The sequence below is a fragment of the Castor canadensis genome, chromosome 5, assembly GCF_047511655.1.
Source record: "Castor canadensis chromosome 5, mCasCan1.hap1v2, whole genome shotgun sequence".
NCBI lineage: Eukaryota > Metazoa > Chordata > Mammalia > Rodentia > Castoridae > Castor > Castor canadensis.
Genome location: NC_133390.1, coordinates 88,371,990 through 88,516,168, shown reverse-complemented (window position 1 = coordinate 88,516,168; position 144,179 = coordinate 88,371,990).

Here is a 144,179-nt window from a genome sequence, read left to right as displayed (position 1 = left end):
CTTTTGTTTTATTTATTTCATAGTCTGTTTTCCTACTAGATATTTAGGGGTTTATTTTTTTTCTTCTTCCCCACTCCTCCATTATAGTTATATTTTTGGCTTAACTCAGCAATCAGATTTACAATACTACATGTATTTAAATATCAGGTCTGAGTTGAGCTAATCTGCAAATGGAAATGTCATGCCAGAGGGCCATAAGGCCTCCAGGGGTCAGAAGTTCAAGACCATGTAACAAGTTGGTAGCTAATTTTACACACACACACATGCACACACACACACACACACACACACACACACACACACACACATCCCTGAGATGTGTGTCAAGGAGGTAAAGAATCCAAAACCTTATGGAAACCTATGGATGCAGATTACCTCCAATTGGCTGAGGCTCCAAAACTCATCCATTGCAAGGACTCGTAGCTCAATGGATTCATCAGAGTGGTGGATTCCCAAAGGCAGAGAGTGTGCTGCAGCTTTTTAGTTCAGTCTCTGGGTTTGATTATAATGAGTGAGGAAGTAAAGAGAGGATATTTTTATTCTTTTAGAAGTCTCAGACCAGTTGATAAGATACTGAAAGGCCAAGAACAAACAAAACTCTGAAAAAGGCAAGGTGCTGGCAGCTTAGGCCACTTTTGGTTGAAGTCATGAGCTTATTTCAAGTCCAGGCCTTCAGGGTAGAAGAAAAGATGTGCATTGTGGCTCAAAGCCACATCCAGGAAGAATTATGATGGTGTTATTTTCTTGGAGGTTCTGCTGTATCTCTCTTTCCTAGAGACAACAAAAAAAGAATCATTTTAGTAAAACACCTTCTTCGGAGTATGAATTTATTTATACAGTGATTTTTTTAGTTGTAAAAATATCTTATGCACACATATATTTTACCAGCAGAGAGAGAAAATTCTTCAGATTGCATTAGTGAGTTTCTTGCTCATGGTATACCTTTTAATTTGTATGACATGGTATTTCAGTTATAAAAGATGCTTTCATCCTTCTTCCTTTCAATTGTTCAGAAGTTTACAGGTACATGTGAGGCAGTTTCACTGTGTACTGGTATCAATCGCAGGCGATGCCTCTGAACACCTTGCCCACAGTACCTTGGGCTGTGCCAATTTCTGTCAATTGCATAATTCTGGTAACACAACACTTGCACACAAGTTACATGAAGTAGGCAGCAAGGGACAACAAAAGCCTAGGATTGGGGATAAGCATATCCTTCCCAAACTCAGGAAATTTGCCTTTGGTTGATGGACTCTTGTCTGTTCTTGTCCAATTGTACTGTAGCTAAGGAACCCCAGAAAGCAGTCTGCTATGAGTTTTATATCCTGGGGAAATATGACTGGTAGGTTCACAGACATCCTGTTCTAGAAGGGACAGACTATGGGTCTGTCCCTGGACTGTCTGGACAGTGCCTTCTTGTCTCAGAATGTTCTTGAGAACTACAAGTGAGAAAAAGAGGAAAGCTGGGTCAGTCCAAGGCTACTAGGCGATCTGTCTGCATCGTATTATTTAAATAGTTTTGGGAAATTTTTTTTGAGATTATTATTTTCACCAGTGAGAAAAGTATAGATGGTCAGTCTCTGGATAAACACTGTGATTGTCATCTTATTTCCCTTGTTACTTATATGAGAATGGATCCAATTTCATCACCAGAATCCCTGCCCCAACTTCACCTATTTCCTTTTTGTGATATCTGACTCTGTTTTTCTTTTGTAATCTAGACCAGTTCATATATCCAATTAATTATCAGACAGCTACATCAGGACAAGTATTTCGAAGCAGCATTAATGGAATAAAATTACATTTTTCTTCTCCTCCATTCCCATATCTGCTCTTCTTTTTTCCTTCTCATCATCCCTTCCATTACCCATTATCCCTTCCATCACAAATTGGCTGGTCAAAGTACTTCCCATGTCCAAATTAGTCACTGATTGTTTTATTTATTTATTTATTTATTTATTTATTTATATTGTTGTGCTGGGGGGGGTACATTGTGACAATTACAAAAGTTCTTACAATGTATCAAATATGTCATACTTGAATTTACCCCCTCCACTGCTCTCCTTTATCCCCCTTTCCCCGATTCTTGGAAAAGTTTCAACAGGTATCATTTTTGCATTTACATACATGTGTATACATTTTTTGCACCTTATTCACTTTCTTATCCCCTTTCCTCCCCACCACTCCCCTCTCATTGGGGTCAACATTCCTCTGGGCAGGACCTGTTCTTCCTTCCTGTTCTCTAATTTTGTAGAAGAAAAAAGATAAAAGATAAGAAAAGCATGACATTTTGCTTGTTTGAGATAAAGGTACCTATACAGGGAGTTTCCTTGTGATATTTCCATGTGTATATATATTATAACCCCAACTGGTTATCTCCTCTAATTTTCTTCATTCTACTTTAGTTCCTTTCTTATGGTGGTTTCAGCTGGTATAAGATTTCTATGTTCATTCTTGAATAGAGAGTATCAACGATATTCACGTTCTTAGCTTCCTTCTTTTATCCTTCCCCTCCCAGGTGTGATCTCCCCTTAGTGTATTGCTGCATTTGTATTAGGTCTATATTCCACATATGGGAGAAAATATTCAGCTTTTGGCCTTCTGTGCCTGGCTAACTTTGCTTAAGATGAGGTTCTCCAGTTCCATCCACGTACCTGTGAATGACAAAATTTCATTCTTGTTTGTGGCTGAGTAAAATCCCATTGTGTATAAATACCACATTTTCTTAATCCATTTGAAAGTAGTGGGCATCTTGGATGTTTCTATAGCCTAATTGTTGTGAATAGTGTTGAAATAAACATGGGTGGGCAGGTGCCTTTGTTGTAAGCTGACTCACATTGTGTTTATCCCTATGAGTGGTGTTGCTGGATTGTATAGCAGATCTATTTTTATTAACTTCCTTTTTTTTAACCCTCCCCTTCTCAGATGTGACCTCCCTTTAGCATGACCTGTTTTTCATAATACTGCTGTATTTGTATTAGGTCTACGCCCCACATATGAGAGAAAGCATGAAGTTTTGGGTCTTCTGAACCTGGCTAAATTCATTTAAGATGATGTTCTCCAGTTCCATGAATTTACATGCAAATGACAAAATTTCATTCTTCTTTGTGGCTGAATAACATTCTACTGTGTATAAATACCACATTTTCTTAATCCATTTGTCAGTAGTGGGGCATCTTGATTGTTTCCATAGCTTAGCTATTGTGTGGTCACTGATTTTGCTGGTCCTACCTTCTCACTTCTGTCCCCTCCTTGTCATTTGGATGGCCCTTTCTTAATTACTTTCTCAATTGAGCTATCTAATAATTGCCAAGATTGCCTTCCCCATTCCCTTTCTACTCTGAAACTTGAGTCATCTTTTAAGACATATATTTGATCATTTTACTTGCCTGCATAAAATTCTTCAGTGGCTTCACGTCAATGGAAGGACTGGACTTTAACTCCTGATGTGAGGAACCTGGCCCTTGATCACCTTATTTGTTTACTACTGTGGTACCTCAGGTCAAACTTTCTCCTGTTAACCCAGAAGCAGCCATGTGTTTGAACTGCAGCTTGACTTGTGAAAAAAATTTATGCTTCTGCGTTTTAAATGGAGAAAATAGATGTATTTCAGAGATTATCTGAAATGAGTCAAAAATTTGGTAAAGGGAACCTATGATAAAATGACTATTTTTAGAACTGTGTAAAGAACATATAGCTTGACAAAGTTTTTCTCCTTTTTTTGTTATGCATGTTGTGAAAATTATTACTAAAGCACAACATTATTTGTTAAAATGACAAAAATCAAGATTGCCCTTCCTGAGAAATTCAGGATTTATGATTGTCAAACCTGAGGCAAGTCTTGCTGGAAGTCTAAAACATAATTTGAAAATTATTTTTAAAAAAGATTTATTAAAATAAATTTATAGAATTCATGTGTTCTAGAATTTCTTAACTAGAACTTACATAATTTAGATGTTCCTTACAGTTAAGATTAATAAAATGTACAATATATAACTTTATGGTAAAAAATTGATGCAGTTTAAAATTTCAAGATAAGATACAACTTTTAATTATTATTAATTAATTTATTTATTATTTATTGTTGTGCTGGGTGGGAGTAGATTGTGGCATTTACAAAAGTTCTTATAATGTATCAAATATATCATACTTGAATTCACTCCCTCCACTGTTCTCCTTTACTCCCTCTCCCTCCAGGTTTCAAGTTTTAAAATAACCTAGCTAATTCTTTTAAATATATATATATATATATATATATATATATATATATATATATAATTTTTGGCAGGACTGGGGTTTGAACTCAGCGCTTCACACTTGCAAGGCAAGTGCTCTACCACTTGAGCCACACCTCTAATTCATTTTGCTCTGGCTGTTCTGGAGATGGGGGTCTCACAAACTATTTGCCCAGGATGGCATCTAACTGTGATCCTCTTGCTTTCAGCCCCTCAAGTAGCTAGTATTATAGACATGAGCCATCAGTGCCCAACTTTTAAAATTCACTTAAATAAAAATAAATGAACATTTATACAATGAAGTCTCCATCTATCATGTATCACATGTGCTCAGTCCCTTCCCAATCCTGCTGTCAGGAAATCAAGAATATTAGTCTCTTGTGCATCTTTCCAGGTAAACACAACAACAGGTAAATACAAATGCCTATTTTATTTTTATCCATTTCTAATACAAATGGAAGTGTAATGTAGATGGTGTCCTAGACTGTATGTTGACATATTTTCTCAGGAAACAGTAATTTACAGAGATGTTTAGAGGAGGGAAAAGCAAACACTGGAAGTGATTCTGTTTAATTCGTTAGAAATGGAGTTCTGAATCCACAAGATTGGGACAGCTCCAACTGCATTTTTCTACATTTCCTAGGACATTTGGAACGTGCTCTTAAAAACATTTTGAGCCTTGTTAGCCTAGGAGACCCTGAGCTTTGTTTAGAAACTGTCCTGGGACATGAAATGAACAGTCCCCAAGTGAGTGTGAGTTGTCCCACCAGACAGTATTTTTTTTGGTGGTACTGGGGTTTGAACTCAGGGCCTACACCTTGAGCCACTCCACCAGCCCTTTTTTGTGATGGTTTTTTTCGAGATAGTGTCTAATGAACTATTTCCCCGGGCTGGCTTTGAACTGCAATCCTCCTGATCTCTGCCTCCTGAGTGGCTAGGACTCTACCAGACTTTATGAGGAGCAAACGTGCAATCCTGTCTGCTCAGATTCCAGGAGGGCTCTAAGTCTGAAGCTAGAAGCAGAAATTTTAGACATATGACACCAATAAGTTCTCTGACTTATTTTTGAGTTGCATGAAAACCTCAAAAACAAGGCTTTCGTGTTTTGAACATGAAAAGCCCACGTATTCCTGGGTGTCCTTGTTCCTAACAAATGTTTGGGACAGCATTACAGGGAAAGCAGAATTCAGGGCCATTCACAGGGGATGGTCAGTCACTTCCTTACAGAAGCAGCACAACAATATGCACTATGTCTCTTCACACTCTTGCCATTTACCCAGCAGCCCTGATGGCAAGAGCTGCAATAGTTTTCAAATTCTAAAAAATGGAACCAACTGCTTTTTAGATCACAGAATTTTCAACACATGTTTCTCTAACTCCTCATGCTTGCTCTTGTTGTACCCCCATTTGACAGGCTTTCCTGAGCCCCCACCAGCAGACTGCTCCAGCCCTCTTTTCTTCACATTGGCCATTTATTCAGACATTTAAAGCGATTATTCTGTTCAACTTCATTATTCCACTTTTAGAGCTATGGCAATCACTCATTGGAAAGAGAGCCTGCTTGCACGGCATTTTGTGTTTGCTTCTTCCTTCCTGGTAGGATGTCTTTACTGTCTCTCATACCTGAATCTTGTATTATTTATTTGAGCTCTCTTTTTGTTGTACAAAAGCAAATAGAACAGGAAAAGCCAAATATTTCAAGTTGAATTAGCCTGTTCAGCACAATGATTTTTCAATTAGAGTTCTACTCTTTTAAAATATTACTGCAAAGAAATTGAGACCAATCATTTTCCCTAAAGCATCTTTTGTGTTTTAGCAAATATATTTTCGATTTCTTAGTATTTTATAATTCTGATTGAGTTTGATTATTTATTTGTAAAGGTGTTTTTTTCCCTCTAAAGAGAAACAGAAAAACCTTAAACATTTCCTTTTCCTCTTTTTTAGTAAGTCTTTGAAGTAGTCACACACACACACACACACACACACACACACACACACACACCCCCAAAAGAATGAACAACTGGGAATGACTGTCTCAGCTGGGAGGCCACTGGAATTTCCTTATATTCCCAATTTCCTCTTTCTGGAAGTGTTCTTTTTACTCACCATTGTAGACCCCCAAAATATTTATGGACCCTCCCTGACCTGCGGGGGAAGCCACTGCCTCCTGACCTAACATTAATGCAATTCATGGCAGAGTTGGGAGAGGATAGAGGTGCAATCAGGGGGATCATAGCAAGGAAGAAGGGACGAGAAAGCCCCTGATGTGATCTGCCACTTTCCTGTTGCTGTGGTCTTAGCACGGTTGTATTCTGAGCCTTGCCTGAGTCCACAAACACCTGGTTGAAGAAGCCCCTACTCCAGTGTTTGCTGTAACATGGGTCACCTAGTGCTTTGTGGCCTTACTTTGCAATACAGAAACTGCTACTCCATTTATGGTGCCCACATGGCTTATCAAAGACACTTAAGTACACTACATATTCTTATAGGTTTAGGTATCCATGCATGATCTTCAGGTTGTTTGCAGACCTACTGAGACAAATTAGGATTTGTTTGGATGTGCATTTGTATGTTTTTCTGGAAAAGAGTCCATAGTTTTTATTAACTTCTCAAAGAGCTATGTGACCCACAGATATCTTAAAGGTTTAAAAACACCAATATAGTAGTGGAAGGCCTTGGGGCAGTGTGTAGTTTGACAAAAAATATTCGTTAGGCACCTACAATGTGTCAAGCACTTGTTTAAACTTTTGATACGCCAATGAACAGCAACAACAACAACATTAGAAAATCCCCTAAATCCTTACTTCATGAAGTTTACATTTCAATAGGAGGAGACAGAGCACAAAAGTACCCATCATATTTTATCATATATTAGGGGATAAGTGCCCAGGGAAAATAAAACAGGATAAGGGAGATTTTGGCTGTGGTTGTGAGAAGTGTTGCTATGATCTCAGAGTAGACCTCATTGAGAAAGTGACACTAATGAAATCTTGAAGAATGAGCAAATCATGCTATATGAGGGAAGAATGTTCCAGGCAGAGGGAACAGCTCATACAATAACTTTAAGATTTGAATGAGCCTGGCATTTCAGAGTAAGGGAGTGGAATGAATGAGGGACAGTAGCAGGCAACAAACAGGGTTGTGTGTGTGTGTGTGTGTGTGGAGAGAGAGAGAGAGAGAGAGAGAGAGAGAGAGAGAGAGAGAGAGAGAGCCTGTCAGAATCTGTGCATGACTTTAGAAAGCTCTCAGACTGTTTTGAGCAGAGGAGACATATGACCAGATTTAGATTAAATGAGGATCAGACCATGCTGGCTTGATAAGAATAGACTTGGTTTGGATGTCCTGGTTCACACCTGTAATCTTAGCTACTTGGGAGGCTAAGATCAGGAGGAACACAGCTCAAGGCCAGCCTGGACAAATAATAAGACCCCATCTCCAAAACAACCAGAGCAAAGTGGACTGGAGGTATGGCTCAAGTGGTAGAGTGCCTGCTTTGCAACACAAAGTTCTGAGTTCAAACCTCAGTCTCACCAAAAATGAGACAAGTGAACAAACAGAAAGACAGGCTGGGGTGGGGAGGTAGGTCAAGAGAAGGAACAGAGTGGTAAGGCTGCCGTGCGGTTATACAGGAGAGAAAGGATAATGGCATGTACCAGAGTGGTTGCAGCAAAGTGCTGGGAGCTGATTGGATTTTGAATATATCTGGAGGTAGAGGCAAAATGTTTGCTGACAGATCAAATGTAAATTGTCTTCATGTGCTTTTTTTGGCCATTAGAATTTCTTCTTTTGAAAAAGTTGTGTTCAGTTCTTTTTCCCATTTCTTCATTGGGTTACTGATTTTTTGGGAGTTTAGTTTTTTGAGCTCCCTGTATATTATGGTTTTTAGTCCCTTGTTTGATATATAACTGGCAAAGATTCTCTTCCTTTCTATAGGTGGCCTCTTCAGTTTGGAGACTATTTCTTTTCTTGTGCAGAAACTTTTTAACTTTGAGTGGTCTCATTTGTCAATCCTTTCTCTAAGTTGCTGAGCTGTTTGAGTTCTATAGAGGAAGTCATTGTCTATGTCTATAAGTTCTAGTGTATTCCCTACTCTTTCTTCCTCTAGTTTCAAAGTTTCAGGTTACATATTTAGGTCCTTAATTCACTTTGAGTTGAAACTTGTACATGGTGACAGACATGGATATAGTTTCAGTTTTCTGCATGCAGATACCCAGTTTTCCCAGCAACACTTATTTAAGAGGCTGTCTTTTCTTCATTGTATGTTTTTGGCAACTTTGTCAAAAATTAGGTGGCCGTATCTGTGTGGATTCATATCTGGGTCCTCTGTTCTGTTCCACTGATCTTTATATTATCTTTTTGTGTGTGTTCCAGCACCATGCTATTTTTGCTATGGCTCTGTAGTATCATTTGAAGTACGGTATAGTGAGACCTCTTTTTGCTAAGTATTGCCTTGGCTATTCGTGCTCTTTTGTGCTTCCAAATGAACTTTAGGGTAGATTTTTCAATCTCTGTGATGCATGTCATTGGGATTTTGATGGCAATTGTGTTGAAAATGTTGATTGCTTTTGGTAGTATAGTCATTTTTACTATGTTGATTCTGCCAGTCCATGAGCATGGGAGATCTTCCATCTTCTGTAGAAGATTTCTTTATTCAATGGTTTGTAGTTCTCCTTGTAGAGGTCATTCACATCCTATGTTAAGTTTATTCCCAGGTATCTGATTTTTTTAGGCTACTGTAAATGGAATTGTTTTCCTATATTCTTTTTTAATCTATTCATTGTTGGTATATAGAAAAGCTACTGATTTTTGTAAATTGATTTTGTATCCTGCCACATTGCTGAAGCTGTTTATTGTGTTTAGGAGTTTTTTTAGTGTAGTTTTTTTTGGGTCTTTTAATTATAAAATCATGTCATTTGTGAATAGGGATAGTTTGATGTTTTCTTTATCTAAGTGTATTCTTTCTATCTTTTCTTCCTGTCTCATTGCTCTGGCTAGGAATTGCAATGCTGTGTTAGATAGGAGTGGGGAGAGTAGGCACCCTTGTCTTGTTCCTGCTCTTACTGGAAATAGTTAAGTATGTTGTTAGCTATGGTTTTGTTGTGTATAGTCTTTATTTTGTTGAGGTACATTCCTTCTATTCCTAGTTTCAGAGAGCTTTTTAAAAATGTTTTTTTCATTTATTCACATGTGCATACACTGTTTGGGTCATTTCTCCAACCTGCCCCACTCCCCCACTCTTCCCCCCTACCCCCTCAGTTCCAGGCAGGTCCTGTTCTGCCCTTATCACTGATTTTGTTGAAGAAATGACATAAGCATAATAAGGAAGATAAAGCATTTTTGTTAGTTGAGTTAAGGATAGCTATACAGAGAGATTCTTACTATTGCTTTCATGTACCCATGTGTTATGACCCATGTTGATTCAACTCTAACTCAATGATCTTTACATTGGTTCTTGATCCCCTGCTCATGATAACCTGTCATTTTAAGGTTTCTGTATTAGTTCCTCTGGATTGGGGACATTAAATGCTTTCATGTTTTGGGTTTTCTACCTATTCCTATATCTCCCATATGTGTTCTCCCCTTGTCATGTGATCCAAGTCCAACCACATTGCTGCATTTGCCCTAGATCTATAGTCTGCCTATGAGGGAGAACATATGATTTTTGGTCTTCTGAGCCTGACTGACCTCGCTCAGAATGAAGTGGTGTTGAATCTTATCAAAGACTTTTTCTGCATCTATTGAGATGGTCAAGTGGTTTTGTCTTTTTTCTGTTAATGTGCCATATTACATTTAATGATTTTTATATGTTCAACCATCCCTGCATCCCCAAGATGAAGCTGACTTGGTTGTAGTGTGTGATCTTTCTGATACGCTGTTTAATTCAGTTTGCCACTATTTTATTGAGGATTTTTGTATCTATGTTCATTAAAGACACTGACGTGTAATTTTCTTTTTTTGTTTTGTCCTTCTTTGGTTTTGATATGAGTATAATACTGGCTTCAGAATGGATTTAGCAGTGTTCCTTCCCTTTCTATTTCATGGAAAAGTTTAAGGAGAGTTGGCATTAGTTCTTTTTTAAAGGTCTGGTAGACTTAGCAGAGAATCTGTCAGGTTGGTCCTGGACTTTTCCTTTTTGGGAGATTCTTTATTACTGCTTCAATTTCATCACATGTTACAGATCTATTTAGGTGATTAATTTCCTCTTGGTTTAATTTTGGATAGTCATATGTATTTAGTAAATTGTCCATTTCTTCTAGATTTTCCCATTTATTTCCCTGATGATTGCCTGGATTTCCTTGGTGTTTGTTGTTATTTCCCCCTTTTTGTTTCTGATTTTATTAATTTAGGTCTTTTCCCTCCTCATTTTAGTCAGATTTGCCAGGGGCTTATCAATCTTGTTTATTTTTTTCCAAGAATCAGTTTTTTGTTTCATAGATTATTTATATAATTTTTTTGGTCTCTATTTCATCCCTTATTTTTATTCTCTCTTTCTGTTTGTTTTGGGTTTAGCTTATTCTTGTTTTTCTAGGAGCTTGAGATGCAGTATCAGGTCATTTATTTGAGAACTTTATGCATTTTTGATATATACACTCATGGCTATAAACTTTCCCTTTAGGACTGCCTTTACTGTGTCCCTCAGATTCTGATAGTTTGTATTTTCATTTTCATTAAATTCTAGAAACTTTCAATTTCCTCCCTAATTTCTTCTATGACCCATTGATCATTGAGCAATGTGTTGTTCAGCCTCCAATTGTTTGTGTATTTTCTGCTGCTTCTATTGTTGAATTCTACTTTTATTGCATTGTGGTCAGACAGTATGCAGGGGACTATTTTGATTTTCTTATGAGATTTTCTTTGTGCCTAGAATGTGGTCTGATTTGGAAAAAGTTCTATGGGCTGCTGAGAAGAACGTATATTTGCCACTACAAGATGGAATACTCTGCAGACATCTATCAGGTCCATTAGATCTATGATGTTTTCCAATTCTAGAATTTCCTTGTTGATATTTTGTCTAGATGATATATCTTATTGGTGATAGAGGAGTATTAAAGTCTTCTAGCACAACTGTGTTGGGATCTATCTGTGATTTTAAGTCCATTGGAGTATGTTGAATGAAGTTGGGTGCACAAATATTGGGCATGTATAAGTTGATAATTATTATTTCCTCTTGGTGTATTACTTCTTTTATTAGTATGAGGTGTCATTCTTTGTCTCTTCTGACTAATTTAGGTTTGAAGTCCACTTTATCTAATAATTGGTACTCCTGCCTATTTTTGGGAACCATTAGCTTCATAAATCTTCTTCCACCCTTTCACCCTAAGACAGTGCTTGTTTCTGTCAATAAGGTGAGTCCCTTGTAAACAACAGATTGTTGGAGCTTCCTTTTTAATCCAGTTTGCCAAATGGGTCTTTTGATGGGGGAGTTGAGTCCATTAACATTCAGTGATAATATTGAGAGGTATGTGTGATTCCTGTCATTTAGTTGCTTTTGTTGTTTGGGAATTTGTGTGTGTGCAGCCAGTTCTATGTTATTCTCTTAGTGCTTGTCTGTTCTTCTCTTGAGGTTTAATATTTCCTGTCCTATGATGGTTATGTTTGTTTTCATCTTCTGTGTGTAGGATTCCTTTCAGAATCTTCCGTAGTGGCGATTTGGTGGTCATATATTGTTTTAGTTTCTGTTATCATGGAAGACTTTTATTCATCCATCAATTTTGAATGATAGCTTGGCTGGGTAGATTATTCTAGGACTGAAATTGTTTTCTTTCAGTGCTCAAAATACCTAACTCCATGTTCTTTTTGCTTTTAAGGTTCTGTTGAGAAATCTGTTGTTATTTTGATGGGTTTACCTTTATGTGTTTGATTTTTCTCTCTTACAGCCTTCAGTATTTTTCCTTTGTTCTGTGTGCTACTTGTCTTAATGATAATATGCTGTGAAGATGCTCTATTTTGGTCATGACTGTGGTGTCCTGGAAATTTTCCATACCTGGATGGGCATCACTTCCTCAAGATTTGGGAATTTTCTGTTATTATTTTTTTGAGTATTTTGTATATGCCTTTGGCTTGCACCTCTTCTGCTTCAATGCCCATGATTTGCAGGTTTGATTTTTTAATGAATTTCTGCATTCTTGTGTGCTCCTTTTGCAGCTCTTGAGTCTTTTGTCTAAGGACACTTCTGTTTTTTCATTAATAACTATTTTGTCTTTGAGCCCTGAAATTCTGTCTTCCACTTGTTGTAGTCTGCTGGAGTGGCTTTCAATTGCATTTTTTATTTGATGTAAGGAACTTTTTATTCCCAGGATTTCTGTTTGATTCTTTTTTCTGAAGTCTTCCACATCTTTGTTAAACTCCTCTTACATATATTGTGTTGTCTTCTTTATTTCATTTATCTTTTTTTTCATAATCTCCTTAGTTTCATTTTAGAATTTGTTGAAGTCCTCTCTGAGTTCATTTAGTTGTTCTGTGTCTTCTCAAGATTTGTATTTGTGCTGTCTTAATATTCTTTGAGTTGTTTTTGTGTGTTCTCCTTGAGTTTCTCCTCAAGCTCATTCATGATTATTTCTACTGAGTTCGTCTTTGAGCATGTCATTACATACCTCATTACATATACTTACCATTATTCTACTGGAATCGGCAAGTTGGTGTCCATTTTCCAGTGAATCTTCTATTAAAGTTTTAATTTTTTGAAGGGTTGTATTTTCTTGCCTTCTTCTTCTCCCCATGTTTCTATGATGTGCTGTGTTCCTATGTTATTGAGTGACTATTTGGAGGCATCACCTGTTCTCTTCCCTTTGACTCAATTACTGTGCTATGACTGGTTTAGTCATTAGCTAGGTTGATGTGCTATTTCTGTTCCCTGGCCTGGAGGTGTAAATTAGTGATAACAAATTCACTGATTTAATGTTGGACCAGTATTTACATAAGAGCCCCTTGGTGATATTATTCATAATAATTGGGTGGGGGGGATAATGGTTGTTTGGATAGAGTAGATACTTAGGTATTTAAAAAGCTGGTGCTAGAGGTAGGGACAGAAAGGGGAGATGGGGTGAAGGAGAAAGGGCTGTGAAACATGGGGGTTTTAGGGTACTAAGTCCCTAGTGTATGTTGATGGTAGTTCAGTAGTGGGAGAGAATGCTATTTTCAGGAATTTCCAAGGGATACGAAGGATGGGGTAGTATGTAAAGTTGGTATAATAGATTATTCAGTGGGTGGTGTTTATTGAGGAAGTTGAGGTAGTCAGGGAAGTGGGAAGAGGAAGAGAGGAAGGTAAGGAGGAGAAAGTAAGGGAGGTGGAAAGAGAAGAGAAAGAAAAAAGTTGGGGAGAGAAAGGAAAGTGGAGCAATAGAGGGCTGAGTAAATTAGTGTTTGGACAGAATGGAATAGGGAGGTAGGTAATAGGAAGAAATAATGAGAAAAAAATTAAAATTAAGTTTTATATATTATATAAAATATCAGTTCAATGAATGTTCTGGACTTTCCTCTGATTTCAGATCCAGGTGGTAATGTTTTTTTATTGGGGCTTTGACTAAGACATTGTCCCTTCTTAAGGTTGGTATGTTGGTTTTCATGGCAATGAATGTTGCCCTTCCCTATCAGACAGTTTTGGGGCTGGGCTCTGCATGTTTGAGGCTGGACTTCTTCCGTGGGGTGGGCCCTCTGGTGCAGGCAAGTTCTCAGAAGTTTAACTCAAGCCTGTGAGTTAGAAATGAGCTTTTCTCTTGGTGAGACTATCAGTTTCAGTTTGCTTCCAGTTTCTCCAAGGGTGTGCCATGCCTAGCTTTCATCACAGTGCTGCTGAGCCACACCATTCCCACACAGGCTTTTTCAGCTTTGCGTTATGCTCCTTCCCCTCCAGGCAGAGGGGAAATGTCCCTATGTGTATTTGGCTACCAGTTTTGTGCGTGGGTGGGGTGGTGCAATAAACTCCCCAGCTGTGCTAGAATATGTAGTACTCTCCAAAACATAGTATGTCATGCACACCTAGTAGGTTTGCAGATTTGCTTGGGTGAAAATGGGTCAGTGATAGGGCAGCACTGGCAGGTGGCAGACAGATGTTTTGTGTTCATGTGTGTTTGGCAGGTTCTGGTCTTCCCATATGCTTGCAGGTCTCTTTCTGAGGTTCTGTGTTGTGTTTTAGTTTACTGACCCAGGTGGGAGGGAATTAGAGAGAGAAAAGAAAAAGAGAGAGAGAGAGAGAGAAAGGAAGGAAGGAAGGAAGAAAAAGAAAGAAAGAAGGAAAGAAAGAAAGGAAGGAAGGAAGGAAAGAAGGAAGAAAGGATAAAAGTGGCAGATTGGCTGGGGCTGCCTGACACTGTGCCTGGCTCATATGCAGTAAAAAAGCTATTTTAAGGATTGACCAATAAATATTATGTGCTCCTTATGAGTTGGTAGTATCTTGGTTGGCAGAAAAAGCTGGGTTACACAATCCTTGTGCCACAAAAATCTGGGGTATTTGTTTGAAATCAAGGTTCTAGGGTCCATCAGCTATCCACCATCTTGATGTCTCTCTATAACTGATTTTTGTATATTTACTTTGTATCTGGCAAGGTTACTTACCTATTCTAATTTTAATTATTTGCCTACAGATTCTTTTATATTTTTTACCTATATAGTTATATTGTTGTGAATAAAGAATTTTTGCTTATTCCTTTTGAATACTTATCTCTCCTGTTTCTAGTTCCCTTTTTGTTCTAAATGTACTTGGAAAGAATGTGTATTCTGTTATTTTTAAATTCAGTGTTAAGAATATTAATTAGGTGTTGCTGTGCATGTCTGCAATCCCAGCACTTGGGAGGCAGAGGGAGGAAGATTGTGAGTTAAAGGCTAGCCTGGGCTATGCAGTAAGGCTCTGTCTCAACAAATAAACAAGCAGAATACTTGAGGCAGGCAAGGTGGCACATGCCTATAATCCTGGCACTCAGAAGGCTGAGTTAGGAGATGTAAACTTGAGGTAAACCTAGGCTACATAGCAAGCCCCTACTAGAATAATATTAATTAGATACAAATCTTCTATACACTTTCAAATTTAACATCTTACACTGTTGGTGGGAATGTAGACTAGTACAACCACTCTGGAAAAAAATTTGGAGGCTACTTAAAAAGCTAGACATCGATCTACCATTTGATCCAGCAATACCACTCTTGGGGATATACCCAAAAGACTGTGACACAGGTTACTCCAGAGGCACCTGCACACCCATGTTTATTGCGGCACTATTCACAATAGCCAAGTTATGGAAACAGCCAAGATGCCCCACCACTGACGAATGGATCAAGAAAATGCAGCCGTGAAGAAGAACGAAATGTTATCATTCGCTGGTAAATGGATGGAATTGGAGAACATCATTCTGAGTGAGGTTAGCCTGGCCCAAAAGACCAAAAATCGTATGTTCTCCCTCATATGTGGACATTAGATCAAGGGTAAACACAACAATGGGATTAGACTATGAGCACATGATAAAAGCAACAGCACACAAGGGAGGGGTGAGGATAGGTAAGACACCTAAAAAATTAGCTAGCATTTGTTGCCCTTAACGCAGAGAAACTAAAGCAGATACCTTAAAAGCAACTGAGGCCAATAGGAAAAGGGGAACAGGAACTAGAGAAAAGGTGAGATCAAAAAGAATTAACCTAGAAGGTAACACCCACGCACAGGAAATCAATGCGAGTCAATGTCCTGTATAGCTATCCTTATCTCAACCAGCAAAAACCCTTGTCCCTTCCTGTTATTGCTTATACTCTCTCTACAACAAAATTAGAAATAAGGGCAAAATAGTTTCTGCTGGGTATTGAGGGGGTGGGGGAGAGAGGGAAGGGGGTGGAGTGGGTGGTAAGGGAGGGGGTGGGGGCAGGGGGGAGAAATGAACCAAGCCTTGTATGCACATATGAATAATAAAAGAAAAAGGAAAAAACAAACAAACAAACAAACAAATTTAACATCTGCTTGTTCTATCAACCCCTGAGAAAGTGTGTTAAAATCACTCAATATGATGGGAGATGTGATGGTGGATTTGTCCACTTCTTTAAAAAAATTCTTTATGTATCTTTAAGCCAGGTTATTAAGTTTCTGCAAAATTTGTGTTTTTTTCTTCCTGATGAATTGAAGCTTTATAATTATGAAATACTTATCTTTATCTCTAGTAGTAAAGTTTGCATTGAAGTGCCCTTTATTTGACTGACTTTCTTTTGAAAATGTTTATATGTTTATTCATATGAGCAAACATTATTTAGGCCATCCCTCCCCTCTAACTCCCCCATTCCTGTTCCTTCCCCCCACCTCTCTTGCTTCCAGGCAGAATCTGTTCTGCCCTCTTCTCCAATTTTGTTGAAGAGAAAACATAAGAGATAATAAGAAAGATATAACATTTTTGCTAGCTTGAGATAAAGATAGCTATACAGAGAGATTCTAGCATTGATCCATGCATATGTGTATTGCAACCCGAATTAGTTCATCTCTACCAGACCTCTTTACTATTTCCCGGTCACCTTCCAGTAGTGGCTTCTGCCAATTTAAGATTGCTATGTTCACTCCTCTACAGTGAGCACATCAACCACTTTCAAGTTTAGGTTTCCTTCCATTTCCCTATTCCTCCCGTGCACATTCTCCCCTTAGTGTTTGACCCATGTCCAATAATTTTACTGCATTTTCTTTAGGCCTATAATCCACATATGAGGGAGAACATACAATTTTTGGCCTTCTGAGCCTTATAACTTCACTGAAGATGATGTTCCCCAGTTCCATCCATTTACTTGAGAATGACAAAATTTCATTGTTCTTTGTGGCTGAGTAAAATTCCATTGTGTATAAATACCACATTTTCTTAATCCATTCATCAGTAGTGGGGCATCTTGGCTGTTTCCATAACTTGGCTATTGTAAGTAGTGCTGCAATAAACATGGGTGTGCAGGTGCCTATGGAATAACCTCAGTTGCATTCCTTTGGTTATATCCCTAGGAGTGGGATTGCTGGATCATATGGCACATCTATGTTTAGTTTTTAAAGAAGCCTCCATATTGTTTTCCAAAGTGGTTGCACTAGTTTACATTCCCACCAGCAGCGTATGAGAGTTCCTTTTTCTCCACATCTTTGCCAATATTTGTTAGTGGTGGTGTTTTTGATGGTAGCTATTCTAACAGGAGTGAGGTGGAATCTTAGTGTGGTTTTGATTTGCATTTCTTTTATGGCCAGGGATAGTGAGTATTTTTTTCATGTGTTTTTGGCCATTTGGATATCTTCTTTTGATAAAGTTTTGTTTAGTTCAGTTGCCCACTTCTTTGTTGGTTCATTGATTTGGGGGGAGTTTGGTTTTTTGAGTTTCCTGTATATTCTGGTTATCCGTCCTTTGTCTGATGTATAGCCAGCAAATATTTTCTCCCATTCTTTGGGTGATCACTTCAGTTTAAAGACCATTTCTTTTGTTGTACAGAAGCTTTTTAATTTTATGAAGTCCCATTTGTCCATCCTTTCTGATAGTTGCTGAGGTGTTAGAGTTCTACTGAGGTAGTCTTTGCCTATACCTATTTCTTTCAGAGTTTTGGGTCTGATATTCAGGTCCTTAATCCATTTTGAGTTGATACTAGTACAGGGTGATAGGCATGGATCTAGTTTCAGTTTTCTGCAGGCAGATAACCACTTTTCCCTGCAACATTTGTTGAAGAGGCTGTCTTTTCTCCATTATATATTTTTGGCACCTTTGTCAAAAATAATGTGGGCACATTTGTGTGGATTCATATCTGGGTCTTCTATTCTGCTCCACTGGTCTTAATATCTATTTTTGTACCGGTAGCATGCTGTTTTTATTGCTATGGCTCTGTGGTATAGTTTGAAGTCAGGTATTGTGATACCTCCAGCATTGCTCTTTTTGCTGAGTATTGCCTTGGCTATGTGCAGTCTCTTATGTTTCCAAATGAACTTCAGGGTAGATTTTTCAATCTCTGGTGAATGTCACTGGGATTTTGATGGGAATTGTGTTGAACATGTAGCTTGCTTTTGTAGTATATCCATTTTTACTATGGTGATTCTACTAATCCATGAGCACAGGAGATCTGTAGTCTTCATCAATCTCTTTCTTCATAGGTTTGTAGTTCACTTCCTTTGTTAAGTTTACTCCTAGGTATTTGATTTTTTTTTTGAGGCTATTGTAAATGGAATTGTTTTCCTATATTCTTTCTCAATTTGTTCATTGTTGGAGAAAAGCTACTGATTTTTGTAAGTTGATTTTGTATCCTGCTATACTGCTGAAGCTATTTATGGTGTCTAGGAGTTTTTGGGTAGAGTTTTTTGGGTCTTTGAGGTATAGGATCATATTGTCTGCAAATAGGGATACTTTGACAATTTCTCTACCTATTTGTATTCCTTTTATTAATTCTTCTTGCCTTATTGCTCTGGTTAGGAATTCCAGGACTATGTTGAATAATAATGGACACCCTTGTCTCATTCCTGACATTGAGGAAATGGTTTCATTTTTTTCCCCATTAAGTATGATGTTGGCTATAGGTTTGTCATATATAGCCTTTATAATGTTGAGGTATATTCCTTCTATGCCTAGTTTTCTTAAAGCTTTTATCATGAAGTGGTATTGATTCTTATCAAAGGCTTTTTCTGCATCTATTGAGATGATGAAGTGGTTTTTGTCTTTGCTTTTATTAATGTGCTGTGTGACATTTATAGATTTGCATATGTTGAACCACCCCTGCATCTCTGGGATGAAGCCGACTTGGTCATGGTGAATGATCTTTCTGATTTGTTGTTGGATTTGTTTTTCCATTATTTTATTGAGGATTTTTGCATCAGTGTTCATTAAGGAGATTGTCCTATAGTTCTCCTTTTTAGATGTTTCTTTGTCTGGTTTGGGGATGTGTGTAATACTGGCTTCATAGAATGAGTTAGGCAGTGTTCCTTCCTTTTGTATTTCATGGAAAATTTAAGGAGGGTTGGTATTAGTTCTTCTTTAAAGATCTGATAGAATTCAGCTGAGAATCCATCAGGTCCCGGACTTTTCTTTTTTGGGAGACTCTTTATTGTTGCTTTAATTTTATTTCATGTTATAGATCTGTTTAGGTGGTTAATATCCTCTTGGTTCAATTTTAGATGGTTGTAAGTATCTAGAAATTTGTCCATTTCTTCAAGATTTTCAAATTTATTAGAATATAATTTCTCAAAGTGGTCTCTGATGATTCCCTGGATTTCCTTGGTGTTTGTTGTTATCTCCCTTTTTGCATTTCTGATTTTACAGATTTGGGCTTTTTTTCTCCTCATTTTAGTCAGATTTGCCAGGGGCTTGTCAATCTTGTTTATTTTTTCAAAGAACCAGCTTTTCGTTTCATTGATTTTTTTGTATGTTTTTTTTCTTTTTTTTAAAATTCATTTATTCATATGTGCATACATTGTTTGGGCCTTTTGCCCCTCTCCCCCATCCCTTTTTCCTTCTCCCCACCACTCTTGCTTTCAGAAAGAACCTGTTCTGCCCTTTTCTCCAATTTTGTTGAAGGACATAGCATTTTTGCTAGTTGAGATAAGGATAGCTATACAGTGAGAGTTCTAGCATTGCTTCCATGCACAAGTGTATTACAAACCGAATTGATTCATCTCTACCTGAGCTCTTCACTACTTCCCCATTACCTTCCCATATTGACCTCTGTCACTTTAAGGTTATTGTATTAGCTCCTCTGCAGTGGGGACATCAAACACTTTCAAGTTTTGGGTTTCCTACCTACCCTCATTCCTTCTGTATGTGCTCTCCCCTTAACATGTAACCCAAGTCCAAAAACATTGCTGCATTTGCCTTAGATCTAAAGTCCACATATGAGGGAGAACATACTATTTTTGTTTTTTTGGGTCTGGCCGACCTCGCTCAGGATGATGTTCTCCAGTTCCATCCATTTAGTTGCGAATGATAAGATTTCATTCTTCTTCATGGCTGAATAAAACTCCACTGTGTATAAACACCACATTTTCTTAATCCATTCATCAGTAGTGGGGCATCTTGGCTATTTCCATAACTTGGCTATTGTGACTAGTGCTGCAATAAACATGGGTGTGCAGATGCCTCTGGAGTAACTTGAGTCACATTCCTTTGGGTATACCCCTAGGAGTGGGATTTCTGGGTCATATGGCAGATCTATGTTTAGTTTTTTAAGAAGCCTCCATATTGTTTTCCAAAGTGGTTGCACTAGCTTGCATTACCACCAGCAGTATATGAGGGTTCCCTTTTCCCCACATCTTTGCCAACACCTGTTGGTGGTGGTGTTCTTGATGATAGCTATTCTAACAGGAGTGAGGTGGAATCTTAGTGTGGTTTTGATTTGCATTTCCTTTATGGCCAGAGATGGTGAGCATTTTTTCATGTGTTTTTTGGCTATTTGAGTTTCTTCTTTCAAGAAAGTTCTGTTTAGTTCAGTTGCCTATTTATTTATTGGCTTGTTGATTTTGGGAGAGTTTAGTTTTTTGAGTTCCCTGTATATTCTGGTTATCAGTCCTTTGTCTGATGTATAGCTGCCAAATATTTTCTCCCACTCTGTGGGTGGTCTCTTCAGTTTAGAGACCATTTCTTTTGTTGTGCAGAAACTTTTTAATTTTATGTAGTCCCATTTGTCCATCCTTTCTCCCAGTTGCTGAGCTGCTGGGATTCTATTGGGGAAGGTCCTTTCTTATTCCTGTTGCTTCCAGAGTATTCCTTGGTCTTTCCTGTACTAACTTCAGAGTTTCAGTTCTGATATTAAAGTCCTTGATCCATTTTGAGTTGATATTAGTACAGAGTGATAAACATGGATCTAGTTTCAGTTTTTTTGCAGACAGATAACCACTTTTCCCAGCAACATTTGTTGAAGAGGTTGTCTTTTTTCCTTTGTATATTTTCAGTGCCTTTGTCAAAAATAAGGTGGGCACAGCTGAGTGGATTCATATCCGGGTCTTTTATTCTGTTCCACTGGTCTTCATGTCTGTTTTTGTGCTAGTACCATGCTGTTTTTATTGCTTTTGCTTTGTGATGTAGTTTGAAGTCAGGTATTGTGATACTTCTAGCATTGCTCTTTTTGCTGAGTATTGCCTTGACTTAGAACTTTTATCATGAAATGGTGTTGAATCTTATCAAAGGCTTTCTCTGCATCTGTTGAGATGATCAAGTGGTTTTTGCCTTTGCTTCTATTAATGTGCTGTATTACATTTTTTGATTTGCATATGTTGAACCACTCCTACATCCCTGGGATGAAGTCGACTTAGTGTGATGAATGATCTTTCTGATATGTTGTTGGATTTGGTTTGCCATTATTTTATTGAGGATTTTTGCATTGATGTTCATTAAGGAGATTGGCCTATAGTTCTCCTTTTTGGAAGTGTCTGGTTTTGGGATGAGTATAATAGTGGCTTCATAAAATGAGTCAGGCAGTGTTTCTTCCCTTTGTATTTCGTGGAAAAGTTTAAGGAGAGTTGGTATTAGTTCTTCTTTAAAAGTCTGATAGAATTCAGCAAAGAATCCATCCAGAGGTCCTGGACTTTTCTTTTTTGGGAGAGTCTTCATTGCTGCTTCAATTTCATTTTGTGTTATAGATCTATTCATGTGATTAATATCCTCTTGGTTTAATTTTGGGTGATCATAAGTATCTAAAAATTTGTCCATTTCTTCAAGATTTTCAAATTTATTGGAATATAGGTTCCCAAAGTAGTCTCTGATGTTTCCCTGGATTTCCATGGTGTTTGTTGTTATCTCCCCTTTTGCATTTCTGATTTTACTGATTTGGGTTTTTTCTCTCCTCATTTTAGTCAGGTTTGCCAGGGGTCTGTCAATCTTGTTTATTTTTTTCAAAGAACCAGCTTTTCATTTCATTGATTCTTTGTATGGTTTTTTTTTTTGGTCTCTATTTTATTAATTTTGGCCCTTATTTTTATTATTTCTCTCCTTCTGGTTGTTTTGGGTTTTGCTTATTCTTGCTGTTCTTTGAACTTGAGATGTAGCATTAAGTTGTTTATTAGAGATCTTTCTGTCCTTTTGATATATGTGCTCATGGTTATAAACTTTCCTCTTAGGACTGCCTTTGCTGTGTTCCATAGGTTCTGGTAGGTTGTGTTTTCATTTTCATTAACTTCCAGGAACCTTTTGTTTTCTTATTTTATTTCATGTATGACCCCCTGATCATTGAGCAATGTATTATTCAGCTTCCAATTGTTTGCATATTTTCTGTTGTCGAGTTCTAGTTTTAAGGCATTGTCATCAGATAAGATGGAAGGGATTCTTTATATTTTCTTATATTTGCTGAGGCTTGCTTTGTGCTCTAAGATATGATCAATTTTGGGGAAAGTTCCATGGGCTGCTGAGAAGGATGTATATTGTGCAGATATAGTATGTGTATTGTGTGTGTTGGATGAAATATTCTGTAGACATCACTTAGGTCCATTTGATCTATGGTATGATTTGGTTCTAGAATTTCTTTATTGATTTTTTGTTTGGATGACCTATGTATTGGTGATGAGGAGTATTGAAGTCTCTCACTACCACTGTGCTGGAGTCTATATGTGCTTTTGAGTCCTTTAAAGTATGCTTACTGAAATTGGGTATATTGACATTGGGTGCATATAGGTTGATAATTGTTAATTCCTTTTGGTGTATTTCTTGACTTATTTTCTGATATACTAATATGTAAGCCATATCTATTTTCATTTACCCAATATTTATTTGGATATATTTTTCATACTTCTACTTCCATTGTTTCTATATTCTTATGTATAATGTGTCTTTGTAGGCAGCATCTGTGTTAGTTCATTCTTATTGCTGTAACAAACTACTTGAAGTTGGGTAATTTATAAAGGACAGAAATGTATTTTCTCATTGTTCTGGAGGCTAGGAAACTGAAGATCAAGGTTATGGCAGATTTGGTGTCTGGTGAGGGCTGCTCTCTGCTTCTACATTGTTGCCTCTTGCTATATCTTCACATAGTGGAAGGGGCAAATGCTGTCTTCACATGGCACAAGGTGGAAGGACTAAAGTGCCTGGCTAATTTCCTTTTATTTATTTATCTATTTATTTATTTGGTGATACTAGGGTTTAACTTCAGGGCTTCATGCTGCTAGACAGGACTCTACCACTTGAGCCACACCTCCAGCTCCCCTCAAGTCCTTTTAAAAAGATACTAATTTCATTTGTAATATCAGAGCCCTTTTGAATTAATTATTTCCCTAAGGCCCCACCTTTTAATACAATCATATGGGTCTTAGGTTCTAACATATGAATTTGGGACAGGATGTATGAATTCATACCATAGCAGAATGTTTTTGTGTTTTTGGAAAGTCTCATGTATCATTCTTTTTCTTCTGATTGAGTATTTAACCCATTTACATTTATTGTAATTACTTGTATAATTAGATTTATATGTTTTCTATTTGTACTATTTATGCTAAGTTCCTTTTAACTTCTTTTTGTATCTTCTTTTATATTTTAAAATTATTTTCCCTTTATTATCTTAACCACTGAACACTCTTTCACTCATCTTTTCCTATAAATATGGACATTATAACATGCATCTTTAATTTATTAAAGTCTAATGCAAATTTGTGTTTTGTCATTTCCTTGACAGTGCAAGTATCTTAGTGTACTTTAATTCCATCACTCCTTCTTTCAATTTGCCCATATATTTACTTTTTTCATTGAAATAATAATTCTGAATCCCTGCACTTCTGTCTGGAACTTTACCTTCCTGAAGAACACCTTGTAGTATTTCTGTTTTTAAAAGTTTGCTAGTGATAACTTATTTTTATTTGTCAAAATCCACAATTTTCTTTCACTCTTAAAGACTTTATGATTGATAGCTAATGCTCTTAATTTCCAGAAAGTGTGAACAAAATGTAATTTCATTTGTACTGGGAAGACTAAGGAAAGATGTTTGCTGAGAAAATACCAGGTTCCAGTATCTTCCTCAGATTGTTTGTTTCATTGGCTGTCCTAACAGAAAGAACGACTTCTTAACCTCATTATCTTGTGAAACCATCATGTTTTATACTTCTCGTTGGAATTCATTGTGCATTTTAGACCCTGAGAGGCTACTGTAATAAAAATCCACTTAATAATGTGAATTTACATTCAACAAAATATTTCCTCATGAAGCTATTGTTGTGGGATTCTCTGATAAACATTTTGAGTAGCTGGTGATATGAAGCATACATTCTGGGAGACTCTCTTTAAAGGTTACATAGTAATAGGATGTAAATAAATGCTTTTAGTATGTGAGATTTTTGTGGTTTATTTTTGATGTTAGGCCTATTCTTGTCATCTGAAATACTCTTCAATTTTTTTTTTTGAGGTACTGGGGCTTGAACTCAGGGTCTACACTTTGAATCACTCCACCAGCCATTTTTTGTGATGAGTTGTTTTGAGATAGGGTCTTGTGAACTATTTGCCTGGACTGGCTTCAAACCTCTGTCTTCCTGATTTCTGCCTCCTGAGTAGCTATGATTACAGGCATGAGCCACCAGTGTCCAGCTTCTTCAATTCTTCAAATATTTTATTTCAGTTTTTGCCTATGCACAAAGGTTTTCACGGAACTCAGTTTTATGCTTGCAGTCACAGCAGAGCATGACTAGTAAATGAATCAGTTCTGGCAGAGATGGGTAAAGCCCTTATAAAAAGGGATTTGTACTGGGCTAGAAACTTTGATAATCTGTTCGGAGGGGCATCCTGATAGTTCTCATGTCACATTTCTTGTAAAATATGAAACAGGGAATTATCCATTGCACTCTGAGGACTTCAGCAGTTCAGGAAGGACATGGAGGAAGTAATGTCAATCTAGCTAGTGATCTGTTGAAGTTTATTTTTAGAGCAGTGTATTGTGACCTCAAATTTTTCCAGGCAACTGTGAACCTTTTATTTAAGTCTGTGTGCAGAACTGAACATTTTTCCTATCAGCTTACTGTTTCCCTTTCCTTCTTTAAGCTCTAGAGACATTAATATATGATATTAGAGATTACCACTAAAACACCCCAAACTTCCCATAGAGGAAGCAGTGACTCAGACTGGGTGTACATGGACAATGCTGCTGGTGACCTTCAGTCACTAGAGAGCAGCAGAATGGCTTCGGACTACTCAGCCAACACAAGAGCTACCTCACATATCAAAAGTGCCAGTGTGGCAGCTATTAGCTTCCATTCTTGCCTCTTTCCTTGGGAATCTTCAAGGAACTCAGAAGCAAGCCCTTGTTGCAATCCCCTTCTTATCTTTGATGCTGCACACATGCAGCTCTGACACGCATTATATTATTAGTTCCTACTTTCTCAATTTTAATTAAAAACAGAAATGAATTATTTTAATCTACCATTTTTGAAAGTCAGCATTATTGCATGTGATTAGCTGTTGAAATGGGGTTGGCACAGAAAAATAATGATATTTAAAACATTATCTATACGATTTTAGTTTGCTCACCCAGAATACCTTAATTTAGAGCAGTAATATTCTCTTCACATGTGATCCCAAATAAAAATATGCATTTATCCAGTGGATCAAGAATCTAAATGTTAGCCTTTTGAGTGTTATTATTCAAACTATCTTCTGTCCTTAAGATCCTTAAAATCTCCTGACATTAACAACTGTACACTATGTTTTAAAATCTCACATACAAATGAAATAGTTAAGAAAATATCCAATAGATCTTCTATAAGTAGGGTGACCATATGGATTTGTATTTTGTTCTGGAAAATCCTGGTTTACGCCTATTGTCCTGGGCTATTCCTTATAGGAAGCACTTTCACTTTCAGAAATGTCTCATTTTGGAGAATAAATTATATGGTTACCCATCTGCCACTTTAAAACAGTTACAGAAATTGTTAGGAAATGAAGAGTTATTTATTTTAGCATTTAAGGAAAATAGATGTTTTTGATTGTTCAATAAATGTCCTCTGGTAATATTTCCAACTAGGTCAGTAAGTCTGGTTGGACATCAGAATCACATTTAAATCACTTATAAACCAATTAAATGCAAATCTCTGAGGGTAGGACACAGTCACAAGTATCTTTTAAATCTTCACAGATTATTCTAACATGAAGTTAAGTTTGAGAACCACTGATTATACTTTTGTACATTTAAACTGATTTCATTATCAGAATTATTCAAAGATGCTTTATTTTTTATTCATTTATTCATATGTGTATACATTGTTTGGGCCATTTCTCCCCCCTGCCTCCTATCTCCTCCCTCTTCCCCCCACCCTCCTCGCTTCCAGGCAGAACCCGTTCTGTCCTTTTCTCCAATTTTGTTGAAGAGAAGTCATAAGCAATAATAAGAAAAACATAGCATTTTTACTAGCTTGAGATAAAGATAGCTACATAGAGAGATTCCTAGCATTGCTTCCATGCATATGTGTATTACAACCCTAATTTGTTGATCTCTACCAGACCTCTTCACTACTTCCCTGTCACCTTCCCATAGTGGCCTCTGTCAGTTTAAGATTACTTTATTCACTCCTGTACAGTGGGCACATTAAAGATGCTTTAAATAAAAAATTTAGATAATGTGTCTGTCCAATGCTCAAATTGATTAAATTTGAGACTTGTTAAGTATATACAATAGACTAAGATCAATGAATGCCTTTGAAACAACCACTATAAACGATTGATCAAATATCTCACTGGCCAATTTAATCACAAAGATAGTTCAATAATTGAGCTTTTTTGTTGTTGTTGCTCTTCGTGCTAATAAACTTTTGAATGATAAATATATACCTTGGATACAGCTTGCATATTATGAAGATGAAAGACTAATAACATCAACTATTAAAGGTATAAAATATGTATTTTTTATGTAGATGAAAGATAATTTTATAAATGAATATTGTCTTTGGAATTTAAGTCTTTTATAAGAAATGCAGGTGCACCCGGTGGTTCAGTAGATTCCTTAGAGAAATATATGGTGATGTATCTTCGAAATGAACCTGAATATCTTAGGTTGTTCAGAGTTGCTATGACAAAAATCCATTAAAATAGGTAATTTATAAAGAATGGAAAGCTATTTATTTGTTTAGTTTAATATACTATTCTTTAATATATATTTTTTCTTAATTAACACAATAATTGTGCATATTTGTGGAGTGCAGTGTGTTATGTCAATAAATGTATATAATACATAATGATCAGATCAAAGTAGTTGGTATATTTATCACATCAAGTATTTATCATTTGTTTGTGCTCAGACTATTAAAAATCCTCTGTACAACCTATTTTGAAATATATAATCAGTTATATATTATAGACACCCAATTGTGCTACAAAACATTAAAAATTATTCCTTCTACCAATGTACACTTCTGTACCCATTAATCATTCTTCCTCCATATTTCCCACCTCTGCCCTTCCCAGCTCTAGTAATCACTATTCTGTTCTTTTTTTTTTTTTTGGTCCTGAGGATGGAACCCAGAGCCTTCTGAATGGTAGGCAAGTGATATACCACTGGGCCACATCCCTAGCACTGTTCCACTCTTATTTCTATGAGATTAACTTTCTTATCTCCCACACAAGTGAGAACATGTGGTATTTGTCTTTCTGTGTCTGACTTATTTCACTTAATATAATGTCCCCCAGGCTTATACATGTTGCCACATATGACAGGATTTGATTCTTTTCTTTTTCTTTCTTTTTTTTTTTTTGAGTGGTACTGAAGATTGAACTCAGGGCTTTGTGCTTGCGGCTCTACCACTTATGCTACACATGTAACCCCTGTAATTCCACTGTGTTTATATGCCACATTTTCTCTCACCAATTATCCATTGATGCACACCTAGGTTGATTCTAGGTTGGCTCTTGTGGAGAATGCTGCAACAAACACAGGAATGCAGACATCTCTTTGACAAACTGATTTTCATTCTTTTGTATATGTATACAATAGTGGAATTGCTGGATCACATGAGAACAAAATTTATTGCTTCCAGAAACTGAGAAATGTAAGATCAGAGGATCAGAACATTCAGTGTTTTGTGAAGGTTTGCTCTCTGTTTCAAAGGTGACACTTTGCTGCTGTATTCTCATGTGGTTGGAGGAGCAAGGAAGCTCCCTCAAGCCTCTTTTATATGGGCATTAATTCCATTCATGAAGGTGAGCCCTTGACCCAATAACCTCTTAATCACTCTTAATTACTGCATTGGGTGTTAGGATCCAATATATGAATTTTAGGGGCTCACCAACAGTAAGCCATAGCAATGAATATGCATTATAGTATACAAGTTACTAGCTGATGGGAATGGGCTCTGTTTGCAGAGGACAATTGCAAAGGATTTGGGGGTTTCTTACTGTGGGGAGCAAAAAATAGCATTGTGACCCTTTATTTAGGTATTTGTACAAGATACCAAGGTAAGACAGTCCCTTAGGATGGATGGGGAAATTTTACTTTTATGTTTATTCTTCATACAGACTTGTTAAATCCTTCAGAAGAAAGTGAGCACCTTCAATAGTAAGTGTTTACTGTTTAAAATAACTTCTTCCTATTTAAGTGTGCTTTTATAAAACAATGATAGCTACTTGTCCCCTATAAATTGTTACTTTTGTTCTGTATCTTTCACATATTACAGCTTCATTTTATTTAATTTAAAGATTGAAAGCTCCTTACTGTACCCAATTATTGTATTTGAAGAAACTGGCACATTATATGAAGTTTTCCATAATGAAATCAAGGTCACTTTGTTCTAAAATGTTTTAGAATAGATGATATTCTAAAATAAAGTTTTCTCTGAGACATTAAAGTGAAAGTATTTAGCCACATTTAAATTACATGACTTCAAAAAGACACAGAATAAACATTTTAAAGATCTAAAAACTCAAGATAATGTACCACATGTCAGAAGGAACTTATCTCAATTCAAATATACTTTTAAAAATGTAGAAATTAACTTCTTTGGAGAATTTATTTTTGAAAGAGATACTTTTGGAAGATCAGTTTTACCTAAAGAATATATGAGTAAGCTGATTTTAGCTTCCTTCACTTGTCACCTGCTATTTATATAATCAAATACATATATGTAAGGATGACTTATTGGGCCCTAAGGTTTTGAAAATGAATGTGTGTAAAAAATGAATATTCTAGGGTGATGGTTCTCAAAGTGCAGTTTCCTGGACCAGCAGCAGCAGGGTCACCTGGGAACTTATTACAAATTCAGACTTTTGATCCCCACACAAGACCTGCTAAATCAGATCTCTGGAATGGTGCCTATCAAATTGTGCTTTAGCACAAGAATTGCTCCCTAAGTGACTCTGACACACTCTAAACTTTAAAATTTCTAAGGATTGAAGTGTGAGGTTAGTGAGATAAGGATGAAATTAATTTGATGTTAATATTCTCTAGGTTCACTGTATCCTTTCAAGAGTTCATTTGTGGAATGCATTTTAAAGATTGTGTGTGCTCATGTGTGGTCATAATTGCTTACTGTTATAAAATAATAGGATAATTTTTGTGAGCAAATTTACATGAAACTTGTATGCATGTTTTGTTTTCCTCAGTTTCTTTTAATGAATATAGTTCACATTTTAATGATAAATATCTACCTGACCTGAAATTTGAATATCTCTTTTGTGTCTATGCCAGGTATATAGATAATTTATATTTATTTATTTATTTATTTTTCATTTTTCTTTTATTATTCATATGTGCATACAAGGATTGTTTCATTTCTCCCCACTGCCCCCACCCCCTCCCTTACCACCCACTCCGCCCCCTCCCTCTCCCCTCCCCAATACCCAGCAGGAACTATTTTGCCCTTATTTCTAATCTTGTTGTAGAGAGAGTATAAGCAATAATAGGAAGGAACAAGAGTTTTTGCTGGTTGAGATAAGGATAGCTATACAGGGCATTGACTCACATTAATTTCCTGTGCGTGGGTGTTACCTTCTAGGTTAATTCTTTTTGATCTAACCTTTTCTCTAGTACCTGTTCCCCTTTTCCTATTGGCCTCAGTTGCTTTGAGGTATCTGCTTTAGTTTCTCTGCGTTAAGGGCAACAAATGCTAGCTAGTTTTTTAGGTGTCTTACCTATCCTCATCCCTCCCTTGTGTGCTCTCGCTTTTATCATGTGCTCAAAGTCCAATCCCCTTGTTGTGTTTGCCCTTGATCTAATGTCCACATATGAGGGAGAACATACGATTTTTGGTTTTTTGAGCCAGGCTAACCTCACTCAGAATGATGTTCTCCAATTCCATCCATTTACCAGCGAATGATAACATTTCGTTCTTCTTCATGGCTGCATAAAATTCCATTGTGTGTAGATACCACATTTTCTTAATCCATTCGTCAGTGGTGGGACATCTTGGCTGTTTCCATAACTTGGCTATTGTGAATAGTGCCGCAATAAACATGGATGTGCAGGTGCCTCTGGAGTAACAGTCTTTTGGGTATATCCCCAAGAGTGGTATTGCTGGATCAAGTGGTAGATCGATGTCCAGCTTTTTAAGTAGCCTCCAAATTTTTTCCAGAGTGGTTGTACTAGTCTACATTCCCACCAACAGTGTAAGAGGGTTCCTTTTTCCCCACATCCTCGCCAACACCTGTTGTTGGTGGTGTTGCTGATGATGGCTATTCTAACAGGGGTGAGGTGGAATCTTAGCGTGGTTTTAATTAGCATTTCCTTTATTGCTAGAGATGGTGAGCATTTTTTCATGTGTTTTCTGGCCATTTGAATTTCTTCTTTTGAGAAAGTTCTGTTTAGTTCACGTGCCCATTTCTTTATTGGTTCATTAGTTTTGGGAGAATTTAGTTTTTTAAGTTCCCTGTATATTCTGGTTATCAGTCCTTTGTCTGATGTATAGTTGGCAAATATTTTCTCCCACTCTGTGGGTGTTCTCTTCAGTTTAGAGACCATTTCTTTTGATGAACAGAAGCTTTTTAGTTTTATGAGGTCCCATTTATCTATGCTATCTCTTAGTTGCTGTGCTGCTGGGGTTTCATTGAGAAAGTTCTTACCTATACCTACTAACTCCAGAGTATTTCCTACTCTTTCTTGTATCAACTTAAGAGTTTGTGGTCTGATATTAAGATCCTTGATCCATTTTGAGTTAATCTTGGTATAGGGTGATATACATGGATCTAGTTTCAGTTTTTTGCAGACTGCTAGCCAGTTTTCCCAGCAGTTTTTGTTGAAGAGGCTGCTATTTCTCCATCGTATATTTTTAGCTCCTTTGTCAAAGGTAAGTTGCTTATAGTTGTGTGGCTTCATATCTGGATCTTCTATTCTGTTACACTGGTCTTCATGTCTGTTTTTGTGCCAGTACCATGCTGTTTTTATTGTTATTGCTTTGTAATATAGTTTGAAGTCAGGTATTGTGATACCTCCTGCATTGTTCTTTTGACTGAGTATTGCCTTGGCTATTCGTGGCCTCTTGTGTTTCCATATAAATTTCACGGTAGATTTTTCAATCTCTTTAATGAATGTCATTGGAATTTTGATGGGAATTGCATTAAACATGTAGATTACTTTGAGGAGTATCGACATTTTTACTATGTTGATTCTACCAATCCATGAGCATGGGAGATCTCTCTACTTTCTATAGTCTTCCTCAATCTCTTTCTTCAGAAATGTATAGTTTTCCTTGAAGAGGTCTTTCACATCTTTTGTTAGGTTTACACCTAGGTATTTGATTTTTTTTGAGGCTATTGTAAATGGAATTGTTTTCATATATTCTTTTTCAGTTTGTTCATTATTAGTGTATAGAAATGCTAATGATTTTTCTATGTTGATTTTATATCCTGCTACCTTGCTATAGCTATTGATGATGTCTAGAAGCTTCTGAGTAGAGTTTTTTGGGTCTTTAAGGTATACGATCATGTCATCTGCAAATAGGGATGTTTTGACAGTTTCTTTACCTATTTGTATTCCTTTTATTCCTTCTTCTTGCCTAATTGCTCTGGCTAGGAATTCCAGTACTATGTTGAATAGGAGTGGAGATAGTGGGCATCCTTGTCTGGTTCGGGATTTTAGAGGGAATGGTTTTAATTTTTCTCCATTAAGTATAATGCTGGCTGTAGGTTTGTCATATATAGCTTTTATAATGTTGAGGAACTTTCCTTCTATTCCTAGTTTTCTTAGAGCTTTTATCATGAAATGATGTTGGATCTTATCAAAGGCTTTTTCTGCATCTATTGAGATGATCAAGTGGTTTTTGTCTTTGCTTCTGTTAATGTGGTTTATTACGTTTATTGATTTTCGTATGTTGAACCACCCCTGCATCCCTGGGATGAAGCCTACTTGGTCGTGGTAAATAATCTTTTTGATGTGTTGCTGAATTCGGTTTGCCATTATTTTGTTGAGGATTTTTGCATCAATGTTCATTAAGGAGATTGGCCTATAGTTCTCCTTTTTGGAGGTGTCTTTGCCTGGTTTTGGGATAAGTGTAATACTGGCTTCATAAAATGTGTTTGGCAGTTTTCCTTCCCTTTCTATTTCGTGAAACAGTTTAAGGAGGGTTGGTATCAGTCCTTCTTTAAAGGTCTGATAGAATTCAGCAGAGAATCCATCAGGTCCTGGAGTTTTCTTTTTGGGGAGACGCTTGATTGCTGCTTCAATTTCATTTTGCATTATAGGTCTATTCAGGTGATTAATTTCCTCTTGGTTCAGTTTTGGATGATCATATGTATCTAGAAATCTGTCCATTTCTTTAAGATTTTCAAATTTATTTGAATATAGGTTCTCGAAGTAGTCTCTGATGATTTCCTGGACTTCCATGGTGTTTGTTGTTATCTCCCCTTTTGCATTTCTAATTCTACTAATTTGGGTTTTTTCTCTCCTCATTTTAGTCAGGTTTGCCAGGGGTCTATCGATCTTGTTTATTTTTTCAAAGAACCAACTTTTTGTTTCATTAATACTTTGTATGGTTTCTTTTGGTTTCTATTTCATTGATTTCAGCTCTTATTTTTATTATTTCTGTCCTTCTATTTGTTTTGGGATTTGCTTGTTCTTGTTTTTCTAGGAGTTTGAGATGTATCATTAGGTCATTGATTTGGGATCTTTCAATCTTTTTAATATATGCACTCATGGCTATAAACTTTCCTCTCAAGACTGCCTTAGCTGTGTCCCATAGGTTCCGGTAGGTTGTGTTTTCATTTTCATTGACTTCCAGGAACTTTTAAATTTCCTCTTTTATTGCATCGATGATCCACTCTTCATTAAGTAATGAGGTATTCACTTTCCAGCTGTTTGCATGTTTTTTGTCTTTACTTTTGTTGTTGAGTTCTACTTTTACTGCATTGTGGTCAGATAGTATGCACGGTATTATTTCTATTTTCTTATATTTGCTGAGGCTTGCTTTGTGCCCTAGGATATGATCTATTTTGGAGAAGGTTCCATGGGCTGCTGAGAAGAATGTATATTGTGTAGAGGTTGGATGAAATGTTCTGTAGACATCTACTAGGTCCATTTGATCTATTGCATATTTTAGATCTTGGATTTCTTTATTGAGTTTTTGTTTGGATGACCTATCTATTGATGATAATGGAGTGTTAAAGTCTCCCACAACCACTGTGTTGGCGTTTATATATGCTTTTAGGTCTTTCAGGGTATGTTTGATGAAATTGGGTGCGTTGACATTGGGTGCGTACAGATTGATGATTATTATTTCCTTTTGGTCTATTTCCCCTTTTATTAGTATGGAATGTCCTTCTTTATCTCGTTTAATCAATGTAGGTTTGAAGTCTACTTTGTCAGAGATAAGTATTGCTACTCCTGCCTGTTTTCGGGGGCCATTGGCTTGGTAAATCTTCTTCCAGCCTTTCATCCTAAGCATATGCTTATTTCTGTCGGTGAGATGAGTCTCCTGTAAGCAACAAATTGTTGGATCTTCTTTTTTAATCCATTTTGTCAAACGGTGTCTTTTGATGGGTGAATTAAGTCCATTAACATTAAGTGTTAGTACTGATAGGTATGTGGTGATTCCTGCCATTTAGTTGTCTTAGTTGTTTGAAGGTTTGATTGTGTGTACCTAACTTGATGTTACTCTCTACTGTCTGGCTTTTTCTTATCCTGTGGTTTGGTGCTGCCTGCCTTTTCATGGTTAAGTTGGGTGTCACTTTCTGTGTGCAGGATCCCTTGCAGAATCTTTTGTAATGGTGGCTTTGTGGTCACATATTGTTTTAGTTTCTGCTTATCATGGAAGACTTTTATTGCTCCATCTATTTTGAATGATAGCTTTGCTGGGTAGAGTATCCTGGGGTTGAAGTTATTTTCATTCAGTGCCCGGAAGATCTCACCCCACGCTCTTCTTGCTTTTAATGTTTCTGTTGAGAAGTCTGCTGTGATTTTGATGGGTTTACCTTTGTATGTTACTTGTTTTTTCTCTCTTACAGCCTTCAATATTCTTTCCTTAGTTTCTGAACTTGTTGTTTTAATGATGATATGTCGTGGAGTAGTTGTATTTTGATCTGGTCTGTTTGGTGTCCTGGAGGCCTCTTGCATCTGTATGGGAATATCTTTCTCTAGATTTGGGAAATTTTCCGTTATTATTTTGTTGAATATATTACGCATTCCCTTCGCTTGCACCTCTTCTCCTTCTTCGATGCCCATGATTCTCAAGTTTGGTCTTTTGATGGAGTTGGTGAGTTCTTGCATTTTCTTTTCACAGTTCTTGAGTTGTTTAATTAATAGTTCTTTGGTTTTTCCTTTAATTACCATTTCATCTTCAAGTTCTGAGATTTTGTCTTCTGTTTGTTCTATTCTGCTGGATTGGCCTTCCATTTTGTTTTGCAGTTCTGTTTTGTTCTTTTTTCTGAGGATTTCCATATCCTGGCTGGTTTCTTCTTTATTGTTGTCTATTTTTGTCCTGAGTTCATTTATCCGTTTATTCATTGTGTTCTCTCTTTCACTTTGGTGTTTATACAGTGCTTCTATGGTTTCCTTTATTTCTTCTTTTGCTTTTTCAAATTCTCTATTTTTATTGTCTTGGAATTTCTTGAGTGTCTCCTGTACATTTTGGTTGACCCTATCCAGTATCATCTCTATAAAATTCTCATTGAGTACTTGTAGTATGTCTTCTTTTAAATTATTCTTGTGGGCTTCATTGGGTCCTTTGGCATAGTTTATCTTCATTTTGTTGGAGTCTGGATCTGAGTTTCTGTTCTCTTCATTCCCCTCTGGTTCCTGTACTAATTTTTTGCTGTGGGGAAAGTGGTTTCCCTGTTTTTTCTGTCTTCCCGTCATTGTCCTTGGTGTTGTTACTGTCCCTGTACTGTGTGTAATTAAGTATTTTCTAGCTTGTAGTAATAACAATGGTAATATTTAGAATGGAAGAGTGAGCTGAGATGGAAAGCAAGAAGTTAAAGAAAAGGGGAAAACAAATATACAGACAAGAGGGAGAAAGCAGAACAAGGTATCAGACAAAAGAGTTTTAAAGGTATAAACAGGGAGTGTTAGTGTACTAATCGACAGTAAGCTGAACAGACATTAGAGAGACAGAGAGAGGATTGAAGATCAAAGATAAAAAAATAAAAAATAAGTAAATGAAAGTAATATCTATATATAAAAATGAATTAAAATAAAATGGAATATGGAAAACTAAAAAAAAAAAAACCCAAAAAACTTCCAAGTTTATATGCAATGCAGTTTCAGTTTTAATAATTTGGGTGTCCGTCTCAATCTCCAGTCCTGGAGTTGGTGCCTCAGATGTTGTTCTGTAGTTGTCTCATCAAAGGGGATACATAAAGTAGAACAAAACTACACACTCACACACACACACACACACACACACACACACACACTCACAAAAAAAAAAAAAAAAAAGCCCCACCAAGTGTCCCCAGTTCAAATGCAATACAGTTTCAGTAAGTTTTTCGGGTTTTTGCAGGTGTAATTCAGTTGTTCTCTCATCAAAGGTAGGGAGAAAAAGAAAAAAAAGCATCTGGAGACAGTTCTGAGAGTGGTATCTGCAACTGTGGCTTGCTTGCCTGCTGCTCTCAGCCTGTAGCTGGCGGCGTTATTTATGCAGATCTCTGGGGTGAGCTAGCACTCACCTGGTCCCACAGGCTTTGTTTGCTCAGAGTTCTCCTGTGCGGGAGCCTCTGCTACAGGCTTTCCCCTTTCCAAGCACTGGGAAAGGTGACACTGCCCCGCGTTGTCAGGCCTGCATGTTTATTTACAGTTCATGTGGGAGCCCCTCTCCTCTGAAGTTTTCCTCCCACTGCCACTTTCAGCAGCTTTCCTGCTCCTGCTTACTGGGCGGTGCTGCTGCTCCTGCCGGCCGCCATGTTTGTTTACAGTTCACGTGGGAAGTGGGTCTTCCCTCCTCTCACAAGCTTCCCCGCTCCTGGTTGCTGGGCGCGCGCCCCGCTCCCGCCAGAGGCTCTCCGGCCTGCCCGGCTTGTTTATTTACAGTCCCGGGAAGGATTCCCTTACCCCAATCTTCAGCGCTCAGGGCGCCCCACCCTCTTTCCAGCATGTCTTAACTGTTCTTATTGCTTATTACTCAGATTCTCTTTTTTCCCGGGTGGAGGTCAGTCTGTCCAGGGGGCTATGCTGCTCTGGCCCAGGCTTGTCTGTGGGGCTACCACGGTACCGCGAAGCTCACCTGGTCCACGTCTTCCCAAGCCGTCTGGGCTCCGGCCACTGACGGCCCCGGGGGCCGTCCTCGTTTCTCCGTTTAACGTGAAGTGGAGATTCTCTGCACCGGCTGTAGATGTGGAGGGGTCAAAGTTATGCCTTTTCTCGGTGATTATGCCTGCAAAGTGTGTCTCCAGCGTCTCTCCAAGATTTCACTATATGAGGGTCGCTTTCTGCTTCCTACCTCTAGCCGCCATCTTGGAATCCCTCAATAATTTATATTTTTTTAATATAAAGATTTATTAGTTTGTTTCTTAGACTCTCACAAGACTGGGCAGTAGGTTTTCTGTGATTTTTTTGTCTCTAATAAAAATTTTTCTTAGATACATAATAAATAAAAAAATCTACTGTATGTCATACTTAAGTGTATCGATGAACAAAATACCCAAGAATTCTTGCCCTTCTGGACTTCTTTTCTAGTAAGTGTCATTTAATATAAACCCAATTTAAGGCAAAAGTCCAAAGAAATACTTGAACTGATGGACTTTATTTTATTGTGATAGGCCATTTTAATATGTTTCCATGTGTCAGCCTAAGATTATTTATAAATGTGAAAACATTGACAGTGATTGATCTTTGACTTATGAATCTTTGTGGATCTTTCTGCTCTGAGTTCCTATCTCTAGTCTTAGGGCCCATGTGTCTTGTAACCATCTTCTACTTTTTTGGGGTCAGTTCCCTTAATGATGAGTTCAGTGGTGTTAGAGCCAAAAGGATTCAAATGACTTACAATAGAAATGCCACATAAGGTCAGTCATTTTTGACCAAAGCTTCTCTAGGATTTAGATGTCAAGCTCAGGGAGAAGAAATGCTCAATACATATGTAAATGCTTGGGAGGATGAGGAGAGGATCTGTAGATCCTAGTAATTTATCATCTCAATATGGGCCCTTGTGGTTTTTGTGGCTTTTAAAATTTCTGCTTTTAGGGAACTGGCAATATAGCTCAGTGGTACAGTGCTTCCCTAACATGTGCAAGACTCTGGGTTTTATTTCCAGTACTGTAAAAAACCTGCTGTTATGTTAGGAAGGTGATAATGTGATTTTGTCTTTATAGAATACTTGCTACCCATCCTGAAGTCCGGTGTGATCATTTAGTTGCATATGGTAAGTTCAGGACTCCCCAGCCCACTTCTGTCTCTTCAGGGACTCCTTGAATGGTCTTCCAAAGCTGGTCCACCACTGATTGCAAGATATGAAGAATTCTTTCATTTTTTTTCCTGCATTTGAAATAATAGTTTCAGTCAAATTTCAGATACTTTGGTTATACTCTCTTTCCCTCATAGTTGTAGAATTATAATTTTTTGTGTATACTACTTTTGTATATACTTTTGTGTATTTTTTTGTGTATATTACTAATTATATTCATGGTAGATGATTGTCTTCAAGGAAGTTGAATAGAGACTCATGTGGGTGAGGACTGGGTAGAGAGACTGTATACCTGGGTAAAGGCCCTTCTGACAAAGTTAGTACCTGCACCAGACTGGATAGAGGATGGTGGCTAAAAAGGAGTTTTCTTAATTGAAATGTCTGAGAGTAAAGAATTGTCTTCCAGCAATACAGTCTGCAAGGAAGGGAAAAATCGAGTTAAGCTGTCTGGGGTGAGCTCCTACATAGCTTCAAGCTCCTGGGACAAGCAGGATTTTAGAATAAATGGTGCCTCAAACTGAGTGGCAGGAGTGGCTCCTCCCACAGACTTTCAGTTAGATAACCTGATATAGAAGAATACTACATAGGGGAAAGAGGCTCTCTATGACCCAATGGAAGGGGTAAGTCTGTTTTGCATGGAGTATCCTAAACTGGCTCTGGACTGTTGAATTTTTTATAAGCACCTGCTGACTAATGAGGATTTTGAGATTTCACAGATGGGACTTCCTTTCCCTAAAAGAGTTTCTAAACCACTGGCTGCTGGAATTGGCCTTTTCCCAAGGCAGCTGCATTCCAGGGTAGGGAGCCACTCCTAGACAGATTCATCTTCCACTCTGGCTCCAGGGTCACTGTGCGTCTTTGGACAAGGAGGTAGCTAAGGATGGGTGTTGAGGACACATAGAGCTAAGAGTTCAGTGATTCTTGTGCTCTGTTGTTGAGGAGGGGTGAGGAGAAGAAGTACTTACTGTAGCTGCCTTAGTTGCTTGGGATAACAGGGGTTGGCTGTCAGGCTCTTTGCTGGCAACTTCTTTCTGACCATATGTGTTTTCTACTCTATCCTTCTCCTGAGAATTTTTTACCTGCTTGCAGGAACCATAGTTAAAATTTTTCATAATATTTTTAGCTATAAGAGGATAGAAGTCTCTAAAATATGTTTGATTTTTCAGAAATTCAACCTTTAAATACTTTCCTATGTATGCATATGTAAATATGAGGCTACAGGATGGCTTATATAATGGTTAATCCACATATATTCAAACATCACACTGCCATTTTATATTAATGCAATTAGTAAGAGAACTGTTTTCTAATTACTTGCTTAGTAGAAAACTGTAAATGGGGAGAGAAATTACGGACAATTAAAATGGAAAATAAGTTTTTTGCTGTGTTAACTGTGATTTATATCTTTCTGGTAAGAAAACAACTTCAAAATAAACATAGTTCATTAGTCCAATTGTATAACTGCTCTGAAATATTCACCAGTTAGAGTGAATTAAACATGCTAGTTATCAGCTATTTATTTAGCTACCTTAAAATATTTTTTCTCATCCTTCCAGAATAAACCACGTTTTACTCTCTCCTTTGTACAGTCCAATCTCTGAGATATACTTGTTTAGATATCTTTGAAAGCAATTTGGTTTTATTTATGATGTACATAAGTGGAAATACAGGAAATCCCTACTTATTAAAGGGCCATAATTCAAATTATTTCAAATCAGAATGCAATTCCTGAAAGACACAACACTAGAAGTGGCAATTAAATTCTCAGTATAGTCAAAAAGTTTCACAATTTTGACCTATAACTCACTGCAGTCCTGTCCATTCATGACAGGAGTAGAAAGTCACCAGTTGCCTTCCAAAAACTTAGGGAGAGATTATTTATTTTATATGCTGGTGCCTGCATAAATAATTGGATTAGGGACACTGAGGCCATAGGGAAAAATGCATGGTGACACTTAGATTGTGTTTCATCACGTTCTCCATCACATGGCTTTTCTCTTTTAAGTATAAATGTGTACTTGGTATACCTTTATACTTATTTCAATGATCAGGCCAGTGTGTTATTTTCCCACAAATTGAACAGAGAAGGTAACAAGAAAAAGATAAATTTATGTGAGATTAAAGTGAAAGGATTGGAAGAGCAGGGAAGGGAAACCTTACAAGATTGCTGCTCGAGATAGATTATTTGAAGACAAGAAAAAATCTCCCCCCCCCCAAAGCATTAAGGAAGTAATGGAGGCAAGGTTCTTAACAGATTTGTAATCCAACCACCAGGTGGCGCCATCATCTAAGGACAGCTTAGTTGCTTTTCAGGATGTATTTGCTCTGGGTGCAAGAATCATACATACAAAATGCAAAGAGTAAGGTAGGTACCTATGGCTTTGTGTTCATATGTAAGTGTGGAAACTCTCTGGTGACAAGTGTAGTGAATATTTATTAAATTAACAAGTGATAGTTTATCAGCAAGTACTTGTATTTCACCAAATTCATTTAGTCCTTTAAAGGTTTTTCTTCTCTTTAGAGGGGATTTCTAAACTGTTTTAATTACCAATATAAATAGGATTAAAAATTTTAGTCTAAATCTCTGTGCTTCTTTTTCAAGGGTGTTTATTTTATGTAATTTTATTCTCCCCACCCCAGCTTCTAAAAAAGTGAGGTAGATTTATATCTAGAGAATACTGTGAAAGTCTGAAATACCATGCAAAAAGGCACAGGCAAAAAGCAAGCAGAAAAGAAAATTGGTTCAAAACTCAGTCATTTGGGAAAATGGTAGAGAGTTTTAGGGCTGAAAGAGATGTAGTTAGAAACATGATCTTTGGTGGTTCCATTTATGCTCAAAGATATGGAGACTTGGGAAAGACATGAGAAGATGTTTGCAAATGATTTAGAGGTTAAAAGTGATTTCTTTTCTGATGTGACAAAGGAGACGAGACAAATCTTGACTCTTGTTTGAATAGAAAATATATGTACTTCTTTGTTCTCTAAAAGTTTGCCAGAATATTTGAAGTATGTCTATCACTACTTTCACTGTGATTGATGTAAGACATATGAAAATAATAAAATATAGCTGTAAAATAATTTATTTTTATTTACAATTTTGTGATGTAGAGTTGAAATTTGGGGAATGTTAACTTTCTGGGTTACTCTGCCACTGAGTTCTGTTTTTTAAGTCAATGAGAAAATAGCAATTATATTTGAGAAATGATGACAAAGATCTTTCATCAAAGGAACTAAAAGGTTTTGTTAGCATAAAGAACTAAGTTTGTAGCTACTTGCCTAGACAAAAGATAAGCCCTCATTTAGGTTTCAATTGACTGTAGAGTAGACTATCAATAAAAGGCATTCATAAACAAGATGATACAACAGCTGGAAAAATATAATTTTGGGCCTCTAACCTCAAACTTTCTCTCCATTAGTGGCAATTCCTTAACAAACCACTGAGTATTCTCATTGCCTCCACACTAATGTGTTTCTTAAAAGTCTTGTGAAGAAGAATGCACTAGAGACATGAGAAGCTGTGTGGTCTCAGGCCTGACCTTTCTTCTAAGTCTCACACTCATATATGCCTATGTTTACTGGATGTCTTCACTTGGACACTGCAGAGCATCACAAAATGTACTATGTCTGAGACATTTCTTGCCACCCAGGAGTTTTCTCCCTGACTAGTCTAATGATTTCTTTCAGTTCCTTGTTTGGACTGTGCTTTCTCTCCTGTTTGTACCTTCGTACACTCCCTTGCCCCCTCCTCTGAACTATAAACCCCTCACTAGCCCAGTCCACCCTGGACTTCTGTATCTGGGTTTCCATGTTCCTGTCTATCCTGTATTTCTGCCTTTACAGCTCTCATTCCAGATTTGCTTGTCAAGATCACCTACAGAAATGCAAGCTATGTGATAGGAGGTCAAATTTACTTTATCCACTATCGGGTCATACATTCATACATTAAGTGAATAACATTTGTTGAGTGAAGGCAAACTTTAGGGCAAAGATCAGCATAACCAGTACACCAGATTTAAAAGGCAGGTTGGATTAATCTTGCTGCAGCCCCCACATTGCCAATGGCGGAGAAGGGCGCAGGGTGAAGGAGAGGGAAGTGATGGCAGTAATGGAGAAAAATAAAATAGAAAATCAGCTCCTTCCTGGCGGGTAATGGAGCTCTCCCCGACACTCCCCTCCCTCTGCTTTCTCTCCCATTCTAATTATCACCATCTGGAACCACTTAATCCTAACAGTTTACATGTTACTAAAGCATCTGTGAGAATGCAGTGCAGCCTTCAGATAGCACCAACCCAAATAATTCTTTTCTCATTTAGCTTCCTATACCTTTACCTCTTACAATTTATTATTCTGAGGGGAGGTAAGAGTGACATAGATCAGATTATTTATCGGGGATATAAAAATTTATCTCCTTTTGGCACCCCCTCTCCCAGGAGCCAGCCACATCTGGACCCATCCTAAATTGAATTTGAGACAGCATCATTATTTTATTTACGGATTTAAATTTCTAAAACTTAAGGACAAAATATATGTAATTTCGTAAAGTATGCCAATCTGTCCACCTGGCAGAAACCAAATGGGGACTTACGAGGACCATTTCATCATTTGTTTTAATGTCATGTACAACAATATCTACCCTATTGTAAGGCTACTATTGTTAAGGATTGTTGTCCTTGCCAATATTGTTCAAATTAAATTATTTGGCAGCAAGTTTTCTATTGCAAATGCATTCATGAATTTTATAGCAGGAGGAAATTTAAGTCATCCTTGCATTCAGATCTTTGGAAGATCTGGTAAGTAGGAAGGACCTGAACTGAACCATTTTGTGAGGAATTTGCCATAGATAGCAGGAAGAAGGGAAGTCATTCTGAGCTGAGTATAGGAAGGGTCATACAAGGGGTATGATGGAGAATTCATCATTCAAGCTTGTAGAGTAGTAGGTAGACAAATTTGACTGGTCTGGAGAATTTTGGACCCTGAGTATTTATCTATAAGTATGGTGAGAATGAGCCGGAGTTAGATTGTAAAGTAACCAGAATATTACCAATATACATGCTTGGACTTTACTCAGGAAAGAGAGAGGGATTGTTCTTGGAAGGAAAAGATGGTGTCTTATGACTTCTCTGTATGGGACACTGAAGGTATTTAATAGTATCTCAATTGAATGAATGAGTGATGTTATAGTTCAAATATGAAATGTCCCTCTAAAAGCTCTTGTGTTGAAGGCTTGGTCCCAAATGCAGTGTTCAAATTGGGACTTTTTAGAGGTTATTAAATCATGAGGGCTCTAATCTCATCAATGAATTAATCCTCTGATGGATTAATAGATGAATGGACTGGGGTTGATGTAAACTGTAGGAGATGGGGGCCTAGCTGGAGGAAGTAGGTCACTGCAACTGTGTCTTTGAAGGATATAGCTTGTCTCTGCCCTCCACCTATCTTTTTCTTTCTTCACTCTCGCTCTCTCTTTCTCCCTCTTTCTCCTTCCTCCCCACCCCCTTCCTGGATACCATGAGGGGAGCAGCTTTCCTCTGCCATGTCCTTCTGTCATGATGTTTCTGCCTTGCCACAGACTTAAAAGCAATGGAGCCAGACAATTGTTGACTGAAACCTCTGAAACTGTGAGCCCAAATGAGACTGTCTTCTTTTTTTTTTATTATTCATATGTGCCTACAATGCTTGGGTCATTTCTCCCTTACCACCCCTTCCCTTACCACCCCCTCTGCCCCCTCCCTCTCCCCCCCACCCCCTCAATACCCAGCAGAAACTATTTTGGCCTTATTTCTAATTTTGTTGTAGAGAGGGTATAAGCAATAACAGGAAGGGACAAGGGTTTTTGCTGGTTGAGATAAGGATAGCTATACAGGACATTGACTCACATTGATTTCCTGTGCATGGGTGTTACCTTCTAGGTTAATTCTTTTTGATCTCACCTTTTCTTTAGTTCCTGGTCCCCTTTTCCTATTGGCCTCAGTTGCTTTTAAGGTATCTGCTTTAGTTTCTCTGAGTTAAGGGCAACAAATGCTAGCTAATTTTTTAGGTGTCTTAACTATCCTCACCCCTCCCTTGTGTGCTCTCACTTTTATCATGTGCTCAAAGTCCAATCCCCTTGTTGTGTTTGCCCTTGATCTAATGTCCACATATGAGGGAGAACATACGATTTTTGGTCTTTTGGGCCAGGCTAACCTCACTCAGAATGATGTTCTCCAATTCCATCCATTTACCAGCGAATGATAACATTTTGTTCTTCTTCATGGCTGCATAAAATTCCATTGTGTGTAGATACCACATTTTCTTAATCCATTCGTCAGTGGTGGGACATCTTGGCTGTTTCCATAACTTGGCTATTGTGAATAGTGCTGCAATAAACATGGGTATGCAGGTGCCTCTGGAGTAACCTGTGTCACAGTCTTTTGGGTATATCCTCTCTGGATCAAATGGTAGATCGATGTCTAGCTTTTTAAGTAGCCTCCAAATGTTTTTCCAGAGTGGTTGTACTAGTTTACATTCCCACCATCAGTGTAAGAGGGTTCCTTTTCCCCTGCATCCTCGCCAACACCTGTTGTTGGTGGTGTTGCTAATGATGGTTATTCTAACGGGGGTGAGGTGGAATCTTAGTGTGGTTTTAATTAGCATTTCCTTTATTGCTAGAGATGGTGAGCATTTTTTCATGTGTTTTCTGGCCATTTGAATTTCTTCTTTTGAGAAAGTTCTGTTTAGTTCACTTGCCCATTTCTTTATTGGTTCATTAGTTTTGGGAGAATTTAGTTTTTTAAGTTCCCTATATATTCTGGTTATCAGTCCTTTGTGTGATGTGTAGCTGGCAAATATTTTCTCCCACTCTGTGGGTGTTCTCTTCAGTTTAGAGACCATTTCTTCTGATGAACAGAAGCTTTTTAGTTTTATGAGGTCCCATTTATCTATGCTATCTCTTAGTTGCTGTGCTGCTGGGGTTTCGTTGAGAAAGTTCTTACCTATACCTACTAACTCCAGAGTATTTCCTACTCTTTCTTGTATCAACTTTAGAGTTTGTGGTCTGATATTAAGATCCTTGATCCATTTTGAGTTAATATTGGTATAGGGTGATATACAGAAGAGGCTGCTATTTCTCCATCGTATATTTTTAGCTCTTTTGTCAAAGGCAAGTTGGTTATAGTTGTGTGGCTTCATATCTGGGTCCTCTATTCTGTTCCACTGGTCTTCATGTCTGTTTTTATGACAGTGCCATGCTGTTTTTATTGTTATTGCTTTGTAATATAGTTTGAAGTCAGGTATCGTGATACCTCCAGCATTGTTCTTTTGACTGAGTATTGCCTTGGCTATTCGTGGCCTCTTGTGTTTCCATATAAATTTAACAGTAGATTTTTCAATCTCTTTAATGAATGTCATTGGAATTTTGATGGGAATTGCATTAAACATGTAGATTACTTTTGGGAGTATAGACATTTTTACTATGTTGATTCTACCAATCCATGAGCATGGGAGATCTCTCCACTTTCTATAGTCTTCCTCAATCTCTTTCTTCAGAAGTGTATAGTTTTCCTTGTAGAGGTCTTTCACATCTTTTGTTAGGTTTACACCTAGGTATTTGATTTTTTTGGAGGCTATTGTAAATAGAATTGTTTTCATACATTCTTTTTCAGTTTGCTCATTGTTAGTGTACAGAAATGCTAATGATTTTTCTATGTTGATTTTATGTCCTACTACCTTGCTATAGCTATTGATGATGTCTAGAAGCTTCTGAGTAGAGTTTTTTGGATCTTTAAGGTATAGGATCATGTCATCTGCAAATAGGGATATTTTGACAGTTTCTTTACCTATTTGTATTCCTTTTATTCCTTCTTCTTGCCTAATTACTCTGGCTAGGAATTCCAGTACTATGTTGAATAAGAGTGGAGATAGTGGGCATCCTTGTCTGGCTCCTGATTTTAGAGGGAATGGTTTCAGTTTTTCTCTGTTAAGTATAATGCTGGCTGTAGGTTTGTCATATATAGCTTTTATAATGTTGAGGTACTTTCCTTCTATTCCTAGTTTTCTTAGAGCTTTTATCATGAAATGATGTTGGATCTTATCAAAGGCTTTTTCTGCATCTATTGAGATGATCAAGTGGTTTTTGTCTTTGTTTCTGTTAATGTGGCTTATTACATTTATTCATTTTCATATGTTGAACCACCCCTGCATCCCTGGGATGAAGCCTACTTGGTCATGGTGAATGATCTTTTTGATGTGTTGTTGAATTCGGTTTGCCATTATTTTGTTGAGGACTTTTGCATCAATGTTCATTAAGGAGATTGGCCTATAGTTCTCCTTTTTGGAGGTGTCTTTGCCTGGTTTTGGGATAAGTGTAATACTGGCTTCATAAAATGTGTTTGGCAGTTTTCCTTCCCTTTCTATTTCGTGAAACAGTTTAAGGAGGGTTGGTATCAGTCCTTCTTTAAAGGTCTGATAGAATTCAGCAGAGAATCCATCAGGTCCTGGAGTTTTCTTTTTGGGGAGACTCTTGATTGCTGCTTCAATTTCATTTTGCGTTATAGGTCTATTCAGGTGATTAATTTCCTCTTGGTTCAGTTTTGGATGATCATATGTATCTAGAAATCTGTCCATTTCTTTAAGATTTTCAAATTTATTTGAATATAGGTTCTCAAAGTAGTCTCTGATGATTTCCTGGACTTCCATGGTGTTTGTTGTTATCTCCCCTTTTGCATTCCTAATTCTACTAATTTGGGTTTTTTCTCTCTTCATTTTAGTCAGGTTTGCCAGGGTTCTCTCAATCTTGTTTACATTTTCAAGGAATCAACTTTTTGTTTCATTAATTCTTTGTATGGTTTTTTTGGTTTCTATTTCATTGTTTTCAGCTCTATTTTTATTATTTCTGTCCTTCTATTTGTTTTGGGATTTGCTTGTTCTTGTTTTTCTAGGAGTTTGAGATGTATCATTAGGTCATTGATTTGGGATCTTTCAATCTTTTTAATATATGCACTCATGGCTATAAACTTTCCTCTCAGGACTGCCTTAGCTGTGTCCCATAGGTTCTGGTAGGTTGTGTTTCCATTTTCATTGACTTCCAGGAACTTTTTAATTTCCTCTTTTATTTCATCAATGATCCATTGTTCATTAAGTAATGAGTTATTTAGTTTCCAGCTGTTTGCATGTTTTTTGTCTTTACTTTTGTTGTTGAGTTCTACTTTTACTGCATTGTGATCAGATAGTATGTACGGTATAATTTCTATTTTCTTATATTTGCTGAGGCTTGCTTTGTGCCCTAGGATGTGTTCTATTTTGTAGAAGGTTCCATGGGCTGCTGAGAAGAATGTATATTGTGCAGAAGTTGGATGAAATGTTCTGTAGACATCAACTAGGTCCATTTGATGTATTGTATATTTTAGATCTTGGATTTCTTTATTGAGTTTTTGTTTGGATGACCTATCTATTGATGATAATGGAGAGTTAAAGTCTCCCACAACCACTGTGTTGGCATTAATATATGCTTTTAGGTCTTTCAGGGTATGTTTGATGAAATTGGGTGCGTTGACATTAGGTGCATACAGGTTGATGATTATTATTTCCTTTTGGTCTATTTCCCCTTTTATTAGTATGGAATGTCCTTCTTTATCTCGTTTAATCAATGTAGGTTTGAAGTCTACTTTGTCAGAGATAAGTATTGCTACTCCTGCCCATTTTGGGGGGCCATTGGCTTGGTAAATCTTCTTCCAGCCTTTCATCCTAAGCCTATGCTTATTTCTGTTGGTGAGATGGGTCTCCTGTAAGCAACAAATTGTTGGATCTTCCTTTTTAATCCATTTCATCAAGCGATGCCTTTTGATGGGTGAATTAAGTCCATTAACATTAAGTGTTAGTACTGATAGGTATGTGGTGATTCCTGTCATTTAGTTGTCTTAGTTGTTGAAGGTTTGGTTGTGTGTGCCTAAGTTGAGGTTACTCTCTACTTTCTTGCTTTTTCTTTTCCTGTAGTTTGTTGCTGCCTGTCTTTTCATGGTTAAGTTGGATTTCACTTTTTGTGTGCAGAATCTCTTGAAGAATCTTTTGTAGTGGTGGCTTTGTGGTCACATATTGTTTTAGTTTCTGCTTATCGTGGAAGACTTTTATTGCTCCATCTATTTTGAATGATAGTTTTTCTGGGTAGAGTATCCTGGGGTTGAAGTTATTTTCATTCAGTGCCCGGAAGATCTCTCCCCACGCTCTTCTTGCTTTTAATGTTTCTGTTGAGAAGTCTGCTGTGATTTTGATGGGTTTACCTTTGTATGTTACTTGTTTTTTCTCTCTTACAGCCTTCAATATTCTTTCCTTAGTTTCTGAACTTGTTGTTTTAATGATGATATGTGTGGGGTAGTTCTATTTTGATCTGGTCTGTTTGGTGTTCTGGGGGCCTCTTGCATCTGTATGAGAATATCTTTCTCTAGATTTGGGAAATTTTCCGTTATTATTTTGTTAAATATATTATGCATTCCCTTCATTTGCACCTCTTCTCCTTCATCGATGCCCATGATTCTCAAGTTTGGTCTTTGGATGGAGTTGGTGAGTTCTTGCATTTTCTTTTCACAGGTCTTGAGTTGTTTAATTAATAGTTCTTCAGTTTTTCTTTTAATTACCATTTCATCTTCAAGTTCTGAGATTCTGTCTTCTGTTTGTTCTATTCTGCTGGATTGGCCTTCTGTTTTGTTTTGTAGTTCTGTTTTGTTCTTTTTTCTGAGGATTTCCATATCCTGGCTGGTTTCCTCTTTAATGTTGTCTATTTTTGTGAGTTCATTTATCTGTTTATACATCGTGTTCTCTCTTTCACTTTGGTGTTTATACAGTGCTTCTATGGTTTCCTTTATTTCTTCTTTTGCTTTTTCAAATTCTCTATTTTTGTTGTCTTGGAATTTCTTGAGTGTCTCCTGTACATTTTGGTTGACCCTATCCAGTATCATCTCTATAAAATTCTCATTGAGTACCTGTAGTATGTCTTCTTTTAAATTATTCTTGTGGGCTTCATTGGGTTCTTTGGCATAGTTTATCTTCATTTTGTGAGTCTGGATCTGAGTACCTGTTTTCTTCATTCCCCTCTGGTTCCTGTACTCATTTTTGCTGTGGGGAAAGTGGTTTCCCTGTTTTTTCTGTCTTCTCGTCATTGTCTTTGGTGTTGTTACTGTCCCTGTACTGTGTGTAATTAAGTATTTTCTAGCTTGTAATAATAACAATGGTAATATTTAGAATGGAAGAGTGAGCTGAGATGGAAAGCAAGAAGTTAAAGAAAAGGGGAAAACAAATACACAGACAAGAGTGAGAAAGCAGAACAAGGTTTCAGACAAGAAAGTGTCAAAGGTATAAACAGGGAGCTTTAGTGTACTAATCGACAGTAAGCTGAACAGACATTAGAGAGACAGAGAGAGGATTGAAAATCAAAAATAGAAAAAAAGATAAGAATAAAAATAAAAAGTAAGTAAATGAAAAAAATATATAAATAAAATAAAACAAAATGAAAAATAGAAAATTAAAAAAAAAAAAAACCCCAAAAAACCTCCAAGTTCAAATGCAATGAAGTTTCAGTCTTAATAATTTGGGTGTCCACCTCAGTCTCCAATCCTGGAGATGGTTCCTCAGATGTTGTTCTGTAGTTATCTCATCAAAGGGGATGCATAATGTAGAACAAAACTACACACACACACACACACACACACACACACAAAAACCCCACCAAGTGTCCCAAGTTCAAGTGCAATACAGTTTCAGTAAGTTTTACAGCATGCAGGTGTAATTCGGTTGTTCTCTCATCAAAGGTAGGGAGAAAAAGAAAAAGAAAAAAAAAAAGTCTGGAGACAGTTCTGTGAATGGTATCTGTGGCTGTGGCTTGCCTGCCCGCTTCTGTCAGCCTGCTGTTGCTGGAGGCGTTATTATTATTTATGCAGATCTCTGGGGTGAGCTTAACACTCACCTGGCCCTGCAGGCTTTGTTTACTCAGAGTTTTCCTGTGCACCTCTGCTACAAGCTTTCCCCTTTCCAAGCACAGTGGAGAAGGTGACACTGCACCCACTTTCTCAGGCCTGCATGTTTATTTACAGTTCATGTGGGAAGAGGGTCTTCCCTCCTCTCCTGTGCAGTTTTCCTCCCACTGCTACTTTTACAAGCTTTCCTGCTCCTGATTACTGGGCGGTGCTGCTGCTCCTGCCAGCTGCCATGTTTGTTTACAGCTCACATGGAAGTGGGTCTTCCCCTCTCTCCTGTGGAGTTTTCTTCCCTCCACCAGTCTCACAAGCTTTCCCACTCCTGGTTACTGGGAGCGCGACCCCGCTCCCACCGGAGCCTCTCCAGCCGCCAGGCTAGTTTATTTACAGTTCCGGGAAGGATTCCCTTCCCCCAATATTTGGTGCTCAGTGCACTCCACCCTCTTTCCCATGTGTCTTTATTGTTCTTATTGCTTATTAGTCAGTTTCTCTTTTTTCCCCGGGTGAGGTCAGTCTGTCCAGGGGGCTATGCTGCTCTGGCCCAGGGTTGTCTGTGGGAGTACTGCAGTACCGCAAAGCTCACCTTGTCCGCATCTTCTCAAGCCATCTGGGCGCGTTTAACATGAAGTGGAGATTCTCTTCACTGGCTGGAGGTGTGGAGGGGTCAAAGTTTTGCCTGTTCTCGGTGGTTTTGCCTGCAAAGTGTATCTCCAGTGTCTTTCCAAGATTTCACTATAGGAGGCTCGCTTTCTGCTTCCTCCCTCTAGCCACCATCTTGGAATGCGGTTACTTTTGATCTAGTCTCCTCGTAAGGACTTTGATTCTCCTACAGAATAATTCCAACTCAGTAACCAAAGAAATTGTTTCTACTGGCAAATACAATCATGCTCTTTCGAGCTTAAAATGCCTAACTAAGTTCCTGTTTCTCCTAGGGTAGGACCAAATCCTTCACAGGTTAGCCCCACTATCTTCCCAGGCATGTAGAAGGTTCGTTCCTTCAACTCCCACTCTGTCTTTGGATTTCCACTTCTTTAGGCAAATCTTTCCTGCTCTACTAATCAGTTCTGCTCCTATATGTGGTACCATATAACTTGGCTTTGTAGCTCTTATCATAGTTGAAATTACTAATTTATTTGTGCTGTTTGGTTGTTTGTACTTTTTTTCCCCCACAGATTGTGAGCTTTATGAAATTTGTGGTCAGCACAACAACCAATGGACATTCAACAAATTGAATTGCTAATTATATAATCACATATGTATATAAATGTGTATATGTACATTAGTCTGCTTTCTGTCACTATGACAAAATTTCCAAGGTAAACAACTTAAGAGGAGAAAGCGATTTATTTTGGCTCATAGCTTCAGAGGCTTCAGTCTGTGGTTGTCAGGCTTCATTGCAGAACATCATGGCAAGGAGTGTATGTTAGAGCATGGTGACTGGGGAGGAGAGAGACAGGATGGGCAGTGTCCCAATGTCCTCTTTGAGGGCATGTCCTCAGTGACCTTTCACGAGGCTCCACCTCTGAAGGTTCCACTACCTTCCAACAGTGCTACAGGATGGTGACTAAACCTTTAACACAAGAGTCTTTGGGAAACATTCTAAATACAAACCATAAGAATGCACAAAATCTGTGATAGCATTGCAGCTTAACAGGTATGTGAGGAATTGGTGACTACTGAAATATTCTTATCATGAAGTGACAAGAATTTCAGCTGCCTCTGTAGAAATGGCGAGAGAAATCTTAGGCATGGAAGATGTTGGGAGGAAAGAATTGACTAGAGAGGTAAGAACAACATAGTGAGTCCCTTTCTGAAACAGTGGTGCCTTCTGGAAGTCTGTAAAAGAATTACTGAGGCATAGAAGGTGGTCACTAATCCTTTCTTGCATGCACAGACTCAAAGGAACCTTTAATTTGTGGATGTTCAGGTGACACTGAGTAGACTGATGTAGAAACAGACACCTCTATGCTGTGCTTGCATTAAGACTGCCCTTTGACTTGCAGCTGTGGCATCTATTTGCAGAATTTGACTAAGTTTTCATTTTAGACTAATTTTTTTCCTGTTGTTTTAGTTCAGAAATAAGCAGCATAATCAGGGCTATCAATGAGGAAAAGGATTGAAAAATCCCTGTTCAGTGCAGTTGAATTAATCTCTGTGATTTGTCAGACTGTAGTCAAGTTTCATCTTCCCAGATTTACTGCTGTATGATATCAATTATACAAAGGCAAAGAACCCCTGGATTGCTCTGTGTTATAGAGGTTCAATTCTTATGAATGATACAGGGATATGTTTGGAAGTTAATTAAATAGATTTTCCCCTAACTTAAAAAGTCCGTAATAAAAAGTTGTCCAAATTTTCGTGTGTGTGTGTGTGTGTGTGTGTGTGTGTTGTGTATTTTCAGATTGTATACTTTCATCTACTCTTTGAGCATTTACTTATGTTCAACAGTTGTATTAATATTTCCAACTTTATTTACTATTTTCCACCTTGCATACAAAGTATTTCTTCATATATCTTCATGTTTCCTAGATATTCTTTCTCATGAGTGAATGATATTTCAGTGGATTCAATTACCTTGGCTTACTTTGTCACTTTTCTGCATTGAATATTTTACATTTAGTTCCAAATTTTCACTTTTAGGTAATGTTGCAGTACATATGATTTTTCCTCTGTTAATTTATTTACCCAACCAATCTTTCTCAAGGTGTGAATACTTAAGTAGTACCAGCCTCTAGAACTCTTGGCATATATTGTTAAATTGCTTTCTAAAAGTTACAACAGTAGTACACTAAAAGTATACGTTTGCAAACATATTTGCATATTTCTACATACAAGTTCCTCTTTTAGAGCATGTAAAGCAAATGATACCTTTGGAGAGAAAGAAATGGCATAATAAGATTAAGATTTAAAATTGTGCCATGGCTGGAAAAATATAGAAAACACAAAAACATAGAAGGCTGGAGACTACAAAATTCTAGAATAATAAATGAAGGAGGCTTAATATGTAATGAGAGAATATCCATCAGGCATATTTAAAGTGGAAAATTAGTTATCAAACATAGAGTTGAGGTTGAGTGAGAGAGCTAAGGAGGGGTAAGTCTTTCATGATGATCTTGTAGTTCTACACACTCTTATAGTGCAGTGTATAGCCCAAGCAGCAGCTTCCATCTCTGCTCTGCCAGTTGGGTCTCAGGGGAAGATACTGTCAAAATCTTCATCCTTGTATAGGTGTATGTGGGGCACCAGAAGAGGAAAGATAGAGTTTTCCTGAACCACACAGCCCATGGAGAAAGCCTGAGAAGAAGGATTGAGTTTTAGGGTGTCACCGGACAGGATGGATGAAGAATGCTAGTTCTAGCTGTCAGGGCCTCAAGTCGGGGTTTAATTTTTTTTCATTTTCTCAGGCTGCCTCTCTTGCCCAAGTGACAAACCTGTCTCTTGCATATAGTTCTCCTAAGATAGCTCTTTAAATCGACTCAGCCATTTTGCCTTGCTTACAAATGCAAAATTTAATGGTACTGAAAACTATAATAAAATTTTCATGCTTAATATCAATTGATGAATATAAAGCCATTACTAATTTATTCATTCAAATGATATATTGCAAACTACTATATGCTTAATGTGAAAACAATTCTAATCAGTATGTCCTTTGCCTTTACTTTACACAAGTCAGAATAGTCATAACAATGCTCTTTAAATAGCTCCCTATGTGCTAATGTTATTTAGTGAGTGGTCCACATTTCCCTACATGTTGAAAAAGCACCCTCAAATTCCCACATATCCTTGGTTTTGTTTTTGGGCTCTATTTTTTTCACTGTTCTATTTTTCAATTTCTATACTAGGAACAATAGTTTTTAAAAATGTAACTTTAAGGTACACATTAAATGTGTAGGGCTAGACTCAATCATTTATTCTTTAATGAATTTCTTGGCTAGTCTGCATTTATTATTTTGGAAAGTCTGACTTAAGACCAATATGTCAATATCAATGAGATTTTGATTATACTTATGTTGAGTTTAACATCAGCACTTAAATATGTGCTGATGTTCTGTCAGTATTCACCCAGTAGCATTATATATTCTCCACTTTAGAGGTCTTTTCTCTCCTACAGTGAAATATTATTACTTTTTGCATAGAATACCTTGTAAGTATTTTTTTCTAAGTATTTCTTTACTCAAATTTTATGTTATACAAATTATAAATTTTTATTATGTTTGTTCTATAAATTATATTTTCAAAAATTATTTGATAACTTTTTTATTATTGCTGGATAAACTATTTTGGTATATTTACTTTATGTCCAAGATCCTAACAGAATTCTCTTAGTAGTTCCAATTGTCTTTGGTTGATTTTCTTGGAATTTTAGATTTTGGTTTGATGATCATGTATCTTCAAATAATTTCATCTCTGTCTGATATTTGTTCTTCTACTTCTTTTTCCTGATTTATCTTATAGGGAAGGACCACCAGAAAATAGTTGTGGACAGCAGGCATCCTTGTTTTATTTCCAGATCAAGTGAGACATATCAGCATTCTATGTTTTCTTGTCTTCCAAGAAATACTCTGTTGTGTTCAAAGGTCTTACTTATTCTTTGAAATTTTGATTGAACTTTCATCTAAAAATATCTGGGTCTAGTGACTTTATGGGAATAAAGCTTTGACTACATTTTCTATTTTTTGCAGTGGTTATTGGCCTGTATTTTCACATAGCCTGTCACTTTTTGCATGTTGGTAATTGTAATTTTCTTGTGTAATAATCCTTTCTTATCATTTCAGTTTTATTAGGTTAGGGCTCATGCATAGTATTCTCTTGTAATGAAAATCCTTTCTTATGCTTGCTTCTCTTTCCTCATCTTTTTATTATTAATGTCTTGGTTACACTGGTTAGACATAGTTCTACTTTACTTGTCTTTTCAAAGAACTACCTTTATATTTTATGTTTAGTTCTGCCACTTTTGTTTATCATTTATTCCATGAATTTTTATTAGTAAAATTTCTCTTAAAATTGCCTTTTCATTTATTTTGTTGTCCTTTTTCTGGTTCCTTAGTTGAATAGTCTGTTTGCATTTTTTCTAAGTACCATTTTGGATATACCCTATAAATTTTAATATAATTTTATTTAATATAAAAATATAACATATAAGTATAATTAATATACTAGTATATTATATTAACATGATAAATGTGTCACAGTAATATAATAATAGTACAATTATTCTCACAATTATATATGTAAGCAAACTGATTGTAGTGACTAATTTATTTTTATCTTTTTAAAATTTATAATATTATTGTAGTACTGGGATACATTGTGACATTTGCAAAAGTTCTTAAATGTATCATAGTTGAATTCACTCTCTCCATTAGTTTCCTTTATCTCCTCTCCCAATTCCTGGAATAGTTTCAACAGGTCTCATTTTTGCATTTTCATACATGAGTACATAATATTTCCATTACATTCACCCTCATGCACCCTTTCCTTATATCTTCCCCCCTCCTACTGGTACCAACCTCCAGACATGCCCTGTTTTAACTTTCTGTTTTCCATTTTTGAAAAAAGACATTTTCAAGATAGCTATATAGGGGGTTTCATTGTGACATTTCTATGTATATATGTATTATAACCCGAATTGGTTCATTCCCTCCATTTTTCTCCTTTCTACCTTAGACTCCTTCTTATGATATATTTCAACAGGTTTATTTGTATTTGTAAGCAAATTGATCATAAAACACTCTACTTTTGTTGTGAATTGGTAGTATTGCTTCATGATCATATACCATGTGGCTTTTTTGAGAGTTTGTGATTTAACACATGACCAGTTTTTTTTATTTCAGAGTTGTTTGAATCTAAGGACATTCTCAGTAAGCTTGGTATTCATTATTTGTGCATTAATAAAATACTTTTGATAGTAGTGTTACTCAAATTGTAAACTTCCTTATTTTTTTTTGTCTACTTTACCTGTTCTTTTCCAATGGATGAGCTAAGATTTCTTATTATAACTTTGACTTTGATAAATCCACATTTTTTCTAATAGCTTTTACTTTGTAGTTTGATGGTATGCTATCTATGCATGAGAATTCGTGACTATACTTATCTGCTTGGGGAAATTGCAGCTTATATCATCATAAATCCCTCCTTGTTCCATTTCATGCTTTTTGACTTGAATTCTGCTTTTTATGATAATAACACTGCCATACACACTTTCTTTTATTTTGGCTTCCCTGTGTATGTTTACCTATGCTTTATTCTTAATCTTTCTGTGTTGTTTGTTGGAAATAGCATGTTTCTAGAAATGAAACCTATAACTTTAACTTGCTTTTATTTTACAGATTTGATCTTATTCTCACTACCATGTTAGTTTATTTCATTTTATCATGCTTTAATATTTGTATGTTTTCTTATCCTGATTATTCTTAGATTAAATTATGTTCCCTGATCTCTTTTCCCTCTTAAAAGTGGCTTAATTTTTTTTCTATTTCTGTTCTTTAAGTTTTTAATGACTATATCAAAATACATTTTCCTATGTAAAACAATATTTTACTATGTACTAACTCCACACAACCCCCTTCCTTCAATCCTTATAACCAGGATTTGTTGTAATCAAAATGGCTGTTTCTAAAGTCTGTTGTTTACATTTTAAAAGACTTTACTTTTAGAACAGTTTCATATTTACAGAAAAATTAAAAGATATATATGCACATATGCATATATATATGCTTCTCATATATAACCCCACCCATTTTTCCTTATTAACACCTTTACATTAGTACTTTGTTATGCTTAATGAACCAATAATGGTACAGTATTACTAAGTCTGTATTTAGGTTTCCTTAGTTTTTGATCTTACATTCTTTTTCTGTTTCGGGATCCCATCCAGGACACCACATTACATTTTAGTGTCATGTCTCCTTAGACTTTTCTTGATTTTGACTATTTCTCAGACTCTTGTGATTTTTAATGAGTGTATTTGTTTCCTGTGGCTGCCGTGAGAAGTTAGCGTAAATTTTATAGCTCAGAGCAGTAGAAATTTATTCTCCCAGAGAAGGCTGGTAATCTGAAATCCTACAGAGTAACACTGTCAGGGAGCTCTAAGGATGAATTCTTTCTTGCCTCTTACAGCTTCTGGTGTCTGGCTGCCTTGACATTCCTATCTTTTTTGGCTACTTTACTCCAGCCTCTGCCTCCATCTTCATATTATCTTCTCCTCTGTGTTAAATCTCCCTCTGCCTCTATTACAAAGACATGTGTATTGGCATTTAAGGGCCACCTAGATAATCCAAGGTAATTTTCTTATCTCAAGATCAAAGACTTTTTCCAAATTAGATAACATTTATAAGTTCCAGGGATGAGGAGATGACAACTTCGAGGTGGTCATCATTTAGTTTATCCCAAGAACTTTGAGTTTTGAGGATCTGATCAGGTATGTTGGAGAGTACCTCTAGTAGACTTTTGCTTTTTTATGGTGGGATATGGGTCTTGGAAGGTAGACTACAGATGTAGAGTACCAATTTCATTACATCATATCAAGGGTACATGCTGTCTAGATGACTCATCACTATCGATGCTGACTTTGATCACCTGGATGAGGTGGTATTTGTTAGATTTCTTTGCTATAAAGTTACTTTTTATTTCCCACTTTCTGTACTGCACACTTTGGAAAGAGGTCACCATGTAGACATGACACTAAAGAAATAAATTTTCTCATCTTTCATGTCTATTTACTTATTCAAAAATTTATGTATATCAATATGGACTAATGGGTATTTGTTTATATTTTGGTAACAATTCAATAGTGCTTTATTTTTCAATGCTTATATAATCCTATCTTTGACCATTCAGAGCCCTTTACATTCCCTCATCAGGCTAGGTTTGTTTATTTATTTATTTGAGAACTTCATTTTTTTTTTTTTTGGCACTATAGAGACTCCAGGCTCATCTTACATGTTTTCTGCCTTTGTCCTAGAGTCAGTCATTTCTTCAAGAAGCTTTGCATCTTTTTATTTGAGAATGGTATGAAAACCAAGATCTGGATGTTAGGTGTTTTATGCTCTGGGGGGTGTCATTTTAAAGATTTTTTTTCAACTGATAGAAGTAAGGAATATATATGCACACAATAACTTAGGGCATACATATTTTATAAATATTTCTGTATGTATTTATATTAAACCAATCATGAGTTTAAACTGACAACTTCAGTTTAATTCATTACCACATAGATTGTCATTCTTCCTCTTACTTACCTTTAATTTCTTACTCCAACAGTGAGAAATCTTGGTTTTTATCCAGTTTATTCATTTACTTTTTAGAAGTATATATATCTCAGAATCAACTTATACCCCCTACCCCGAGAAATAATTTTAACCAGAGCATAGTGCTTACGTATAGTTCCTTTGTCTTTAATCTTAACAGACTCCACTCATTTCCAAAGTATTTAGGTCAGCACCTTTTCTCCTTGCTCCCTTCGTAAGGTTTTTCATAGTCAGCATTTCTTCATAGAAACCCCCAATCTCCCACAAGGCTTTTCACTCAAGTTCATTCAAGTTCACTTTTTGTTCTGTAATGTTCTATAGGCTATGACAAATGTGTAATGTCATGCATCTTCCATTACTTATACTGACCTAAAAATAATCTATTCTACCTTCTCACTCTCCCTAAACCATAGGCAACCACTTATATTTTTACTTTCTCTATAATTTTGCCTTCCCTATATTATAATGTAATTGAATTTGTACAGTATGTACCTTTTTCAGACTGGCTTCTTTTGTATAGCAATGGAGTTTTTAAAGTTTGTAAATGTCTTTTAAATTTTGTTTTCTAGCACTCTTTTTTTTTTGATGCTCTAAATTTTATTTATTTATTTATTTTATCATATTCTTTTTTTTTATTATTCATATGTGCATACAAGGCTTGGGTCATTTCTCCCCCCTGCCCCCACCCCCTCCCTTACCACCCACTCTGCCCCCTCCCTCTCCTCCCTACCCCCTCAATACCCAGCAGAAACTATTTTGCCCTTATTTCTAATTTTGTTGTAGAGAGAGTATAAGCAATAATAGGAAGGAACAAGGGTTTTTGCTGGTTGAGATAAGGATAGCTATACAGGGAGTTGACTCACATTAATTTCCTGTGCATGTGTGTTGCCTTCTAGGTTAATTCTTTTTGATCTCACCTTTTCTCTAGTTCCTGGTCCCCTTTTTCTATTGGCCTCAGTTGCTTTTAAGGTATCTGCTTTAGTTTCTCTGCGTTAAGGGCAACAAATGCTAACTAATTTTTTAGGTGTCTTACCTATCCTCACCCCTCCCTTGTGTGCTCTCGCTTTTATCATGTGCTCAAAGTCCAATCCCCTTGTTGTGTTTGCCCTTGATCTAATGTCCACATATGAGGGAGAACATACGATTTTTGGTCTTTTGGGCCAGGCTAACCTCACTCAGAATGATGTTCTCCAACTCCATCCATTTACCAGCGAATGATAACATTTCGTTCTTCTTCATGGCTGCATAAAATTCCATTGTGTGTAGATACCACATTTTCTTAATCCATTCGTCAGTGGTGGGGCATCTTGGCTGTTTCCATAACTTGGCTATTGTGAATAGTCTAGCACTCTTTTGATTCTGTTTTGAAGTATTCATCTCTTTACTTACCTGTATGTTCTTGGATTTTTTCATTAGAACTTTTCACATGCTAATCATAGTTGTTTAAAATTCCCTATGTGATAATTCCAAACTCTGATCATATCTGAGTGTCTAGTTTTGGTATTTGCTTTGTCTTTTTTTTTTTTAGAAAGGCTTGTTAGTTTTGTTTAAAAGCTGGATATGATGTATTAGGGCAAACAAGCCTTTAGTGTGAGTTTGTTGTTAATTTGGCTAGAAGTTAGGCTGAATTTGGTGTTTACTGTAGTTATACATGCCTTCAGTTTCCTCTAGTGTCCCTTTTTTCACTTAAGACTTTATTATAATCATTTTCTTCATATCATTAAGTATCTCTATGAACATTTTATTGCCTGCATATTATTCCATCTTATGAATATACTGTGACAGAACAATTTTCTTGGAAATTATGGAGCCCCACTAAAAATGCAGACAAAAAGCTCTAGGAGAGATTGTGAGAATACTTCTTAGAGAGAAAATTGCACATCACATTTATGTGAACAAATACAATACTGCCTCATTTAAAGTCAGAAGAGTTAAGTCATCTTGTGTGGACATGATATGTAGATCATACATGCTTCTGCACAGAATAAAAGAGGTAAATGTCAAGGTATGCTAAGGGTACCCTGAGACAGAATGAGCAACCCTGAAGCTCAGCCATTCCAAGGAGCTTTAGGGAGTTGGGAAGTGAAGTTGGCTGATCCATTAGGTAATTCACTAATGAGCTCTGTCTTCATTGGATTGTGGTATCCCCCATGTACTTCCTTGAGGGAGTATGGGCACAAGGATTGCCGTTTGGCATCAGGAAGTGTTTATGAATTCAAATACATGACACTTAATTTTTGATTGTTACATCTTTTCATGCAAAATATTGAGTGAAAATCCTGGTTTCCCTTTCAATTCATTCACTTAACACACACACACACAAAACCAACAATATGCCAACGACTATGAGGAGTAAATGAAATGTAAGATAGTGTTCCAGCCTTGGGGAGGCTAAGGATTTGGGGAGAATGACAAGTAAATGGACAAATTATAGTGAAATATTATAATGTGAAAACATAAAAAAAGAGGGGAGTAACTCTTTTGGGGAAGGTAACTTTAAGCTGGGTCTTACAGGGTAATTGGACATCTGGAAGATAAGAGGCAATGGAGATGTGTATGTAAATTTCCGTATATCCCTCTAGAACCATTCTCTGCCATTACAGTCTACAACACCAGGATTTCTTTTGGCTTTTATGTAGATTCAGCCAATGGGAGATAATAGCAGGAATTTGGTCAGGAGATAGTAAGAGAGAGAGGCTGGATGTTTCTTCCAGCTTTACTGCATCATTCTGCCAGTGGCTGACCTCTCTACATCTGAAACGATAAATTGGAAGTTGGAACAATCATCACTATGTTTTGGAAAGATATCAGGTGGTAGTGCCAAGCATCGTAAAATGGGAGAAATGGAATCAGAAGACTAGTGACTATAAACAATGATAGTAGTTCACAAAAGAGATAAGAGGTTCTCCCTTAGATAGTGGAGATGGACTAGAGCTAAAAGGGCACATTTGAGATAAGGACTACGAAATTTAGTGATGAGCTAACATAAGATTTGAGGGAGGAAGTGAATGTGACATGAATTTGTGTCACTTGGTGATGCTAAAGGGGCTAATGTCAGGACTGTGGGAAAATGGGAATGTGGGAAGGAGTAAGAAGATAAAGAATTTAGAATACAATTTTGATTGGATTTGGGCCTTTGTTGCCAGAAGGTCATTGGGTTAGGCCTCCATGCCTCCTTGCACTTATCAAAGAATTTTAAATTTTTATAAATATTTAAAAACTTTTTGTGCATTGCACATTTAACTACTGTCCATGGGTTATAAGTTGAATTATTAACAATGGAAGAGTTAATCTGTGCCTCTCAGAAAATTTATTGGTAATAGAATGAAGTTTGCAATCAATGCTTTAAGAGTATTAAACCAATAAGTGAAAATATTTGATAAATATACAAAAGTGAAGATTTGAGGCATTTGAAAAAGAATACAAAAATAGGAGGTTCTGTTGTCTAAAGTTTTTCTTTTCAAATTTGGTATTATTCCTGGCATAATTTATATAGACCATTATTGAAGTCAGCTTCCAGGCCTAATGTGTGAGAGATGATTTTCCTGTCATTTGTCACCCAGGAGCCTGCACTTTCACTGCAGTGATTATTTCAAGGTGAAAGGTGAGAAGAAATGTTCCTTACAGTTTATTCAGCTGGATGTCAGTATTGGTAATCTCAGTCACTATGGTATTAGAGCCTGTTGGCTCTGAAGGGATTTAGTCTTTTGCACAAAGAAAGAGCAGAATGGTGGAGGCAAAGATAACAAGAAATGAGATTTAGAAAAAGTGGATCTCTGTGTCCACAAAGTGGCATTTTATTCAGGGAAGCTTTAATGGGAATTAGTAGTATTGTTTCACATAAAGGGCTAGATCTGCCATGAAAGGTAGGTGTATTTATAGTTTAAAAATTTATACTCTTATGTATAAATTTAACAAAGTAAAAAATCAAGGGTCGGGATAAGGCTATTTCTTGTGTTATTATCAAAATACTTCTGCTTTACTTTTACAAATATATATATATATATATATAAAATATACAAATATATTTTACAAACATATATAAAGATTTAGTTTAAATATTGTACAGAAAGGGATCCTTTTATGTGCCTGAGATGGAAAAGGAAAGAAGGTCAACTAGGCACTGACAAACTAGAGGTGCTTCCTTTTCTGTGATTTCCAGTCAAGGCCCAATGGTTATAACTTCTGAAACTGATGGCAGAAGACAAACTTTATTTTTTAAATTTTTTTCTTTTATTTATATGTGCATACAATGTTAGGGTCATTTCTCCCCGCTTCCCCTTGCCCCCTCCGTTACCCCCCCCCCCCCGCTCCCTCCTTCTCCCCTCCTCCCCCCTCGCTACCAGGCAGAAATTATTTTGCCCTTATCTCTAGTTTTGTTGAAGAGAGAGTATAAGCAATAATAGGAAGGACCAAGGGTTTTTGCTAGTTGAGATAAGGATAGCTATACAGGGAGTTGACTTGCATTGCTTTCCTCTGCATGTGTGTTTTCTTCTAAATTAATTAGAAGACAAACTTTTTGGCAGGGTGGTCACTTAATATGCACTGGAAAAGCTACAGTGAACACAATGACAGTGTTAGCCCTCGAGACTTAGAGAAAATGCCTATAAGAAATAAATATATCATACTTTTATTTCAATGATCTTGGAGATGGGATTTTACTGATCTGATCTAAGATCAGGAGTTGTTAAGTATCCTGTTCAAGATCTCATGAATAGTCCTTGGCAAATCTGAGACAAGTTACTTTAAGCCAACTGCATTTTCTGGGGCATCATAAAACTCATTCTAAGTATAAAAAAAGGGAAGAAAATGGGAGGAACTATGCTAGCAGATCCACTCTCCTACCACCTGAGCCCGTGGGCTTTTAAAAGTTAATGTCCATGTTCTCTACTATGTAATTTAGAGCTCACTGTCTATTTCAGCAGGGGGGGTTAAAGTCATAAAACCAGATGAGTGGAGTGAAAAGGGAAGAGGAATGACTATGAGTCAGATGCTTGAGTTTATTTTGACCTTCACTGGGGTTTTGCGTACTCAGCATCACAGGGTTTAGCTAACCCTTGCTTTTTTGTATTATTGGGATGAACTTTGCTACTCAACATCCATTTCTCCTTTGTTGGAGACAGTAGCTTGAGTTTCTTTTTTGGGATTTACTCTTTCACCTTAGTAAGACCATCATCCAAGGCATTCTGCATTTCTCTGGCCAAGGGGGAGACATGTTTCTTAACCTAGTCTATCAGAACCTCTCTGTGGGACTTTATTTGCTAAGGGGATTACAAAAAAGTGAAAGAACAGTTTTCATTTTTGGCTCAGATGGTGGTGATTCCCTGGAGTGACATACATCAGTTCTTCTTACTTAGATTCATGGGGTTGTCCTTATTTCTGTTTCTACCTAGTTGAACAGATACTTCTCAACTTGCAACGGGGTCATGTTCTGATAAACCCATGTAAATTGAAGATATCCTGAATCAAACATGCATTTAAGGGGCTGGGGCATGGTTCAAGTGGTAGAGTGCCTGCCTAGCAAGTGCAAGGCCCTCAGTTTAAACCCCAGTACCACCAAAAACTGATTTAATACACCTTGTATACAAACATCTTAACTTAGCAGTACAGCACACTGTAGAGTATCTCTTGTTTATTCTCGTGGTTGCATGTCAGATTGCTACTGCCCAACATTGCAAGAAAGTACAGCGCAGCACATTGCTAGACCTGGAAATGACCAAAATTCAAAATATGGTATTTCACTAAAGGTGTACAACTTTCACACCATTGCAAAGTTGAATCAACCTAGAATGTAACACATTTGTACATGGAAGCAATGCTAGGAATATCCCTGTATAGCTATCCTTATCTCAATTAGCAAAAATGCTTTGTCTTTCTCACTATTGTTTATACTCTCTCTTCAACAAAATTAGAGATAAGGGCAGAACAGATTCTGCCTGAAAGCGGGGGGGGGGCAGGAGGGCAGAGGGAGGAGGTGGGGGGTACGGGGGAGAAATGGCCTAAACAATGTATGCACATATGAATTAACAAAAAAAAATAGTAAGCTAAACCACTTAAGTTGGAGATCATCTATATTTCTTTTTTAGCTTTTCCTTTAATTCTTTAAATTACTCAAAGTCTTTTTGATATTTCATGTTTTTGCTTAAGGTACCTAGATTTGGCTTATATTGCTTCTGACTTAGATTGAAATACAGAGTTATCATGAGGCTAAAGTAAAACAAAAGCCTTGAATGAGGTGGATATTATTATTCCATGTTCCTGTTACACCTTTCATTCTTCAGTGCTTTCTAAAGTGAATACTTAGAGGTTCCCTGTCCAGTCTTATGTGCTGGTATATGTCTCAGTGAACTAGATACAGCACAAACCTTTAGAGTCTGAGGATTTGGAGCCAGAAAGCAAGAACTCTCACTCACTATATTTAAGGCTTAAAAACAGACTGAATTTTAATTCTTTAGAAAGGGAAGAGATTTTAAAAAGTGAAAGTGTGTACAAGGTCTCAAAGAGTGCTAAGAATAACTTAGACTAGAGTCCACTTTATTTCTTTATGATGATGATAATGTCGTTTTGGTTGTAATGGGGTTTAAACTCAGGGCCTCACACTTTTTAGTCAAGTGCTGTACTATTTGAGCCATCCCCCCACTTCAGCCTTTTTGCTTTAGCTATTTTTCAGATAGGGTCTCACTTTTGCCAGAGGCTGGCCTCCTACTATGATCCTCTTATCTAAGCCTTGCACACAGCTAGGATGATAGGCACACACCACTTTACATGGCTTTGAGGCTCCACTTTCTTGTGGTTGAAGATGTCAAACCAGGAGCCTGAGCTCAGAGGGGTACTTCGTGTTTGTCCTGATCATGTCCAAAGATAATTATCCCTTTTATTCCTTTGGAAGTTCTATGTCATGTCTTTTCTAAGAGAATGCACTGAAGCTGTCCAGAGTGACTCCTCTAAAATGACATTGAGACCTCCTTGAGGTTGGTGAGACCTGTAAGAGATGCATTGTATATACCTTTTTAAAATAACTTTTTTATTAGCATATATTAGTTATATAGGGAGGATTTCAATATGACATTTCCATATATGCATACAATGTAACTTGGTTAGGTTCACCACCACCATCATTCTCCCTCATTCCCTGACCACCTACTTAAAACAATTTCAGCAGGTTTCATTGTTCTATCTGCATATAAGTAAATAAAGCGTATCAACCATATTCACCCTCCTATATCCCCTTTATTCACCCTTCCCCTTCCTATTATCACCTATTCCCTTACGGGTCCTGTTTTACATTCCAAGCTTTCATTTTTAAGTGCATTTTTATTGTTCAAAGGGGATTTGCCATGGTATTTCACCCACCAACATATTGTACTTTAATTAGATTACCCCCTTTTACTCTTCCTTGCCTTTTTCTCCATTCCCCTATTACTCAACAACTTTTATTGTTTCATTATGCCATCTTCTACACAGATGCAATGTATTTCCATATTATTCCCTTCTAACATTCTCTTTTCCTCTCCCTCCTCCCCCAAGTCCCCTCAAACAGTCCCACTATTATAAACTTGATCCATATACATATACACACAAATATAATCACATGCATATACATACATATGTATATACAAATGTGATCTCTGTGTATATGTTCATATGATCATACATGTGTTTGTGTATACCTTCTGTTTTTGGATCTATCTTCCACATATGAGAGAAAACATGCCACTTTTGTTTTTCTGAACTTGGCTTACTTCACTTTATGTGATTATCTCCAGTTCCATTCATTTACTTGCAAATGAAATAATTTTATTCTTCTTTATGGCTGAATCATACTTCATTGTGTATATATACCACATTTTCTTAATCCATTCATCCATACAGCACAGGTGGAAGGCATCCGTTCTGTTTCCATAGCTTGGCTAGTGTGACTAGAGCTGCAATAAATATGGGTGTGCAAGTGTCTCTATTATATCCTGACTTACATTTTATGAAATATATGCCCAGGAATAGTATTGCTGGATCATATGGTCAGTCTATTTTTAGTTTTTTGAGGAGCCTTCATACTGCTTTCCATGGTCGTTGTACTAATCTACATTCCCACCAACAGTATATAAAGGTTCTTTTTCCCCACATTCCCTGATGATAGCCATTCTGACTAGAGTGAAGTGAAATCTCAGTGTGGTTTTGATTTGTATTTCCTTTATGGCCAGGGATGGCAAGCATGTCTTCATGTATTTATTGGCCATTTGCACTTCTTTTGAGACTTGTCTGTTTAGTTCATTTGCCTATTTATTCAAGGGTTATTAATCCTTTGTCAGATGAATAACTTGCAAAGTTATTTTCATTATTTTTCTCCCATTCTTTAGGCTGTCTATTCAGTCTAGTGACTGTTTTCTTTGTTGTGCAGAAGATTGTTAGTTTGATGCAGTCCCATTTGTCAATCTTTACTGAACTATTTGAGTTCTGTTCAGGAAGTTTTTGCCCATTCCTATATGTTCCAGCACTTTCACTATTCTTTCCTGGAGTAGTTTCAAAATTTTAGATCTTACATTGAGATCTTTGACCCACTTTGAATTGATATTAGTACAGTGTGAGAAACAGAGATCTAATTTCTGTTTTATACATGTAGATATCAAGTTTTCCCAACACCATTTGTTCATGAGGCTTTCTTTTCTCCAACATATGTTTTGGACTCCTTTGTCAAATATTTGCATGGCTTTATCTCTGGGTCTTGTATTCTGTTTCATTGGTCTTTGTGTCTGTTTTTGTACAAGTGCCATGCTGTTTTTATTGCTATGGCTCTGAAATACAGTTTAAAGTCAGGTATTGCGATACCTACAGCATTGCTCTTTTTGCTCAGAAATGGTTTGGCTATTCAAAGTCTTTTGTGTTTCCATATGAGCTTTAGGATTGCTCCTTCTATCTCTGGAAGAATGTCATTAGAATTTTGTTGGAGATGGCATTGAACATGTAAATTGCTTTTGGTAATATAGAATTTCCACAATATTAATTCTTCCAATCAATGAGCATGGGAGATCTTTCCATCTTCTGATGTCCTTTTTGGTTTCTTTCTTCAGTGGTTTGTAGTTTTCATTGCAGAAGTCTTTCACTTTCTTTGTTAAATATATCCTAAGTATTTTATTTTTTGAGCTTATTATAAATGGGATTGTTTTCATTGTTTCTTTCTCAGTCTGTTTAGTGTTGGTATATAGAAAAGCTACTGATTTTTGCAAACTGATTTTGTATCCTGCTACTTTGCTGAAAGTGTTTATTATATGTTAAGAGTTTTTTGGTGGAGTTTTTAGGGTCTTTTAGGAATAAGATTATATCATCAGAAAACAGGTATAATTTGACTTCTTCCTCCTCTTTTTGAATCCCTTTTGTTTTTTCTCCTCTCTGATTGCTCTGGCTAGAAATTTCAGTACTATATTGACTAGGAATGGGGAGAATAGACACCCTTGGTTCACTCTGACTTTAGAGTAAATGGTTACAGTTTTTCCCCACTTACTGTAATATTGGCTGTAGGTTTGTCATACCTTCATTCTTTTGAAAGGGACTCTTTTATGTAAATACATATAATACACTGGTTCTCAAACTTTATTGTGCATTAGAATCAGTCAGGGCTCCATCCCTGAAGTTCCAGATTCATTTGGTATAGGGCAAGGTCCAGGAATCTGTATTTCTAACAGTGCTGCTAATGTGGGGATCATACTTTGAGAGACATTAATCTTGAATAAGAACCTGAAGAGTAAATTAATATGCTTGTCACTTGCCTTTTGGGGAACATGACATTGAGGCATGGGAGAGAATTAAAATATGATTGTAACTGCAAGAGCGTAATAAGAAATAAAGGTTTAATAATCAGCTATCAGTAAAACAGAGTTTTCAAGCAGCTAGCAAAACAATGGTCTTAAAAATGAGCCTAGGGTGGCAAAGGAAAGGGTTTTATAAATATTCTTATCTTCTCCTTTAACCGATGAAGAGGGAAATTTGCTAAACTTAATCATGGACTTTCTGCTTGATCACAGTTTTAGATATGAAAAGTTTTGGCAAAATGGAAAGTTAAAAAAGTAAGGAAATAGCTGTTCTTTTTCACCTTGTACTGCAGGTAGAAAAGCAGACTCTCTCTCTAGGCTGAAGTCTAATGGAGGAGAGTGATCACAGACATGGAGACCCCTGCTCTAACCTTATCAGCCTGTACAACCATGTCAAAATCCCCTGGTAACTGCTATAGTTTGAATCTGAAATGTCCTCCAAAGGTCTATGTATTGAGGGTTTTGTTGCTGGCCCATGTTGCTACTGGGAGGTGGTGGAACCATTAATAGGTGGGGCCTAGTGGAAGGAAGGTAAATCATTGGAGGTGTGCCCTTAAAGGTGATATTGGGACCCTGCAATATCTTCTCTTTTTCTTCTCAGGCACCATGGTGTGAACAGTTCTTTTCTGCCTTGCAGTCTTGCTAAGAGGTACTGTGATGTAAGAGGCCCAGAACAACTGTGATGTGTACTGAAACCTCTGTATCGTGAGCCAGAATAAACCTTTCCTCTTTATAAGTTGATTTTCTCATAGTGTATGGAAATTTTGTCACAGTGATAGAAAGCTGACTAACAGTGGCTCAATATGATTGAGCAGAAAAAGGATCTGAGTTTTGGGGCCCTGAGTTTTCCTTTATGTCCCAGGTAGTATGAAAAGAATACAGAAGTTCAGTTGTGCCCAATGGAGGGAGAAGAAAGGTAACTAAAGGTGCTGATGTGGTTTACCAAGTCCACAGCTCCACAGCCAAGGACTGCAGAGAGGATACCTGGACCAGAGACCAAATGGGAGTCCCAGGCTACATTAGGGATGATCTAAAGATTGCTGGGGTGGTGCTTAGTTCAGCAAGGAGAAGTGACTGGTACTCATTAGGACATTGCTCCAGTCAAGAACATACCTGCACTTCTGCAGCAAATGATACCCATAGAATGATCTGGGATGGGACTAGTCACATCACTAATTGGTCAGCAATCTAGGGACAGACAGACCAGCCATTCTTTGTAGGGTCAGCAAGGGCCCAGAAAACAAGAAAGCACTTCAGTCTTCCCCTCCAATGTCATCAGGATACAAAGGTCTACTCCTTTTGCACACACTTCTGGGCTGTCTTGAAGAAGAGTGGGAAGGTGCAAAACTGAAATATTGAGATCTACTTCAGTCTCTTAGTAAAAAACTGAATTAAGTTACTGGTTTTAACTGAGGTTACGACATGAGACTAGTGTTTTTCCTGCTGTGCCCCTCCTTTTCACTATGTAGTTACAGAGAAATAGAAAAGTTTTCACTCTACAGCTGAGGGTAGAATTGCCATCTTTTGTGTTAGGAAAATCTAAGTGCATCAGGCATTGTGCATGTAGGGATCCAAAGAATGCCTTCAGCATTCTCTTTCCATCTCTCAGGTCTGTGCTACTCTTCACTGTGAGACAGGAATTATAAATGGTAGGTAAGGAATCAGAATCTCAGAATGCTTAGAGCTCTAATATCTGATTAATTCTCTGAAAGGACACTAGCCCTGCTGGGTCGCATGCCTTCCCATGTGGCCCAAGGAGTGGTCTAAGTAACAGATTTCCTCATCTTCCATGGAAGGATCCTTTTCCGTAAGGCAAAAGGCTGAGCTGACTTACAAATGCTAACAGGTGCTAACTACACCACAGTTGTGGCTACAGGCCCTTCCGTGATTCAGTTCTGCCCAATGCCTGGGAGGAAACAAGATGCATACAATGGTAGGGAAGTGCCCAGTGTCAATCTCTTGTGTGCTCTGAGAATTTGAAATGTTCAGGAGGCTTGCTAAGAGAGTCTAAGGAGACATGATTTCCCCACCTGTGACAGTGACATGATTTTTTAGTGCAAACAGTCTTCTGTGTTGGGAAAATATTTGAAAGAGGATACCATTAGTTTAATTTTTGTGGCTGCTAGGTCCTTGACCTCTTTCTTATTGAGTTAACTAATTTGTTCCTTAGGTCTTATCTCAGACAGCACCTCCTCCAGGAAGTTTTCCTAGTATTGGGTTCAGTGTCTTTCCAGAATATCCCTATGAACATAACTTATCATGGAAACTGAGACGCATTTAAGATGGAGACTATTAATGCTGATTTAAAAATTTGGCCACAGTAATAGGTATAAACTGTAATTGTCTTGGGCAATGGGATGCATGGTTCTCCTACCTACAAAGGGTATTGCATAGTATTAGTGTTTTCTTGCCTGTATTCCCAGCTAGCTGGTGAGCTGATGAGATTATCCCTCCCAAATGCTCAGTGTGGTGCTGATCAATGCTTATTTAATGTTGAACAGAGGAGCTCTCCCTAGTCCTGAGGGCTGGCAGTTTTGTTTAGTCTTCTTAGCTCTGGAGGGTCAATATAGAGTTCATGTGCACTGGGTCATTTCCCACCCTTGGCTTACTCTAGGCTATGGGCATGTGTACGTACATATACAAAGGTCATTCCTCTGTATTTCTCCATTGCAGATGAGACTAATTACATAGTTCTATTTAGTGAGACCTAAAGCACCATCAAAAGGGAACCAGGCTGCTTCTACTAGTGTTTAGATCCAGTAACTAACCCCTTCCTTCAGCTTTATTTGAAAATTCTTATTTTATATTTATCACACTATAAACCAACAGCCTGAACATAGTAATAGCTTAATTTATTTTGCTTTTTTTATGAAAGGTTTGTATATAAATGCATTTTATAATATAATGTTCTAAACTTGCAGATATTCATAATCATTTAGAAATGATAAAAAAGTTGTCAAATACTTGTAATTATATAAATTGTCACTCAAATTACAGCAAGCTTAGAAAGCTTTATTGCTGCTTAGTTTTGTTTGAATGCTCCTGAATGTGCTATTGAGAGCTTTGATAAATCAACAGGGCTGAAAGATGGAAATGGTCATAGTGTTTAAGTTATATTACACTTAAATCCATTTAATTAACTATTTTCACAAACATGGTGTTCTTTTGTCAGAAACATTTAGAAAATCATTCTCTCCCATGTTTTCCTTCACGGGACCAAAAAAAACCAAACCAAAACAAAACAAAATTACCCCCGCACGCTTTTGTATTTCTCACTCTCTGGTTTTCTTCCGCTGCGTGTGTAATTACATGGTCATGTTGTCATGGTAACTCAGGGCTGCAGTGGTGAGACCGCTGTCATCACTCACCTAAGCCAAAACCCACTGTCCAGCCCGCTATACCAGCCACGTAATGGTTGATGGTCATTGTTTTATTTTCTGTAAGTGAATCTGTTGTTAGAATACTCTTGAAATTACATCTTTAACTGACAGTTTTTATTCAATATATGGCATTTTATGTGTTATAGATTTTAAAATGTAGCTGTTCAGATTCATGAAATTTAAATTTCATTGGGGTCCTCATTTTTTTTTTTTGTAGTCACATTAAGATAGATGACACCTTTCTTCCTAGCTGACCTATTTTTTTCCCTCCTAAGCATAGTTTCTTCAAAAAGGGAATATATGTATTTTTAATTTATGAAGTAATACATAAGTATTTTAAATATTTAAAAATGTATAATTACATGAAATAAATATTTTCTCCATGTTAGTCCTCCCCTAGACTTAATAATTAATGATTGTGAGTATCCATCTAGCTTTTTCCTTTTTACCATAAAGTCGATCATACTTAACAGTTTGCCACTTGAATTTTTTCATTCAATATTTTGCTGACATCTTTTAATGTCAGTACCTATTTATCTACTTTATCCTTTTAAACATCTGCATAATGTTCTTTTGGAAAGATGCAGTGTAATATCTTTGACAAGTCCCTTAGTGCTTAATCTTTATATAGGTATCTCGTTTTCCAGTTGCAGATTATAATAGTATGGATGGATATTGGGCACATGTCTTTGTGGACTTTTATGGGTATTTCTGTGGGAAACAGCCTTAGTTATCTTTATCTTCAAGTTTGATCATATCAATCAATGCCTGTGGTGAGTTGAAGAGCAATCTTCCAAAAGACATGTCTACATAGAACCTGAAGATGTGACCTTATCTAGAGTAAACACCCTTGTATATATAATTAAATAAGAATTTCAAGATGAGATCATCCTGAAATTAGGTGGATCTTTTATCTAATGACTTGTGTCCTCATAAGAGATAGGAAATGGAATATTTGGCACTCAGGGATACATAGAGGGGAGAAGGCTGTAAGAAGACAGGTCCAGAGATCAGATGTGTCTATAAACCAAGAAATGCCAAGTATTGCTGGCAGTCATTAGAAGCTGGGAGATAGGTATTAAATGAGTTTTCCTCCATAGCTTCCAGAAGGAATCAACCCTGTCAGTACTGGCCCTCCTGGCCTCCAGAAGTATGAGAGAATTTTTATTATTTTAAGATACCAAATTTTGGAAGTTTGGGAAATCAATACAATCCCTATACTTTCTTCAAATCCTTCAGTGCTTCCCAGAGTTTTTAGAAATAGAGCCAATAATCTTCCTCACCAAGTCCCTAGGCCAGTGTGTCCACTTTTCTCTTGCCTTTATCTGTTCGTTACCTAATTTGCTCCTCTATTCCAGCATCTGTAGGCTATCTCAGTACTACCATAATAATTATATTATTTCAGTGTTTTTTCCCTTGCAGTGGATCCCCAGCCAGCTCTAAGTCTTATTATCTTGAAGAAATTGTTCTGTCACTGGAACTTTGTGTCTTTCTTTTGAAGCATTTGTGCTCTTCTACTACCTAACATAAATGTATGTTTTTCCAGAACACTCATTAGATTATGAGTTCTTGCATGTGTCTTATATGTCTCTATACCCTCCATGAAACTCATTTTAATGGCTGGAGCCCTCAAGATGGTTAGTATGTATTTTTTGCTGATTATATGCCTAAATAGTTGAATGAATAATTATAGTCCATCCAAGTGGTATTAATATCTTTCTGAAAATGTCTCTCATTGCTAAAATTGGTACTTAAATTTCATTGACATCCTTTAAAAGTATAACCTTTAAAAATTCTAAAGTATACTATAATACAGAAAAATGCATAAAGAACTACACTTCAATAATTAAACAATAAGCGCCCATGCAAGCTTCCAACCAGGCCAAGAACTAGAATATTACTCTAGTTCTAGGAGTTCCCTGAGTTCATGGCTAGCCATATCTCCTTTCTTATTCAAGAAATAACCACTACCCTGACTTTTGGAAAATTATTTGTGTGATTTCATTAGAGATTTTCATCTTAGAATGCAGCTTAGTCATAGAGTCTTGCCTAGCACATTCAAGGCTGTGGATTCTATCCCCAGTACTGTAAAGAAAAAGAAGGAAATGTTCAATTATTTATGTCTCTTAACTTTGCCTATTACAGAATTTTTTGCAACTGAAATCATATATTGTGTCTGATTTCTTTTGCCCAATATTTTGTTTGTGAATTTACAATGTGGTTGTATGTGGCTACAAACTAGTCTGTCATATAATATACCTCAGTTTATTTTTCCATTGTACTGTAAGTGGAAATTTGGTTTGCTTATAGCTTTAGGCTACAATGGACAAAATGTTGTGGACATCTTTAAAATTTTCTTCAAGGTATATTACCAAATCAGAAATACTGAATAATATAAAAGTCGATGATAGTTATTTGAGAAAAATTACTGATCATTGTGTAAGAATAGTCAGAGTTTGTGGCATTTTGCCTTGGGACTGCTCTCATTCTTATTCTTTCCTTCAACTCTCTTGGCTCAGTAGCTCTACTAGGGGCTAACTGTGAGAATGCTCAATGAGGGTGTTGATGCAGTATCCAAAGAAACCTTATGGTGCTTGACATGTTCCGAAACAGTAACCGTCTTGGTAGAAAATGAACTGGGAAGGCCAACATTGTAGATAATCTGAGGTTGTGATATTAGTTTGGGCAAGTAACAGATTAACCACAAATTTATCAGAGATATTTAGGGACTTAAATAGCCATGGTCAACATTGATAATCTCCATTATATTCCTGATAAGATGGAAGTCTGTGGATATATGGAAACCAATGTATATGCTTAGGAGAGACTCCAAAGGTGACCTTGCTATCCACGTGTCTCTGGCTTAATGTGATATATTATGCATGTACAGAGGTGAAATGAGGTAGTTCCATGGAAAATAAAAACTGGGAAAAACTTGTAAATTGTGTAAAATTGAGTGCATTTCATACACCCACACTTAGATCCATTGGCAAAGCATGGAAGCCTTATATAGCTCAAGGTATTTGAGAACAACCTCTGACCAATCATTGGCTAAGTAGAAAATACAGGAAAACTCTTAGAAGCCAGGTTTAAAAGTAAAAACAAGACTTTAAAAAAGTAACTGGGTGGAAATACAAGGGTTCAACAACATAGAGAAGAAAAGAAGTCCAGGTGTGTCATAAAGCAAGGGGAAAAAGTCTAGCCATACAAACAAAAACTGAGAAGAGGGATAAGAATCCAGAGTTGCTATAATATAATATTTTAAATATTTTCATTATGGACTGGACACATGGCTCAAGTGGTAGAGTACTTGCTTAACAAGTGTGAGGCCTTGCATTCAATCCTCAGTACCACCACAAAAATTTACTTAAAAAATTGAGACATGCAAAGAAACAATAAACCATATACAGGATCAAAAATAATTTAATGTCATTGCCTTTTAGACAGCTCAGATATTGGACTTAGCACAAAAAGACTTCACAGTGGATATGTGTGTGTGCATGTGTGTGTGTAATTTTGTATACATGGAATTAAAGGACACTATCCAATACTTTACCTTCAATAGTCACACTTTCAATGACTCATCAACTAGGGGATCTAAGTAAAAGCATAGAAATTACAAAAAATAATTAAATGGGAATTTGGTTACCGAAAAGTAAAGTAACCTAAGTGAAAAAACATCACGAGAGGGAGAGAAAGTACAAAACTTAACTTGCAGAGGAAAAATTTAGCAAACACAAAGAGAGATCAGCAGAAATCATCAAATCTGAAGAACAGAAAGGTAAATGGAATGAATGGGCTGGGGTGTAGCTCAGTGGTAGAGGGCTTGTTTAGCATGTACAAAGCCCTGGGTTCAATTCCCAGCATAGAGAGAAAAAAAAGGAAGGAAGGGAGGGAGAAAAGAAGAAAGGGAAGGAAGGATGGAAGACAGAAAGGAAGGAAGGAAAGAAAGAAAATGGACAGAGTTTCTGAGACCCATGGGATTAAGTGTACCAATGTATAGTCAATGGGAGTCTCAGAAAGACAAGAGAGAGATTAGAAAGGGAAGGAAAATTATTGAAAAAATAATGGCCAAATTCTCCCCAAATTTGAAGACTATTAATTTGCATATGTGAGAAATTCAATTAACTTCAGTAGGATAACACAATGATAGCCACACCTAGACACACAACTAAGCTATGGAAGATAAAAGACAAAACAAAAATCTTGAAATCAGTAAGAAAAAGCAACTCTTCATTATGGGAAGGGGAATGATACAGCCAAAACTGACTTATCAGAAATAATGGAGGCTAGAAGACTGTGGGGTGATATATTTAATATGCTGGGGGACATTTTTGTCATTTAAGAATTTTTTATTTAACCAAACTCTCCTTCAAAAACAAATGGAAGTTAAAAAAAAAAAGATAAAGTCTGAGAGAACTTGTTAGTTGACTGGCCTTACAAGAAGTACAACAGGAAATATTTCAGTTTGGAAGAAATAATCACCAGACAATAACCAAACTGAAAAACTAAATGTATAGGTAAGTATAAAAGATAATATCTATCTGTCTGTCTATCTATCTCTCTAGTGTATATTTCCCTAAACTGATTTAAAAGATACAAGATTTCTTAAAATATCAACATAAAGGGATATTGTTGGTCTTATAAAATATAAAGTTATAATTTTTATGACAATAATAGCACAGAGGAGGCGACAGCATGGAACTATATTGGCAATGGTACTATATTTTACTAGAATTAATGTTAAGGAAAAGTAAATTATGATAAGTTGAGATGCATATCCTAATCATTAGAACAACTACTAATAATATAACTTAATCCATGTGTTTTTAAAAGCAACAAAGGGCCAGGTGTGTTGGCACATGTCTGTAATCCCAGCACTGGGGAGGTTGATATAGGAGGACTTCAAAAACAACAACAACAACAAAAAAGCAACAAAGGAACTTACAGTTTCCAACCTGGAATGTAAGAAGCTTAGAAATTGTCAGTCTGTCCTAACAAGTAAAAGCTGAACAAAATCAATGGCTCTTTATATTTGTCAGAGAACTGAGGTTTTAGGGCAAATTGTTGTCCCCAAAATTGGTGAGAGAGACAGGCAAACACAGAAAATCACAGCTGCCAGAGAATAAAACCTCCATGAGAACTAGGTCTGGGGTAGGAAAATCTGAACAGCAATTGATAAATTTCTGGAGACTCGGTGCAGACTCAAAGGGACTAAAAACTTCAGGAAGACCTAGTCATAGAAGAGTCCCCTTGCTTTTGAGTTTTACTGCTTCCAGTTCATCAAGATCAATGTTGGAGAAAATGTCATAGCATTTTTGGTACAGCAAGGTGGAAGGAACTGATGTGAATTAAACCACAGTGTTCTGTTCTTATTAAAAAGACTTGCCCTTCAGAGAGGACATGATCCTCATCTACTGGAGTTTTATCAGAGCCAAACCAACCAGGAGGAATGGAAATACCCTATTTCAGACCCCTGTAGCCCTTCTATGTGGTGGAAGCACTGGTGAAGTTCACAGTCCAGGCACATGGGTTCACCAACAAACTGAGACCTAATCAAAGGAATAAGTAATACTTCCCTTGCTCCAACAGTTTATTACTGCGTTACTAAACATCTGTTCACTGTGTTTCTTTACTCAGTGTGTTATATCTGCATATCAAGAGTCTTTTGAAGAGACTGTAAAGGGTCTTACTACGTATGCAGTCCAGGCTGGCCCATAGTTTACCAGTCCCCTGCCTCAGCCTTCCGAAGGCCACGGTTACAGGAATTCACCCTAATGCCCTCCGAAGGCCACGGTTACAGGAATTCACCCTAATGCCCAACTTCGACCTGCACTTACTTTTTGTGGTGCTAGGGATTGAATCCAGGGCCTTGCACTGTACTTGAGCCACTCCCTGCCCGAGATCCATCCTTTTAACCACTAATCTTGACCCTTGACTAACAGGCAGAGGATCAAGAAGAGATATGTCAGGATCCAAAAGTTCATGTCACTTCCTCATCCTGAACATCTGCCTAGGTACAGAGATCTGACACAGCTTTGGCTGGTTTCCCTTGGGGAAGGAGTGAGTGCTTTCCTTTTCTGTGTGTACATACCTGTGGGAGACTGACCACAGTCGTGTGAGTGCAGTGGACTGTGGCACACCTTCCTCCCTTCCTTTGGTAGTAGCCACCTCCTTGGTTTGAGGATTCTTCTTCTCCCGATCACATCATGCTATTTCTTCTGCCTAGACGGTCTGCATCAGAATATCTTCCTGGAGTTCTTGCATACTTGAGTGGAAAAGAGAAATCCTCTATTTCTTATTCATAAGTGTCTTTGGATTTGTGCTTTTGCTTATAATTCTAGAAAGACAAAAGCAAATTATTTCAAATCAATTCCATCTAAATTATGAGTAAAATTAGATATAGTTCTCAATAAAATTAAGCCAAGCAAAGCTTTTATGTATTAGACTATAATAATTATGTTAACTTTAATTTTCAGTTACCTCCTCATTAAAGCATTAGGAAAAGCATTTAGACAGTATGATTTGTCTTTTGGTACAGGAGAGAGTCTTTTTTTTTTTTTTGAGCTAAATTCCACTGGTCTTCCATAAATTCTAGTGTTCTTGTCCTCATCAATCTACTCTGAGATTAATTATTTCCTTTCCTCAGAGCACTTCATACTTAGAGTAGGCTAAAATATGACTCTCCAAAGATATCACGTCCTAACCCTGGGGACCTTGGTTAAAGGTCTCAGCAGATGTGAGTAAGAATCTTGAGAAGGAATGCTATCCTGCATGTGGCCTAAAGGCCATATAAAAGGAGGCAGCACACACACACACACACACACACACACACACACACACACACACACGTTTTTGTGATATGAAACAGAGCGTACAGATAGCTTTCAAGATTCTGGCCTTGAAGATTCAAGTGAGGTGGTCACAAATCAGGAAGTGCCAGAAGCCACAAGGAATGAATTCCCCTACAATCTCCACAGGGAATGCAGCCATGTCAACACCTTATTTTTGATCCAGTGATACTGATTTCAGACTTCTGGCATTCAGAACTGTAGGGAATACATTTTTGCTGTTTTAAGTGACCAAATTTGTGACAATTTGTTACAGCAGCTACAGGAAACTAATAAGGTACTATTTCCTAAAGTTTCATATTTATATCATATTCTTTTGAATATAAAATCTTTCTTAGTAGTATTTTATTCAAAACTGTTTTTTCATGGGCTGGGGACATTGAGTGCTTGCCTAACATGCTCAAAGCCCTAATCCCCAGAAAAGAAAAAAAAATTTTGCAAATTACTAGCTTCCTGCTCTACTTACTGACTTACACTTTTCCTTCTCTTTCATCCTCTCTTTTCTTTTTTCTTACCCAAGTATTCCTTAAGGAGGGTCTTATTCTTAACCTTTTGGGGAAAAAAATAGCTTTAGCACAGGAGTTAAACTGACTTGAATTTTCCAAATGAGAAGAAATGCCAATGGCTCTCATGGTTACAAAGGCCTGATAATTACTATTTCATCATTTTGAGCTCAATATTATATAAGGGACACTTTTTCCTTGGGATATTTTAAAACATGTTTTTATATACTTAGAAATAAATGTGGGGATCTAAGATCAAATTGTCTCGATTAAATCTCAGTTCTCACACTTCTTCATTGTGTCACGTTTTCTAAGTTGTTTAACTTTTACCTTAAGTTTTGGAATGCCTCATGTATAAAACAGAAATAGCAGCAAGGCTGGTGTCAAGATTAAAGGAGCTACAGTATTCAAAGCACTTAGAACAGTGTCTGGCACACAGCTAATTCTCCACAAATGTTATGCTTATCACTTTCATTGTCATCATTATCACTATCTACTGGGAGAACTGTACCATCTTATCTGGGTCTACATTTTCTTTCTTTCTTTGTATCATTTTTACATTTACTTACATGTGTATACTTCTGGACAGAACCTGTTCTGCCCTCTCGTTCTCTGATTTTATTGAAGAGAAAACATAAGAGATAAAAAGAAAAACATAGCATTTTTGCTAGTTTGAGATAAAGATAGCTATACAGAGAGATTCTTAAGATTGCTTCCATGCACTTGTATAATGTAACCCACATTGGTTCATCTCTGCCAGACCTACTCCCTTTCCCATAGTGGCCTCTGCCAGTTTTAAGATTACTTTATTTGCTACAATACTGTGAGCACATCAACACATTCAAGTTTTAGGTTTCCTTTCCTCTCCCTATTTTTCCTGTGGGTGTTCTCCCCATAGTGTGTGACACATATCTAATAATATTACTGCATTTGTTTTAGGGAGAACATGTGATTTTTGGCCTGTGAACCTGGATAACTCCACTTAAGATGATGTTCTCCAGTTCCATCCATTTACTTGTGAATGACAAAATTTCATTTTTTTTTTTATGGCTGAGCAAAATTCCATTGTGTATAAATACCACATTTTCTTAATCCATTCATTGGTAGTGGAGCATCTTGGCTTTTCCATAGCTTGGCTATTGTAAATAGTGCTGCAATAAACATGGGTGTGCAGGTGCCTTTGGATAACCTGAGTTGGATTCCTTCAGGTAGCTCCCTAGGAGTGGTATTGCTGGATCATATGGCAGATTGTTTTTTAAGAAGCCTCCATATTGTTTTACAAAGTGGTTGTACTAGCTTACATTCCCACCAGCAGTGTATGAGGGTTCCTTCCTACCCCCCAACTCCCTGCATCCTCACCAACATTTGTTGTTGGTGGTGTTCATGATGCTAGCTATTCTAACAGGAGTGAGGTGGAATCTTAGTGTGGTTTTGATTTGCATTTCCTTTATGGCCAGGGATGGTGAGCAATTTTTCTTGTGTTTTTTTGCCATTTGGATTTCTTCCTTTGAAAAAGTTCTGTTTAGTTCAGTTGCCCATTTTTTTTTACTGGTTCATTAATTTTCGGGGAGTTTAATTTTTTGAGCTCCCTGTGTATTCTATATCAGTCCTTTGTCTGATGGATAGCTGACAAAGATTTTCTCCCACTCTGTGGGTGGTCTCTTCATTTTAGAGACCATTTCTTTTGTGTGCACAAGACTTTTAATTTCCTGTAGTGTCTGGGTCTACATTTAAGCAGGAGTTTACTTATCTTCTCTTTAATTTGACCTTTTGTCTGCACATGGAAGACACTAAGCAGGAACATACCATTCTTTTTCACATTTTACAAGGATGAATTGATAAAAATCTAATTTTATGATTCATTATTGCCTATCAGAAGCAATAATTTGGTGAAAATATATAAAAGAATATATGAATTTCTGTTTTATTTTGTATTGTAGAGATTGAGATAAAGTTGTCACATAATCACCTTTGAAATCAAGGAATAACTGTGGTTTTGTTATATCTTTTCACTTAACATATATTTACTAAGCTCCTACTATTTGCTCAGCCCCATATTACATCCTAGGGACATAGCAGTGATCAAGACAGACATAGTTTCTTCCACATAGAACTTATAATTGAGTGAAGACAGAGAAAAAGCCAATAAGATAATACTGAATTGACAAAGGTAGTACAAAAACCAGAAACAAGATTTTGATATGGAGATAGAGAACAACAAAGTTGCATGGATCAGGAATAAGCACAGGGAAAACAGGGAAGGCTTCCTGAGGAGAAATTGGTAAAATTAGAATGACCCGGAGAGAAGGAAAGCTGCAGGAAGAACATTGCAGTAGTATGTGTTCATGTGTTGTAAGAAGACCAAAAACTACCAGGCCTTCAAGAGGGGAACAGACAAGAGGAAGAACTGTGGGAGATGAGTCTAAAGAGGTAGACAGGGACAGGAAAGGAAAATCCTGGGATGAGGTTTGAATTTATCTTATATGATATTGGAAAGCCATTGAAAGGATTTATGTGGTGAAAATTTAAGATTATGATTTTTTTTACTTTAAGAGTATATTTTTAAAAATTCATATGGTAAAAACCACTTAACATGAGATCCACATTCTTAAATTCTTCAGTATTCAACAATACATTATTGTTATCTGTAAACACAGTGTTGTAGAACATAGCACATTTATCTGACTGGATCGAAACTTTTTGCCCTTTGGTAACTTTCCATTTCTTCTTCTTTTCAACTGCTGGCAACCATGATTCTATGAATTTTGACTATATTAGACACTCCAAATAGGTGAACTCATACAGCATTTATCTTTCTGTGATTGGCTCATTTCACTTAGCATAATGCCAGTCACAAGCTTTTCATACACTGTAGAATTTCTTTTCCAAGGCTGAATAGTATTCTATTGTATGTATATATCACATTTTCTTTATCCAGTCATCTGTCAATGGACATTTATGTTGTTTCCACATTTTAGTTACTGGGTATAATATTGTGATAAGCATGGGAGTGATAATATCTCTTTAAAATCCTGATTTCAATTTTTTGGATAAATGTGCATAAGTGGAATTGCTGGACTATGTGGTAGTTGTATTTCTAGTTTTTTTTTGAGGCATTTCCATAGAGGCTGTACCACTTTCCATTCCCATCAACAGAGCATATCAATTTCAATTTCCACACATCCTCTCCAACACTTGTATTTGATTTTTGGATAATAGCCATTCTAACAAGTGTGAGGTGATATCTCATTGTGATTTTTATCTGTATTTCCCTATGGCAAGTGACACTGAACATTTTTTTCATGTACATGTTGGTTGTCTTTTGTTGTTGAGGATTGAGTTCAGGGCTTCCCACCTGCTAGGCAAATGCTCTACAACTTGAGCCATGCCTCTAGTCATTTGGTTTTTTGTTTTTTCTGGTAGGATCTCATACTAAGTTTCCTATATTGGTCTCAGACTGCAATCCTGCTACCTCCACCTCCTGGGTAGCTGGAACAACAGGCTTGTGCCACCATGTCAAACTTGTTTTTTTATATAGGGTCTCGATAACTTTTTGCAGATTGGCCTCAAACTGCCATCCTCTTGTCTCTGCCTTCCAAGTATCTGGGATTGCTGATGTGAGTCATTTATATCTTCTTGGAGAAATGTCTACTCAGGCCTTTGCTTATTTAAAAAAAATAGGTTATTTATTTTCTTCCTATTGAGTTGTTAGCATTCCTTATGTATTTTGAATATTTACTGTTTAACAAATTTGTTATTGGCAAGTATTTTCTTACATTCCATAGATTGTCTCTGCTCTGTTGACTATTCCTTTTGTTCTGCAGAAGTTTTATCCTTTAATGTAATCCCACTTGTCTTGACATTTCTGTTTTTGTTGCCTGTGCTTTGGGGGTCATTTTGCAAATGTGATTGCCCAGACTAATGTTCTTCCGTTGTGCTGTGTTCTTGGCTCCTTTATTAAAGACCATTTACTTGTAGATGTGTGGATTTATCTCTTAGCTCTATTCTGTTATGTTGGTCTGTTTTTCTGCTGGAACTGTACTTTTGATCACTGTAGCTTTGTAACATATTTTGAAATAAGGAATTATGATGCCTCCAGCTTTGCTCTTGCACAAAATTGTTTTGACTATTGGGAATCTTATGTGAATTTAAGATTTTTTTTTAAATCTGTGAAAATACCATTGCATTGGCTATTTTTGAGATAGGGTCCAGGCTGACCTGGACTGCGATCCTCCTGTTTGTGCTTCCCTGAGTAGCTGGGGTTATAACTGCATGCCATCATGCCAGGCATTTGTTCAGATGGGGTCTTGCAAATTTGAGCTGACCTTGAACCATCATCCTCCTGATCTCTGCCTCTCAAGTAGCTAGTATTATAGGCTGTAGCCACTGCATCTGGCTTCTGGACAATGATTCTGGTGGCCTTCACTAACTCTTTCTCTGCCCAGAAAACAATAGATAGCTCTGGTTTTTATTTTTAGTCTACTTACTTTATGCTGAACTAGATGAGGTTATCAGTCCAAACTACCATCTCCTCTGCATGGCTATACTGTGATGAATGAATCCACTAGAGTCAAGACTAGAAAGAGATGCTAGTTCTTTGGGCAGCTTTGGAGAAGTGGGGGTTCTGGACACATATTTGAACTCTTTCTTTTCCCAAGGATTTGCTTGCTCTGGGCTAAGTAGAGAAGAGGGTCAAAAGTGTCTTATCAGTCAAAGATGCCATCTCCATTTTTCCCCAGGCTGCAAGACAGTGCCAGATACAAATATAGCACGATATACTTTTGAGAATCCTCCTCAGAAAAGTTGGGATATGCTGAACATAGGAACCAATCCCTTCCTTCTCTGAGGGTTCTCTTCCTGACTGTGGCTGTACTGACTGTAGGGTCTCCAGTAAGAGGATTTCCCAATCCTCCCCATTGACTTCAGTGTGTCTGTTTTGCACTATCCCAGGTAGGAGCCTTTCATTTAGCTATTGATTTATCAAAAAGGGAATTTGTCTTTGAATTGTTGTTGAACTGGTGAGTTTGTGGAGAAGGAAGTGTCCAGGCTTCCTATTATACTATCTTCTTGATATCACTATTAAGAGAATTACTCTCATGGTAGTAAGAAGATGGAGGAAGGATGTGAACATTGTTAAAGGGAGGAAAAGAATGAGAAAGATCAATTGGTTAGCCTTTATACCAGTTTGGTAAAGAGGTATGAACTAAGACCCCAGCAACATATAAGAAAAGTACACATATTAGCCATGTATTTGGAAGGTAAAATCATCAGGCCTTATTGATGTATTAGGTCCATAATGTGAAGGAAAGGGAGGGATCCAGAATTATGTCTGATTTTAAAGTAATGGTAAAAGAAGCAACTCATGACATCATTCATAAGTCTTGTTAACAGCAATTTTTACCCTATGTAAGTAGAGTTAGTATATGCAGCGATAATGTCATATAGCTATATATGTTTCCAAATTGATTTTATTATGCTGCAATACTAAATTTGTTTCATTGCTTCAACACATGACAATGAACTTGGTTAGTGACATGAATAATAAATAAAAATGTTTTAAATTTTGGTTAGGACAATTAGACTTTGCTAATTCAGGTTGATCACATACTTGACAGAAATGGTTTGACTTATGTAACACTCCAAAGAAAACAAGTCGATTAGTTTGAAGTTCATAGAACATCTCAAACTAAATTAAGAAATACTGCCAAGTAGTGATCCCACAGGATTTATCATAAAAGCTAATGAAATGGTTTTAAATCACATAGCAAGTATTTGAATTTAGTGTTTCTATCATTGTTGACATTTTAATTCTCTGGTAGATTAAGCATGTGTATTTCAGTTTTACTTATATCATTTTCTTGTGAAGACTCTTAAAAATAGATAATGCAAATATTATTTTATGTTCAATTGATTCCATTAGTTGCTAATGGATTACCAATAACAAAGCTTTAAACTTTTTATAAAACCCTAGTAAATTCTTAGTTGTGTTTAGGATATACATAAATCAGTTCACTTAAGAATTAAAGTATGAACAGAATTGCAAAGCATTTGTGAGCTTACTTACTGTCTGTGCTATTATCCTTCGGAGCAGTTTGTTATTTAAATTTGTCTATGAGACTGTGTCAGACTGACTTGTTACCTTACAAGTAGACCCTTCAAAGTTCTTGACAGCTGTCTAGATAAACTATGAAACAATACTTGTGGACTTACCTTATGGAATAAATGTACTTCTCCTCTCAAACATGGAACTCAGCAACCTTTATGTTTTCCCATTTGAAACAATCTAGCATAATATCTATGGGCCTAAGGTTTCAAAAACAAAGATCTCTTAAATATTGGCTTGGGGGTAGCCGGGGCCACATGGCTTCTTTTCTTCATGAGGAAAGACTCCTGTCTCTTCTTTAGGCCAAGACAAATCCAATTTGAAGGACATAAAGATTTAACTGATAATTTATTAGTTATTATGCCTACCTTTATGCAGCTTGTGTTCTGGTGGAAGAGACAGATGCTAAGTAATAAATATATAAGTAAAGTAATATAGTAGCTAAAAGCTCTGTGTATTATAGAGAAAAACAATGAAGCAAAATACTATTATGTGGGCAGAGGAGAATGGGGTGTTGAAATTTTACTTCCAAGTTAAAATAAGAAATTGGATTTTTCAATGGGTCATTCTGACACATTAAAGATTGCAACAAATTGCTCAGTTACAATCAATCATAACTCCATCCCTGAGTACAACCAGTGTGGTGGATATGTCTTATGCCAATACAAATATTACTGCCTAATGATCCAGAAAATGTGTTGAACATTTTATGCAGGATTATCTCACCTATCTTTCCACACAGGAAATTAGATGTAATATTCACATTTTTTCAGAGGAGATAGGTAAGATGCTATGAAGTTAGATAAGTTGTCTGAGGTGACACAGTCATAAAGAACAAATTAGGGATTCAAGGTAAAGTCAGTCTGGCTTTGAATTTTACAACTTTCACTTGGTCCCTGGACCACCTGTCGAAGGTAAGACTGTCCTCTGTTGCCCCTGCCTCAACAACAGGAACTAAATATTTTTTCCTGAACAATGTAGATTTCATCAATCCTATCATTTATTCATTAATTCAACAAACATTAATTTACTAAGTTGGGTTTTCAAAGATGGAAAATTTATAGTCCCCTCCATAAAGAAACTCATAGTCTGATGGGGAAAACAGACATGCAAAACTTTGCCTTTGTAAAATCTAAGCACTTTCACAATAAACTTATACATGCCATGTGAAAGCTCTGGCTCTTAAAGACCTTTTGATGTAATCCCTAAACTTAGAGAAGGTATTTTAGGACCTCAAACTTTCTGAGTTGCTACGTACAGTAAGAAACACATTTTAGATCATGGCAAGTATGCATGTGCACACAACTGAAACAAGTTTTTCATGAAGGATACTTATGATTAATCTTGACTATTTATTTATTTATTTGTTACCATCATCATCATCATCACTTACATTTTGCAGCGCTGGGGATCAAATCCAGGGCCTCACTCATGTGAGGCTAGTGCTTGTCCACTAAGCTACTCTACCAATCCTAAGTTTTTTTGTTTTTAATTTTTACCTTGAAATAAAACTGTTCTTGACACACTGTAGGATGATGTGACATTCAGCCAAAATCTTGAGAGAGAAGTCAGATATTGCCAGACAAAATAGGGAAGGGTATTCTGGGTAAGTAATAGCTTGCTCAAAATCACTGAGGCAGGAAGGGCAGTGGGTGGGGGAATCTGGAACCATACCCTGGCACTAGTTTGTGAAGATTGAAAGGGCCAGAGAATAAGGCTACAGTTACACTTTACTCTTCAGACCAGTGCGTCTTAGCCCTTGACGTGCATATGAATCACTTGGAGGGCTTGTTAAACTGAAGAATCTGATTATAGTCTTGGGGTGAGGTCCTGGTTTCTGCATTTCTAACAAGTTCCCAGGTGATCCATTTTGGGAAAAAGTGAATACCTTGGAGATTCATTACAGTTTTAAAAATTTTTTTGGCAGCACTAAGGTTAGAACTCAGGGCTTTGAACTTACTAAACAGATGTTGTACCATTTGAGCCACATGCCCTGCCCCCTTTTTTTTACTTCAGTTATATTTTGGATCAGGTCTTACAGTTTTGCCTGGGACCGGCCTCAGACTGCTATCATCCTACCTATACCTTCCACACAGCTAGGATTACAGGCATGAGCTACCATCCTCTAGACACCATTGAAGGATTTTAATCAGAGCAGTGGAAGGGCTGGATTTCTCTTTTAGAAACATTATAGTGTTGGTTAGGTGGAGAATAAATTTTTAGGATTTGAGACGAAGTTCAATTTGGAAGTTATTGTAGTTCCTAAAATCAGAGCTGCTTTAGATTTTATATTTAAATCAAAGGTCTTGGTGACTAATTAGATATGAGGGTGTGAGAGAAGGACCAAGAAAGAGGGGACTGTGCCTTCTTGCCTGAGAAATTAAGTGTTGCTTTTTGCAAAGTAGGAGAGGAAGGAATGCTGTTTGCTTTTTATGTCAATCTCTCCACCTCTTCTACCTGCAGGACTGTGGAAGGTAACAGATTAGTTTTGATATACTGAACATGAATTGACCTTAAGACTGGTGCTGGAGAGTGGATTTGGGAGTCATTAGTGTACAGATCATAGGTGATCTCCATAGGTGATGGAGAGTGGCTATAGAATGTGTAGAAAGAAGAGGTTCAAAGCAAAAATTCTTGTGGGGATGAGGGAAAGTTACTCCTTGAAGCTGGTGGAGCTGGGAACATGGAATTGAAGAGAAGTAGTTAGACACCAAGAAATCATAAATGGAGAGTTTCCAGAAGAATGAGTTAGGGAGTGGTGAGTAAATTGAGGGAGAAAATTACTCCCAAATGAGGCTATAATAGAGAAAAGACAAGTGTGTCAATTAAAGAACCTTGAGAAACATTTAAATTTTAGAGCAAAGAGACTTCATATGACATTAGGAAAGGGCTAGAAGGTTGGATATCATACATCAAGGGGAAAATGGACCCATATGAACTGGCCATGAGTTATGAAGGAAACTAGGAATTCAAATGTGTCATCAAGATTTTAGTTCTGCTGCTGAATTTGCCACATTTTCATCTTGGACATACCAGTCTTCAGAACTTTTGGAAATCCGTTTATGTTTTTCATAAGCTTGCTCAGGCCATGGTATTCTGTTATAGCAGTCTGCATGAACTGGAATAGGAAGATAGCCAAGAATATTGACAAACCCCATCTTTCTCTACATTCTTACACTATTTTTTTTCTTTAGGCTATTTAAAAATTCCATGTGGAAATTGTGTAAATCCTAGAGGACTTACAAATTAAAACTCAATACATTGTAGCAAAATAATCACTGTGTTGAAATAGTTAGAAATAACTGTATATTTCATGAAATTACAGTTCATATATTGTCATAAACTTATATAATGAACATAAATATTTTATTTTTATTTTTTATTATTATTGTACTGGGGGTACATTGTGAAATTTATTAAAGTTCTTACAATGTATAAAATATATCATAGGAAAACAACATTTTTAAGTTTACATATTTGTATTTATAAAGTCCAGTTCCAAATCTGCCATGTTAGAACACAACAGCTCTGAACTGCTAGGTGACTTGCAAGTTTCTCAACTTTGCTCTGCCATAGTCTTTTCTGCTACAAGGTGACAATAAGATTAGTGTTTGTAGCACTGACCGTGTTGTATAATAAATGTATGGTCTTGAAAAAAAAAGATTTTAGGTCTGGGCCTTTATGATAGTATGAACAGAATTAGAGCAGTTAAGAGAAGGGAAGTTTTTATTGTTGTTATCTGTTTTTTTACGAGACAGGGCAAATAGAAACTTTATATTGGTTTGAGGATTCAGTGCCTTAGACTAATGGGAATGTTCACCTGAAATATGGCATTAGTGTGGGTACAATGTCAGGGCTGTAAATGTGAATTTTAAGTACCATCCACAGAGAGGTGGTCATAGGAATGGGGTTCCCTGGCACTTTAGAAAATGAATAGCATGTGTTTTAGACAACGTGTTTTGCATTTAAAGACTCCATATCTTTGTATTACTCCAATTATAGATGATGTGGAATGGTGCTGTTCCCTCACAAATTTCAGTAAGGGGTGTGCGTGTGTGTATGTGGTGTGTGAGGTACATGTGTGTGGTGTGTGTGCATGTGTGTGTGTTGATATAATGGTGGCTACGTAAGCAGCAGGAAAAAGTATGTAAAGAAGACAATCATAGCTTAACATGCCTATTAAATCCCCAGGAAGAAGGTTTTTCCCAGAGAACTGGGGACCAATCCATTTACGAAGAGCACATAACCAATCTACCATTCGATCTAGATGCTCATTCTTAATCTGTCCGCTTTCCAGTCTGGCTCTCTTGCAAGGCCTGTTTGCACACTGCTGTTCTGCAAAGTAGTAAAAAACATTCTTTTTGGACAGATGAATTACAACATGGTACCCCTTTCCAGCTATTGAAGTCTAGCCGAGGTAATACGACTTGGTCAGTAGATCGCTTAACTGGATTTTACCCTCATTTGTCCCTCTAGCATCTGGATGAATTATTTAAACTGCACAGCTGACTACACATAGCAGTTCTTCTCTTTTCTCCTCACTTTCTCACTCTTCTTTCTTCTTTCCCTTCCTTTCCCTTCTCTTTTCTTTCCAAGTTGCATTGGATGATAAGATAAAAGATTTGAGTTCAGGAAGTGACATTTTCATTTTCTTTTTAAAAAATCATGGTAAAATGTATGAAACATAAAATTCACCCATTTTAGCTATTTTAAAGTGTACATTAAGTACATTTTCATTGTTTTGCAACCAGCATTACCAACCCACCTGCAGAACTCTTTCAGTCTGCAAAATTGAAACTCTGTATTATTGTTCAAGTCTACATTTTCTTTCACCCATAGCCTGTAGTAACCAACAACCTACTTTCTGTCTCTATGAACTGACCACTCTATGTACTTCACATACGTAGAATCATGCCACACTTGTCCATTTGTGACTGACTTCTTTCACTTGGGATAATGTCTTCAAGGTTCATTCGTGTTATAGCATATGTCAGAATTTCCTTATTTTTAAATGCTGAATACTAATCCAGTGTATGTATATACCATGTTTTGTTTTTCCGTGTACCTGTTGATGGACGCTTGGGTTGCTTCCACCTTTTGACTTTGTGAACATGCTGCTATGAACACTGTCATGGAAATGTCTGTTTGAGTCCCTGCTTTCAATTTTTTGAGTTGTATTCATAGAAGTGAAAATGCTGAATCATGGTATTTTCAGGATTCTTGAACTTTGCTTTCTATTAATTGAAATTTCTTGAAAAGAAACTTTCTTAGATTTGAGATTTTTTCTTTCAAAAATTCATGTATTGAATTGATTGTTCAGAGCAATCTGAATTTCTCTTGTTTTGACCTTCAACCATGTTCTGTCACATTCCTGGCTGTTAATATCTTGAAGAGCTGAGCATGATGGTGCATGCCTGTAATCCTAGCACTTAGGATGCTGTAGCAGGAGGATATGAGTTTGAAAATAACTTGTACTACATACCAAGACTGTGCCTCAAAAAACAAAAAGAGTAAGTTCACTATTATAAACACATTCTACATGTAAATGTGTATATAATCATGTTTGCTTTTGTGTATACATTTTTCTTTTAGATCTGTCTTACACATGAGAGAAAGCTGGCTTATTTTACTTAACATGATGTCTTCCAATTCCATCTGTTTATCTTCAAGCCACATAGTTTCATTCTTCCTTATGGCTGAGTAAAACTCCATTTTGTGTGTGTGTGTGTGTGTGTGTGTGTGTGTGTGTATGTAAGTGTGTGTGTATATATATATATATATATATATATATATATATATATATATCACATTTTCTCCATCCATTTATCAGTTGTAGGGCATCTGGGTTGTTTCCATAGCATAGTTATTGTGAACAGTGCTGCAAATAAATATTGGTGTGAAAGTGTATCTATTGATCCTGACTCACATTCCTTTGGGTATATGCCCAGGAAACGTATCACTGGATCATACGGCAGTCCTATTTTTAGTTTTGTAATGAATTTCCATACTGTTTTCCATAATGGTTTACTAATTTACCTTCCCACCAATATTGTATAAGGGTTCCTCTTTCACTGCATTCTTGCCAGCATTTGTTGCCATGTGTGTCTTGATGATAGCCATTCTAACTAGGGTGAGATGAAATCTTAGTGTAGTTTTGATTTGCGTTTTTTTTTTATGGCCAGGGAAGTTGAGCACTTCTTCCTGTAGTTATTAGTCATATGTACCTCTTCTTTTGAAAATTCCCGGCCCGAGAATTCCAAGATGGCGGCTAGAGGTAGGAAGCAGAAAGCGAGCCTCCTATAGTGAAATCTTGGAGAGATGCTGGAGACACACTTTGCAGGCATAATCACCGAGAAAAGGCATAACTTTGACTCCTCCACATCTCCAGCCGGCGCAGAGAATCTCCACTTCACGTTAAACGGAGAACCGAGGAGGGCCCCCGGGGCCGCCAGTGGCGGCGCCCATACGGCTTGGGAAGACGCGGACCAGGTGAGCTTCGTGGTAGCGTGGTAGCCCCACAGACAAGCCTGGGCCAGAGCAGCATAGTCCCCTGGGCAGACTGACCTCCACCCGGGAAAAAAAGAGAAACTGAGTACTAAGCAATAAGAACAGTTAAGACACGCTGGAAAGAGGGTGGGGCGCCCTGAGCGGTGAAGATTGGGGGAAGGGAATCCTTCCCGGGACTGTAAATAAACAAGCCGGGCGGGCTGGAGAGGCTCTGGCGGGAGCGGGGTGCGCCCAACAACCAGGAGTGGGGACGCTTGTGAGAGGAGGGAAGACCCACTTCCCAAATGAACTGTAAATAAACACGCAGGCCTGACAACACGGGGCAGTGTCACCTTTCCCAGTGCTTGGGAAGGGGAAAGCCTGTAGCAGAGGCCCCCGCACAGGAGAACTCTGAGCAAACAAAGCCTGTGGGACCAGGTGAGTGCTAGCTCACCCCAGAGATCTGCATAAATAACGCCACCATCTACAGGCTGAGAACAGCAGGCAGGCAAGCCACAGTTGCAGATACCACTCTCAGAACTGCCTCCAGACGCTTTTTTTTCTTTTTCTCCCTACCTTTGATGAGAGAACAACCGAATTACACCTGCAAGCCGAAAAACTTACTGAAACTGTATTGCATTTGAACTGGGGACACTTGGTGGGGCTTTTTTTTTTTTTTCTTCTGTGTGTGTGTGAGTGTAGTTTTGTTCTACTTTATGCATCCCCTTTGATGAGACAACTACAGAACAACATCTGAGGCACCAACTCCAGGACTGGAGATTGAGACGGACATCCAAATTATTAACACTGAAATTGCATTGCATATAAACTTGGAAGTTTTTTGGTTTTTTTTTCTTTTTAATTTTCCATTTTCCATTTTATTTTAATTCATTTTTATATATAGATATTACTTTCATATACTTATTTTTTTTTATCTTCGATTTTCAATCCTCTCTCTGTCTCTCTATTGTCTATTCAGCTTACTGTCGATTAGTACACTAACACTCCCTGTTTATACCTTTGAAACTCTCTTGTCTGATACCTTGTTCTGCTTTCTCCCTCTTGTCTGTATATTTGTTTTCCCCTTTTCTTTAACTTCTTGCTTTCCATCTCAGCTCACTCTTCCATTCTAAATATTACCATTGTTATTACTACAAGCTAGAAAATACTTAATTACACACAGTACAGGGACAGTAACAACACCAAGGACAATGACAGGAAGACAAAAAACAAAGAAACCAGTTTCCCCACAGCAAAAAATTAGTACAGGAACCAGAGGGGAATGAAGAGAACAGAAACTCAGATCCAGACTCCAACAAAATGAAGATAAACTATGCCAAAGGACCCAATTAAGCCCACAAGAATAATTTAAAAGAAGATATACTACAAGTACTCAATGAGAATTTTATAGAGATGATACTGGATAGGGTCAACCAAAATGTACAGGAGACACTCAAGAAATTCCAAGACAATAAAAATAGAGAATTTGAAAAAGCAAAAGAAGAAATAAAGGAAACCATAGAAGCACTGTATAAACACCAAAGTGAAAGAGAGAACACAATGAATAAATGGATAAATGAACTCAGGACAAAAATAGACAACAATAAAGAAGAAAACAGCCAGGATATGGAAAACCTCAGAAAAAAGAACGAAACAGAACTGCAAAACAAAACAGAAGGCCAATCCAGCAGAATAGAACAAACAGAAGACAGAATCTCAGAACTCGAAGATGAAATGGTAATTAAAGGAAAAACTGAAGAACTATTAATTAAACAACTCAAGACCTGTGAAAAGAAAATGCAAGAACTCACTGACTCCATGAAAAGACCAAACTTGAGAATCACGGGTATCGAAGAAGGAGAAGAGGTGCAAGTGAAGGGAATGCGTAATATATTCAACAAAATAATAACGGAAAATTTCCCAAATCTAGAGAAAGATATTCCCATACAAATGCAAGAGGCCTCCAGGACACCAAACAGACCAGATCAAAATAGAACTACTCCACGACATATCATCATTAAAACAACAAGTTCAGAAACTAAGGAAAGAATATTGAAGGCTGTAAGAGAGAAAAAACAAGTAACATACAAAGGTAAACCCATCAAAATCACAGCAGACTTCTCAACAGAAACATTAAAAGCAAGAAGAGCGTGGGGTGAGATCTTCCGGGCACTGAATGAAAATAACTTCAACCCCAGGATACTCTACCCAGCAAAGCTATCATTCAAAATAGATGGAGCAATAAAAGTCTTCCATGATAAGCAGAAACTAAAACAATATGTGACCACAAAGCCACCATTACAAAAGATTCTGCAAGGGATCCTGCACACAGAAAGTGACACCCAACTTAACCATGAAAAGGCAGGCAGCACCAAACCACAGGATAAGAAAAAGCCAGACAGTAGAGAGTAACATCAAGTTAGGTACACACAATCAAACCTTCAAACAACTAAGACAACTAAATGGCAGGAATCACCACATACCTATCAGTACTAACACTTAATGTTAATGGACTTAATTCACCCATCAAAAGACACCGTTTGACAAAATGGATTAAAAAAGAAGATCCAACAATTTGTTGCTTACAGGAGACCCATCTCACCGACAGAAATAAGCATATGCTTAGGATGAAAGGCTGGAAGAAGATTTACCAAGCCAATGGCCCCCGAAAACAGGCAGGAGTAGCAATACTTATCTCTGACAAAGGAGACTTCAAACCTACATTGATCAAATGAGATAAAGAAGGACATTCCATACTAATAAAAGGGGAAATAGACCAAAAGGAAATAATAATCATCAATCTGTACGCACCCAATGTCAACGCACCCAATTTCATCAAACATACCCTGAAAGACCTAAAAGCATATATAAACGCCAACACAGTGGTTGTGGGAGACTTTAACACTCCATTATCATCAATAGATAGGTCATCCAAACAAAAACTCAATAAAGAAATCCAAGATCTAAAATATGCAATAGATCAAATGGACCTAGTAGATGTCTACAGAACATTTCATCCAACCTCTACACAATATACATTCTTCTCAGCAGCCCATGGAACCTTCTCCAAAATAGATCATATCCTAGGGCACAAAGCAAGTCTCAGCAAATATAAGAAAATAGAAATAATACCGTGCATACTATCTGACCACAATGCAGTAAAAGTAGAACTCAATAACAAAAGTAAAGACAAAAAACATGCAAACAGCTGGAAAGTGAATACCTCATTACTTAATGAAGAGTGGATCATCGATGCAATAAAAGAGGAAATTTAAAAGTTCCTGGAAGTCAATGAAAATGAAAACACAACCTACCAGAACCTATGGGACACAGCTAAGGCAGTCTTGAGAGGAAAGTTTATAGCCATGAGTGCATATATTAAAAAGATTGAAAGATCCCAAATCAATGACCTAATGATACATCTCAAACTCCTAGAAAAACAAGAACAAGCAAATCCCAAAACAAATAGGACAGAAATAATAAAAATAAGAGCTGAAATCAACGAAATAGAAACCAAAAAAAACATACAAAGAATTAATGAAACAAAAAGTTGGTTCTTTGAAAAAATAAACAAGATTGATAGACCCCTGGCAAACCTGACTAAAATGAGGAGAGAAAAAACCCAAATTAGTAGAATTAGGAATGCAAAAGGGGAGATAACAACAAACACCATGGAAGTCCAGGAAATCATCAGAGACTACTTTGAGAACCTATATTCAAAGAAATTTGAAAATCTAAAAGAAATGGACAGATTTCTAGATACATATGATCATCCAAAACTGAACCAAGAGGAAATTAATCACCTGAATAGATCTATAACACAAAATGAAATTGAAGCAGCAATCAAGCGTCTCCCCAAAAAGAAAAGTCCAGGACCTGATGGATTCTCTGCTGAATTCTATCAGACCTTTAAAGAAGAACTGGTACCAACCCTCCTTAAACTGTTCCATGAAATAGAAAGGGAAGGAAAACTGCCAAACACATTTTATGAAGCCAGTATTACACTTATCCCAAAACCAGGCAAAGACACCTCCAAAAAGGAGAACTATAGGCCAATCTCCTTAATGAACATTGATGCAAAAATCCTCAACAAAATAATGGCAAATCGAATTCAGCAACACATCAAAAAGATTATTCACCACGACCAGGTAGGCTTCATCCCAGGGATGCAGGGGTGGTTCAACATATGAAAATCAATAAACGTAATAAACCACATTAACAGAAGCAAAGACAAAAACCACTTGATCATCTCAATAGATGCAGAAAAAGCCTTTGATAAGATCCAACATCATTTCATGATAAAAGCTCTAAGAAAACTAGGAATAGAAGGAAAGTTCCTCAACGTTATAAAAGCTATATATGACAAACCTACAGCCAGCATTATACTTAACGGAGAAAAATTAAAACCATTCCCTCTAAAATCAGGAACCAGACAAGGATGCCCACTATCTCCACTCCTATTCAACATAGTACTGGAATTCCTAGCCAGAGCAATTAGGCAAGAAGAAGGAATAAAAGGAATACAAATAGGTAAAGAAACTGTCAAAATATCCCTATTTGCAGATGACATGATCCTATACCTTAAAGACCCAAAAAACTCTACTCAGAAGCTTCTAGACATCATCAATAGCTATAGCAAGGTAGCAGGATATAAAATCAACATAGAAAAATCATTAGCATTTCTATACACTAACAATGAGCAAACGGAAAAAGAATGTATGAAAACAATTCCATATACAATAGCCTCAAACAAAATCAAATACCTAGGTGTAAACCTAACAAAAGATGTGAAAGACCTCTACAAGGAAAACTATACACTTCTGAAGAAAGAGATTGAGGAAGACTATAGAAAGTGGAGAGATCTCCCATGCTCATGGATTGGTAGAATCAACATAGTAAAAATGTCGATACTCCCAAAAGTAATCTACATGTTTAATGCAATTCCCATCAAAATTCCAATGACATTCATTAAAGAGATTGAAAAATCTACCGTGAAATTTATATGGAAACACAAGAGGCCACGAATAGCCAAGGCAATACTCAGTCAAAAGAACAATGCTGGAGGTATCACAATACCTGACTTCAAACTATATTACAAAGCAATAACAATAAAAACAGCATGGTACTGGCACAAAAACAGACATGAAGACCAGTGGAACAGAATAGAGGATCCAGATATGAAGCCACACAACTATGAGCAACTTATCTTTGACAGAGGAGCTAAAAATATACGATGGAGAAATAGCAGCCTCTTCAACAAAAACTGCTGGGAAAACTGGTTAGCAGTCTGCAAAAAACTGAAACTAGATCCATGTATATCACCCTATACCAAGATTAACTCAAAATGGATCAAGGATCTTAATATCAGACCACAAACTCTTAAGTTGATACAAGAAAGAGTAGGAAATACTCTGGAGTTAGTAGGTATAGGTAAGAACTTTCTCAATGAAACCCCAGCAGCACAGCAACTAAGAGATAGCATAGATAAATGGGACCTCATAAAACTAAAAAGCTTCTGTACATCAAAAGAAATGGTCTCTAAACTGAAGAGAACACCCACAGAGTGGGAGAAAATATTTGCCAATTATACATCAGACAAAGGACTGATAACCAGAATATACAGGGAACTTAAAAAACTAAATTCTCCCAAAACTAATGAACCAATAAAGAAATGGGCATGTGAACTAAACAGAACTTTCTCAAAAGAAGAAATTCAAATGGCCAGAAAACACATGAAAAAATGCTCACCATCTCTAGCAATAAAGGAAATGCAAATTAAAACCACACTAAGATTCCACCTCACCCCTGTTAGAATAGCCATCATCAGCAACACCACCAACAACAGGTGTTGGCGAGGATGCGGGGAAAAAGGAACCCTCTTACACTGTTGGTGGGAATGTAGACTAGTACAACCACTCTGGAAAAAAATTTGGAGGCTACTTAAAAAGCTGGACATCGATCTACCATTTGATCCAGCAATACCACTCTTGGGGATATACCCAAAAGACTGTTACTCCAGAGGCACCTGCACATCCATGTTTATTGCGGCACTATTCACAATAGCCAAGTTATGGAAACAGCCAAGATGCCCCACCACTGATGAATGGATTAAGAAAATGTGGTATCTATACACAATGGAATTTTATGCAGCCATGAAGAAGAACGAAATGTTATCATTCGCTGGTAAATGGATGGAATTGGAGAACATCATTCTGAGTGAGGTTAGCCTGGCTCAAAAGACCAAAAATCGTATGTTCTCCCTCATATGTGGACATTAGATCAAGGGCAAACACAACAATGGGATTGGACTATGAGCACATGATAAAAGCGAGAGCACACAAGAGAGGGGTGAGGATAGATAAGACACCTAAAAAACTAGCTAGCATTTGTTGCCCTTAATGCAGAGAAACTAAAGCAGATACCTTAAAGCAACTGAGGCCAATAGGAAAAGGGGAACAGGTACTAGAGAAAAGGTGAGATCAAAAAGAATTAACCTAGAAGGTAACACCCACGCACAGGAAATCAATGTGAGTCAATGCCCTGTATAGCTATCCTTATCTCAACCAGCAAAACCCCTTGTTCCTTCCTATTATTGCTTATACTCTCTCTACAACAAAATTAGAGATAAGGGCAAAATAGTTTCTGCTGGGTATTGAGGAGGGGGAGCGGGAGTGGGTGGAGTGGGTGGTAAGGGAGGGGGTGGGGGCAGGGGGTTGAAATGAACCAAGCCTTGTATGCACATATGAATAATAAAAGAAAAATGAAAAAAAAAAAAAAGAAAATTCCCTATTCATACGCCCATTTCTTTCTTTTTTTTATTGTTGTGCTGGGTGGGGTACATTGTAGCATTTACAAAGGTTCTTACAATGTATCAAATATACCATACCTGAATTTATTCCCTCCACTGCTCTCTTTCACACCACCTCCTCTGATTCCTGGAACAGTTTCAACAGGTATGTTTTTACATTTACGTACATGTATATACATTATTGGCATTGTATTCATCCTCCTACCTCTTTCCCTGCTACCTCCTCCCTCTCACTGGTGCCAAACATCCCCCTCCAGGGCAGAACCTGTACTGCCCTCCTGTTCTTCGATTTTGTAGAAGAAAAAACATAAAAGATAAGAAGAAAAACATGATGGTTTTTGTTTCCTAGTTTGAGATAAAGGAGATTTTTGTCTTGCTTCCATGAATATATGTATTGCAACCTCAATTAGTTCATCTCTTCTAGTCCTCTTCACTCCTCTCTAATCCACTTCCTATGGTGGCCCTGGCCAGTTTAAGATTTCTATATTCATTCCTGTGCAGTGAGTACATGAACCTCATTCAAGCTTTTGATTTCTTTCCCTTACCTTATCCCTTCCATGAGCAGCGTCCCCTTCCATTTCTCCATTGAGATGTTGATTCTTTAGGGGTTGAGCTTTTTGAGTTCCCTGTAGATTCTAGATATTAGTCCCTTATTGAATGAAAAACTGGCAAAGATTTTCTCACATTCTGAGGGCGGTCTACTAAGTCTAGTGACTGTTTCTTTTGCTGTGTCAAAGCTTTTTGGTTTGATACAGTTCTATTTCTTCATCCTTTCTCTAATTTTCTGAGTCATTGGAGTTCTATGTAGGGAGTCATTGCCTATGCCTATATGGTCCCATGTATTTCTTCATACTTCCTGTAATTGTTTCATTACAATTTCCTGAAATTGTTCATTTCCAATCTTATGTTAAGATCCTTACATTGAGGTCCTAAATCCACTTTGAATTGATATTTGTACAGGGTGAGATACATGGATTCAGTTTCAGTTTTCTGAATGCACTTGAGGGAGGAGGGAAAGAAAAGAGAATGGTAACAAATAATATTGAAATGCATTACAACTACGCAGTCTGTAGAGGATATAATGATATGTATCAAAAGCTGTTGAATAATGGGAGAGGGAAGGGTAAAGGAGAGTAATGGAAGGGGTTGAACTGACAAAAGTAAAGTATACTCACAGCAGGGATATATGAAGAGGCCCCTTTGAACACTGACTTTGGAATTAATAAAACACAGGACTGTAAAATAGGTACAGTGTATGGGGTGTACTTGTAGGAGGAAGAAGGGTGAATGGAGGAGATGAAGGTAGGGGAATATGGTTGGTGGGTTTCGTATACATAATTAAAATCAAACGATGAAACCTTTTGCAATTGCTTTAAGTGTGTGTGGGGGGGGGATGAGTGAAGCTATCTAACCGATGTATAATTTAAAGCTATTGGGAATTGGCACAATGAATTCCCCCTGTACAATGACTATATTCTAATAAAAATGAAAAAATGAAATACACAAAAGCAGGAAAAAAGAAAACAAAACAAGTTAGCTTGGAAGATTCCATAATTTTCCAGTTACTTCAGTTGCTAAAGACTGGTCTAACCCAATTCAACACTATAGGTTCTTCCCTTCTTCTCTCTCCTCCCACCCCTTAGTTCGGGCTTTACTATTTAGAGTAGCACTGCAATGGGCATGGGAGTGCAGGTGTCTCTTCATTGTACTCATTTATTTCCTTTGAATTAATATCTAGAAGTAGGATTGCTGGATAATATGGTAGTTCTATTTTTAATTTCTTGAGAACTCTATATATACAATTACATCAACAGTGTATAAGGGCTCCCTTTTCTCCATAGCTCCAACAACCAGGACTTCTTATCTTTCATCTTTTTTTAAATTAACACACATTAGTTGTTCAAAGGGATTTTGCCATTCTCATCAGTAATATTGAGCATTTTTCATGTACTTGTTGGTCATTTGTATGTCTTCTTTTGAGAAATATATATTTAGATCTATTGTTCATTTTTACATTGGGTTATTTGTTTTTTGGTATTGAGTGTTTGGAGTTTGTTATATATTCTGGATATCAATCCCTTGTCAGATGTAGAGATTGTTTCCTTTATATTACACATTTTCAAGGTGGTTTTTTTTTTTGACAGAGTGTCACTGTGTAGCCCAGGTTGGTTTGGAACTCACTATGTAGTCCAGGCTGGTCTTAAACTCGTGATCCTCCTGCCATAGCCTCTCAAGTGCTGGGCTTACAAACTTGAGATCTCCACTTTACAGGTGGGAAAACAAGCATAGAAACGTTAAAAACTAAATTCACAAACTAGTAATCAGAACTTGGTCAATTTGTAATTGGAACTCTGGAATTAGTAATCCTAGCCAATCACTGCTATCTGACTCACTGTATGGTGAGTATCATTGGGGGCAGACAGTAGTCTTTATCTGCATTTCTGATAGCTTCTACTAGGAATATTCCTAGAGGTAGAATAACTACATCAAGAGCTATGCAGACTTTCAAATTCTTAAAGCATACTGTTTAGTTGCCCTACAGAAAGTTCATACCAATCCACATTTGTAGCCATAATAGGAATAGCCTGTCTGCTCATCAACTCCTCCCAGTGTTATTTAATTCCTCTATAATAATATTGAATTTGAAACCTTAACCTAAATGGTTAAGATAATCCAAGGATCCCATGCTTCCTCAAAAATAAAGGTGGTGACATTTTATACATATGTGGAGTCATTTGTATATATATCTCATATACTGCCATATCTTTGTTCAATTGATCCATACATAAATAAACTTCCTTGGATCACCACTATATGTGTGAATTAACATGTGAGTGAGTATATACTAAGACAGCTTGTGTCTAAGATTTGGAGAGTATACCTGTCCAGGGTTCCTATCCAAATGTAGCTTTATTTTGACAACTGCTGTCATGGGTAATATTTACGACATTTTTCTTAAGCTTTTAGGCAGTTGGAAGTCCTTTTACATTAATAATCTTATACTACTATGTAGTTTAAAAAATAGCATGGTAAAAATGCATCCTGCCCACAAGTACTTTTACTTTGCACTCAGTGTATGGCGAGTATCATTGGGGGCAGGCAGTAGTCACAATGCAATATGCATGTACAGAAAATATTACACCGTATTTGCATTTCCAGGTAATAGTTGCATTTGGCAACCCTGGTTTTTCTAAATCTCTAAAAGATAATTTCTCCACTATCATCTTAAATTTTAAGATAACTAAAACTGGTAGTAGTCAGATATCCCTATCTCTCTCTCTCTCTCTCTCTCAGTTGAAAATAATTGCATGTCAATATCATGGGAAAGAGATTTAGTACTTTCTAAAGGAATTTGTACAACTTTAATTAGAAATCTAAAATATTTCTGTGGCTGGATGAAAATTAATCTCCCATCCTTCATTGAGTCTTTGGATTAGTATTCTATCATAACTATTTTCTGCAAGAATCTTCACTGATTTACTAAGGTTCTGTATTAGGTTCTATTTTTTAGTTGCAGGTATAGTTGAGATGTTGAATTGCTTTAGATTCCAAAAAGTATGCAATTTCAGCCTCTCTGATAACTGAGAGCAAATAACAAACGCACACTACAGTTCAATATCTGGAAGCCTGTGTTGTGTGTGATTCATTTTCATTTTTATTTTAAAGTATGACTCTTAGTAGAAGCTTTGTCTTGAACACAATGCCCTTGCTAATAGTGAATGAAATGATTGAAACTGTGCTGAGGAAAAAAAAAAAAGCCAGTAGGCTGAAGGATTTGTAGCAGACCACTGCAAACCAAATGTTGCAATTATCTGCAGCTGAAAACAAGCAGCTTTTAATGTGTCCATTTGGCCAAGAAGAGAGAGAATTACAGAGCATTGCTCTTTCCTCTCCCACTCTCCTACTCTGTCTTCTTCTTCTTCTTTATATAGTTTATCATCCATAATTTCAGGATGTATTTTGCTTCTTTAAGCTGTTTTATCTGTAGGCTTATGAGGTCACTCATGTGTGAATTCCTTTGTTAGTCATCTCACCTTTTGCCTTGATGATAGAAAATTGATCAGGCCTAAAGTACAAGTTCAATAGACAACCCCCTTGGTCCTTTGTCTAGGAGAATAGCTACCATTGAAGGCCATGAGCAGGTTGCTATTAATATGACAGCCTGCTCTATCTCCCACTGTAATTTATAATGAAATACCTAATCTCCATTATTTTGATCCAAGCAGGCGATCCCATGAAAAAGTCTTTTCATCCAGTTCCCAATGGCTGTTACATGAGAAATGGCAAACCAATAATTTTTGTCAAGTTTTTTAAGCCAACAGAAATGCTTTTCCACTGCTACAGTTTCAAAAGGCACAGATAAAGCTCATTCAGTGAGATGAATGAAAAAGCCATCTGGGGTTTTTCTTTTTGACTTCCTTTCCTTTTCTCCATCCTTGTAATCAAATTTGAGCAAAATCAAATGGGGCTTTCTATGAAAGTACCTTTTGTTGATCTGAACGAGCTGGTAATTTACAAAATACCCTTCCTTTGTGAGGAAGGCTAAAGAAAAAAAGAATCAGTAGCTTTTAAAGCTGGGCCTTAGTGGGACTCTAAATGCAATGAAAGCAGTCTGTGTTGAGAGATTGAAATGCATTTCAAAGCCAGGCCTGACTCGGGGTACAAGGAAGAACAGACCTATGTGCATTTTGTAGGAAGAAAAATGTGAATGGAAAAGGGAGAAGGGGAGAGAAACAGGGGGAAGGTCTGGATAAGGCATTAAAGTAACCGTAATTTTGGAAATGCATTCGTCTTATTGAAAATGTGTACGTACCCAGTGATATGAAGTCGGATATTTCTCAGTCAGGAGCAACAATTTGAGCCTTTAAAGTTTGGAGCTGCATGGGTTTGTGGAGAAAGTCGGCTTGTGATGTGTGTGATGTTTTTCTCCAACTTTTTCTTCTTCTTTGGTTTGGGATCTTGTGGGAAGTACCTCAAGAAAACCTGAAGATGCTAATTTTCCGACAACTAATACTTGCTATTTCCTCTCTTTTTGCCTGCTAGATTTCTTCATGGTTGTGATTCTTCTTCACCCTTTTGAATTCAGAAGGATAGAACAGACATCTTTAAAATAGTAAGTAATGTGTGATATTTTCTTCAATCACTGTTAATAGTTAATTGTAACAAAACTGAAATTTGGTTATTGAGGGTATATGGAATCATTATGCTTGACTTGAATGAAAATAGGTTTTGTGCAACACTTGCATTTTTCGATGTGAGTTACTTTTGGTTTGATTTAACTGTTCATTAAAATATTATTACTGTGATAATGAATGTGTTGTTCATTGCTGCTTTATCTTGTACATTCTGTGATAGCTGAGTACTGTGTGGTATATAATATGCAGTGTTAGCACAACAGTTTAAAAAACAATGCAAAAATTGCAAGGAACTATCTTTGGAGATGCTGAGGGGTTTTTTGTTGTTGTTTTATACACTACATAATCTTCCTCATACATTTATAAATTTGATTCATAGTCATGTTTTCTAAAGACCTCTGAATTTAGGCTTGAAATGAAATTCTCATAAATTATGTGAGCTTATTTCTTCAAAATAAAAGTCCAGAGAGAGAGACAAGGGTTGTTTTGATATTATACACCAAGCTATTTTAAAGATGATTTAAGCAAGATTTTGTATAATTTAATATTGTAATTAATTACCATTAAAATGATAAAGTTTTCTTTAGAGATATTTTTCCCTTTGGTAAAGTAAAAGTGCATTTTAGTTTTCTAAAAATAAAAGAGACAAATATAATTTGAAGCATGATACTTTGGATTAGAGTACATGTGCCACAAGTATTTTTTTTTAAGTAGATGCAGCATTGACATTTCTAAATTACTACAGTGGGTATTATAAGTATGTAAATACCTCAGTCAGAATGGAGCAAGACAGAGCAGAATAACTTCTGATGTCTCTGTTTTGGCTTGAACAATGTTTGTATTCATGCTTACATTACTAAATCAAGTGAGACCTGAGATCTGAGAATTCCATGTAGGCGATGATGAGACCCTTGTTTCTAGAGCCAAGGAAAAACAAGATTAAATGAAACTGAGTCAGTCGTAGGAGGTTGCTTAACCCCTAAGGTAACAGTCAAGAGTTTTTGAAGCAGATAGAATGAGGAGTAGGATCCAGATGCTTTTACTAAGGTCTTGGCAGGTGATAAGCCCTTCCTCTTCTAACTGCTCTTCATGTCGAATCTGAATTCCTGGAAGTTTGTGTTTAAGTCTGTTTTCTGCTTTTATAGCTTTACATGTCTTTTCCAACTTCTCTCTAGCATTTATCTTTGCTGTAGTTTTGAGCCATTTGCTGCCTCCTAATGCCTAACTTTAAAACAGCATGCATGGCAAGCTGCCAAGAGGATGGCAGAGGGGGCATTGGTGTGTATTGGTGTAGGAGTTTCAAGGTTGTTGTACCTAACATACAACAATTGCTACAAAAACAGATTATTAAAACCTGAGGAGGTGAGGACAGAAAAGAGTAAAACCTTCTTGATGTACTTGTCATACATCTTGATGGATTCAAGTGTGGTTCTTCCTGCAAAAGCAAATTGGATTGTTATGTTGTCTACCTGGGCATGATGTTCGAGGGGATCTGAACATGACATGGTATTTACTGCCTAGAATCTTAGACTGATAAAGCAGCACAATATAAAAGAGGTTTTGTTTGAACAATACAATTAATTATACATACTGTATTGATTTTTTTCTGACTACTTATTTTACTCCCTTTTGTATCAATTAAGATTGCTGTTAAATTAAAATTGTTTTTGCTCCCCATCCCCAATCACTCCTCCCCTACTATTTCTTTCTAGTTCTTGAAAAAAAAGTTTCTTATTTTGGAGTGTCATTGTTTTATTGGTAATCCAAATTAGTACCTGGGCATTAATGCTTCATCTGTCTCCTACTGGTTTCAAGTCTAGCCAGTCTTGTAAACAGTTTGCAAAAGTTATCTTCCATGTTATCTTTAATCACTTTTGTTAAGAAATAGAGGTAGTTTATCTTGGTGAAAAGTAAATGATCTCTGTAAAGATATTGTTAAGAAATAGATAATCAGGTTTGAAAAATCAGCTAAGGCCTACTTGCTGAGTTTATGTGGCATCAACTATTCTGAAGTGCTCAATGGTAGGGCAATGAATGTTTTCTCTTTCTCTCAGCCTACTATTATTCTGTAATCACCTGCATTTGGAAAGCTAATGAAATAATTCCCACTTAAACACTGGGACAAAAGGAACCTCCTCAAGTCTTTGCTTGCAGTCCTCCTATTCTTGGATGTGATAACACATGATATATTATAGCAATTATTCTTTGTGAGACACAAACAAACAAACAACCCCTCCTGGAAAGTTTAGAAATCTACAATGTTATGGTAGCTTCAATAATGAAAGGAAAATGGTGAAAACATTAGTTATAACTCTGAAGTACCTGAGATTGACTAATGTTTTATTTTCTTTTTTGTAAAATTAAAGCTGCTTTGAGCTTTGTGTCAGGAATTGGGTGGTACTTTTCCATTAGAGCAATGATTTTGAGGTTTCAGTTTTCACAATGCAGCACAAAGTGGAGAGGAGGATCATGAAGCCCCATCCCAGGCTGGGACTCTGTAGAGGTTGCTGCCTGAAAGTTGTTCTTCATCATTTCAGGCAGGATCTAGTAAATGTGCTTGTTCTTTGATGCACCGACAAGCTGCAGGCTGAATTCTCTGGTGTTCAAGATGCAAAAGTGTGGTTGGCTTGATTTTAACTCCAGTTTATATTGATGATGCCTCTGGGCTGATCAGTGACAGTTTTGAAACTCACTTTACTCAGATACCATAAATGGAATGTTATCTGTCCTTTGCTTCCTATAGGGTGAGCAGACATTTTGGGATGGACTATTGGGTATGAATATGATGGTTGGGTCTCATTAGCTTAGTTGTTGATGACATAATAACAAAGACAAGAACAAGTTTCCATAAACACTGACTTCACTACCAATCCCATATGGGAGCCAACTTTCAATGACAAAGGCAGATATTGATCAATGCCAAAATCATTCCAGTTAATAGTCACACAATTCTGTGAAGTTGTAGGTATGGAAGCAGCATCTAAAATGGAAGATAATGTGTAACTCTTATTATGTCTTAAAATTCAGAATGGGGAAACTGGGAGCATAATATATAGAAGCAACTTCTCTTGCAGTAGCGCCTTGTACAAGTGCTTTGATGCAGGTTGTAATACAATGCAATAGATATAAGAAACCAAATAATTATGAATAGGGAAAATATAAATTACTTTAAGGCTGGAGAAAAAAAAGAACCTTATATTTATGAAGGTCAAATACTTAAAAAAGTTTTTTTGAGTGATAGACTTGGCTCAAGGTTTTAAGTAGCCAAAACAAAGCAATAGAAAAAAATTATCATTAAAGTGATAACTTCCATACTACGAACACTTTATACATGTTATACCTAATCATCACAACCCCAAGCTGCCTATTGCTACCCTCATCTTGCAGTGGAAAAACAAATGCAGAATCTGAGGGATTCAGTCACCAGTGTGTGGCTAAGCCCACGCCTCTGCTACCCACAGAGCCTGGATCTTCTTTGGGTAACCCACATGTCAGTTGTCCCTGCAGTCTCCAGCATGTGCACATCTGCTTTTTGGTTCTTGCCCAAGGCCAACCCACAATGACAGACCTCAGCTCTTCTTTGGGCTTCTCTGAAACAATCTATTTTGACAGAAGAATGACTGGGCAACAGAGACTCCACTGAGAGGAGATGGAGGGAAGGTTTGCTTCACGTAACCCACACCAAAATATTGAATATTTCTATGGAACATTCCAGCACTGGAGGTCCTTCTCTTTGACCCGTCCTTCATGCTCTACCTGGCTTTCCTAGATGCCTTCTTCTATGGATCTTCCTTTCTCTCTTCTTTAAATTACTCAGACCTTCATTATGCAAGAAAAGTATGGCTTTGTCCTAGCTTCTAAAACTAAACTTGCATATCTAAGCTCAGTGCCATGCTTAGCACATCCCTTAAAGCTTTTCTGATAATAGTTCTACCCTCCTTAGCAGTGGTGAGGGTGATGTAGCTATTGAAGTAATTCCATTACATATTCTTGGTAAAAAATATACTGGTCTTTTGGCTTTCTAGACAATTGGTTCTGAAAGAATATTCCTCAGTGTGACATTAAGGAGGCCACAGGGACAGTGTCTCCAACAGTAAGCACTGTGGGGGATTTCATTACTTCTTTGCTCATAGCTACCCTGATGACTGAGTCCAAAGTTCCATAGCAAAAACGTTCAAAAATGTTTTTTTGGGACCAATCCCAAGTAATTAAAAGCTAGCTGAACAGAAGGTTATGTTTAGAGAAACAGGTACAGTTTGAAATGAGAATAGAAATAAAGGAGAAATAATTTATGAGTAATAAAATACTAGAAAGGAATTTGAGTCTCCTTTTTTAGTTGTTTGATAATGTCCATTGTGTAGGCAATAGGAACCTATATTCTAAATTTACATATTAAATGAGCAAGGTCAAGTTTATTTAAATGATAATAGAATACTAATGTATAGACAGAGAAGAATGTACTGGAGACCCTAAGGAATATAAACTAAGTCTTCAGATTTAATATTTCAAAGGTTTAGACTTTGATAATGCACATTGAGTCACGTGATTAGGTAGCAGAGCTTTTATCAGTTCAGCTTCTATGGATTCTTCTAAGAAAATGTGAAGAGAGAAGTGTATGAATCAACTATAATGGCTCAACACATATAATTTGTTTTGAGTTTGGGCATGGAGTGAAAATTGAGAAACATTTTACAAAATCTTTTGAAATCCCTGGTTTAGAAAGCTTTCAGAGTCATTTGCCTGTATGTAGGTATATTTTCTGTATAGGTTTTCTTTTAAGTTACTTGGTTCTTTGCTTCTGCTTCTTGGCTTAAACAGTTGATGTTATATGGCTCTTAGGGCTGGAACTTTGTCAGACAGTATAGTTCTTTTAGGAGAGGATGTCAAAAATGCCATCCATCCAAAATTGCCTACATTGTCATAACTATAATGATTATGTCCTTCAAAAATGAATTGAAGGCCAAATATAAATGCCTATTGATATTCACAGTCTTCTTTTAAAGTGCTCTGAATCCAATATGAAAGATTGTATTTTTTTTCTTCTCACTAAGACAGTTACAAGAACAGATTCAACTATCCATATTTCTTTCATCAGAAGGGCAAGGTTTCTTAACAAATATATGCTAGATTATTGGGAGGCAAAATACATGGGCACAGTAATGAAAGTGCACTATGAAAACAAAACCCCAAACAAATCCATGGTTATATTCAGTTTCTTTTATAAAATGAAGGAACATCAAAGTGCTTCATCTACTGGAGTCATTTAGTGCCCTAACAGTTCAAAGATGGGGGCCAGCTGGACACTGAAATGAAGATATGAGCACAAGAAAAATTGAGACTCTCCCTCTAGCTTTTTGAAATTTTGACATGGGTCATACATGAACTCAGAGTTTCTCTTATCTCCTGGGGAAATCAGATCTGGAAATAAGGTTCCTTAAGCTCATAGAAGAACCCTCTCCTATCTCCTTTTCTGAATTTATTTTGCTTTTGGGGGCTGGTGGGGATGGCCATGGAGATGGTCACTTGTATATCTTCATAGAAAATTTAAGAATGGGTTACTTTTTTGGCCTCTTAAAAAAATCACCAGCTGCCAATAGGACTGTCACAATCCATTACCAAAACAGTAGTGATATGAAAAAATAAAGTAAGGGAGAAAAGTTAGAAATATAAAGGTAGGATAAAAGACAGAGGAACAGAGGAAAGGGAAAATTCTAGGCATAAACTAAGTTTTAAAATAATTCATTTGGGTTTTGAAGACTTTCTAATTTTTTCAAAGTGTTTATTTAGTGCCCACTCTGTCCTTAGGGTTGCTATTTATTGTTTCAAAAACCTGTTAGTATGTGTAATATTATAATAGAATTTTATATTTTAAAAATGAAAAAAAAACCTCTTGTTTTGATGATTTAGACATAATGAACTAATGCTCCATAGGATCATCTCGGTCTGATTCTGCTAGGGATATAAAGAGGGTAAGTCATTCGCAGTCCACAAAAGGCTCTGGACAATGAGTGGATAGTGGTGTCAGAATGGATTTGGTACCAGGAGAGCATATGATTTTATATATTATTAAAAATAGGGTATAGGTTAAAATAGTTTAAGAAACACTGATTTATTGCAGAGAGAAGAACAGGCTTGCTTGGGGGAGTATTCCTTATTCAACAAGTATTTATTGTACCACTCTTCACTATAGCCAACCTATAGAAGACAGATCCAAAAGATAAACATATACACAAAAAAAGTGATCATATGCCAACTTACATGAAGAATGTGTTTATAATAGTGGAACTACCCTACAGAACTCAGGGGAGGAGGGAAAGAAAAAAGAATGAGAGTCAATAATATTGAAATACATAACATTTGTGCAGGTACAGGATATAAGGAAATGTGTTGAAAGTGGTTGAATAATGATGGGGGAGTGAGGGGAGGAGTAAGGGAGAGTAATGGAAAGGGTTGACTAAAGTAAAGTATACTCACAGTGGGGATATACTGAGAAACCCCTTTGAAAATTGACTTTGGAATAATAATGAAAAACAGGACTGTAAAATAGGTACATTGTGTGTGTTGAGGTACTTATGGGAAGAGGGATGGTGAATGAAGGAGATGGGAGGACATATGGTTGATGGGCTTCATATACATATACAAAATAGAACAGTGGAACCTCTTGCAAGTGCTTTAAGTGGGGTAGGGAGGGAGTTTCAGGATGGGGGGTGATGGTGGGGGTGATCTAACTAAGGTACAATGTAAGCCTATTTGAAATTTTCACAATAAATCCCCCTGTACAACAAATATGTAAAAATGAAAACAAAAACAAAAAAGACTTTTAGTGTAAAAACAGTGTTGGAAAAAATAATAAATATTTATATTAAAATCCCAGAAGATTTTGAATGTTCCCAACACAAAGAAATTATATGTCTGAGGTGATCTGCCAATTATCTTGATCTGATCATTACATATTGTATACATGTATTGAAATATTACACTGTTCCCTAATTTGTGGCAGGGTTTTGCCTTGGTAAGCTCTAAAGCAGAGTCTGTTTGTGGTCATGATAAGGCAACAGGAAAATATAACATAAAAAAATTTTAATACAATTATTAGTTCACTGAATATGTATTGAAATGAATTATGAGATAGAATGTGAGATGAACAATGCATAATTCTTGCTCTCAGGAGCTTGAAACTAGGTCACTCAATGAGACCAATTGCTAGTAATGGGCTGGAAATGATATGGCTGATCAAAGTAATATGAGCAGTGCTGTGTAGATTAAAATATGGAAGGTTATCCATCCATGTTAGGTAAGGAAACATATTGTGGAGAAAATAGACCCTAAAGGATGACATTCAGAAGCAAGTGGGAAATCAAAGTAGAAAGAATATAGATGGCCATGGGATGTCATGTTGGGTATTGAGTTATTATGCAGACATCTCTAAAGATCATTCAGGAAACATTGGATTTTTACTGTAGGGGCTTTGAATTCCAGTTTCTTAGGTTGATTTAATTCTGTGAACAATTGGATAGATAGTGTTTGAATAAGAGAAGGGCATGATCCAGAGATCTAAATTAGGAAAATGAAGTTGGCAACCATATTTGGAAATGTTTGGAGGTGAGAGAAGATGAAGAACCTAGCTAGGAAACTCATGAAACAGACTTGGTAAGAGGGAACTAGAAGTTCCATCAAGGTAGTGATAATAGGTAGTATCTGATTTGTTTGCTGGAGAGGCTTTCAGTTGAATTTTCTCTTTGACTTAGAGCTTTTCATTTCCAGACTTTCAATTTGATTTTTTTCAGACTTTCTATGTTTTTGTTGAATTCTCCTTTCATGTCTTGCACTATCTTCCTTATTTCACTTATCTGTTTGTTTGTATCCACCTTGAGTTCATTTAGCTGTTCATTTTTATCTTTGAGTTGATTTAGTTATTTGTATTCTCTTTGAATTCATTTAGATGTTTATTCATAGTCTCTTTGATTTCATTGAGGTGTTTATGCATGTCTTCTTATAGCTCACTAATCATTCTTAACATCATTCTTTTGAGCTCAAAGATTGAGATTTCATATCCTTTAATATCAATCAGATCTTTTGTTGTGTGATGGTTGGCCTTTTTGAGATGTCATATTCTCTTGCATTTTCATGTTTCTTATGTTTCTGTTTTGAGATTTACTCATCTGTAGTCAATTGGTTAGGGACTTTAGTTATCTAAAGTCTTTCCCTTGAATTACTCTCTATGTTCTGACAGGACTGGTTAATGGCAGGGTTGGTGTGCTATTTCTGACCACTAGCCTTGGTGTACAATTCAGCAATGATAAATTCACAAGTTCAATACCAAACCTGATATTTACATGAAGTAAAATATTATTGGCAGCAGCATTATCTAATGGAAAAATTAGTTAACTCATTAATTCGTGCTTACTATGTATTATGCAGACATAGAGCTTCTAATGTCAAGGAGCCCCAGCCAAAAGAGGAAAATACCCTTGATAAGAGGAATATGGATATGTGTGTGTAGAATACCAAGGGAGTAGACTTTCCATGATCCATGGAGAGAGAGAGAGAGAGAGAGAGAGAGAGAGAGAGATTCATGAAATAGAGTAAAGGAGACCTGAAATGAGTCTGAAAGATATTAGTGATGCTTACAGGATGAATTTCATTAGAACACTTGGGGACAGAATTATAACTGCTCTGCATCGAATATTGATTAAGAAGTAAGGAATTGAGGACATGGAAACAGTAGAAACACTTTTATATGGCAAATGCTAGAGTCCAGGAGATGGAGAATAAGAGTTAGTATAGATGAGTCTATGATTTTAAGTATCAGTGAATTATGGTATCATTTAGTAAAATAGGGAAGTCAGGAGAAAGTCCCAAATTTAAAGTAGCTCTGGTTTGCTCTTCATTGAGTTTGAAATATAGATAGTCTTGGTTTGTAAAAACAAAAAGAGGGGTGAGAATTAGGAAATTTAAGAAATGTAAGGACTAGACACAGCTTTATTTAAACTTGTATCAGGCTGAGCATGTAGCTCAGTGGTAGAGCACTTGCCTTGATTTATATCAGATAGGTAGTTGGAGTTAAGGTCATAAAAGATGAAACTGGAGAGGGAGAAGAATATAAAGGCCCTGAGAAAGAGATAGACAAGAAGATTAGAGGTCAATGAGCTGACTGAAAAGAAGTGATAGGAAAAGCAAGGGGAAACACAAAAATGAGCTGTGACAGCCAAGGAGAGTTTTATCTTCATAATGGTGTTTAGACCATTATTTGCTCTAAAGCTGAATAAAGATCAGGGAGATGCCATTGATTCTGGTGGATAGCAATTACTGATAATCTTGGGGAACCACTTGTTCCCAACTGGGAACAGCCATTTTTATAGATTGATCAAAACAAAAGACACCAGATTGCCAAGTGTTAAGGCATGAATTGGGTTTCTTCTTTACTCTTCCAGGGACAGTTATAAAAGACCTTAACATGTGACTGTAGCAAGTTTGGGAGGACAAGTGAGCATGTTTTAGGTATGACTATATGTAGAGAAGAATAGTCATTGAAGGCAAGACATGAAGGAGAAGTTAGAAAATTGAGGAAGTAAAGTTGAGGAGACAATATGATTTAGCTCTTTTCTCAGTGTTTCTTCCAGGTTTTAATGAGATTTTGGAGTTAGATGAAATGAAGACAGTACTTACTGAGTGTATACTGTATGTTAAGCCCATGCTATTTCACTTCTGCTTCATAAATAGCCATCCAAGCTGGGCATTATTAGGCACAGTTTATACTGACATAAACCTGAGATTGAGGCCCTACATGGGGTCACAACCAAGTAATCTACTTTTGCACAAGTCTACCAAAAGCTAAAGTTATAACTAGGTCTTAAAATTTTATGAATAATTTGGTTTTACATGGGAGTAAGGAAGTAATTTGAAGGAATCTTTACAGAACAGGTCCTGTGTTCTTTGCTAAACAAGAAGAAAGATTACTGCTGAGAGTGAGAAGGTCTAGGTAGAGAGAGAGGATTGAGGAGAGTCAAGGAGAACTGACAGCAACATCATTAAGAGATGAAGAGAAAAAGCCAACTTTAGATAGACTAGAATTTCAAAGGACAGAACTGGTAAGTGGAGAATGATTGTACATGGCTCCCTTAAAAATGTGGAACCTGTAAGTCTCAAATTACTGAGGCTGCAATATATGGCCGCACAGTACTGGAGGCCAAGGAGAGCCCACAGTGATTTGGAGCTTACCATGGAAGAAGTGGCAGAAGACACAGGGTTGGTAGATTCTAGACCTGTGGTTATCACTTCACTGAATGGCCATCCAGGAGTTCCAGGCTTAGTAGGTCTAGAAAGGAATACTGGAAGAAGCTGATGGACTAAAAATAAATCGAGAGAACTGCAGGGATTTGAACTTAATCATAAGTGTAAAAATGCACCCATAAGGTCAAGAGTTAGAGACAGAGGGATAGATGTTTATAATGAAGAGTAGATGTTTAGATTAGGTGTGAGCCACGTTGGAGTATGAGACAGCTCTATATCAGGAATTAAGCAATGTCATGCAGGTGGATGTCACTGGAGGTGAGAGGTGATGGACTTGGGTCAGGGCTTACAGCGGGTAGGATCAACACAATTAAACAGCACAAGTAGGTTAAGTGTCCAGGATGAAAATGCAAGTGCTGTCATATCTGTTCCATGCTCTGTGCCTCTTTAGAGGCTCCTTACACATTAAAACTCATTTGATTTTTACAGAAAACTGCTGAAGAGAACTTTGTCATCATTTTAGAGGTGAAGATTCTGAAGTTTTTGGTTTTTCCTAAACTTGAACTCATTTGAAACTTAAAAATGTTGCAATATATTCAAACATACAAATAATATGTAAGTGGTTAAATAATATATTAAATATATATCTATTATAAGAAATATATTTTAATGTATTATTCAGACATACATTAAATTATAATAAGTAGATTACTGGAAATCTGCATCAACAAAATGGGCAGTCTAATATGTTAAATATTTAATCATTCCTAGTACTTCTCAGGCATTATGTATGGAAATAAAGTCATTGATGTGATATTTGTAGGTTGGTGTGATATTAGGAAACTGGTGAGAATAGAGGAAGAAATAAACATATTAATATCAAACTCTGAACACTGAAGTATGTTGCAAAAATAAGTCTCATCTATTTCTATAAATGACTTCAATACATTATCCCAAGTTTATAGGTGATGAAAGCAAAGCTCCGAGAAGACTTGCTAGGATTCATCGTTTATCTTTAAATGGTCTTTATATGTTTGCTTTACCCACTACTATCTTTAGATTGTGATTATCTGCAGCTTCCTGTTTTAATCTTGCTTTGCTTCTCATGAAGTGGGGCATCTTTACTCTTGTAATCTTGTATGGTAGTCACATCTATTCTGTTTTTGTTTTATGTTAGCACAAGACCTTTTAGAGCCTCCTCTTTAAACTTTGTTTAATTTATTCTTAACTCTTCCCCAGGTGCTTAAGATATTGTTGTTCAAGTTCTCCAGAGTGGTCTCTCTTTGTCCTTCTCTTCCCTATTTTTCTTTTCTCTGTGTGTGCATGTACACCTGTGTGTGTCAAACTGAGGGCTGCATGCATGCTAGACAAGTGCTCTACCATTGAGCTATAATTTTCTGCCTTTCTCTGTTTTTCTTTACTCTTTGTTGCTGCCTTCTTTTTCTGTCTTATTTCTTTTCTAATTTTCTATTATTTGTGCTTCCATATCCCCATTATTCTGTCTTCTAAAACTCTGGACTAAATAAATTTCTCCCTTTTGACACTTTTTTACCCATAACTTTTCTCTGAAATTCTCCCTTATCTTTTAGCCTTAATTCTTTTATTCTTATTAAATCACCCCAAATCCATTAACTTTTCTTCATTCTTCAACTAAAAAACCTTCCCTTCAATCTATCCCAAACTCATCAGATGTTTGATTCACTTCCTCACCTCTGACTTTCTTCCTGACCTTATCCGAAATACTTTCTCACTATCCTCTACAATGAAACTGTACTTACCAAACAAGTTCTAATGACTTCCTCCCAGACAAATTGGATGTTCTTTCATCTGTGAGCCTCATCTTTCCTGGCAATAACTATATCCATGGGCCAGAAGATCATTTCTGAAATACTTTTGAAGCAAGAAGGGATTCTTCTTCTTCTTCTTCTTTTTTAACTAATGAAAAATCTTCTAGATATTTTGGTATAACTGTCTTTGTTAGAAGTACCAGATGAATATCTTCCAGATATTTTGTGCATCTTTGTGTTTATTTTGCTTATGAGAATTGAAAATAACTTGCTTTTTGCACCTCTAAATGCTATCTTCTATGTCTTGACATTTCAATGTATCCTACTATTTTTTTTACAATTAATATATGCTAATAATTTTTTTCTCTTTTTTTATCAGCATATATCAGTTGTACAATGGGGTTTCATTGTGATATTTCCATACATGCATATGATGTGCTTTGATCAAATATACTCCTCTATTTTTCCTCTTTTTAAACAATTTACATTTCATTATTCATAAATGTGTATGATGTACTTTGATCATATTAATCCTCTGTTGCCCCCTTCTTTCACCCCTCTCCCACAGGTTCCCTCCATAAACAGTCCCCTCATTTTATGCTCATAACATTTTTTTAAGTTCTAGATTGCACATATGAGAGAGAACATGTTTTGTAGCCACTGTGCTATTGTTAAGAACACAAACAACAAATGTCGATGAGGATATGGTAAGAAAGGAACCATCATATATTGTTGGTGGGAATGTAAACCAGCACAACCATTATGGAAAACAGTATGGAGACTCCTTACAAAACTAAAAATAGAACTGCCATATGATCCAGCAGTACAACTCCTACTTACCCAAAGGAAAGTAAATCAGGTTACAATAAAGAAACCCGCATACTCATGTTGATTGCAGCATTATTCATAGTAGCTAAGCTAAGGAAACAGCCAAGATGCCCCACAACAGATGAAGGGATTATGAAAATGTGGCATTTATATACAACGGAATTTTATTCAGCCATGAAGAAGAATGAAATTTGTCATTTGTAGGTAAATGGATGGAACTGGAGAACACCATCTTAAGTGAAGTTAGCCAGGTTCAGAAAGGCTGCATATGTAGAATATAGCCCAAAACAAATATAAGCAATATTCTGAAAAACAGGTCACACTAATGGGAGGTCACTAATGGGAGAGGAAAGGTAAAAGAAAGAAGTGAAGAAGGTGAATATGGTTGATGTACTTTCTATACAAGGATAAATATAGAATTTTAAAACCTGCTGAAATCACTATAAGAAGGGGACTAATATAGAAAGGAGAAAAATAGAGGGGATGAATCAATTTGGATTATAATAGATATATACATGGAAATGTCATAATGAAACTCCTTGTATAGTTATCTTAGGCAAACAAAATGTCTTTTTTCAAAAATGTATAACAGGTCCTGTCTGGGGACTGGTACCAGTGGGAAGGAGGAGGATATAAGGAAAGGGTATAGGAGGATGTAGGACCTGTGGCAACTATTCCAGGAATGGGGGAAGGGTAGATAAAGGAGAATGATAGAGGGGTTGAATTCAATAATGATTTATTGTAAGAACTTTTGCAAATTTCACAATGTACCTGCAGTGCAACAAAAACAGCAAAAACAAAAACAAAAAATGATAGCCATTTTGACTGGGGAGAGATGGAATCTCAGTGTAGTTTTGATTTACATTTTCTTTATGAGAGAAATATTAAGCATTTCTTTGTGTATTTGTTGACCAAATTTACTTCTTTTGAGAACTCTCTGTTCAATTTATTTGCTCATTTATTAGTTGGATCATTTGTTCTTTTGCAGCTTAATTTTTAAAACTCTAAAATTCTGAATATTAATCATTTATAAATAGGAATAAATATGAATAGCTTGCAAAGATTTTCTCCCATTTTGCAGGTTGTCTCTTGATTATGGTAATTGTTTTCTTTGCTATGCAGGAGATTTTTTTTTAATTTGAGTTTCCATTTTATTAATTTCTGTCCTTATCATTCCTATAATCATTTTTTAAAATTTCTTGAGATCTAATCCACTTCACTGTCATTAGCGGAGCTGTTGTGTTTCTGAGGAGTGTTTTTATTTTTTTCCCCCCCACACTTTTTTTTTGTTTCTTCTCTGGAATTTGTGCATCTGAGGCCAAGTCATTGGTTGGAGGTTCTAATCACATATCGTCTTTCCACCAAAGTATTTTCAGTGTTCTGGCAGGATATGTAGTAGCCAGGTTGAGATACTATTTCTCTGAATGGAACTGTGGGTGCTGGCATTTGCCCATGTGATTAGAGCCTGGGCCTGATCCACATTACTGCTCAGATCAAGGTCGACTAGCTGGAGTCTCTTATAGGAGGATGGGGTATCCTCTCCTGTGCTATTTTCACTATAGAAGCTTCCCTTCTTTGTGTACTGGGAGCTACTTTTGGCTGCAAGGAGTTTTACAGCCTGTGGACTGGGTAGGTTCCTGTCTGCTCCACAAAGCCTCCAGTTTGTGTCTCCCAGAGCAAGAAGTGTCCAAATCTCAGGGTGACCCCTGCATCCATCAGAGTAGGGGGAACAGATAAAGCATTGAGTTCTGCACTGGATAGGGTAGAATTGAGAGACTGAGGCGCTCTGCTGCTGGTCTCAGGGCTTACAGACCCTGTCCAGCAGTTCACCTCTTTGTGGGAAGGAGGAGGCTGTAGAAATCTCATGTTTCAGGTCTGGACTTGGGGCCTTCATTCCTGGCTAGAAGCAAACACATACCAAGATCTATTTCCTGGAGGTGAATCTCAGTGCTTTCAGTCTTTAACCAGCAGTTTACTTCCTTCTGTGTGGGGAGGAGGCTGTGAAAGTCACATGGTACAGAGGATTTGGGCTTTGAGCTCTCAGACCATCTTGGGAACTAACAAACTCTAAGATGCATTTCTGGGCGGTGGGCCTCAGTGCTTTCAGATCTTGCTCAGCAGTTTGCCCCCCTGTTGTGTGAAGGAAGCTGTGGGTATCACATAATTCTTAAGGCCTGCACTGGGACCCTCAGGCTCACCTGGCAACAAACACCCATAGGGATTCAGTTGCTGGAGTTGGGTATCATTGCTTTCAGACTCTGTTTCAAATGTTACTTCTTTGTGGGGGAGGAGGCTCTAAGGCAGTGAGACTTGTTCTTCATCAGCAAAGGCAGGGCTTCCAACCCCTGCCCCTTTCACTGAAGGAGTGCCCTACTGCTTGAGCTTCTCTATGAGACTATGTCAGACCCTGTCCCTCTCCACAACCACCTTTGGTGGCTATTTCCCACCCAGACATTGTGACAGGGTATTCCAAGACTCCCTCAATTGTGATTGTTCCTTGTTTTTAAGTCCTCAGAGTAACTTAGTATCAAACAATAGGCCCTTTCTCAAGCTAGCATCTTGTTATAACCCTCTAAGATAAAGGCAGTGACAGAATGTCTTTCTTTGCTGAAACTAGCCTTACACATTAGGACAGTCCCTATCTCACAGGTCCTTACCCTTGTTTAAGGCTTGTGGGAAGTATGGGTTTGTCTTTCATCTAGAATTGCCACTCTATCTCTAGGACCACCTGGCTTACCTTGTGATTGCATGTTTAGCTTCTCTCATCCATCCCGGGGAGCTGATGGGCTTGGAACTGTTTTCTGCTTTTCTCTGTTGCCTCATTTTCTTCATGCTTTTTTGCTGTCCTGCCACCTCCGTCACGAATCCCAATGATCTTACTTTCTTCAGAATGTAATTTTTCCTGTGTTACCTGACTCTTCTCCATCACAGAATCAAAACAGTAGATGCTTCTAATTTGCCATTGTGTCCCTTCTCCAATAATTTTTTTAGTGTGTCTTGACATTTTGCTTGTTTTGGGTGATCATGGTCCTCTTCTCTGAAGAACAGACTTCTGAGTCTGTTATTATTTCCACCCCCCTTGAATTCCCCTAAATCTAATTTGCATATTTTTTACCAGTTAGGCAATCTAAATGAATGAATTTTTGAAAATAATTTCCGTAGTCATCTTAGTCCTTCCAACTTCCTCAATCTCAAATTCAGTTGGAAATTAGAATTTTAAATATTTCTTAGTTAAACCTGAAGGAATAAAAAGTTCCCTTCAAAAATTCTGGTTAATGATGAAAATTATATTAATCATTATTTAGTTCCCTAAATATAATTATTACCTTTGTGACTATGTTTGTTCTGGACAAATATTAATCATCACTATATGCATCAGGAGTGAGAAGCTTCAGTGATGGGGGAAATGGTTTAGAAAACAGAAGAGCTGTGGCTTTGTAATGAAAGCCTTAGAATTCTAAGTTCAGGCTATCTTCGTCTATTTTTACTTGCCAGGTGTCAGGGTGTGTATCCTTAGACTTCTCTGATTCCTTCATATGGGCTTATGTCACTGATTATTAACATTTTTTAAATATAGATTTCCTAATCCCTAAGAACGGTGCTGAAAATAGTGTTTTGACTAATAAAACAGAGAAGACAAAGAATTCAGACAAAGGCAAGGTATGCACTGACTGATGTCTGTCATTTTAATAACATAATTACTTGATAAGCACTTACATGATTTAGTTACTGATCTTCAACCTTTCAGAGTCAGAAAATGAATTGGTGATATATTGTACCCAGATTCTGCCAAAAAATTAGGGTATTTTGTGGTATTTTAGGAGGCATATTTGTGAGTTTTATCATTAAGTACCCCTTCCTGTAAAGCAGGATGGTTTAGTGAAAACATTTCACAGCAGAAACAGATTGCTTTCTGAGTCAGTGTTCTCCTTAGTTTTTCCAAGTTAGGTGCATTTTAGAGTAGGGAAAAATGTTTTTTTCTGATTTGTGACTAGCTGGGAAAAATTCAGAAGGATGGTCTATTTAAAATTCTACCAGAATTTTGCAACCAACAACATTCTCTCAAGTCTAGGCAATGTTTCTACCTTCAACTTAGACTCACTCAAAAGGTTTTTCATAGACATGAAGAGGAAACACCGATTATACTTTTTAGGATTAAACATATTAGTTGGTCCATCTGCAGTAAGATTCTGTGCTTAAAGAAAACCCTCCAATGGAATCCTATCAAACTTCTGTAATAGGCAATCTCTAGGAAGTAAAGTTCAACATCCATTTATTCATCAACTTGTGTTTATTGAGGACTTATTGAATGCAGGTTGTCTGCCAGATGTCAGGTATGAAACACTGAGCAAGAAATTATCCTTAATCTATTATGGTGAGAGCTAATTAGAAATACAGGTAATTCTGGTTTTATGATCAATTACAGTATAGTAGATAAGTGCTACAACAGTTTTTTATTAGCATATATTAATTGTACCAAGGGGATCAAATTCACCCCCTCTATTTATCTTTTTTTCCCCTTCTCTCCTCTTAAACAATTTTAATTGGTTTCATTATTCTATTTTCATAAATGCATATAAAACTCTTTGATAATATTCACCCTAATTGCCCTTTCCTTTCACCCTCCCTCTTCCCACTGGTTCCCACTTCCAAACAGTCCTCATGTTACAATGACAGTTTTAAGCTCAGGGTACAATAGGAACACACAGATAAGTAATCCAGGCAGGTCTGGAAGTGCATGGGATGGCTCAAGGGAGGTTTCATGGCAGAGATAATGCTCAAACTGATATTTGAATAATGAACAATGTGATCAGGTAAAGAGATGACAGGGGAGGGAGAATATATTAAGAAGTAAGAACAGTATGTTCGACGTCCCAGAGTGACACAGTCAGGACATGTTGTCCAGTGAGAGGAGAAGAGTGGGAAAAAGTGACGTTGGAGAGATAAAGAAAGCCCACATCATGACCAGTTTGTATGTCCTGCTAAAGAGTGTCCTAATTATTCTAAGGATAATAGGGAGCTATGGATATGTTTTGAACAGAATAGTGACATAGGCATATTTGTGTTTTAGAAAGATCACTGTAGTTGATATTGAGGTGAAGTAGGAGCAAGAATGGAGACAGAAAGCAGAATTTAATCAAGAGTGACTCACAGTCATCTAGGAGAGAGATGGTGGTAACTGAGATGGGGAAAGTAGATAGATTTGGGGAAAATATAGGAGGTAGAATTAGTAGGATATGGTGATTGGACATTGGAAATCATAGAGAGGTAAGATTATAGAAGCACTTTTGAGTCTGTTCTGAACCAGTTGAAAGAAGGAGGTGCCATTTAGTGAGAGAGAACAGGGAAGAAGTGGCAGGTTTAGAAGTAAGCAGTTGAGTTCAACTTTGGATAGGTTGACTTTATTTATTTATTTATTTATTCATTTTTCTTTTATTATTCATATGTGCATACAAGGCTTGGTTCATTTCTCCACCCTGCACCCACCCCCTCCCTTACCACCCACTCTGCCCCCTCCCTCTTCCCCCCCCAATACCCAGCAGAAACTATTTTGCCCTTATCTCTAATTTTGTTGTAGAGAGAGTATAAGCAATAATAGGAAGGAACAAGGGGTTTTGCTGGTTGCGATAAGGATAGCTATACAGGGCATTGACTCACATTGATTTCCTGTGCATGGGTGTTACCTTCTAGGTTAATTCTTTTTGATCTAACCTTTTCTCTAGTACCTGGTCCCCTTTTCCTATTGGCCTCAGTTGCTTTAAGGTATCTGCTTTAGTTTCTCTGCATTAAGGGGAACAAATGCTAGCTAGTTTTTTAGGTGTCTTACCTATCCTCACCCTTCCCTTGTGTGCTCTTGCTTTTATCATGTGCTCATAGTCCAATCCCCTTGTTGTGTTTGCCCTTGATCTAATGTCCGCATATGAGGGAGAACATATGATTTTTGGTCTTTTGGGCCAGGCTAACCTCACTCAGAATGATGTTCTCCAATTCCATCCATTTACCAGAGAATGATAACATTTTGTTCTTCTTCATGGCTGCATAAAATTCCATTGTGTATAGATACCACATTTTCTTAATCCATTCATCAGTGGTGGGGCATCTTGGCTGTTTCCATAACTTGGCTATTGTGAATAGTGCCGCAATAAACATGGATGTGCAGGTGCCTCTGGAGTAACAGTCTTTTGGGTATATCCCCAAGAGTGGTATTGCTGGATCAAATGGTAGATCGATGTCCAGCTTTTTAAGTAGCCTCCAAATTTTTTTCCAGAGTGGTTGTACTAGTCTACATTCCCACCAACAGTGTAAGAGGGTTCCTTTTTCCCCACATCCTCGCCAACACCTGTTGTTGGTGGTGTTGCTCATGATGGCTATTCTAACAGGGGTGAGGTGGAATCTTAGTGTGGTTTTAATTTGCATTTCCTTTATTGCTAGAGATGGTGAGCATTTTTTCATGTGCTTTCTGGCCATTTGAATTTCTTCTTTTGAGAAAGTTCTGTTTAGTTCACGTGCCCATTTCTTTATTGGTTCATTAGTTTTGGGAGAATTTAGTTTTTTAAGTTCCCTATATATTCTGGTTATCAGTCCTTTGTCTGATGTATAGCTGGCAAATATTTTCTCACACTCTGTGGGTGTTCTCTTCAGTTTAGAGACCATTTCTTTTGATGAACAGAAGCTTTTTAGTTTTATGAGGTCCCATTTATCTATGCTATCTCTTAGTTGCTGTGCTGCTGGGGTTTCATTGAGAAAGTTCTTACCTGTACCTACTAACTCCAGAGTATTTCCTACTCTTTCTTGTATCAACTTAAGAGTTTGGGGTCTGATATTAAGATCCTTGGTCCATTTTGAGTTAATCTTGGTATAGGGTGATATACATGGATCTAGTTTCAGTTTTTTGCAGACTGCTAACCAGTTTTCCCAGCAGTTTTTGTTGAAGAGGCTGCTATTTCTCCATCGTATATTTTTAGCTCCTTTGTCAAAGATAAGTTGCTTATAGTTGTGTGGCTTCATATCTGGGTCCTCTATTCTGTTCCACTGGTCTTCATGTCTGTTTTTGTGCCAGTACCATGCTGTTTTTATTGTTATTGCTTTGTAATATAGTTTGAAGTCAGGTATTGTGATACCTCCTGCATTGTTCTTTTGACTGAGTATTGCCTTGGCTATTCGTGGCCTCTTGTGTTTCCATATAAATTTCACGGTAGATTTTTCAATCTCTTTAATGAATGTCATTGGAATTTTGATGGGAATTGCATTAAACATGTAGATTACTTTTGGGAGTATCGACATTTTTACTATGTTGATTCTACCAATCCATGAGCATGGGAGATCTCTCCACTTTCTATAGTCTTCCTCAATCTCTTTCTTCAGAAGTGTATAGTTTTCCTTGTAGAGGTGATTCACATCTTTTGTTAGGTTTACACCTAGGTATTTGATTTTTTTTGAGGCTATTGTAAATGGAATTGTTTTCATACATTCTTTTTCAGTTTGCTCATTGTTAGTGTATAGAAATGCTAATGATTTTTCTATGTTGATTTTATATCCTGCTACCTTGCTATAGCTATTGATGATGTCTAGAAGCTTCTGAGTAGAATTTTTTGGGTCTTTAAGGTATAGGATCATGTCATCTGCAAATAGGAATATTTTGACAGTTTCTTTACCTATTTGTATTCCTTTTATTCCTTCTTCTTGCCTAATTGCTCTGGCTAGGAATTCCAGTACTATGTTGAATAGGAGTGGAGATAGTGGGCATCCTTGTCTGGTTCCTGATTTTAGAGGGAATGGTTTCAGTTTTTCTCCGTTAAGTATAATGCTGGCTGTAGGTTTGTCATATATAGCTTTTATAATGTTGAGGAACTTTCCTTCTATTCCTAGTTTTCTTAAAGCTTTTGTCATGAAATGATGTTGGATCTTATCAAAGGCTTTTTCTGCATCTATTGAGATGATCAAGTGGTTTTTGTCTTTGCTTCTGTTAATGTGGTTTATTACATTTATTGATTTTCATATGTTGAACCACCCCTGCATCCCTGGGATGAAGCCTACTTGGTCATGGTGAATAATCTTTTTGATGTGTTGCTGAATTCGGTTTGCCATTATTTTGTTGAGGATTTTTGCATCAATGTTCATTAAGGAGATTGGCCTATAGTTCTCCATTTTGGAGGTGTCTTTGCCTGGTTTTGGGATAGGTGTAATACTGGCTTCATAAAATGTGTTTGGCAGTTTTCCTTCCCTTTCTATTTCATGGAACAGTTTAAGGAGGGTTGGTATCAGTTCTTCTTTAAAGGTCTGATAGAATTCAGCAGAGAATCCATCAGGTCCTGGACTTTTCTTTTTGGGGAGACTCTTGATTGCTGCTTCAATTTCATTTTGTGTTATAGATCTATTCAGGTGATTAATTTCCTCTTGGTTCAGTTTTGGATGATCATATGTATCTAGAAATCTGTCCATTTCTTTTAGATTTTCAAATTTATTTGAATATAGGTTCTCGAAGTAGTCTCTGATGATTTCCTGGACTTCCATGGTGTTTGTTGTTATCTCCCCTTTTGCATTCCTAATTCTACTAATTTGGGTTTTTTCTCTTCTCATTTTAGTCAGGTTTGCCAGGGGTCTATCGATCTTGTTTATTTTTTCAAAGAACCAACTTTTTGTTTCATTAATTCTTTGTATGTTTTTTTTGGTTTCTATTTCATTGATTTCAGCTCTTATTTTTATTATTTCTGTCCTTCTATTTGTTTTGGGATTTGCTTGTTCTTGTTTTTCTAGGAGTTTGAGATGTATCATTAGGTCATTGATTTGGGATCTTTCAATCTTTTTAATATATGCACTCATGGCTATAAACTTTCCTCTCAGGACTGCCTTAGCTGTGTCCCATAGGTTCCGGTAGGTTGTGTTTTCATTTTCATTGACTTCCAGGAACTTTTTAATTTCCCCTTTTATTGCATCGATGATCCATTCTTCATTAAGTAATGAGTTATTTAGTTTCCAGCTGTTTGCATGTTTTTTGTCTTTACTTTTGTTGTTGAGTTCTACTTTTACTGCATTGTGGTCAGATAGTATGCACGGTATTATTTCTATTTTCTTATATTTGCTGAGACTTGCTTTGTGCCCTAGGATATGATCTATTTTGGAGAAGGTTCCATGGGCTGCTGAGAAGAATGTATATTGTGTAGAGGTTGGATGAAATGTTCTGTAGACATCTACTAGGTCCATTTGATCTATTGCATATTTTAGATCTTGGATTTCTTTATTGAGTTTTTGTTTGGATGACCTATCTATTGATGATAATGGAGTGTTAAAGTCTCCCACAACCACTGTGTTGGCGTTTATATATGCTTTTAGGTCTTTCAGGATATGTTTGATGAAATTGGGTGCGTTGACATTGGGTGCGTACAGATTGATGATTATTATTTCCTTTTGGTCTATTTCCCCTTTTATTAGTATGGAATGTCCTTCTTTATCTCGTTTGATCAATGTAGGTTTGAAGTCTACTTTGTCAGAGATAAGTATTGCTATTCCTGCCTGTTTTCGGGGGCCATTGGCTTGGTAAATCTTCTTCCAGCCTTTCATCCTAAGCCTATGCTTATTTCTGTCGGTGAGATGAGTCTCCTGTAAGCAACAAATTGTTGGATCTTCTTTTTTAATCCATTTTGTCAAATGGTGTCTTTTGATGGGTGAATTAAGTCCATTAACATTAAACATTAGTACTGATAGGTATGTGGTGATTCCTGCCATTTAGTTGTCTTAGTTGTTTGAAGGTTTGATTGTGTGTACCTAACTTGATGTTACTCTCTACTGTCTTGCTTTTTCTTATCCTGTGGTTTGGTGCTGCCTGCCTTTTCATGGTTAAGTTGGGTGTCACTTTCTGTGTGCAGGATCCCTTGCAGAATCTTTTGTAATGGTGGCTTTGTGGTCACATATTGTTTTAGTTTCTGCTTATCATGGAAGACTTTTATTGCTCCATCTATTTTGAATGATAGCTTTGCTGGGTAGAGTATCCTTGGGTTGAAGTTATTTTCATTCAGTGCCTGGAAGATCTCACCCCACGCTCTTCTTGCTTTTAATGTTTCTGTTGAGAAGTCTGCTGTGATTTTGATGGGTTTACCTTTGTATGTTACTTGTTTTTTCTCTCTTACAGCCTTCAATATTCTTTCCTTAGTTTCTGAACTTGTTGTTTTAATGATGATATGTCGTGGAGTAGTTCTATTTTGATCTGGTCTGTTTGGTGTCCTGGAGGCCTCTTGCATCTGTATGGGAATATCTTTCTCTAGATTTGGGAAATTTTCCATTATTATTTTGTTGAATATATTACGCATTCCCTTCACTTGCTCCTCTTCTCCTTCTTCGATACCCGTGATTCTCAAGTTTGGTCTTTTGATGGAGTCAGTGAGTTCTTGCATTTTCTTTTCACAGGTCTTAAGTTGTTTAATTAATAGTTCTTCGGTTTTTCCTTTAATTACCATTTCATCTTCAAGTTCTGAGATTCTGTCTTCTGTTTGTTCTATTCTGCTGGATTGGCCTTCCGTTTTGTTTTGCAGTTCTGTTTCGTTCTTTTTTCTGAGGTTTTCCATATCCTGGCAGTTTTCTTCTTTAATGTTGTCTATTTTTGTCCTGAGTTCATTTATCCATTTATTCATTGTGTTCTCTCTTTCACTTTGGTGTTTATACAGTGCTTCTATGGTTTCCTTTATTTCTTCTTTTGCTTTTTCAAATTCTCTATTTTTATTGTCTTGGAATTTCTTGAGTGTCTCCTGTATGTTTTGGTTGACCCTATCCAGTATCATCTCTATAAAATTCTCATTGAGTACTTGTAGTATGTCTTCTTTTAAATTATTCTTGTGGGTTTCATTTGGTCCTTTGGCATAGTTTATCTTCATTTTGTTGGAGTCTGGATCTGAGTACCTGTTTTCTTCATTCCCCTCTGGTTCCTGTACTAATTTTTTGCTGTGGGGAAACTGGTTTCCCTGTTTTTTCTGTCTTCCCATCATTGTCCTTGGTGTTGTTACTGTCCCTGTACTGTGTGTAATTAAGTATTTTCTAGCTTGTAATAATAACAATGGTAATATTTAGAATGAAAGGGTGAGCTGAGATGGAAAGCAAGAAGTTAAAGAAAAGGGGAAAACAAATATACAGACAAGAGGGAGAAAGCAGAACAAGGTATCAGACAAGAGAGTTTCAAAGGTATAAACAGGGAGTGTTAGTGTACTAACCAACAGTAAGCTGAACAGACATTAGAGAGACAGATAGAGGATTGAAAATCAAAGATAAAAAAAAATAAGTAAATGAAAGAAATATCTATATATAAAAATGAATTAAAATAAAATGGAAAATAGAAAATTAAAAAAAAAAACCCAAAAAACTTCCAAGTTTATATGCAATGCAGTTTCAGTCTTAATAATTTGGGTGTCCGTCTCAATCTCCAGTCCTGAAGTTGGTGCCTCAGATGTTGTTCTGTAGTTGTCTCATCAAAGGGGATGCATAAAGTAGAACAAAACTATACACACACACACACACACACACACACACACACACACACACACACACACACAAAAGCCCCACCAAGTGTCCCAAGTTCAAATGCAATACAGTTTCAGTAAGTTTTTCGGCTTGCAGGTGTAATTCGTTTGTTCTCTCATCAAAGGTAGGGAGAAAAAGAAAAAAAAGCATCTGGAGACAGTTCTGAGAGTGGTATCTGCAACTGTGGCTTGCCTGCCTGCTGCTCTCAGCCTGTAGCTGGCGGTGTTATTTATGCAGATCTCTGGGGTGAGCTAGCACTCACCTGGTCCCACAGGCTTTGTTTGCTCAGAGTTCTCCTGTGCGGGAGCCTCTGCTACAGGCTTTCCCCTTTCCAAGCACTGGGAAAGGTGACACTGCACCCGTGTTGTCAGGCCTGCGTGTTTATTTACAGTTCATGTGGGAGGTGGGTCTACCCCCCTCTCCTCTGAAGTTTTCCTCCCACTGCCACTTTCAGAAGCTTTCCTGCTCCTGCTTACTGGGCGGTGCTGCTGCTCCTGCCGGCCACCACGTTTATTTACAGTTCACGTGGAAAGTGGGTCTTCCCCCCTCTCATGTGGAGTTTTTCTCCCTCCACCACTCTCACAAGCTTCCCTGCTCCTGTTTGCTGGGTGCGCACGCTGCTCCCGCCAGAGGTTCTCCTGCCTGCCCAGCTTGTTTATTTACAGTCCTGGGAAGGATTCCCTTCCCCCAATCTTCAGCGCTCAGGGCGCCCCACCCTCTTTCCAGCGTGTCTTAACTGTTCTTATTGCTTATTACTCAGTTTCTCTTTTTTTCCCGGGTGGAGGTCAGTCTGTCCAGGGGGCTATGCTGCTCTGGCCCAGGCTTGTCTGTGGGGCTACCGCGGTACTGCGAAGCTCACCTGGTCTGCGTCTTCCCAAGCCTTATGGGCACCAGCCACTGGCGGCCCCGGGGGCCCTCCTCATTTCTCCGTTTAACGTGAAGTGGAGATTCTCTGTGCCGGCTGGAGATGTGGAGGGGTCAATGTTATGCCTTTTCTCAGTGATTATGCCTGCAAAGTGTGTCTCCAGCATCTCTCCAAGATTTCACTATAGGAGGGTCACTTTCTGCTTCCTACCTCTAGCCACCATCTTGGAATCCCCGGATAGGTTGACTTTAAATGAGTATGCATGGATCTAGTTTTTTGCATACTGCTAACCAGCTTTCCCAGCAGTTCTTGTTGAGGGGCTGTCTTTTCTCCATCTTCTATTTTAGCGCCTTTGTCAAAGATAACTTGGTTATAGTTCTGTGGCTTCATACCTGGGTTCTCTATTCTGTTCCATGGTCTTCATGTCTGTTTTTGTGCCAGTACCATGCTATTTTTATTGTTATTGCTTTGTAATATAGTTTGAAGTCGGGTATCATGATACCTCCAGCGTTATTCTTTTGGCTGAGTATTGCCTTGGCTATTCGTGGCCTCTTGTGTTTTCATATAAATTTCACGGTAGATTTTTCAATCTCTTTAATGAATGTCATTGGAATTTTGATGGGAATTGCATTAAACATGTAGATTACTTTAGGGAGTATCGACATTTTTACTATGTTGATTCTACCAATCCATGAGCATGGTTGATCTCTCCACTTTCTATAGTCTTCCTCAATCTCTTTCTTCAGAAGTTTACAGTTTTCCTTGTAGAGGTCGTTCACATCCTTAACTGAAACTAGATCCATGTATATCACCCTATACCAAGATTAACTCAAAATGGATCAAGGATCTTAATATCAGACCCCAAACTCTAAAGTTGGTACAGGAAAGATTAGGAAGTACTCTGGAGTTAGTAGGTATAGGCAAGAACTTTCTCAATGGAACCCCAGCAGCACAGCAACTAGGAGAGAGTATAGATAAATGGGACTTCATAAAACTAAAAAGCTTCTTCTCAACAAAAGAAATGATCTCTAAATTGAAGAGACCACCCACAGAATGGTAGAAAATATTTGCCAGCTACACATCAGACAAAGGACTGATAACCAGAATATATAGGGAACTTAAAAAACTAAATTCTCCCAAAACTAATGAACCAATAAAGAAGTGGGCAAGTGAACTAAACAGAACTTTCTCAAAAGAAGAAATTCAATTGGCTAAAAAACACATGAAAAAATGCACACCATCTCTAGCAATAAAGGAAATGCAAATTAAAACCACACTAAGATTCCACCTCACCCCTGTTAGAATAGCCATCATCAGCAACATCACGAACAACAGGTGTTGGGGAGGATTGGGGGGGAAAAAGGAACCCTCTTACAGTGTTGGTGGGAATGTAAACTAGTACAACCACTCTGGAAAAAAATTTGGAGGCTACTTAAAAGCTAAACATTGATCTACCATTTGATCCAGCAATACCACTCTTGGGGATATACCCAAAAGACTGTGACACAGGTTATTCCAGAGGCACCTGCACACCCATGTTATTGCAGCACTATTCACAATAGCCAAGTTATGGAAACAGCCAAGATGCCCCATCACTGACGAATGGATTAAGAAAATATGGTATTTATACACAATGGAATTTTATGCAGCCATGAAGAAGAATGAAATGTTATTCGCAGGTAAATGGATGGAATTGGAGAACATCATTCTGAGTGAGGTTAGCCTGGCCCAAAAGACCAAAAATTGTATGTTCTCCCTCATATGTGGACATTAGATCAAGGGCAAACACAACAATGGGATTGGATTTTGAGCACATGATAAAAGCAAGAGCACACAAGGGAGGTATGAAGATAGGTAAGACACCTAAAAAACTAGATAGCATTTGTTGCCCTCAATGCAGAGAAACTAAAGCAGATACTTTAAGGCAACTGAGGCCAATAGGAGAAGGGGACCAGGAACTAGAGAAAAAGTTAGTTCAAGAAGAATTAACTTAGAAGGTAACACACATGCACAGGAAATCATTGCAAGTCAACTCCCTGTATAGCTATCCTATCTCAACTAGCAAAAACCCTTGTTCCTTCCTATTATTGCTTATACTTTCTCTTCAACAAAATTAGAGATAAGGGCAAAATAGTTTCTGCCAGGTAGCGAGGGGTAAGAGGGGGTAAGGGAGGGAGGTGGGGGGAGGGTTAAGGGAGGGGGCAGAGGGAAGGGGGGGAGAAATGACCCAAACATTGTATGCACATATGAATAAAATAAAAAATTTTAAAAAATGAATATGCAAAAGAAGGTGGGACAACCTCATTGCTGATGGAGGTTTGTTAGAGGAAATCTCTTATGGATGGATTCTAGAAATGGTATCAAGAGGTCTTTTCAGCCTCAGTTTTGTATTTCAAAACTATTTCCCAAAGAAAAAGTAATTACTCACAAAAATGCTGCTGAAGTTTGTGCAGGGGCTTATTCTTAGATCTTCTGTCAAGGTTGGAAGAGAGAGGATGTATGGATAAGCAGGCTCAGATGACAATGGAATTTGATGGCTATGAATTATCAATAAGCATCTGATTCATTTCTCTGAGGGATCAGGCAGGCTGGGTGCTGCAAGCTGAGGGAGTGTCTTTTCTTGAAGCCAGAAATAGAATCAATGTAAAAAAGTGAAGGAGGGATGTGTTGCAGAGGTGGGAGAGAGAGAGGTAATTTATAGAAGAGAGTATGGATGGGTTACAAAATAGGAGTAAAGCTAGTAATATCAGTTAGATTCTCTTAACAAGCAAGAGACTTGCAGATGACCTAGAGCAGAGTGACAGGCTGAGATTGTAAGAAAGAGAACTGTTGTGGGCTCATCCCAGAGGCTAATGCTGATGCTTGGTGCTGCCTGTAGAATATTCTCATTGACATGGTGCTGGCTGCATTCATGAACTCAGCAATAAGGCCGATACCCATGTTTAAATCCTTTCTCTAGGACCCATTCAATTTTGGGAGTGGTTCACTGTTAGAACTTCAGATCTGAATGTTGCTCCTGTGGGTGAATTACTTGCTTTTTTATTAGCATAAATTAATTATATGAAGGGGTTTCATTGTGGTATTTATATAATGCATATAATGTACTTTGATCAAATTCACCCTATGTATATTACTCTTTCTTAACTCTCTTCCCTCCTTTTATTTTTATTTTTTTATTGCTGTGCTGGGTGTGAGTACATTATAGCATTTACAAAGGTTCTTACAATGTATCAAATATATCATACTTGAATCTCTCCCCCACTTCTCTGCCCCCTCCCCCCCTCCCCTGATTCCTGGAACAGTTAAAACAGGTGTCATTTTTGCATTTACATGCATGTGTGTACATTGTTTGCACCATACTCATCCTCCTGTCCCTTTCCCCATCATCTCCCTCCTCACTGATGCCAACTGTACCACACTCCCCACCCCCTGTACCCCCAGGAGAACCTGTTCTGCCCTCCTGTTCTCCTATTTTGTAGAAGAAAAAACATAAAAGATAAAATGAGATACATGACATTTGCTAGTTTGAGCTAAAGATAACTACACAGGGAGTTTCCTTGCATTGTTCCCATGCATATGTGTATTACAGCTCCAATTGATTCACTTCTTCAGTCCTCCTCCCTAGTCTGCTTTCCATGGTGGTCCTGGCCAGTTTCAAATTTCTATATTCATTCCTGTACAGTCAGCACATCAACCTCACTCAAGTTTTTGGTTTCTTTCCCTTGCCCTATCCCTCCCTTGCACAGCCTCCCTTTAGTGTGACCCATGTCCCATATTGCTGTTTTTGTTTTAGGTCTATAATCCGCATATGAGGGAGAACATGCAGCTTTTGGCCTTCTGAGCCTGGTTAACTTCACGTGAGATAATGTTCTCTAATTCCATCCATTTACCTACAAATGACAAAATTTCATTCTTTTTTGTGACTGTATAAAATTCCATTATGCATAAATACCACATTTTCTTAATCCATTTCTCAGTAGTGGGGCATCTTGGCTGTTTCCATAGCTTGGCTATTGTGAATAGTGCTGCAGCAAACATGGGTGTGCAGGTGCCTTTGTAGTAACCTGAGTCACATTCCTTTGGGTATATACTTAGGAGTGGTATTGCTTCTTCCTTCCTTTTAAACAGTATTTATTAGGTTTGATTATGCTATTTTGATATATGTATGAAAATAGTCACCCCCATCACCCTCTAATTCCCTCTCCCTCATCCTACTAGCTTCTCCCCCCAAAATACTACCCGTTTTCCAATTATATCATATTATTTGTTCTAGATTCCACATATGCGTGAAAACATGCAATACTTGTCTTGCCCAGCATGGCTTATCTCACTCAACATAATGATCTCCAGTTCCATCCATTTTTCTGCAAATGATAGAAATTCATTGGAATTTTGAGTAGGGAAGGATGGTGGAGTGGAGATCTATGGGATATGTAGACAAAACTGGTGATTAGACATTGAGTAGGAATTATAATGGGTCTTCTGGGAAGTTTCTAGATTATAGGAATGCTTTTGGGAGAGATTGAAAATAAAGAGGTTTATGTGGGCAGCAGCAGAAGCTTCTTGATATGGTCCTATGTGCAATTCCAAAGAGGTCCTTGAGGTAACTGGCCTTCTCAGGGGAGTTTATAACATTTTCTTTGTAGGGAACCTGGTTGTGTAGGAAAATGGGGTCAGAATGCAAAGCTTTCCTTTGTTGATTGTGTTCTGATTTGGACATGGAAGCAGGTGCCTGTTACTAGCAAAGGGGTCCAGGATATATCTGCTAACATCAGGTGGCTAGGGTGTCATGGGAACAGTGGGGGACTCCTAATACTGACAACTATGGAACCCTGTGAATTGGGACCATATACGAGGTGGTCAGACCATTAGAGCACCAGCAAATCTGGCTTTCTGCCTGCCCTACAGCTTTGTAGACACCAGTAAATGGTAGGTTTGGATGAGCATCCCCATGAATTCTTGTTTCTCCTTGCTTCCCTGGTCCAGGGTACTTAAAGTTGAGAAGTACATGCAAGGCCCAGTACACTCCTAGCATTACACAGAGGTTGTTGCTTTCAGACAAGTCAAAAAATTATTGCTCTGGTAAGTTCATTGTACAGAAGGTCCTTGTTGGAAGTTGGCCCACAAGTCTAAGTCAGTCAACTCTTTTGTTTTTGAAATCCCATGATGCATTGTCTCTATTGAAGCCTGTGAATCATGGCTTTAGATCTATTTTGGTAAACAGGCCTACGAAACATCTATCTCAGGAGAACAAGAAAACCAGGGGATTCCCTGTGTAAAAGACAGAAGACTCACACAGTCTACCATTCAACATTCCTAGATAAAAGTGACATAAGGAATACATATCTCTTGCTTTGATTTCCATAGAATTATTAGTTCTGCATTTCTCTAAAAAGTTACACCTGCATCAAGCAGTGAAGACTGACAGAATTCCCTCCAAGAAAATCAGGAACCATGACTATGAATGACAAGTACAAAGTTCTCATCAGGGACATTTGTGAATATGAGTCCTATAATTATAGAGTCAACATCACTTAATAGAGACCATCTCCTGCTCCTCTGAGGGTAACTTCCCTTAACCAGTGCCCAGCCATCTGGCCTTAGCAGACTGGTTTGGGGAAAGAATCCTAAGAGATGCTAATTCTGGATGAGATGGTCTTGATTACATTTAGGCAGCAGTGTTAACAGACACAGTGGGCTTTCTTTACTGTCTAGGAACCTGTTGATTTGGTTTTTGTGGAAATCTATTTGGGTGGCAACTCTTAGTTTGCTGCTAGTTGATGATTGGTGTCTTGTTCTATTGATTGGGGAGTTTTGACAGAAGGCAGGGATGATTAATGGTGGCAGGGATAGCCTAGATATATTTGTATGGTATCATTGCCCATTTAACAGGCCAAATAGGTTTTTGACTTGTATTTTTTTTAAATACCCCCACATGCAAGACAAGTGTGCTTATTCTGAAAAAGTTCCAAAGGGAAAACAATTCCACCCACTCAACCATTATTCATTCATTCCAGTGTCTAACAGCTTTTAAATAACCTCATATGTTTTGTGTTACATAAATAAGAAGCCATGTTTATTGTATAGAGTTAATTAGATTTACAAGGGATGAGAGATATTACAGTTTATTCATTGCAAATGGTTCTGGGGAAAGAGAAGGGACATCTGAGCAGGTGTATCTGTAGGACCTTCTTGAAATACCTGTCACTCAGAGTAGTCCTACATTTTCAACTGAACTCTCAGGCAAAATTTACTTTCAGTAGTGCATTTCTTGACTCAAAAATATTTTTAAAATCATTGGTATAATTTGTTTACTTATTTGTAGATGTGAAAACCAGTTCTTAGAGTGGTAAAATGACTTGCTTCAGAGCCCACAGACATTGAATCTGGCAGAAGTTCAGTCTCTTTAGTCACAGGTTGCTTTCTTTCTAATTTGGTTTCTTCTGAATTGTTACCTAACTTCTAAGCACAACTGATAGCTGGAGTGATCTAGTCTCAAAGGGTACATTGGAGACCTTTGTAATATTTTAGCTCCACATGGATTTGTTAGGGGTTATGAAAAGAAAAATGTGTTCATGTCGGACTTGGGAAAAAGAGAACTAAGTGAAGTTGTACAGTTTTGTCTACTTTAGTTTTTTCCAGTTTTAATATGCTAACATGCATGTCAGATGTTTAGCAAGGAGACATAATATGTTTCTCAAATTTATTTGACGATAGAATTTTCTTTTCATGGAGTAACTTAAGGGGTACATTTTCCATGAGATACACTTTGGGAAGTGCTCTGTTCAAATATAGAGTTATCATGGAAGATTACAAGTCATTAGCAATTCTGAAAATATTGTGGATATAGAACGCCTTAATCAAAATGTGCTCAATATTAATGACATATAGAAGGTGAGCACAACATTGGAAGCTGAAGAGTGGGGTTACCCAAGGAACAAAATAGCTACAGTTTCTGAAAATAAACTTTTGAGAAAGAGTATCAGACAACATAAATCTCCCCATGATACTGATTGTATAGATATTGTAGATGATATTTGGTGGAGATGGGGAGTACCATAAATCCCTTTGAAATTCCAAATGGCTTCAGCATATCTTTAGCTTTCATGATTATAGTCATTCTTTTAGGTTACTATCATTCTATATGAAAATACCAACACCAAAGCACTAATTAATATGCCAGCCTAAAATATTATATCATTTTCTTAGCTTGGTTAGTAGTTAGAAGAGACAGTATTGCACATAACTTGATAGATAGCACAGGTTCCAACAATAGCTTTTCTAGATTCACATCTCTGCCGTGTGATCTTGGATAAGTTACTTAAATCCTCTGTGCCTAGCTTTGTCATCTGTAAAATGGGCCATTATTTTTGGAATGCAGTTCTGAATATTGTCATGAAGGTTTTAAATGCTTTTAAAAGTGAAGGAAACAGTTAATCAACTTTGATATTTTGTAGTGTTTCCCTAGGTGCCCACTGTGTGACCTGCTTTGGCAATTTTCTTTTAACTTACATGTATTGGTAAAAGCAATAAAATCTATTTTGATATTCTTCTTTATTCCTCAGAATTATTTATTAACATTCTTGATGTTCACTTATATAGCATTTGCTTCATCTATGAGATCACTTTCTTTGTTGAAGAGTAGAAAAGGTGTGATGTGAGAACCAAAGTATCTCCCTAACTAGACAGAGTTTGATCATTTGGGAACCATCTAAAATACTTAGCATTTGTCAGCTGGAATCACTCAGTGTTCAGGACCAAGTCGAATAGCTTTTCTCCTTGACCTCCTCTAACCTCTTTAAGCCTCAACTTCAGGAAATGAAGAATAAGGTAAAGAAGTAGTGAGAGATGCTGAAGTTATGTAGCTAACATGAGGCCGTTAATATATAAGGATGTCTAGAGAAGCTACATGATCTACCTAAGATAGCTCCAATGGCAAGGGAAGTTTTGACAAAGCATGGATAAATGGCCATGCAAGGAGGAGAAAGTTGGTATCTGCTCTCACCCTATAGAGTCCAGTTCATCCAATGAACTGATCACACCTATTTACTTATCTGCATTCCTACTAGACAATGGACTACTGAGTGGCAAGAACTATATATTTTAATTTCTCCTTCAGCTTTGTCTCCTTAACAATTGTCATACTGTGGATAATCTTATGTTTTTTTAACTGAGTATTAAAAATAAATAGTAGGTTTTGGTTATAGGGTAGGTTTTCTCAAGCAAAATGATTTATTTATTTATTTATTTATTTTTGTTGGGAAAATCAGAAGACTTTATTTTTTAAAAAATTTTTATTTTACTCTTATGTGCATACCATGTTTGGGTCACTTCTCCCCCCTTCTCCCACCCCCACCCTTAGCCCCATCCACCACCCCCTCCCTCTCTCCCCCTACCCCCTTGCTACCCGGCAGAAACTATTTTGCCCTTCTCTCTAATTTTGTTGAAGAGAGAGTATAAGCAATAATAGGAAGGACCAAGGGTTTTTGCTAGTTGAGATAAGGGTAACTATACAGGGAGTTGACTCGCATTGATTTCCTGTGCATGTGTTTTACCTTCTAAGTTAATTCTTCTTGAACTAACCTTTTCGCTAGTTCCTGGTTCCCTTCTCCTATTGGCCTCAGTAAGCAAAATGATTTATCAGGAATCTTCTTAAAGTTACTATTTATGTTTAGAATATATCACTTAAACAAAATAATGGGTTTCACTATGACATTTTCATACTTGTATATGATCATAGTCATCCTATCATACTCTTTTCCCCTCTCCTTCCTTCTGCTTCCCTAATAGTCCACTTCGAGTTTTACGTTTTTTAAAAAAAATCTGGTTTCTGCATATGAGAGAAATATGTTGCTTAACATGCTATCTCCAAGTTTCATCCATTTTCTTGCAAATAAAATAATTTTATTCTTTTTTACGACTGAATAAAATTCCATTGTGTATATATGCATTTTCTTTATCTTTGTACCTGTTGATAAGCACCTTGGCTAATTCCTTAGCTTGGCTATTGTGAATAGTGTGCTGGATGTATTGGTGTTCTAGTTTTAGATTTCTTGAGACCTCCATACTGATTTCCATATGGCTGCACTAATTTACATTCCCACTGTCAGTGCATGGGTGTTCCTTTCTCACAGCATCTTTGTTAGCATTTGTTGTTTGTTTTCTTGATGATAGCTGTTCTGACTGGGGTAAGATGACTCTCAATATCATTTTGGTAATCAATTTTCTTTAAAAGAACATGAAAGGAAATGAAGGCAGTAGTATCCAGAGTAAATATAATTGCTCAGGCTTCAAGATGGGGAGATTATTTTCTGCTTTAAAAATGTAAAGATCTACCAAATAGAATGGAAAAGAATGGGGGAGAACTTTACCTTTATCAAAATGCTCTAACTCTTATACCTGGAAATAGTCTCAAGTCTTTTAAGTTCAAAATAATCCTAAGACATACTCCTATAAATAGCCTTATGCTTAAATGTCTACGTGGGAAGTTTTAATTTTTATTCATATTTTTATCTTCTTTTTTTCTCTAAAGTAAGTGAGGCTTCTTTTGGTAATTAATTTCACTTTTTATTAATAAAATTCACTCTCATTTGGGAACTGAATCATCCTTCACTTCCTTCCACATATTCACATAGTGTTGTTATACACATTTATTTTGAAATTTTACAAATGAACAAAGAATGTGAACTATTTTCCTTATAATCCAGATTGGATATGTCCATTACTTTGGCTTTAACTGCTGTTGAATAAAGCAGTCATTTAGTTTTCCAGTTCTTTTATTTAATAGCCTATATTGGAATGAGGCCTAAAATGTAGTGGATCTAGTTTTCTTTCTGTACCAGAATTCTATCAGTGCCTGTGCTGGAGCAAGGCCAATCATGCAAGAGTGACAGTATCTAGACCTCCTGGTACCACCTGTTGGCAGTGCAGTTATCAGTAAGCACATGATTGAATAATTTGGTAATACTGTATTTTAATTAAGAATCTCACAAAATTATTCTATCCTCCAATGACAGAACAATTGTAATAATTATTAGAGTATTTTATTGTATTTTATTTCATGAATACTTTATAATTATAGTAAATAAGTTAACTATTCTTGCAGGAAACATCTCAGGATGTTTATCATTGTTCCTCTCATTTTGTAGATGAGAAAACCTGTAAAAACTTGGTTTAGGATTTTTGTGAATTCAAGAAATCACTTTTACATTTCATTATTCACACTATTATTTTAATACATTTGGAAGAGAAATGAAAAGAGTATTTCAGCATTTTCAAGGAGCTGGCAAGGAGTATAATTAGGGTCATATACTTCCTTGTTTATCATTTCATTTGTTAAACAGAGATCAGAATGCATAATACATGTACATCCAACTTTTCAAAATTAGCAAACTACAATTAACCAAACCATTCCCACATCATTGGCTATAATTAAATGAATATGAGGAAAATTTAAACATGTGAGTCATTAAGCATTCAAAAGAAGGAAATGGTTGAGATTCAGATTTCAAATCACTGTCTCAAAGCTCTTATTTAAAGCAAATATCTTTCCTTACTTTGTTGCTCAATATTGCTGGATTCCACTTCTTTTTATGTTTATTAAATGGAAATCAGAGAAAGTAAACAGAACTCAATTCAGTCTATGGGATCCAGAATATGGTCCCCAGTGCTTTGGGAAACTGTGAAGAAGTAAAGTCCCAAATAGGGAGCAAAGATAGATAAATGAGTAGTAATACTTCTACCTCTCTAGAGACTGGGATGAAATGTCACCTAAGATAAAGGCAGAGAAGGTCTAGGAAGGGGAGGAGTAGCAGATTTAAACCAAGGAAGTAGAAGTAGACAGAATGAGTTATGGATAATGAATACTCTTCTAATTGCAGACCTGAAACTAGCACAATAGTCTTGGCTGCTTAAATGAGTGGGTATTTATAAAGAAACATGGCTCTAAGACTGTTATGTGTAAGCATTGTTGCTAGCTCCCAGAGGGCAGGGAAGTTTATCTAATTAAAAAACTGTGAGTTACAGTTTTGACTACACGTAATAAGTTTTATGACCACAAGAGGGGAAAAGGGTGGCTATAATTATCCTACCAAGTCAAAGATTTGAGGGGGAAATGGGCCTTTTATCATCTAGTTAGAAGAAGGATAGCACCCATCAGCCAATCAGTGGGTAGATAAGAAACACTGTTGAATGGCTGTGTGTTATCTTGGTGGCTGATTTGTAGAGATGGCTCTTAGGCATCTTTTTTCATAAGACCAGTACATGTTGTCCTGATTCTTATCTGGGACCGGCTAGTCAGTGGCTAGATTTCCAGGTAAAAATGACTTCTCAATTCCTTTAAGAAACTTGTTAAATACTAGTCACACACATCTCAAATATTGCATTTGGGTTTAAATTCAGACTCCTATAATATAATAAATTTGCATTAGCCTACAAGGCCTATAATTTTAACTACTTTAGAGGGTACTCTGTTGTCCAAAGAAAGGTTCATTACAAAGCATCTGTTTCTGAGGACCTAATTCTTGCTGGGAGCAGAGAACCCAGTAGTCCTCCTTTATCTGGGGTTTCACTTCCCACAGTTTCAGTTACTGCAGTCAACCATGGTCTTAAAATATTAAATTGAAGTTCAAGAAATAAGCAATTCTTAAGTTTTAAATTGTGTACCATTCTGAGTAGTGTGATGAAATCTTCTACTGTTCTACTCTTATCCTTCGTGGAACATGAACCACCCTGTTGTCCAGCATATTCATGCTGTATACACTACCCTCTTGTTAATTACTTAGTAGCTGCCTTAAGTTATCAGATCAACCTGCATAGCATTCTAGTGCTTCTGTTCAAGTAACACTATTTTTTGCTTATTAATGGCCCCAAAGATCAAGGTAGTAATGCAAATGAGTCACCAGGGTATAAAACACAGAAGAACAGATTAGCTCTGGTCTAGTCTGGCAGTGTTGTGAGGAAATATAGGAAAAAAACCCGTATAGTCTATATAAGGTTTGGGACTATCTAAAATTTCAGGTGTCCCATTTTAGGGGATTTTGAAACATCTGCTTTGGATAAGGGCGGGTCTACAGTACTACCTGATAAAGTATTAAGAAACAAGAACAATTAGAGAAAAAGAGGGACTAATTGGTAGATGACATTGGCATCCTTAGTTTTGAATTTTAAGAAAATGTTAGGAGAAATTTGAAGTTATTCTAAAAAGAGGTCAGACAGTGGAACTTGATAATTGATATTTAGGGAAAGAGAAAACAGAATGCATATCTGATATTAGGTTTTTTGGATAGAAAGGAAATAGGTAATAATCAGTCCATTTTACTGATGGGAACACTAAAGCTCAAAGAGATTTTATGGAAAATTAGCATGGGTCTGGGATTGAACCAAGGGGTTTCTGACTCCAAATCAATGTTTTTGTCCTGAGGATAGTATGGTAGATGAGATAAATATACTAGATAAATAATTGTAAAAACCTAAAATGGATATAGAAGTAGAGAAACTGAAATTGTTTGAGAAAACTAGAAGATGATAGCTTATACATCTTCACTATCATTGCTAGACGTTGATTTAATTTATATCAAAAAGCTTTACTATATAAAGAATACTTCCTAATATTGAATAATGTATGGACTTCTTGTTATTATTATATTATTAATAATATTCTACTTTTATGATGAAAAATTTTAATAGTATAAAACATAGTGTAATTAATTCTCATTCAGGCTCAGTAATTTTTAACATTTATTTCATCTATTTTCTCAACTTTATTGCTTGTATTATTAATATTTTAGGAATCTCATTCTATTATTTTACCTGTAAATATTTCATTATGTATCTCCAGTGTTAAGGGCTTTAAATGTATAAAATTATATATTGTCACCCTCGGTAAAAATTAATAGTAACTTCTTAACCCTCTAATATCCAGTTTGTATTCATATTTTCCTGATTGTTTAAAAAATATCTTACATGTAGTTTTTTCAAACAAAATCTAATGTCCATACATAGCATTAGATTGTTTTGTCTCTTAGAGCTTAGTTATTTATAACATTTCCTCTTGTTTTCCCCCTTTTCTTGCCTGCTACCAAATTATAGGAGATAATGATGCTCAGAAAGTTTAATTATATTTCCTGAGTTTTTGTGGACAATTAGAATGGATCTGGACCTTGAACCAAGGTGTGTTTGACTCCAGATTGATACTTTTACTCTGAAGATAATGTAAATTATTCTCACTCAGAATTTCCCACATTTTGCATTTGGCTGATTGCATCTTTATAGTGCTGTTTATGTTCATAATATTGACATTATTCCTAAATCCACAGTATACACTATAAACTAATGGTTAGAGTTAGAAACTTCATTAAATTCAGGTTAGATTTGGTTTTTGGTCAAAAAAGATTTCATCATGAATCACAGAACTGTTGGTTGTCCTACTTTTATTTTGTGCATGCTTTTATATGTCATCCTGATTCCTTCATGATCATCTTGCCTAATGGTTTAGTGGGCAATTCATATTCATTGTCTAAGTCAATAATCTCATTAAGAGTTACAAGAAGATTGTTTTTTCTTTTGTATTAGCTGGAATTCTTCTGTAAATCTTTTTCCTTAATACCAACTTTTTGTTATCCTGAAACACAGTTTGCAAAATTATGGCAAAGCATATGATGTTTGATTCCTTAATCTCATTTCATTTCAATTTATTTATTTATTTATTTTCATTTTTTTGACACACAGAGTGTCACTATGTAGCCAAGCTAGATTTGAACTTGCTGTATAGCACAGGCTGGCCCTGATCTCACCAACCTCCTTCTTCAGTCTCCTGAGCTCTGAGATTATGGGCATACACCACCACAGCAGACTGATTTCTTTATCTTCTTTATCAATTTTCATAGTAATAGGCTGGTACCCTAGCAACCTCCAGTGGTGACCAATGAAACTATTTTAGTGTCATTTTATATATATATATATATATATACAATACTTAAATCAGGTACAGTTATTATCTTTTTTGATGAACAAATTAATACATTTAAGGCCAGTGAAATCTTGTTAAGTTGGCTCCTATGTTCTTTAACATGACTACATAATTCCTTGATAAATGCCTAGCTTTTTGTCAAAACAGATGTTAGAGTCTCATCTTATGCATTTCCTGCTCTACTTAGAATCAGTCATTTTCCCAATTATGTCTAGTCCCTTTTACTGAGAAAGGCATTTAAAGGCCATAATCTGAGAGTTACAGAGGAGAAACTTATGCATTAATGCTCATATTACAATTCAAATGGAAGCCTGTAGACTTTTTTCTCTGAGCTTTCATGGTTTAAACTTTTTTGTTCTACCACTAAAAATCTTGGCTCCTGATAATTATACATTAATGATAATTATAATCGTTGTTTTATGCTACTATGTACCTATAATAGTTATTCTGTAGGGAAAACATCATTACTAACATTAACATGACTAATGAATGGAATTTAACATTATTTTGAGTTCCTTTTGTCCTTCTGATATATAATATGAGAGATACACAGTCAAAATTGTTTTTTATTTATTATTATTGTACTTGGGGTACAATGTGACATTTACAAAAGTTCTTCCACTGTATCAGCTGAATTCACCTCCTCCATCATCCTGCTTTATTCCCCTTTCTCCCTTTCTTAGAATAGTTCAATAGGTCTCATTTTTCCATTTTCATACATGAGTATAAAATACCATATTCACCCTCCTACAGCCTTTCCTTATATCTTCCCCCCTCCAACTAGTACCAGCTCCCCAAAAAGGACCCCATTTTGCCTTACTGTTCTCTGTTTTTGTAAAAAAAAAAAAAAAGACATTTTTATTTGTTTAAGATAGCTATACAGGGTGTTTCATTTTGTCTTTTCCTTGCATATATGCATTAAAATAAATAGTTGCTTTATGCTACAATTACCTATAATAGCTATTATAAAGGAATAACAATACTAACAACATTAACATATAACTAATGAATGGGATTTAACATTATTTTGAGTTCATTTCGTCCTTTTGATATATCGTATGAGAGACACACAGTCAAAATTGTTGTAAAGTTACTTCACATGTTTCTGTTCTCTGTGCTATTATCCTACCACAGTTCATCTCATTTGTTTTTATTTATTTTAATTTATATGAAGCGTTTCTTCCTTTTTGGCTTATTTTTAATTATGCAGAACATTCCCATTTATATGGTTCCAAAATTAAAACTACATAAGCTATATAAAATTCAAACTACATTAACTTAAATGTCTTCATCCCTACCCTCTCCATATTTTCCTTTTTTTCTTCCATACAAACAAATTTTTTAAGTTAGTTTTTCATTATTTCTTCTTGAAAATGTAGCAAAAGTATGTATCTACGTTAATATTTCTATTTACCTTTCTTGCAAAAAATGAGAGCTATACCTTGCTTTCTTTGACTTTCTTTGAGATCACTCCTCATTATCATGTGGATATCTTGATTACTCCCATTTTTTACAATTACATAGCACTCCACTGTGTATCTAAATAAATTCAATCACCTAATTATATATTTATATTTATAAATAGTCACCTATTTATAGTTTGTGTTCTTTCCAATCTTTTGTTATTAAGAATAGTGCCACAACAAATACTTTTGTGCATAGTCATTTCATCTTTTGCATATTTATCTTTGGAGTATTTTCCAAAAAGCAGATTTGGGATAGGTAAAATTTTAGGGAAATTCCCCTAAATGATGGGATTATACCCATTTATAATTTCATCAGCAGTGTAAGATTGCTTGTTTC